This window comes from Schistocerca serialis, chromosome 2, assembly GCF_023864345.2.
Source record: "Schistocerca serialis cubense isolate TAMUIC-IGC-003099 chromosome 2, iqSchSeri2.2, whole genome shotgun sequence".
NCBI lineage: Eukaryota > Metazoa > Arthropoda > Insecta > Orthoptera > Acrididae > Schistocerca > Schistocerca serialis.
In genome coordinates, this window is record NC_064639.1 from 928,041,956 (window position 1) to 928,186,134 (window position 144,179).

A 144,179-nucleotide genomic window follows, 5' to 3' on the forward strand; every position below is an offset into this window, starting at 1 on the left:
GAGTTACAGCGCCAGAGATTGCGTCAAAGAGTTTTATTCCGCCGCCTCCACTGGCAGTGCTTGTTCAGAAGTTGTGGTTCAAATGGTTCAAATGGCTCTGAGCACTATGGGACTTAACATCTGAGGTCATCAGTCCCCTAGAACTTAGAACTACTTAAACCTAACTAACCTAAGGACATCACACACATCCATGCCCGAGGCAGGATTCGAACCTGCGACCGTAGCGGTGGCGCGGTTCCAGACTGCAGCGCCTAGAACCGCTCGGCCACACTGGCCGGCAGAAGTTGTGGTGGTTAGTGCTTTGCTGAGAGGATGTTGATAGCTGTATTTTTTGAGGCCATGTCGTGTGCAGTTGTTTTGATGGGCTAGACAGCAGATGTTGTTCGAATGGAGATGTTGTAATGATCAGAGTGTATTTTTAGTCAATATACAGGGTGATTCAAAAAGAATACCACAACTTTAGGAATTTAAAACTCTGCAACGACAAAAGGCAGAGCTAAGCACTATCTGTCGGCGAATTAAGGGAGCTATAAAGTTTCATTTAGTTGTACATTTGTTCGCTTGAGGCGCTGTTGACTAGGCGTCAGCGTCAGTTGATGCTAAGATGGCGACCGCTCAACAGAAAGCTTTTTGTGTTATTGAGTACGGCAGAAGTGAATCGACGACAGTTGTTCAGCGTGCATTTCGAACGAAGTATGGTGTTAAACCTCCTGATAGGTGGTGTATTAAACGTTGGTATGAACAGTTTACAGAGAATGGGTGATTGCGCAAAGGGAAAAGTTCTGGACGGCCGAGAACGAGTGATGAAAATGTAGCACGCATCCAGCAAGCATTTTTTCGCAGCCCAGGAAAATAGACTCGCAGAGCTAGCAGAGAGCTGCAAATTCCACAATCAACTGTATGGAGAGTCCTACGAAAAAGGTTGGCAGTTATCTATCCGTAACTACCTGAACGTCAACTACCCGAGGCGATGGATCGGCCGCCAGGCAGCCCGTGACAGAGCATTTCATCACTGGCCTCCAAGAAGCCCTGATCTTACCCCCTGCGATTTTTTCTTATGGGGGAATGTTAAGGATATGGTGTTTCGGCCACCTCTCTCAGCCACCATTGATGATTTGAAACGAGAAATAACAGCAGCTATCCAAACTGTTACGCCTGATATGCTACAGAGAGTGTGGAACGAGTTGGAGTATCGGGTTGATATTGCTCGAGTGTCTGGAGGGGACCATATTGAACATCTCTGAACTTGTTTTTGAGTGAAAAAAACCTTTTTAAATACTCTTTGTAATGATGTATAACAGAAGGTTGTATTATGTTTCTTTCATTAAATACACATTTTTAAAGTTGTGGTATTCTTTTTGAATCACCCTGTATATGAAGGTAAAAAACATTTTTTTATTTTTTATTTTTTTAAATTTCCTAACTGACAATGCCTCTTGGTCACAGGTTCAGTCGACAAAGCATCTGGCTTGTGTTCATGTATTAGAGTGTAATTCTGATTTCTATGCGCAATCATAGTGTTTCCGGTTTTTTTTTGTTACTCCATTGTAAATGGCGTTTAATGCGTCTTGTCGTATTGAGGAAGAACCGTGCCAGATGTGTACGTTGAATCACACTTCCACACACAGAACAGTTACACTTGTGCTTTGTTGTTTCGTAGTTTTTGTTTTGTAGCTTTTATAGTTGCTGGGGACTTAATTAATTAATTGTGTTAACAGAAATTTCCTTTCAGTCTTAGTTGTTATTCTATGCAGTCAGATTGCGTACTAATACTAGTCAGGGCCAACCGGTTACGAGACTGCGTAACCGGACAGACAGCGACTAAAATTAAAATTATTTGCATTCTCTTTAATTAAGCCCCCATGCACGTGGCGACCATGCCAGGATCGTCCCTTGGAATTCTTCTGATAGTAAAAATAGCAGACAGAAGTATTGTTGTAGTAATTTGTAGTTTAGTAATTGTAGTCTATATTGCATGTGTTGATTTGGTAATTGAACATTTGTAGTTGTCTTGTCTTTCTTCTAATGGTATTTTTGCAGAGTTTAATTTTTGATGTCTTGTATACGCGTTTGACAATTTTGTGCAATTGTGAAGGTTTTAATTGTTCGTTAGGCGTGTTTGTCGGGAAGCATTTCGTGTGAATGGTATTGTTGGTGATAAAGTGTTATATTGTGTGTAATTTTCGTATAGTGACGAGTTTTGTACATTTTGTAAATGATTACGCGATCGATGAAACAGGCAAAAATGATGAATAGTGAGAATGACGAAATTGGTAACATGGCGAACTCGCCAATACAGGAGAACAGTATGATGATTAATGAAGTACAAAACAATTTAATAAGTCGGGAAAATGGTCCGGAACCAGTTCAAAATTGTTCACAATCAAAAAATTTTGCGAATACGATATTAACGACAGAAGATTCTGGAATAGTGTCGAACACAGATAGCTTTGCAGCTTTGACGGAAGAAGTTGATTTTGCGGGAAATGTTAGGGGCGAAAAGAATTTCGAACAAGTTAATATGGAGCAGTTGATGAGTGCAATATTAAATTTGGGATCACGGTTAGACTCACAGATAGGAACAATTAAAACAGATATGGGAACATTGGCAACACGGTTAGAAACTGATATGGGAACAATGGAAACACGGTTAGACTCACTGGGATCACAGTTAGGATCTGAATTAAAAACAGTGGCAACACGGTTAGAAACTGATATGGGAACAATGGAAACACGGTTAGACTCACGAATAGGGACATTCTTTAAAAACATGAAAGATGAATTAAAGAGAGAAATTAGAGAAGAAGTACAACCGATTCTGAATTCTCACAATAATAGATTAATTTCAATAGAAATTAGACAAGAGGAACAGGATACAGAACAGGAAGAAAGAGATCGCGTGATAGTACAAAAATTCTCAGAGTTAAATTTACAACGTGCACACGATAAGGAAGAAATATTTGAAAGAATCGAGGAATCCGTACCAAATGACAGAATAAATAACCTAACACAACAATATGAACAGTTAACTACTAACTGTGTCAATACTGAAACCCGAGTCGCGACACTTACGGAAGACGTAAATAAACAGAAAGAAAAAATAGGTGACTTATCGGAAAGAGTTGAGGAGATTTCAGATAAATTGACAAATCTTAGTTTACATGGGGACAGAGATTCAGATGATACAGCTCCATTGCCATTTGTAGAAACCGAAGAGTACCAGAACAAAAATAAACATGTTGAAAATCACGGAAATTTAACGAACGCGTTAAAAGGGAATTTGAGGCGTTACGAAAGCAAGTCAAACAAATTGAAAGCGAAATCGTAGGAAAAGACAGCAGAAGAAATTTAGAATCACAGATAGCAGAGAGCTTTGAAGAAAATAATTTATTTCATTTACGACATGCAAGAAGAGCGCCCCAGGCGCGCGAACTTGACAATAATCGACATTCGGACTGGGACAGACGCGGTAGGTCATTGTCGCCACGAGGCGAAAACTTTGACTATAAACACTTTTTAACTGTTCGGAAATTTAAGATCTTTCGCAATTATAAGAATGACATACATCCATGTTCATGGTTAGATCAATTTATGTGCGCACTTCCACCAAATTGGCCACTAAGTCACAAGCTGGAATTTATGTGTGGATATTTAGAAAGCGAACCGGCGACCCGCATGCGCGCACTTATTAGAGATTGTAATAATTTAAATGATTTTTATCATGCATTTCTATCGGCATATTGGTCCGAAAACACGCAAGACAGAGTCAAACACAGTCTTATTATGCAGCGTAATTTTAAACAGTCGGAGTTAAGCACGCCGGCAGAATACTTTGAAGACATGATTCGAAAGAATCAATTCCTTTCCAACCCTTATAGCCCGACTGAATTAATTCGCATTTGTTTAATTAAGCTGCCACAATCGATAAGACACATTGTTTTAGCCGGAAGATGTAAATGTCCTCAGGGGATTCACTAGACTAAGTGAATATGTGCCGTAGAGTGCACAGGGCCCTGAGCTGTAGTAGTGCTATTTTCCTTTTAGTTTTCTGCACTGCTGCCTACTCTTTTACTATTTTTTGTATCTATCAAAACAACTCTTCAACTATCAATCTATCTAGAGAGTCGGTAAAGAATAACCGGATATGACTATTTTACCCAAAAGTGATTTCGGAATTTACCATTTGGACTTACTGTATCTTCAGCAGCATTCATTCGTAGTTTAAATGAAATTTTTCCTGTTTATCTTCGTGATAATATTACTTCATATGTTGACGATATTCTTATTGCTAAACGTTCTTGGAGTGAGCACAACAAAATTTTGGATTCATTATTACGTATTTTTGCAAGAGTTGGCATTACAGTGAACTTGGAAAAATCTGAATTTGGTCGTTCTCAGGTGAAATTTCTTGGTCACATTATTTCTACAGAAGGTATTCTTCCGCATCCAGAGAAACTAGACGCTATTTGTAATTATGCTGTTCCTACCACAAAACGTGATGTTTGTAGTTTCCTTGGTGTCTGTAATTTTCTTAGACGCTTTGTTAGATTGGACAATTTGGCCACACCTCGTTTATGTGAACTATCTGGAAAGAATTCTAATTGGTGTTGGGATGAGGAAGCTCAATCAGAATTTGAACAACTTCGTGATGCTTCAGTTGCTGCTCCACTTCTTTCACATCCGGATTTATCTAAAGATTTTTGTTTGGCGACGGACTCATCATACAAAGGCCTAGGTGCACATTTATTTCAAGAGATAGAAGAAAACGGCGTTGTAGTACAGAAAACTATTGCCGATCTGTTCTTGCCAAATGCCAATTATGTCAAAAGGCTAAGCTGCCAACTACTTCTCACAGAGAACCGTTGTTTCCTATCATTCCAGCGAAATTAAAGGAGATGGCTGCAGTCGATTTGTTCGGTCCAGTGGTTCATTCTACTAATGGTTTTGCGTACATTTTGGTAGCAGTGGAATTGACATCAAAATATGTGTGTTTTACACCTTTACGCAAAGCAACAGCTCGTTCAGTATCTAATGCTTTCATAAAACATTTTCTTAAAGAAGTGGGTCATGTTGATGAGGTTATATCAGATAATGGATCACAGTTTCGCTCTAAAATTTGGCTTCGTACTCTACGGCGTCGTAAGATTAAACCAATTTTCATTTCACTTTTTCACCCTCAATCTAACGCTTCAGAGAGATGGATGAAGGAAATCAATAAATTGTGTCGTATTTATTGTCATCAGAATCACAGTATCTTCATATTTTTCAAAACATTCTGAATGAACTCCCTAATGATTCAACTTCTTCACCGCCTATATTGATATTAAAAAATAATTCACCGACAAATCGCATTTCTGAAATCGTTCCTTTTCCGCCTTCACGGAAACTGCGGTATTCTGAAGGTGTCAACCTGGCTCTACAAAATATTGCATCTGCGGCTGCTAGAAGAGAGAAATCAGCTAAGCGTCCTGGTTGTTTAAAAACCTTGTGAGTTGGTCAAAAGGTGTTAATTAAGTCTCACCGTTTGTCTCACAAAGGAAAAGGCTTGTGTCGCAAATTTTTTCTGCTTTATAACGGTCCATATAGGGTTCGCAAAATCATTCATGATAACACTGTCGAAGTAGAAAGTCTTAAATCTCGGCGCTCTAAGGTAATACATCATATATCGAACGTTAAAATTTTTGTGGAATGACATACTTTTGAGAAACTAACAGTTATACGTAAACACACGGAGAGTACAAGGATACCGTGCCGTGTTCTGGCGGCGGCACATACTCAAAGCAACAGTCAAGTCTGCGCGCCGCACAAGGCAGTCGTTGACCGCAAACAATTACTTCCTACGTCACGCGTACCTACAGCTGATCGAGCGCTCAGTGCGAATGCACTGACAGCCGTAAACAAATACACAGTCTAATTTCTCCGATTAAATTCAGTATAAAGCTATAGTGACTTGATAAATTATGTTATTAACGTTCAGTATTTTTCAGGATACGGTTGTATAAAATATTTAAGAACTTCTCGTAAATTCTGTGTGTCCGACGTTAAGAGGACTTGCTATCGAGAAAATTTCAGGAAGAATGTAATTTCGAAGAAGAACTAATAGACTAAAAAGGTAGCTATTAATTGAGTTTATTTTTCAGGTAACATATTTCCACTTGGTACGTACTTTAGAGGTAATTTGCTGCTCGCGATTACGTGATTCATACTTCGTGTTAACTGATATTGACAATGATTGATTAATGAACAGGGTTGTTACTTGTGTATATTATGCATCGCTTGGCTGCACTGCTTTTTCACTGATGTCATATTTTTCTATTATGTGTCTGCTGTGCTTATTTATTTAAATTATAATTGTCACCTGATTAATTGTGCTGATGTGGTTATGTATGTAGGTTACACATTGTGATTTATCTGCTTGCGCCTTCATGTTTACTTATTAAGATTACATATGAACATTTATTTGCTTATGCTGATATGGTGCTAATGACCTGTTTATTATGTAAGATACATATTTGCTGCTTTGCGTATGGATTGCATATTTATACATTTCTGTTTGTTGTCATAACTACTCTTTAATTTGGTATATAGAAATGCTGATATGCGGTGTATGAACATGGAGTTTAGGTCACACTATGGTATTAATTATAGATTGTTCGCTTGGCAGAGCCTCGTTGTAGGTATTGTGCTGCATCCACTTGTTGACTTTCTGTTCTCCACTGATATTTTTACTCGCTATTGCATGTTTTGCTTACGCGCAGTGCCTTATATTTTTAAGATAAGAAAATGAACTGCTATAATTCGACGAACGACATTAGTACAAGAAACTTCATAGAAGTCACATGAGCTGGAGGTTTTATGGAAGCTGTATAAATTTATGCTAATAGGAAGGAAGCTAACGACATGACATACCAACACTAGGTTTAGACCATTGACAGCTATTACACTGCATTCTTCGTGAGCAATTGAAATAGCAAGTGACACTTGACACAAGAAATACTCCACATGTTTGCTTCTGTTTTGCCGTGATTCTTGAAGTAGTGTACACACTGTGAGTTATTACTATCATTCACACTCCGTACTCGTACTTACTTACTGAAAGTTATTCAAACTAAAGGCTGTTAGAAGTCATGTATGCATTTCATTTATTTAATGATGGACAAGGTAACCAAAATGTATTTTATAATTCGTAATGAGTAGAAGATTTGGGTCAGATGGATTACACAGAGGTTGTGTGTCGACATTGGGTCTTCAGTTGTATGGGATGATGAATTGAAGTTTGCACTAGGATTTTATCTGTACTTGTTCGAGGAGACTGACTAGAGGAAAGAGTTGTTATGGAAGTGAAATGATATTGGCGATAAGGATTATATGTGTCGACGTATTGAAGAGGTATTATTGAGGTATTGAGATTGTGTGAAGTTGATGATTATTGGAGTTTTGGTGGACAAGAGGTAAGGTAAATGATATTGATGATAAGGTTTATATGTATCGACGTAAGAGGTATTATTGAAGTATTAAGTTTATGTGATGCTGATGATTATTGGAGTTTTGGTGGATAAGAGGTAAAGGAAGAGAGGAGCATATTTTTTTGTTGGTTTATATGGAACAAGGAGGATGAAGATGGCAGACTAGAACACTCAAGTGGAAGGAAGATTGTCTACACACACACTTTGTTAAATCAATAAGCAGTATATATTTTTTTTGGAGAGAGGAAGTAATTGCATATCTTGGCACACTGACAGTTGTTCAGCAACCGTACATTTTGATTTGGCTTGGCAAACATTGGTCTTGACATGATTACTATGATGTTGACTAACTATTATTGACTGTTACACACTGTTGCCACTACTACTTGATACACATGTTGAACATCAAATTTTGACAGAATTGCATTTACACAGTTAACACTATTCAATTACACAGTAATACTTAATGTGTGGATGAAAGATGAGTGAGTGTGTTTTGTGTGTTTTCCTTTCCTAATCCCAAATAATTGGTACTGATCTATCCCCTAAATATTATCTTACTTGTTTGTTGTGGCTTGCACTGACACCCACAAATATTATAGGTTTACTGTTATTCGTGTATTTGTAATATTTAATATGACAATTATCTGATATCATTTGTGTGTTTATTATAATTTGTATGTTTAGTGTAAGAGCATTGACAATAATTTTGTAAAAGCAATTGTGTGTGCATTCAAACTGTTGTTCGTGCTTGCACCTGTTCAACATTGATGGGTGCCACTTACAAATGTTTAATTTATGCTAATGAATTCTGATGAACTGTCTAATTAGTGATAGTGAATATTATGGACTGTTACCTGCACTTGTTCAACATGATGGGTGCCACTTGGAAATGTTTAATGTCTGCTGATAAACTCCGATGAACTGTATGATTAGTGATAGTGAATATTATGGACTGTTACCTACGCTTGTTCAACATGATGGGTGCCACTAGAAGATGTTTAATTTCTGCTGAGGAACTCTGATGAACTGTCTATTTAGTGATAGTGAATATTATGGACTGTCACCCGCACCTGCTCAACATAGCTGGGTGCCACTGTTGGAACTGTTTCTACTGACATAATGTCACTTGTTGCTGTCTGCACCTGCTCAACATTGCTGGGTGCCACTGATGGAACTGCTTCTACTGAAATGGTGTCACTTGTTGGTGTCTGCACCTGCTCAACATTGCTGGGTGCCACTGATGGAACTGCTACTACTGATGAGGTCACTTGTTGCTGTCTGCACCTGTTCAACATTGCTGGGTGCCACTGATGGAACTGCTGCTACTGACATAATGTCACTTGTTGGTGTCTGCGCCTGCTCGCCATTACTGGGTGCCACTGTTGGAGCTGTTTAAATATTGCTGATGAAATGTTATGAGACTGCTATTTGCACCTGTTGACAATTGCTGGGTACTACTGTTGGAACTATGAACTACTCTGAGGAGTGCTACTTGTTTATTGAACTATTGAAAGGATTTTATGTGAATATTTGTATAAACTGATTTTTTGTGTATTTACTGTTTATGAAATGTTATAAGACTCTTACCAACACCTATTCGTCATTGCTGGTGCCATTGATCGAATGATACTTGTGTAAACTATTAGGTAAATCACATTTGTATTCCCTACTGTATTTTATATTAGGTTATTGAAGGGTCAGTGCAAAGCCAAAATTTATCTAGTTATGTGATATTTACTTATTAATATTATCTTTTATTTTTGTCTGTATTTTTTTGACGAATTTGGTGGTATTTTCACCACCAATGCTGGCAAAAATACCATCAAATTCTAGCCCGTGGAGGAGGGGCATATGAAAGGTGGCTACACTGAGTCACAGTGCCAGAGATTGCGCCAAAGAGTTTTATTCCGCCGCCTCCACTGGCAGTGCTTGTTCAGAAGTTGTGGTGGTTAGTGCTTTGCTGAAAGGATGTTGATAGCTGTATTTTTGAGGCCATGTCGTGTGCAGTTGTTTTGATGGGCTAGACAGCAGATGTTGTTCGAATGGAGATGTTGTAATGATCAGAGTGTATGTTTGGTCAATATATATGAAGGTAAAAAACATTTTTTTATTTTTTTAGATTTCCTAACTAACAATGCCTCTTGGTCACAGGTTCAGTCGACAAAGCATCTGGCTTGTGTTCATGTATTAGAGTGTAATTCTGGTTTCAGATGCTTTAAACGCCATTTACAATGGAGTAACAAAAAAACACAAATAATTTCGTGATTAGTCACGAAATTATTTCTGTTTTTATTTATTTTTTTTTTTTTTACAATGGAGTAACAAAAAACAACAGAAATAATTTCGTGACTATTATTTTTTTTAATAATTTCGTGACTATTATTTTTTTAAATAATAGTCACGAAATTATTTCTGGTTTTTTTTGTTACTCCATTGTAAATGGCGTTTAAAGCATCTTGTCGTATTGAGGAAGAACTGTGCCAGATGTGTACGCTGAATCACACTTCCACACACAGAACAGTTACACTTGTGCTTTGATGTTTCTTAGTTTTTGTTTCGTAGCTTTTATAGTTGCTGGGGACTTAATTAATTAATTGTGTTAACAGAAATTTCCTTTCAGTCTTCGTTGTTATTCTATGCAGTCAGATTGCGTACTAATACTAGTCAGGGCCAACCGGTTACGAGACTGTGTAACCGGACAGACAGCGACTAAAATTAAAATTATTTGCATTCTATTTAATTAAGCCCCAATGGACAGTTTTTCCATTCGTCTGCAAAGAATTCACGTTAGTATTTTGCAGCTGTGTCTTATTAAACGGATAGTTCGGTAATTTTCACATCTGTCAACACCTGCTTTCTTTAGGATTGGAATTATTATATTCTTCTTGAAGTCTGAGGGTACTTCGCCTGTCTCATACATCTTACTTACAGCACGATAATTGTGCGTTTCACGAGACCGGAATCGTGCTACAGTGGTTTGAGGAGCACGAAAGTGAACTCACGTTGATATCTCTTCCACCATCTTCGCGTGATGTGAACCCGGCTGAAGACGTATAGGTCTCTGTCGGGCGTCAGCTCGGCGCCTAGATACTACTGTACGCAATTTCGTGATCTATGCATAGAGATGAAGTACCACATATGTCCGAGGACTTGAGGACTAAAAGGGACGTGGAGAAGCTGTGGTATTACGTTCCGAGGATGGAGCAGCATGCTGTTATGCAGCTGTTCATAATACTTTTTTTCACCTGTGCACTAGTACTACTATGATGGATCTTCAGTTTGTGTTTGTCTTCACTGCGATAATGTGTTGACTATGCTCTTCACAGCAGTTCAACTGCATTCCTACCTTCTTATTCATAATTAGGCGTATTCCTGCATTACCCGTAACTTGTAGTGCTAGAACTAACAAACGCTGAGAAGTAAATGATGGCAAAAAATATTTTCTTAGTGATTGCCTGCGGACATGTATACTTAAGTAGGTAAGAAACAGATGATGTAACGGTGTGCGTAAGTGAGTCCCATCTCTGTAGCTGGAGAATCGACCAGTTTTCTAATCTCATGTAGAAATGTTCAAATGTGTGTGAACTCCTATGGGACCCAATTCCTGAGGTAATCGGTCTCTAGACTTACACACTACCTAAGCTAACTTATGCTACGAACAACATACACACCCATGCCCGAGGAAGGACTCGAACCTTCGGCGGGAGGGGCCTCGCAGTCCGTGACATGGCGCCTCAAACCACACGGCCAGTCCGCGCAGCTATTTCATGTAGAAATCAGTTTCTTAAATTCGTATAATTTTTAGATCATTCAACATAAGTACACACAACACGACACACTTTCTACGAATAAATCAAATGCTTTCCATTAATTTTAAATATCTGTATAAAGTATTGCAAATTGCTTACTTTGAAAAATCTCACAGTGAATTCATTATCGCCTAGATAGATTGTACTTGAATTATGTAATTAATCTGTGAGAGACAGAGTAGACAGCAGGGGAACCAGGTACCTGAGCGGAGAGAGTGTCACAGATGTGATGCGCGAATGTGGGTGGCAGAAAAAAAAAAAAAAAGCCTTTTTCCTTGCATCAGGATCCTCTCGTGAAATTTATATCAGCAACTTCCTCCTCAGAGCGTGAAATATTTCGTCGGCGCGCACCTACGTGGTGAGAAATGATCACCATAATAAAATAAGAGAAATCAGAGTTCTGACGGAAAGATTTAAGTGTTCGTTTTTTCCGCCCGCCGTTCGAGAGTGGCACGGTAGAGAAATAGTCTGAAGGTGGTTCGATGAACCCTCTCCCAGTAACTTAATTGTGAATTGTGGAGTAGTTACATAGATGTAAATGGGATATCAAAGCGTAGCATGTAGGTAGGGTGCGGACCAGAAGTCGGACGGCAGCACTTGAATGGAGCATGTGTGTTTGGCGCTTCCAAGCGTGTCAAAATTTTCGTGACGAAACTGGTGGAGTGGCTCAGCATTTAAGCTCCTCTGATGCGCAGCGGATGGAAGGATGTTGCCACTATAAAGTCTCATTGACATCGTCAGTTGTATCCGTGTGTGGAGCGAGGAGCAAACGTCACAAATACACCTTAGCTTCGGAGAAACCTTTGCGATTGCCTGCGCACATCATCGCAGCCAGTGGCACTGTGACTTCATTAGGTTCGTGAAAAGACAGGACTAGAGAATCTTATACTCTGTTAATATGCTAATTAAGTGAAGTTTTGCTAATAATTTTGCAAGAACCCCCCACTCTAAATAAATCTCTAGAAATATCTCAGTTTAGCCGGTGAGTCCGTGCTTACAGTATAACTGTCTACGCTTTCCCTCCAGAGTTTTGAGATAGTTAAGTCAGTCCGTCCTTGAACTGACTTAGTGAGCCGCCACATGGGAATTCTTCCTACCTGTCATGTGGAGATGTTCTCGTAGTTTCATGTCCCCTTGCAGAGCCGTAGCAGTGGCGTCGGATTCTGAAAATGCAATTCTACTGTCTACGGTTTACGTAATGGAGCGCGAAGGAATTTTCTTTTCTGTGCAAATAATTTTTACAAGGGATGCCATTATGATGCGTTTATTTAAGAAATCGCCGTAAAGCGAAATTCACACTGATTACGAGCTAACTACTAACGGTACGAGAGCATGGTCTACCGCACGACTGGATCGAAAGGCATCCTATAGACGACTCCCGACTAGGGCGCACAGTCTGTAACTTGGTCGTACAATCGGTATAGTTCGTATAAGATCGTACATCTTCGGTTATGCCAAAGTTATTTCATTTATTTATTAATATAAACGCTTCCTGGCTTTGTAAAATTATTGAAAGCTAGTATTTATGACCCATAGACTCCTCCTAATGTCAGAGGGGCAAAAGGCGATTTTTGTTAGCGAATATTTATTAATAACAATACTCGATTCGAGCCAGAAAAAATTTGTTTTCACTACGAATCTGTTTGCTGACGTCACAAGTGTTTTCTGCATCATATTGCAGATATTTCAGCGGGGTACATACACTTCACATATATGAAATAGCAAAACTGGGAATAAACTAAAATGTGTCCTTATCTACAAATAATGGGTACGTTACAAGTTCTCTAGTGGAATCCTATTACGTATATGAGGTTCCTTAATTGATCCATAAATGTGCTGAGAATCTAGCATATTAGTGGTTACTACGAAAGATACCTGTTTTAAACAATTTAATAACTGCAGTAATTGCTACTATGCAGTTCAACCTTCTAAGTGTATCTCTAACAAACATGTTTTTCTGGTGTGATGTGAAAAGGAATTGTATCGATATTGTTCATTGCTGATGTCACCAGAACTGAATGAAAATAGCTATTGCTGAATGTGGTTCGCACAAATGGTAGTGGTGGTAGTGGTAAGTTCCTATGGGACCAAACCGCTGAGGTCATCGGTCCCTAGGCTTACACACTACTTAATCTAACTTAAACTAACTTACGCTAAGGACAACACACACACACACACACACACACACACACACACACACACACACACCCGCATGCCCGAGGGAGGACTCGAACCTCCGACGGGGGAGCCGCGCGAACCGTGGCAAGGCCCTCATAGAACGCGCGGCTACCCCACGCTCCGGTTCCTACAAAAAGGGGTCTAGCTGTCTGCAAACAGTATAGGTTACTATAAGTGTCACCTAATTCATTAGAGCGTTCCCTTATAGAATTACGCACTTATTCGAAACTGATGAAAGAAGTAAACAAAACATCCTGAGGAAACTGTGGCCGAAATGTCGGAAAATTTCAGGTAGTGACAGTGTGGTCACACGCCTTGAAGAATTTTATGGACAGAAGGAATATTTTGTTTATCTGGAAATTTTCTTCCTTTTCGTGTCAGTAACGCGGTATTGCTGTTGGTTAACGTGTATTTACGCACACCGAAGTTGGTCTTATAACATTCCTGCTTACAGAAGCACAACAATATTACCATAATTTCAGAATAGCTGTCCAACTTCATTGTCCATTACTTTGGACTGGCGACCAGCCATTTTTGCATCGAGATTGAATAAATATATGTCCGAGAGCTTATGTATTGCTCGTGCTTGACTACTCGTCTCGATCGTTATACTTGTCTATGGCAGTGGTTTACCCTAATCTTAGGTGGGTGATGAATAATAAAATGGCATGTCATATTTTACGGACAATATTACACTACTGGCCATTAAAATTGCTACACCACGAAGATACCGTGTTGCAGACGCGAAATTTAACGGACAGGAAGAAGATGCTGTGACATGCAAATGATTAGCTTTTCAGAGCATTCACACAAGGTTGGCGCCGCTGGCGACACCTACAACGTGCTGACATGAGGAAATTTTCCAATTGATTTCTCATACACAAACAGCAGTTGACCAGCGTTGCCTGGTGAAACGTTGTTGAGATGCCTCGTGTAAGGAGGAGAAATGCGTACCATCACGTTTCCGACTTTGATAAAGGTCGGATTGTAGCTTATCGCGATTGCGGTTTATCGTATCGCGACATTGCTGCTCGCGTTGGTCGAAATCCAATGACTGTTAGCAGAATATGGAATCAGTGGGTTCAGGAGGGTAATACGGAACGCCGTACTGGATCCCAACGGCCTCGTATCACTAGCAGTCGAGATGACAGGCATCTTACCCGCATGGCTGTAACGGATCGTGCAGCCACGTCTCGATCCCCGAGTCAAGAGATGAGGACGTTTGCAAGACAACAACCATCTGCACGAACAGTTCGACGACGTTTGCAGCAGCATGGACTATCAGCTCGGAGAACATGGCTTCGGTTACCCTTGACACTGCATCACAGACAGGAGCGGCTGCGATGGTGTACTCAGCGACGAACCTGGGTGCACGAATGGCAAAACGTCGTTTTTTTCGGATGAATGCAGGTTCTGTTTACAGCATCACGATGGTCGCATCCGTGTTTGGCGACATCGCGGTAAACGCACATTGCAAGCGTGTATTCGTCATCGCCTTACTGGCGTATCACCCGGCGTGATGATTGGGTTACATGTCTCGGTCACCTCTTGTTCGCATTGACAGCACTTTGAACAGTGGACGTTACATTTCAGATGTGTTACGACCCGTGGCTCTACCCTTCATTCGATCCCTGCGAAACCCTACATTTCAGCAGGATAATGCTCGACCGCATGTTGCAGGTCCTGTACAGGCCTGTCTGGATACAGAAAATGTCCGACTGCTGCGCTGGCCAGCACATTCTCCAGATCTCTCACCAATTGAAAATTGGTCAATGGTGGCCGAGCAACTGGCTCGTCAGAATACGCCAGTTACTACTCTTGAACTGTGGTATCGTGTTGAAGCTGCATGGGCAGCTGTACCTGTACACGCCATCCAAGCTCTGTTTGACTCAATGCCCAGGCGTATCAAGGCCGTTATTACGGCCAGAGGTGGTTGTTCTGGGTACTAATTTCTCAGGATCTATGCACCCAAATTGTGTGAATATGTAATCACATTTCAGTTCTAGTATAATATACACTCCTGGAAATGGAAAAAAGAACACATTGACACCGGTGTGTCATACCCACCATACTTGCTCCGGACACTGCGAGAGGGCTGTACAAGCAATGATCACACGCACAGCACAGCGGACACACCAGGAACCGCGGTGTTGGCCGTCGAATGGCGCTAGCTGCGCAGCATTTGTGCACCGCCGCCGTCAGTGTCAGCCAGTTTGCCGTGGCATACGGAGCTCCATCGCCGTCTTTAACACTGGCAGCATGCCGCGACAGCGTGGACGTGAACCGTATGTGCAGTTGACGGACTTTGAGCGAGGGCGTATAGTGGGCATGCGGGAGGCCGGGTGGACGTACCGCCGAATTGCTCAACACGTGGGGCGTGAGGTCTCCACAGTACATCGATGTTGTCGCCAGTGGTCGGCGGAAGGTGCACGTGCCCGTCGACCTGGGACCGGACCGCAGCGACGCACGGATGCACGCCAAGACCGTAGGATCCTACGCAGTGCCGTAGGGGACCGCACCGCCACTTCCCAGCAAATTAGGGACACTGTTGCTCCTGGGTTATCGGCGAGGACCATTCGCAACCGTCTCCATGAAGCTGGGCTACGGTCCCGCACACCGTTAGGCCGTCTTCCGCTCACGCCCCAACATCGTGCAACCCGCCTCCAGTGGTGTCGCGACAGGTGTGAATGGAGGGAAGAATGGAGACGTGTCGTCTTCAGCGATGAGAGTCGCTTCTGCCTTGGTGCCAATGATGGTCGTATGCGTGTTTGGCGCCGTGCAGGTGAGCGCCACAATCAGGACTGCATACGACCGAGGCACACAGGGCCAACATCCGGCATCATGGTGTGGGGAGCGATCTCCTACACTGGCCGTACACCACTGGTGATCGTCGAGGGGACACTGAATAGTGCACGGTACATCCAAACCGTCATCGAACCCATCGTTCTACCATTCCTAGACCGGCAAGGGAACTTGCTGTTCCAACAGGACAATGCACGTCCGCATGTATCTCGTGCCACCCAACGTGCTCTAGAAGGTGTAAGTCAACTACCCTGGCCAGCAAGATCTCCGGATCTGTCCCCCATTGAGCATGTTTGGGACTGGATGAAGCGTCGTCTCACGCGGTCTGCACGTCCAGCACGAACGCTGGTCCAACTGAGGCGCCAGGTGGAAATGGCATGGCAAGCCGTTCCACAGGACTACATCCAGCATCTCTACGATCGTCTCCATGGGAGAATAGCAGCCTGCATTGCTGCGAAAGGTGGATATACACTGTACTAGTGCCGACATTGTGCATGCTCTGTTGCCTGTGTCTATGTGCCTGTGGTTCTGTCAGTGTGATCATGTGATGTATCTGACCCCAGGAATGTGTCAATAAAGTTTCCCCTTCCTGGGACAATGAATTCACGGTGTTCTTATTTCAATTTCCAGGAGTGTATTTGTCGAATGAATACCTGTTTATCATCTGCATTTTTTCTTGGTGTAGCAATTTTAATGGCCAGTAGTGTAGTATTAATAAGGTTTTTCTTTCAGAAGTATGAACTCTGTCTTACGACTTTTGAAATTTCTGTAGAACGCCACTCTCCTTTCCCAGAATATCAGACGACGTTCAAGTTTCCCTTTACGATTATTGCCGCAGGTTTCTCGCGTTGCTTACATGACGCCGTGCGAAGCAAGGGAAGAAGAGCAGAGATCGTTAGATACAGCGGCAATGGCTACGACGAGTAATACCTGTGTAAAGGACTTGCTGAAATGAGAACATCTTTTTTAAAAATGATTCTTTTTTATTAAGCAGTACACGATTTTCTCAAAACAGAAAATATTTGTATTCATTCTTAATTATGTAGAGCCATTTGCTTAGCAAATACAGAGGTCTCTTATGAATAATTATTTACAAAATCCATAAGGCATTTCGCCACTTTAATGTCATTAGATATGCACCTTAAGAAATTAGAACACAGTGGCAGCGTACAATTTTCAAAAATAGTGAGAAGAAAAAAAACTCGGTTAAAGAACAACGTTGGACGATTGTCAGTAACTTTACGACTGGTGCAACATCTGTAACTCTAGTCACTGAAATGGGTTAGAAATAATATGCTACACATATCGAAAACTGGCGCGTAATAGATCTTCCTGATGAGGTGGCCTAATTATTACAGCCATGGACTCGTTTTTTATTTTAGCGGCGTTTGTCAGTAAATCGCCCTGATAGGGTCCTGTGTGGTATTTATGAAAATTAGAGGAATGCGGGCAGATTATTCATGTGAGCTTCCTCTTCTGTGTCTGTCAAGTGAAATTTTCCTCTATAGTGATCATTTTGTCCAGGAGATATTACATTCTCCCTCTGAGCGAATACTGAGAATCAGATAACTCGCTGTGCACTAGAACGTCATATACCATCCAGATGGACGACACAAATGGTCAGTACTTGCTCATTACGTAATCTTCCCTTATCTTTACTGTATCACACAGAGTAGTTATATTTTCAGTGAAGTTCATGATATACCGGTAAAATCCTCCAAACCCTAAAACGATGAGGGAGCTGGTGGTGTGGTTCAAGTGGCATTCTCACAGAATGCACAGTTTTCGCAGCAGCGCATTGTTTAGCTGTGGCATATACAGTGGATAGTCAAAATAATGTGAACAGTGGTAGTTATGGGATGGTTGTGTTTAACAGTCAGCAGTGCAGGTAAGGCACGTGTCGCGCTGGGGTGTGCGTGTTCAGTACGGACTAGGCGTCAGTGCAGGTTCTTTACGAATAGTGCACACTTCGTATTTGCATTCAGAGGCCAAAGTCGACGGGCAAAGAAAGACGTAACAGAGTTCCAAAGAGGGCAGATTGTGGCGGCCCGATTAGCTGGAGCAACCGTAACCAAGACAGCCAACTTCTTGAGCGTTTCAAGAGCAACTACTTCAACACTCTTGACAGCCTACACAAAACATGGAAAGACATCATCGTGTAAATGTAATAGTCGGTGCAAATCGAAATTAAATGGCACAGATCGTCATACGCTAACACGAATTGTGTCAAAACAATACAAAACTATGGCGGCTAAAGTGACTGCAGAGCTCAATAGCCATCTTCGAGACCCTGTATCTATCAACATATAGCGAACATTCATGGACAAGTTGCTGTACCGAAGCCATTAGTGTCGACAACCAACCCAAAGAAGCGTAAAACATTGTGTCAGGAGCATAAATCCTGGACGGCTGATCAGTGGAAACACGTCGTTTGGTCCGACGAGTCAACGTTTTCGTTATTTCCAACATCGGGCCGGGTTTAGTCTGGAGAACGCCAGAAGAAACCTACAATCCTGATTGCTTGATTCCAACGGTTAAGCATGGAGGTGGGAGAGTGATGGTGTGGGAAGCCATATCATGGTATTCTACTGGTCCCATCATTACTCTCAAAGGCCGTGTTACAACCAACGATTATGTGAACATTTTAGGTGATCAGGTGCACCCTATGATTCAAATGTTGTTCCCCAACAACGATGCCATATCCCAGGACGATAATGCATCCATTCACACAGCCAGGACAGTACAATAGTGGTGTGAGGGACATGCAACTGAACTGCAGCGGCTTCCCCGACCAGTACAGCCCCCGGATTCGAACAGTATCGATCCCTTGTGGGCGGTATTGGAGCGCAGACTCTGGGGCAGATTTCCTCCTCCCTCGTCACTACAGGAGTTAAAAGAGGTTCTGATCGAAGAGTGACACAACATACCACTGGAGACTATTCAATCATTATATGCCCTTATTCCAAGAAGAATCGCAACTGTATTACGTGCAAATAGGGGTCCACCCCCAATTAATAAACCATTCCCAAGTAAGTGCAGGTGTTTACATTATTTTGCCTATCATCCGTAAGTTTACAAGCATAACGTGCTCTATGAATATCACTAAAAATGATTCATATTAACACATACAAAATGATTCTGAAAATTTATGAGTAGTTTTTGTGTGACTTACAGAAACTGGTGACCTCAGTTTTCACCCTCTCAGAAGTCTAAATATTCTGCAAGAATATGGCACCGTACGTTTCATGTGGATTCCGTGGTTATGTATATCGATACATACGTCCGTACGTACAATCTACGAACCACAAGGCTATTTGATATGCGTTTTAGCAAAGGCTGGGTCAAATGTCTTCCGAAAGACGTTGCCTTTTACGTAAAAAAAAAAAAAAAAGCGCACACACCTTTTAATCTACGCAGCCCAATTTATAAGAACAATTTTCGTCCCTCGCTTTTACATTCAGTAGATTTCGTCCCAAAAGTGCGGTTGTGGAACGTGCTCGAAATACACATATTCGACGGCCATATCCTCTTCATCGGACGCAATATGTTCTCCAGCTACAAAGTACTTCAGTTATGGGAGCAGGTTTTGAAAGCAATAAGTCTCCTGCATTGCGCATTTCTTTCAAAAGTTTATCGTGGTTGTGAACCCTGTTGCAACTAAATTATCTGGGTGTAGTCACGAGGGCAAAAAAACGCTCGTTAGTCCTGTATGTTTCAAACTGAGAAAGTACCTTCCGCAACCGATAAATTCTCCTTGATGGTAGATGATTCTTTTGTTTTCTTTTGTAACTCATTTATCTTTTCAAGTATTTCATCACTCAGTTGCCCCAGCGGACTTACACACTTCTCACCAGTTATGGATTTACCTTTGAAAAGCAATAAATGACAAGAATCCCTTCTACACCCCAGAAAAATATAACAATAACCTTCCTGACAGATGCAATCGACTTCTTTTTTTCTCTGTAGATCCACCGGCTTCCGCCCACTGTCTTGATTTTCGTCTCGTGTTCAGCGTGACTTGATGGACCAACGTCTCACGGTATTAAATCAGCGTACGAAGTTAGAAACCTTTTAATTGTTGGCGCACATATCGCTCACCGATCCGTTTTCACATTTGCCGTTCTTTACCCGAATTTTGACAACTTCGGCAGCCAACTCGCACAAAACTTTCACATAGTAAATTCACGCAGACTGAAGCGTGCTCTTCTTTTATGTGTGTCGGTAGTGTCAGCTATTTCATACGTCTTTAAAAGCAGATTCACCAAAACAACTTTGTACACTTTCACGGTGTTTTCGTCTGTGGTTGTAGTTCTTCCAAATTAATGAGCGTCAAGTACGGCCACACTGAAATTCCCTCACTGAAAATGAAGGAATATACTTCTTATAAAACTTCACCGACTTTGACTGGATTACCACTGGGAATAAAACGCCGGAGGAAAACTAATTTTTGCCTGCGCTGTATTTCTGTATATTCATTTGATCGAAACACGCAAATCTGACTACTACAATCAGTCGTATAAACAATACTATATCGGAGTTCAAGGGGGACACTCGATTTATAATATTGTACAACGCGTCCCAAGAGCATAAAAACGATGTTTCATGCACGCCAACCCCATCTCCGTGCCAGACCAGAAAACTGCACGTTGTTCTGCATGTCATCTGTCGTTATTTTTCTGGACTTTAAGCTCTAATTTTCCTTTTCTTCCCACAAACTTTTCAGTTGACTGTTGTTGCGAGCGACGAACTTGTCCTGAAACGCTAATTTACTTGTAAACTATTTCTCTTTGTCTGTGTTGTGTCTGTGCCATGCATATGTTAGGAAAAATAATAAATTGTTTGAATAATCTTTAAATACGATTTAATAAAATGAAGAGCTTGCAGTGCCCGACGACTTCATTATTAGGTTACCCATTTGAAGGAGTGGAGTATTTCGGTAATGGTGACCTATAAGTCACACTGAGCCAGCACAGACTGCGCATTTCTTGATCATTCGTAACAGAGCTGCGTACCAGCCTTGTGCTTCTATCACGCCTATCGGGCGCTATGTTCTTCTCACTGAACCTTTAGAGCTAGTCACGAACACTTCGACTTTTCATTGACACTCTTCCGACACTGCAGCACTTCTTGGAATATGTTTGGTCAAATGTTTTAACAGAACGAAATCAAGACTCCTACTAAATTATACAACGGATTTTTGTCCTTATTTTCATAGCCAATCAAAGAGCGGAAAGCGGAGAAACGGGGTGTTAAGTAGACCAGGGTGAGCCCGAGTTTTTCTTTTTTAAGGGTTTATTTGCTTGAATAAGAAGCCATTTAAGAGGGGTAGGACGTCAAACGGGCCGACTTGGAGCAGGAGAGGCATCACAGGACATTTTAATTTAATTTCCACTGTCTATACTTTTACAAATAAATTCATAAAACTTTGTCAGCATGACCAGGAATGATTCAGAATTTACACTCACAGCAGTGAAAGTTCGAAAACATAACAAAATAAATTTTTTTACGTGTGAAATTTCATCATTTTTTTCACTTACTAATGGCAGCATTTGTTGCTATAGGTACACTTTTCTTCATAAGTAAGAGAGATTCTTCGATGAATTTTGCACAGCATACAAACCATACTCAAAGGTGTATGAAACTCTAGAATTTTACAAATCTATTAAAAGCTGTGGTAAAAATTGAGGTAATTAACTAGAAAATTTGTGTTTTTTCTAAACATGAAGTTTAAAATATAACAGCTCATTCGTTATTTCACAAATTAAATAAATTCTAGAGTTTCATACACCTGTAAGTATGGTTTGTATGCTGTGCAAAATTCATCGAAGAATCTCTAACTTATGAAGAAAAGTGTACCTATAGCAACAAATGCTGCCATTAGTAAGTGAAAAAATTGATGAAATTTCACACGTAAAAAAATTTTATTTGTTATGTTTTCGATCTTCCACTGCAATGAGTGTGAATCCTGAATCCTTCCTGGTGATGCTGACAAAGTTTTATGAATTTATTTGTAAAAGTATAGACAGTGGAAATTAAAATGTCCTGTGATGCCTCTCCTACTCCAAGTCGTCCCGTTTGACGTCCTACCCCACTTAAGAAAGAATTAATGAGTGATTGAAGGAAAATTTTTGTCCGAATTTTCGTAGCCAAACGAAGAGTGGAAAACAGAAAAATAAAGAATCAAATTGAGCAGCGTGTGGTCTAGTTTCGCAAAAAAATATTTAGTTGCTTTAAAGTACTCAGGGTAATTAAGCAAAAGTGAGGGAAAAGTGAAATATTTGATGAACGCTGCCAGCTAGCTACGTGAATAAAACATCAAGAAATTCATTTCTTCAAGGCCTTAGCGATTGTGTGCATAAAAAGTTACATTGATGTGATATTAAGCTGTCAAAAAGGCTTCCTTCGAACCAAATTCTAAATTTAGGACATTTCAAGAACAATAGGCACTAAGAAGGCAAATTATGGGTCAAAAATTTCATCTGTTCAAGGTGTAGCTATGTTGCGTAAAAAAGTTGCTTTGGAGTGATATTTGATTTTTAAAATGACTTCCTTCGAATCAAGTACTAAATACAAGACATTTTGAGAACGACAGACTCTAGGAAGACAAATGAGATGTCAAAACGTTTTCATTTTTAAGACCTAGCCATTTTGCACATACAAAGTTGCATTGCTGTGATATTTAACCATCAAAGTGATTTCCTTAGAAACAAGCACTAAATTAAGCACATTTCGAGAACAGAAGACGCTAGGAAGGTAAATGATGTGTCAGTAGTATCATGCGTTTTGAACAAAAAGTTGGAAATTAAAAAAATGAAAAGGCCATCTGTTAAATTTTTCACTAAATAATTTGTCTAAGAGTAAGAAATAAAATAGATTAGAGAAATATTTTTCGCGCTTTTGAATGCCGCTCGAAATCATTACATTCGTCAAATGTTTCCTTGATCTGTTTTAGTTCTTACTTTTATACAAATCACTTCACGAAACATTTGACCGACCTATTTTTTATTTTTTTGCTATTGAGGGGTGGCAAGGGTTCCAGCCAGTCTAGCAATAGTCAAAAGTGGTGTAAACGAGTTGCACACTACGTCTTTCGCCAATATACTACTCCCACTCAGAATCATCCCAATGAATGGTATGCCTTTGCCAGCCTCAGAGACACATGATTATATCACGTGTTTCCGAGCGTAGTAATTCCAAAATACGCGAAAGATGTTGAAGAGTGACTGGATGGTTTTATCTGTCTGCATCCACATTAGCTTACACTTAGCACTAATTTTCTGCAAATTTTCCTCGATATCACAAGCGCTGTTAAAGTCTACAAGATTGCTGATACGTCCGCAAAGCAGTACAGTACTGGTTTGTCCATTACGTATGTGCAACTGCGCGAAATGATGTGAGAGACTGTCGAGCATCGGCAGTTATGAGTAAATCAGTTGCTGTGTGGCATCCGATAGTGTGGGATGTCTGGCTGTGGTGTACTAAGCTTAAAATAGAGAAGATGGGGACTAATCATACACTGCCTCCCCAGGTGCTTTTCAGGCAACGCATCACATATATGCAACAGATTTGCGGCCCTCTTCTTTACATACAGAGGAACGGCAATGACGTGTCTTCTGCTGGCTACCAGGGCATATAAAAATTCGGGGCAATGAAGCAGCTAAGCATGCCTATATGGAACATACAAGTTCCCATTGTTCTTTTCCCATACATGAAACAGGATCATGCGTTTGTGGGATGAGTTGTAGTTGAGGAACAACAAACTGCGACAAGCGAAACAAACAACGTGACGTTTCTCTTTCCGGCCGCTGATGCGTGAGGGAATACTTTTAACATGTCCTCTCATAGGGCTCACCGGTGTGCAGAGCTTTCGGTGTACGGATCCCTGTACACGGCATTCAAACGGAATGTGTTTCATATGAAGATATAAGAGAGCTGTAACCGGCCTACCAGCTGGTCTGCCCTCTACTTCAGGTGACGATGAAACGAATGTGATTTGCTATCTAAGATTCTGCGTAGGCTCTGACCTACTTATGTTATTAGATATAAGATTTTAATGCTTTTTCAGAAAGACTGCTTCATCTGTTTTCCCAGTGATCAGCAAGTCACAACTCCTCATTGTATTATTTTAGCTATTTTTTAGTTTTAGTCTGGGTATTTCAATAATGGATTTTACCAACTGCCAGTAGATTGAGAGTGTAAGAGGAGAGCAGAGTTATCAAATTTCTGTTTCGTATTTCATCTTTTCAAACACAATTTTAACATTTTAATAACATTCCTCTCGAATTAGCTTGGTAATTACGCTCTTGATCTGACTGAGAGACCAACCAAGAAACCAATCATATGCGAATACATGTTGTCACTTGCTTCCTCAATGACGAAACACATGCGGCCATTTGACATTCATTGCCACCTTGTAGAAATGAATGGAGGTCATTGGATAGTGTGGTGTTTATGAACCAGGCCCACTTATAGGTCTGAGATACTCTCACAGTGCATCCATCGCTGCCATTACTACCTAGAAAGATAATGCAATAATTAAAACACTGGACTCTCATTTTTGAGGACTGAAATTCAAATGATTGTCCAATTATCCAGATTTAGGTTTTCTTAAGCAGCTGTGGGAAAATGCTGGAATGGTTCCTATAGGTGGCGAACCCAGTATGTGCTAGTGTTGGTGGTGAGCTTGTAAAGTTCGGCACTCTGCGTCCTCCGAGCTGTAAAAGGCTGCATGTGTTCAGGATTTGAAAACATCCTGCAAGATGGCATGTTTCACTTTTCTCCTAATGGTGCGTTGGAATGTGAGGTCAGCAGTCCCACTGGAGTAGGGAAGGATGGGGGAGGAAGTCGGCTGTGCCCTTTCCAAGGAACCACCCCGGCATTTGCCTGAAGCGATTTAGTGAAATCACGGAAACATCAGTGCCTGGTCTGCCAACAAGTGCGGCTTGTTGTCAAGCCTTCGAAGGAAGCACTGTAATAATGAATTCACAGTATCCAGATACTGATGGTTGAGTATGCTAATATCGATATATCTGCATGTCTATACATGAATTGCATTTGAAGCCTGAAGATGTCGTACTGAAATACTGAAGCTGGGTGTCAAAATAAAATAAACTAACTTCTCAAAATATATGGTAAAGTGAGGCTTGGTGTCAGCTAGTTCTGAAGGTGAATGGAACCCATCAGACCTTCATACCATAACTTGAAGTTGCAATAGGTGAATTTGGATGCCAGATAGCTTGTGGAAGAGGTTGAGAGTTACTGTAAGAGCAACATTCTGAGTCCTCTGAGAGCCACACCTCACTGGCTCTGAGCAGGGCTGGAACAATGATGTTTTCTGATTCTGGAGTGGAGGGTGAGGTGAGCGATACTCTGGAGCCTCTGATACCCTTACGACACTGGCTGTGCTTAGGGATGGGGCAGGTCTTGGGAAAAGTGCATACTGCAACGTTCTCCCACCACCACACAACAGCAACCTGGGCTGCCAGCAAGTGATTGAGGATGGACGTGATGTTATGCTCGAGTTGGGCGATACCCTGAGGCCTGGACCTTAACTGGTTGCCATAAGGACTGAGACGTTACATGCTGCAACGTTCTCCTGTTGGTACATCGGAACTCAGTCTGCCAGCAAGCGAAACTGGTTTCATCTAATGTGGAATTTAGGAATGAGATGAGCTACACTCTTATCTTTGTCTCACTGTTTGTGTTCAGGGATGTATTAGGTTTTGAGGAAACAAATGGTGCAGCGTTCCCCTGTAAGTGCATCAGTGCCTGGCCTACCAGCAAGTGATACTGGACATCAGCAGATTCTGAAGTTGAGTATGCGGTGAATGATGCTCTGTCGAATCTGAGACTTTTCGTTCAGGTTTGGATCAGGTCGAGGGGAAATACATGCTGTAGTGTTCTCCTAACGGCGCGACGGAGTCTGGGCTGCCAGCGAGAGAGGCTGGGTGTCAGGGGTTGCTGGAGCTGCGCTGGTGGTGATCGACACTCCGGAGCCTCCTGTTGGGGACAGGCGGCGCGGAAGTGCGCGAGCGCGGCGCGGTGCGGGGGCAGCAGCAGTCTGGAGGCGGGCCTGGAGGCGGCGTGGTGCGCCACGGCCAGCGCGGCGGCGGTGCGCACCAGGCTCTTGGCGGCCGCCGCCCCCGCAGACCAGAAGGCGCCGCCTCCCACCAGGTAGACGTTGCGCGCCGACAGCGACGCGTGGCGCACCAGCACTTCCCTCTGTCCGGACACCAGTTGGGCCAGCAGTCCGCGCCACGACCAGCTGCGTGTCGGCAACCATACCTGCTGGCATCAACATTCGCCACCTCATGTAAGAGTGCAGGATCTCGTGAGCATTGTCATTGAAGGTAACATCCCCCTCTGGTGTGGGATCTTCTTTAGGAGTCACCTGGAGTCCCGAGTTAAGCCAGCAGGGGACCCCTGAAGATTTTAGAAGAAGATCCTATCAGGGCAGTGGATATGTGGAATGTTGAAGAAGTAGTTTGACAAGAAGAGTGGCTCAGCCAAATCACCCAGTAGTGTTTATCTTCAATTCGTCATTTAAGGTTCTTCCTGGATGATTCAGTCACTGACAAAGAGAATGAAGAACATTGGTATCTTTTATTAGGATAACCAGTTTCGACTTTAGATAAAGGTCATCGTCGTTTATGTATATCGCTTTACTGTGAGACACATCTTGTGAGCAGGTTGGAGGTTGTGAAAACCACACAACTTCCATAATTTTAACTGAATCTTCATCCTACTGATAAGCTTGGTATCACAGTAATTACAGGGTGTTTCAAAAATGACCGGTATATTTGAAACGGCAATAAAAACTAAACGAGCAGCGATAGAAATACACCGTTTGTTGCAATATGCTTGGGACAACGGTACATTTTCAGGCAGACAAACTTTCGAAATTACAGTAGTTACAATTTTCAACAACAGATGGCGCTGCAAGTGATGTGAAAGATATAGAAGACAACGCAGTCCGTGGGTGCGCCATTCTGTACGTCGTCTTTCTGCTGTAAGCGTGTGCTGTTCACAACGTGCAAGTGTGCTGTAGACAACATGGTTTATTCCTTAGAACAGAGGATTTTTCTGGTGTTGGAACAAGACGAAGTTTTCAACGGAGGTTTAATGTAACCAAAGGACCGAAAAGCGATACAATAAAGGATCTGTTTGAAAAATTTCAACAGACTGGGAATGTGACGGATGAACGTGCTGGAAAGGTAGGGCGACCGCATACGGCAACCACAGAGGGCAACGTGCAGCTAGTGCAGCAGGTGATCCAACAGCGGCCTCGGGTTTCCGTTCGCCGTGTTGCAGCTGCGGTCCAAATGACGCCAACGTCCACGTATCGTCTCATGCGCCAGAGTTTACACCTCTATCCATACAAAATTCAAACGCGGCAACTCCTCAGCGCCACTACCATTGCCGCACGAGAGACATTCGCTAACGATATAGTGCACAGGATTGATGACGGCGATATGCATGTGGGCAGCATTTGGTTTACTGACGAAGCTTATTTTTACCTGGACGGCTTCGTCAATAAACAGAACTGGCGCATATGGGGAACCGAAAAGCCCCATGTTGCAGTCCCATCGTCCCTGCATCCTCAAAAGTACTGGTCTGGGCCGCCATTTCTTCCAAAGGAATCATTGGCCCATTTTTCAGATCAGAAACGATTACTGCATCACGCTATCTGGACATTCTTCGTGAATTTGTGGCGGTACAAACTGCCTTAGACGACACTGCGAACACCTCGTGGTTTATGCAAGATGGTGCCCGGCCACATCGCACGGCCGACGTCTTTAATTTCCTGAATGAATATTTCTATGATCGTGTGATTGCTTTGGGCTATCCGAAACATACAGGAGGCGGCGTGGATTGGCCTCCCTATTCGCCAGACATGAACCCCTGTGACTTCTTTCTGTGGGGACACTTGAAAGACCAGGTGTACCGCCAGAATCCAGAAACAATTGAACAGCTGAAGCAGTACATCTCATCTGCATGTGAAGCCATTCCGCCAGACACGTTGTCCAAGGTTTCGGATAATTTCATTCAGAGACTATGCCATATTATTGCTACGCATGGTGGATATGTGGAAAATATCGTACTATAGAGTTTCCCAGACCGCAGCGCCATCTGTTGTTGAAAATTGTAACTACTGTAATTTCGAAAGTTTGTCTGCCTGAAAATGTACTGTTGTCCCAAGCATATTGCAACAAACGGTGTATTTCTATCGCTGCTCGTTTAGTTTTTATTGCCGTTTCAAATATACCGATCATTTTTGAAACACCCTGTAGGTGTACATTTATCTATGAATGCTTGGTGTCTGTTCTTTCGGACAGCCGACAGCAATGATCCCTTTCCTATCCTTTCTCCCCCTCTTATCATCAGTTTACATAGATGTACGTATTTGAGGATAACCTGTACCGAAAGTCCAATTCGCTTTCCCAATAAAACGTAATAAGCAACCCAGACGGTGTCATCCTACATTATAAGTGGTTACAGTTTTCTGAGACGTCTTGTCTTGACTTGGAGGATAATAGTCTATTTCCTCTAATGAACCCATAATGGTTTCATGTGGCAACAGCGGTCAGTGCAAAATACGAAATTCACGAAGAAAAGTTCTTCGACTTATACTGAGTGCAAATTTTGGCCAAGTATTTCTGATTTTCATACGACCATCCAGTGATGATGTTTTGCTGTCGATGACAATATTGCCGGTGAAGAATCTTATACTGGTGCCGATTCTATATGATAAATCGTATGTGTATTAGGGTCATTCAAATAAAAACGAACCGCAAGCTGTAGAATGAAAACCGCTAAACGGATCGTAATGCCGTTATTTACGGAAGAAATGTAGTTCGTTTAAGAGAGAAGTGGCTCCAGAATCACCGCTCGTGGGACGCGGACCCACATGCCCGTGACGATAGAGCGAGCTCGCGCACGCGCCGTCTGCCCACTGCACTTAGTCGTGCTGGAAACAGGGAACTGAAGGCTTCAAAAGAACGGCAAAAGAATGTAGTGCGTTTCCTTACAGCAGAGGGAGTGCGGGGAAGGGAAATTCTCCGAAGAATAGCAGAAATGTAGGGAGAGTACTTAATGTCTGTTACAAAGGTGAAGGCGTGACACAGGCGATTCAACAAAGGACGGATGTCGTTGACCGATGTTGGACGATGTGAAACATCACACCGCGTTACCGATACCACGGTCCAGCAGGTGGATGCACTCATTACCGAAGACCGGCGAGCTGCGGAGACAGCCATTGCCTCAAAGGTCGGACTGAGCATCGGAATTACAACCAACATTCAGTGCTTTCGGTATAGTTGTGTCATTCTTAGACGAATTTCCGTTCCCCGCGCTCGTTCCGCTGTAATATAAAGCACAACATCCCTTTTCTCTTCTTTTCAAGCCTCCATTTCTCTGTGAGACCCGAGTTTCTCCTGGCGTATACAATTTTCAAACAACTTAGGGGAATCCAGCCAGGTACTATATTTACAGCGACCGCCGATATTTCGGCAGGAGTACGCCCCGCCATTTTCAAGGGACAAACTGCAACGGACAGGCGATGTACAAGCAAATTTAAAACCTCGGTTCTTGCAGTAATTCAGGAAAGATAACACACTCACACTGAACACTAGTGCCACCAAAGATGCCCGAAGTCAGAGGTATCGATAGTGAAAGACTACGAACTAGCCAAGTGAGGTAACATTGACTCCGTCCCTCTGTTTTTTGACAAAGGAGAGAGCAGGATTCCATCCCTGTTTACAAGATTGCTCTCCTAATTTAATTTCGACAGACTCCTTAATAACATTGTCAAAAGCTGGACGTGCATGCCAATATCAGCAGGAGTTGCGATGGGTAGCCCGTTGTCTCCTGTGTTTGCAAATTTGTTTATGGAAGATTTCGAGGAGCGTGCATTGGAGTAGGCGCCTTTGGAACCCGCCTGTTTCTTCAGATATGTTGATGATACTTTTGTTGTTTGACCTCATGGTAGGGAGAATCTGAATGCCTTTTTAGAACATCTGAACTCAAACCACCCGAACATTCGTTTCACGATGGAGGTGGAAGAGGATGGTTGCCCTCCCTTTCTTGAGGTTTTGGTGGGAGGAAGGTTGATGGATCATTGGGACGTGCAGTACTCACGTACTCACACTGACTTTTATTTGCAGGCTGATAGTTGTCACCATCCGGCTCAGCGTGAAGGGTTACTTCGTATCTTGGTGCACAGGGCACATGTCATTTCCGACACAAAGACTTTGCCAGCTCAGCCGACCCAAAGCTACATTTCGTCAAAATGGTTATCGTGAAAAACAGATTGAACGTTTTTTGCGGTATCGACCAACTGTGCATCGGGTGACTGATGATGATACTGAGGCAACACCTAAGTCTACTGCCTTTTTAACTTTATGTAGGAAGCACTTCCAACAAGATCGATCGTGTATTACGGAATTACGATGTGAAATGTGTTTTCCGACCTCCATCTAATATTAGAGTGCTTTTGGGTTCTGTTAAGGATGATCTTGGTTTGCGTAAGGCGAGTGTATATCGCATTCCTTGTAGCTGTGGCATGGCATACATTGGACACACCTTCAGGACCGTGGAGGACCGATGCACTGAGCATGAACGGCACACACGATTACATCAGCCAAGTAGATCTGCCATTGCCGAACATTGTTTGGATACTGGTTCAAAAATGGCTCTGAGCACTATGGGACTTAACATCTGTGGTCATCAGTCCCCTAGAACTTAGAACTACTTAAGCCTAACTAACCTAAGGACATCACACACATCGATGCCCGAGGCAGGATTCGAACCTGCGACCGTAGCAGTCGCGTGGTTCCGGACTGAGCGCCTAGAACCGCTAGACCACCGCGGCCGGCTTGGATACTGGTCACCCTACGTTATGTAACAATACCAAGATATTGGTATGAATGTCCAGCTATTGGGACAGAGTTATTAAGGAGGCTGTTGAGATTAAATTACCGAGCAATCTTGTAAACAGGGATGGAGGTTTTTGTTTAAACTCTGCTTGGAATCCTGCTCTCTCCCTTGTCAAAAAACAGAGGGACAAAGGCGATGTTACCTCATTTTCTAGTTCGTAGTCTTTCACTATCGATACCTCTGACTTTGGGCATCTTTGGTGGCACTAGTGTTCAGTGTGAGAGTGTTATCTTTCCTTGAAAATGGCGGGTTGTACTCCCGCCGAAATATCGGTGGGAGTAAATATTATCTGGCTGAATCCCGTAAGCTGCTCCAGTTCTGTGTTTTCAGCACAACTCAGTGCGGCGGACTGTCGACGACTGAACGTGTAAGTAGGCTGTTTAGGTTTTTTCATTGGTAACGCCACCTCTGTATGAAAATCACTGGCTGTGCTGTGGGCAGTCTGTGTCTGCTTTGCATTGTTGTAATACTCGCCATTGTAGTGTTGGGCAGCGGCAGCTGGATGTGAACAGCGCGTAGCGTTGCGCAGTTGGAGGTGAGCCGCCAGCAGTGGTGGATGTGGGGAGAGAGATGGCGGAGTTTTGAAATTTGTCATGAACCACTATATTTATATATGATGATATCAAGGTAAATACATTGTTTGTTCTCTATTAATATCTTTCATTTGCTAACTACCCCTATCAGTAGGTAGTGCCTTCAGTAGTTTGAATCTTTTATTTAGCTGGCAGTAGTGGCGCTCGCTGTATTGCAGTAGCTTGAGTGGCGAAGATTTTTGTGAGGTAAGTGATTTGTGAAAGGTATAGTTTAATGTTAGTCAGGGCCATTCTTTTGTAGGGAATTTTGAAAGTCAGATTGCGTTGCGCTAAAAATATTGTGTGTCAGGTTAAGCACAGTCATGTATAATTGTTCAAAGGGGACGTTTCATATGGCGACCCTGCCAGGATACCTCACTGGAATCTTCTGATTTTTTTCTTGTAGTTTGTGTAATTAGTGTAGATTTTGTTTATTGCTAGTGCATAATTATAGAGAGAATTTCCTTTGTAGTTGCAGTCTTTCATTGTGGTGCAGTAAAACAGTTGTAGCATGCATGCAGTTTTACACCAAGTATTTCTCAGCAGCGCGTGCAATTAACTAGATATTATTTTCAGTGTTATGTTAATGTGTTCTCTTATTTTTGCTCTTCAAATTGTGCTTTTCTGTGTTGTCGTGTGAAATATTGTGACAATTATGGCGTGTGAAAAACGTAATACTAGGCTCCAAAGTAAACTGAGAAATGACAGTGAAGACGAAAGCAGTGTGTTAGCGCCGTAGAGTAATGAATTAACAGACATTCAAAGTAGTAATTTGGTAACTGTTCATAGGGAAATGGAGCAGGTGGCAAACAATGGCGTGGACAGTGAAACAATTAGTGAAGAGGGACGCATTATCGAACGATCGGTCGGCAACAGCTCGCCTCAGGAATCCGAAATGACAGGAAACAATCTCGCAAATACTGTAGATTCAGGTTTTGGTTCCTCACCGTTTTCTCAAATAAGTCAAGACACATTTTCTGCTTGTCAAAATGTGAATGTTGCCGGTGCAAATTCACTGCCGAAAAGCACTGAGGAACATGTTCCAGACACCAGTGCATTGTTATTACAATTAATACAGCAAATGGGACAAACACAGCAAAAGCTTCAAAAGTTAGACACAATGGAACAAAGTCTTCGAAAGTTAGACACAGTGGAACAAAATCTTAAAAAGTTAGACACAGTGGAACAAAATCTCAAAAAGTTAGACACAGTGGAACAAAATCTTAAAAAGTTAGACTCATTGGAACAAACTCTTGAACAAACACGTGAAGACTTAACTACTGAGTTACATAACATTGAATCGAAATGTCAAAAAGTCTGTAATGACGTAAAAACACAAATTTGTGAGCATTTTCAACCTATTTTTTTCGCGGCATGAAAATGCATTACAGAATCACGAAGCAGCCATAAAAGAACTGCAAATTATTGTTCATGAAAATCATGAGACCTTGCAAGCTAAATTTGACTCAGTTGCATCTACCGATTCGGTTACGCAACTTGCAAAAACTCAGGATAACTTAAAGGACACAGTAGATTCGATTTCAACACAAATGGACACTCTGAAACTTGGTTCAGAAAAACACACTGAGGAAATGTGTTCATTATCAGAGAAAGTAGTTGAACTTTCGGATCAGCTAAATAATTTATCTACGAAGGTAGATGATAATCTGAATGACGCAAAACCGGTAGTCTTTAATGACACAGAACAGAGCGAACAAATTAGGAAACTGAAACAAAATCTGAATCAAATTGATACGCAACACCAAAGAGAAATCCGGGAAGTACAAGATCAGCTGACACAGGTAATACAAGAATTACGTATTTCAGAAGACACTCGCGCTCCAACACGGGAAGAGGAACTTAGAAATACGCAAAAGCCACAAAATAATAACACAGGGCATTTCGGTAATTATGAAAGAAATTGGCAAGGTACACCGAATTTTGAGATGGAACCGCCGACACGACGTAACTATGACCGAGATGCTACTCGCCGACACGATGATTTTGACTATAAGCTGTTCATTACTACACATAAATTCAAAACGTTTAAGAATTCTGCCAACGACATTCATCCACAAGCGTGGCTCCATCAATTCTCTCATTGTTTTCCTCCCAACTGGTCGTCAGAACACAGATTAGAATTTATGTGTGGCTACTTAGAGAATGAACCAGCTGTAAGAATGCGATTGGTCATTCACGATTGTCACAGTGAAGGAGATTTTTATCATGCCTTCCTCTCAGCGTATTGGTCTCAAGCTACACAAGACCGTGTAAAACATAGCATCATGATGATGAAACACTTTGAACAATCTGAATTTTCCAGTCTTGTCAAATATTTTGAAGACATGTTGCATAAGAATCAATATCTTTCAAACCCATACAGCCCCTCAGAACTCATCCGCATTTGCTTACTCAAATTGCCTGAACATTTACGACATATTATTTTAGCAGGACGTTGCAAAGATGACATTGAAGCATTTCAGGGTCTGTTACAAGAACTGGAAATTGGCACTGACAATCGGGGAACGCGGAAACAGGAGCACAACAATTACAGGTCACATCTGTCACAATTCCACGATGAAAGAAATAATAACTGGACACGACAAGGCTATTCTCACAACACATATCGTGACCAAAACAGACACCACCCGTATGACAACCGTTGGCAGAGTAGTAATAATTACAGGGAAAGATCACCTCTCCGCAGTAATGACTATCACAGAGACAATCAGAGAAACAGACAATATGGGAACCAAAATAATTATTATCAAGGGAGACAGAATAACTTCAGACGCAACGGTCCAGCGCGCAGTTACGATTCAGGGAGAAATTCTCCACCACGTGACCGACAAGAAAGATACTATCAAATCTACCGACATGACGACAGACGATATGATCGTAACGACAGACCTGAATTGCATCAGAACTGGCGAGATTTAAACAGAGCAGAGCACTCTCGTCACGATGAATTTGTAGAAGTTAGGTCTCCAAATCCCAATAACGACGCGCGCCAACAAAGAGACAATAGGCAATGACTCACTCAGCTGGCAGCCACAATACGTACTTATGAAACTGACGACGCAGCTGCCGTAGCTAGTAATTACGTAAAAATGGAAGACATTAGGGACATCTTACTCCAAGAACACGACGTAAAACATAACAACATTGCATATCCTGTGATTCACATTACAGTAAATGACGTAAAATTTACGGCAGTACTTGACTCTGGCAGTCCCATTTCAGTAATCAGTGAAACAGCCTTTAGCAAGTGCAACAAATCGAACGATTGCCCCACACTTCCGTTACGTAAGATTAAATTGCAAGGTGCAATCTTTGGAAAAAGTGTAGATGTACGCCAACAAACCAACCTAGAATTCTTTTGTCAAAGCCACAGCTTCTCTATGAACTTTCTTATTGTTCCATTATTGTCGACGGAAATTATACTGGGAGTAGACTTTTTAAATGAATACAAAGCAATCTTAAGCTTTCACGATGCTGAAATAAGTTTAGAAAAAGAAGGTAAGTCAGTAGCTTTGAAATTTGAAGATTGGCTCTCAAACCATGACGAGGAAATTAATCGGCTTTACCTTCTGTTACACAACAGTTCGGAATTTTCGACGGAACTTGACACTAACAATCACTCTGCAAGTACTGACAGGGATGACATCGACGGCATATTTGAAATTAATGAGTTAATTCAGAATAAAATTCAAGCAATTGAGAATTGTAATGACACTGATAGGCAGGACCTTTTTGAAATTTTACAAGCACATTCCACAGTTTTTACTCACAAAACAGGAACAATCAAGGGATTTCAATACCAATTTCGTGTTCGTGAGCATACTAAATTTTGTGTTAGACCATACGTAATTCCAGCACATTATAGGGACCGTGTTAGAACAGAAATACAATCTATGCTTGACGAGGGCATTATTGAGCCTGCAGTAAGCTCATACAACAATCCGTTACATGTTGTTGAGAAGAAATATGGATCGATCAGTCTTGTCTTAGATTCGAGACAAATCAATACTATCATTATTCCTGAAACAGACAGGCCGCAGACGATGGAAGAACTTCTTCAAAATTTTAATGGTGTAAAAGTGTTGTCTTCCATTGATCTCAGATCCAGCTTTTATCAGATCGAACTTCATCCAGAATGCAGAAAATACACAGCTTTCCTTTGTTTCGGCGTTTGTTATCAGTTTCGGAAACTTCCCTTTGGTTTGAACATTTCTTCGGCAGCATTCATTCGTGGGTTAAATTCCATATTACCTGAGTTCTTAAAACGTCACATCACCTTATATGTGGACGATATTCTGATAGCAGAAGCTTCATGGGAACAACATAATCGCATTCTCAACAGTTTGTTACATATTTTTGCAGAATCTGGAATTACAGTTAACTTGGAAAAGTCTGAATTCGGTAGGAAAAAAGTGAAGTTTTTGCGACATATTATTTCTTCTGAAGGCATTCAGCCGGATCCTGAAAAGTTAGAAGCAATCAGAGCCATTCCAGTTCCATCTACAAAAAGACAAGTCCGCAGTTTTCTAGGTCTCGTAAATTTTTACCGTCGTTTTCTGAATATGCAAATTCTTGTTACACCAAAACTTTGTTCTCTCACTGGAAAAAATACTATTTGGAACTGGGACGAACAAGCACAATTGGAATTCAATTCTTTGAAAGAAGCGTTACTTCACGCGCCAATCTTAGCTCATCCAGATCTGTCACAAGATTTCTGCCTTAGCACGGATTCTTCTAAAGTCGGTCTTGGTGCCCATTTATTTCAAGAAGCCATAGAAAATGACACTACCGTTCAGAAAACCATTGCTTTTGCTAGCCGACTGCTAACAAAATCTGAAAAAAATTATTCCGTTACTGAATTAGAAGCTTTAGCTATCGTTTGGGCATTTAACAAATTCCGTTTCTTTCTTTCTGGTAAGCACGTAAAAGTATACAGTGATCATCGTGCATTACAATTTCTTATGTCCTCAAAATTAAATCATGACAGGTTAAAACGTTGGGCATTGTTTCTGCAAGAATTCCGCTTCACAATAGTCTACATTCCCGGCAAGGAGAACATTGTTGCGGACGCACTGTCACGCGCACCGGCTGGGCTTGAGAAAAGTAACACAGAAGGCAACCTCGAGAAAAATTTCAGTATTCTTTACCTTCAGAAAGTCGCCTTTGAAAACTTCATCACCACATCTTTAAAGGACATTGCTCATGAACAAGATAAAGATCCGATTTGGAAAGACATCAAGAGCAAATGGCATGAAAAGACACACACACAGATTCGGCATTATTATCTGGTTAGAAACAACATACTGTTCAAACGCTGCACTGTTGATGACAAGCTATGGGTACTTTGCATTCCTGACGATTTTGTTAATAAGCTCATTTGGTACATTCATTTCAGCTACGCACATTTTGGTCCACGAAAATGTTATCATATTCTTCGAACGACTTGTTATTTTAACAATATGGAAAAAAGAATTCGAAGAGTCTTGTCTATTTGTAAACTTTGTCAAAAGGCGAAACCATCTACTATCTCCCATAGTGCTCCACTGTTTCCTATCATTCCTTCTAAATTAAAAGAATTTGCTGCTGTTGATCTCTTGGGACCGCTTGTCAGAACATCTAATGGATTTTCGTACGTTCTAGTCGCTGTTGAACTTACTTCAAAATTTGTTTCTTTCACACCGTTACGTAAAGCCACTGGACGGTCTGTATCCAACGCCTTTGTTAAAAATTTCTTACGTGAATTTGGACACGTTAGTAAAGTCATTTCAGATAACGGACCGCAATTCAGATCTGCTGTTTGGTCACGCATGCTTCGCAACCATAAAATCAAACCTGTTTTTATTTCATTGTACTCACCACATTGTAACCCGTCTGAACGGATTATGAAAGAAATCAATAAGCTTTGCAGACTTTATTGTCACAGAAAGCATCAGCATTGGGACAGATATTTACACTTATTTCACAATGTGCTGAATGAAATGCCTCATGATTCCACTGCTTTACCACCTACTCTTGTACTAAAGAATGAAGAACCACCGAACAGAATCAGAGAGCTTGTACCTTTCCCAAATACACGTAAACTTCGACACAAAGACATAATTGATTTGGCTCTTAAAAATATAAAATCTGCAGCAGACAAAAGGAGAAAACTACACGGTAAAGCAAATGCAAAGAAATTGTATATTGGTCAGAAAGTTCTCATTAAAGCTCATTCATTGTCACATAAGAAGAAACACTTGAGTTACAAATTCTTTCTAGTTTACAATGGACCTTACAGAATCCGACGTATACCACATGATAATTGTGTTGAAGTTGAAACTCTGCGTACTAGGAAGAGTAAAGGTTTACACCACATTTCACATGTAAAACCATTTATTGACAGATAATCTGTCTTTTAACTTTGTCTTTGCCATAAAACGTTTCACTTCACGTTACTAGTATGCTTTAGAAACTGTTACCATGCAACAATGTTTGAAGTTAAATATCCAGCCAAGAACCAAGAGAAATTATTTAAACAGAAATTACGAATGCATTGTTATTGTGGACAGACGACACAGTGTTATTGTGTGTGTGCATTCTTGCTTGTTTGTTGCACGATTACGTAACGACTATAAGGCTCACATACTTAGAACATTTACCAGTACTGCTAATGGGATTTTAATGCAACATTTTGGTTTACTTGAAAATACATTCCGGATTTAAAGTACTTTCTGTGAGATACCAGATGAGACAATAGTTAGTTTATGTGACAGCTACACGATTTTATCACGACGCTACTAATGAGTGACAATTTACAATGTTGATTTTGCGGTGTTTCTGTTTTATATCTGCACAGTTTTTCTGTATCATTCTGGAAAGTAAAACATGTTTTAGTAGTAACTTTTATGGTATAGCTACAAGGAGACAGCCTTTTCTGTAGCACAACAATACGTTACAGCACAGTACTTTCTTCATCACGGCAATAAGCGTAATAAGTATGATATCTATACGCAAAGCATTTCACTTTGTTTATCATGAGGTCAGTACATTGACTTCTGCAGAACTTAGCTTTGGGGGACGATAACTACGACACTTCCACAGAGATTATCTTACAGCAAGACGCATGTTTAGCGCTACAGGACACGTATTTGAGTGATCAATTTTGTACTAAAAACATTTATTTTCAAAGATATTTGAAACACAATGATACAAAGTTTTTCCGTGATACATTTCATTCCATTGCAATAATCTGTAGCACCTGAGGGTATAATTACATTAATCCTCAGGGGGGTACACGCCTACTTTGTGTACCATGTGTTTGGCAAGCACAAGGAACCCTAGCTAATACGGTATTTGCTTATACAACTTTACACATCGGTACCATATTTCTCTAACACACAATTTACACAGCTATCTGATCATTTAACTGAGAGAGACAAACATTTATTTTTACTATATCAGTGACAGATGTTTACATAATTACACAGTTGGATAACTTCACACTTATGAAACTGTATTTTGTCTGTACTTTGTAAACTGTTCATATATTTTCGGAACCATTGTGATACTATGAGAGCTTTGAATGATGTATTTGGTAAAGGGATTATGATTTTTAAAGTACGTTTGAGGCAGATGACACTTTTGACATGAGCAGAGAATTTTTTTAATTATTGGAGGAAGCTACGACGATTTTGAGATTTGACTGAGGTGTTATGATGTTATTTTTACGACGACGATGTGTATTATGCTGCTGAGGTATGTTTACGATTAATAGGCTGAGGCTATATGAGTTATTTGATTATGCTTCATATTTATAATGACGAAATATTGACGAGTGTCGATGGATACGTATATGTGTAATAAGGTAAGGAGTAATGAATAGTGGGTAGGGACTCTTGACTTGTGAAAAAGGATGTTGGAAACCAAGAATCGTACTTTAAGAGTTATGACCTGTGTGAATCATGTGTGAATGTATCACAATGCCACTGAACATTTTTTGGACACTGTTATATTCATAGGATTTTGTTTCTACAGATTTGCAACGCTAATTCTTGACCTGTGAAATATTTTTATGTGAGACTGTCACTGTAGCGGTAAATATTTCCGTAAGAAAGTTAAGTGACCACCTGCACGTAATGCGTCGCGGGCACCCAGCTGTGTCAGACGCCTGGAGAAAAAGCCATTATTGCGAGCCCTTTTCAGCGGCACAGGTAGTGCGTTGTGGGCACACAGCTGTGTCAAACACCTGGAGAACAAGCCATTAGGGTGTGCCTTTCATCGCTAATGCGACACCCTCGTTACTTGAAAACATATGATTACTCGCACTTTGTGCTAATTACTGAAATGCTTATGAATTGATGGGAAATATTCGTACATCTGCACACCTGATTACGACAAGCGTCTTTCTACGAGAGTTGAGAGAATTTCTACTAACTTATGAAATGTCACATGACTATTGAATGATATTTTTATGCTTTGGTTTGCGTAATTGCTTATTTCATTTGATACCTGTTTTTCAGCTGTGTTGCAGCATTGCTTTTATAACATGAAATGCATTTGCTAATGTGAACACTTTCTGTCAACAGATTTATTAAATAATTATTTTATGATCCACATTCTTTAAAAAAAGGAGCACTTGGAAAGGAAAGAACAATAAGAAGGAACTAATAACAGTAACACATAATTTTCTTTTCAAGTACTTGGCAATTTCTTTTGTAGAATAAATTGTGATGCATCACTCTAATGTTAAGATGTGACATAGGTATTAGACATGGCCATTTTAGTGTAATATTTTTTCTGCTTGAGCTATGTCATGTTTTGGTGTAAGTTATTACAATTGCTGCTGCTAGCTTTGCCAATCTGTATTTTTTGTCATTGCAGTTTGTGTTAATTATTTTGTGCTGCTGCATTGCCTCGTCCCTTAGTTTAGCATCTGAGCTCAGTAGATTTAAGTTAGCTTAAGAGGGGGTAGCCTCTAAGAGAATGAGTTGCGATGAATTGGAAGAAATGCATTGAGAAAACAGGTTTAGGTAGGATTTTCTTGGAAATAAATGTTGAGGTAAGAAATGTGTGAACATATAAATACAGAAAGCATGCTTAGATAGAATTTTTTTGATGGAAACAAAGGATGAAATAAGAGGAAAGATATATGAAGTTTTGGGTTGGACTGCAGTACCAAATGTTACACTGAAAACGAACCCTGTCCTTTCCTATTGGTGTTATCCCACTATGTGTTTGTGTACCCTTGTGTATTTGTTTTCTTCCTGTCTCTGTGTAGTTTCATAGAATTTTTTCTTCTTTTAATATTAAGCTACATTCACTATGATGAGGAATACTGTTATCCTCGAATATAATTGGCATTAATAATATGTTATTTACTTTGTAAAGATGTTAGATATTGTTAATTCTGTTCTGTTTAATGCTCATGTGTGAAGTTGATGTTTCAAAAGTTATTGTGATCTTTTATGTATGTACTCATGTCATAATTCCACTGATGTATATGTCTATTTCTATTCTTTTGTAACACCTGTTTTACTAGAAATGTTATCTGTATTATTATGTTCTTTAATGATGTATTTTGTATCTTTGTAATTGTATTCTCATGTTATAAAATTGTAATTGACACCAGTTCATCATATTATTAACTTGTAAGTTACATTTCACTGCACACATTTCTGTTGGTCATAGTATATGGACAATATGTGAGACGTAGGGACTGTTAGTGTTTGCACGTGTGTTACTAATTCAGCGAGGGTCTGGATAACAGCATTGCTGGTTCTAAGGACAATTCCAAATACTTTGTGAGTGCACAAGTGGTGTTTTATGGACTTGCTATATTCTCCGCAAGACTCTTCGATGGTGAATGTGCACCTGCACAATCGCAACAGATGGCTGCTGGCCTTCTCTACAAGGACTACAGTGGGTCTGCATCTATGATGACCCACCAACGCCATTATTTCTACCAGGACTCCAGTGGGTCTGCTCTGTGATGACTTACCTACCAATATTCATCAAAACTTCGACTGACTCTGCAGTGGGTTTGCTCTGTTGTGGCCCATTACCTGTCAGCATGTCGAGAGTCAGCACTGTCTTTCCGTTGGAAGGACAACACTACTTCTTCAAGACTGCATGGAAATCCACTACTTCCGTGTGCATTTTCTTTTACTGCTCAGACTTTGAGAAAAACACTGCTATTCTACTGTTATGTATGATTAGGACTGTCTTTATGGACGGTGAGAAAATTTGAGCTTTTGACCAACGTTGTATCAATAAGTGTGTGCATTTGATATCTTTGTTATTGTAATTATGAAAAATTTTTTTCAATTCTGTATTGGCCACTGCCCAATCCTATTTGTAAAAATTTTTGTGGGGAGCATGGGGGCTATGTAAGTAGGCTGTTTAGGTTTTTTCATTGGTAACGCCACCTCTGTATGAAAATCACTGGCTGTGCTGTGGGCAGTCTGTGTCTGCTTTGCATTGTTGTAATACTCGCCATTGTAGTGTTGGGCAGCGGCAGCTGGATGTGAACAGCGCGTAGCGTTGCGCAGTTGGAGGTGAGCCGCCAGCAGTGGTGGATGTGGGGAGAGAGATGGCGGAGTTTTGAAATTTGTCATGAACCACTATATTTATATATGATGATATCAAGGTAAATACATTGTTTGTTCTCTATTAATATCTTTCATTTGCTAACTACCCCTATCAGTAGGTAGTGCCTTCAGTAGTTTGAATCTTTTATTTAGCTGGCAGTAGTGGCGCTCGCTGTATTGCAGTAGCTTGAGTGGCGAAGATTTTTGTGAGGTAAGTGATTTGTGAAAGGTATAGTTTAATGTTAGTCAGGGCCATTCTTTTGTAGGGAATTTTGAAAGTCAGATTGCGTTGCGCTAAAAATATTGTGTGTCAGGTTAAGCACAGTCATGTATAATTGTTCAAAGGGGACGTTTCAAACGTTGCACCTGCTCACCCCCTGATCGCGTCCGAGTGCCCTTTAGCGCCTAGTTTGGGACTTCAGCGCTCTCGTAGGGACTACACCTTCTTCCTCAGAAAAATGGCATTACCATCTCTTCAACAGTTTTCATTTTACAGCCTCGGGCTCGTTTCTTGCCAAATGACCCTAATATACAGAAGAACGGAAAAGAAAATTGAGGATATGTTACATGACGATCAGTTTGTCTTTAGGAAAGGTAAAGGCACCAGACCAGAGAGGCAATTCTACATCTACATCTATATGGTTACTCTGGCAGACGGTTCAGCGAACCATTTTCATTCTACTTCTCTACAATTACACTCTCGAATGGCGTGTGGGAGGAAGGAACACCTAAATCTTTCCGTTCCAGCTCTGATTTCTCTTATTTTATTATGATGATCATTTCTCCCTACGTAAATGGGTGTCAACAAAATATTTTCGCATTCGGAAGATAAAGTTGGTGACTGAAATTCTGTAAATAGATCTCGCCGCAAAGAAAACCGCCTTTGTTTCAGTGACTGCCACCCCAACTCGCGTATCATATCAGTGGCTCTCTCACCCCTATTGCGCGATAACACGAAACGAGCTGCCCTTCTTCACACTTTTTCGATGTCCTACCTCAGTCCTACCTGGTTTGCGGCTGATTATGGAAGCAAGACTAAAGAAAATTCAAGACACGTTCATAGGATTTGTCAACCTGGAAAAACCGTTAGACGATGTAAAATGACGCAAGATGCTCTAAATTCTAAAAAATTAGGGTAAGAAATAGGAAGAGATGGAAAATATACAATATACATATATGAGACAAGAGGGAATAATAAGGGTGAACGACGGAGAATGAAGCGCTCGGATTAAAAAGGGTGTAAGACAGGGATGTAGTCTTTCGCCCGTATTGTTCAATCTGTACATCGAAGAAGTAATGATGGAAATACAAGAAAGGTTCAGGAATGGAATTAAAATTTAAGGTGAAAGGCTGTCAATGTTACGATTCGCTGGTGACATTGCTATTCTGAATGAAAGTGAGTAAGAATTACCTGAGCTTCTGAGTGGTATAAACAGTCTAGTGAGTACAGAATATGCATTGAGAGCAAATCGAAGAAACACGAAAGTAATGAGATGTAGCAGAAATGAGAATAGCGAGAAACGTAACATCAGGATTGCTGGTCGCGAAGTAAATGGAGTTAAAGAATTTAGCTACCTAGGCAGTAAAATAACCAATGACGGACGGAGCAAGGTGGACATCAAAAGCAGGCTAGCAATAGCAAAAAGAGCAATCTTGGCCAAGAGAAGTCTACTAGTGTCAAACATAGGCCTTAATTTGAGGAAGAAATTTCTGACAATGCACATTTGGAGTTCAGCATTCATAGACTGTCGGAAAACAGCAGCGGAAGAGAGTTGACGCATTTGAGACATGGTGGTACAGACGACTGTTGAAAATTAGGTGGACTGATAAGGTAAGGAATGAAACAGTTCTACGCAGATTCGGGGAGGAAAGGAATATGTGGAAAACACAGATAAGGAGAAGGGACAGTATGAGAGGACATCTGTTACGACATCAGGGAACGACTTCCATGGTACTAGAAAGAGAGCTGTAGAGGACGAAAACTGTAGAGGATGACACAGATTGGAATAAAGCCAGCAAATAATTGAGGACGTAGGCTGTAAGCGCTACTTTGAGATGGAGAGGTTTGGCACAGGAGAGTAATTCGTGTCGGGCCGCATCAAACCAGCCAGAAGACTGTTGACAAAAAGAAAGAAAAATATATACCAAAAACATTGAGGGTCCTATTACACATTCTTAGAATAAACGTGACGTTCCTTTCGGTTCTGTCGAATACTCCCTGTACACTGTGGTTTAGTGGGTTCTGTTAGCCATTCAACGAGCCAATGGCAAGATATTCTGTATATCAGTATCTGGTATCAGTTTTAGATATCAGTAATGTGAATGTTAAAACTGAAGCAACTGCAAAAAGGTGGAAATTTAAGGAGATGGGACGTGGATAAACTGAAAGAACCAGAGGTTGTACATAGTTTCAGGGAGAGCATAAGGGATCAATTGACAGGAATGGGGGAAAGAAATACAGTAGAAGAAGAATGGATAACTCTCAGGGATGAAGTAATGAAAGCAGCAGAGGATCAAGTAGGTAATAAGACGAGGGCTAGTCGAAATCCTTGGGTAACAGAACAGATAATGAATTTAATTTACGAAAGGAGAAAATACAAAAATGAAGTAAATGAAGCACGCAAAAAGGAATACAAGCGTCTCAAAAATGAGATCGACAGGAAGTGCAAAATGGCTAAGCAGGGATGGCTAGAGAACAAATGTAAGGATGTAGAGGCTTAACTCACTAGGGGTAAGATAGATACTGCCTACAGGAAAATTAAAGAGACCTTTGGAGAAAAGAGAACCACTTGTACGAATATCAAGAGCTCAGATGGAAACCCAGTTCTAAGCAAAGAAGGGAAAGCAGGAAGGTGGAATGAGTATATAGAGGGTATATACAAGGGCGATGTACTTGTGGACAATATTATGCAAATGGAAGAGGGTGTAGATGAAGATGAAATGAGAGATATGATGCTGCGTGAAGAGTTTGACAGAGCACTGAAAGACCTGAGTCGAAACAAGGCCCCGGGAGTAGACAACATTCCATTAGAACTACTGACAGCCTTCTAGTGAGCAAGATGTATGAGACAGGCGAAATTCCCTGAGACTTCAAGAAGCATATAATAATTCCAATCCCAAAGAAAGCAGGTGTTGACAGATGTGAAAATTACCGAACTATCAGTTTAATAAGTCACAGTTACAAAATACTAACACGAATTATTTACAGACGAATGGAAAAACTTGTAGAAGCCGACCTCGGGGAAGATCAGAAAATGTTGGAACACGTGAGGCAATACTGACCCCTCGATTTTTCTAAGAAGAAAGATTAAGGAAAGGCGAACCTACGTTTCTAGCATTTGTAGACTTACAGAAAGCTTTTGACAATGCTGACTGGAATACTCTCAAATTCTGAAGGTGGCAGGGCTAAAATACAGGAAGCGAAAGGCTATTTACAATTTGTACAGAAAGCAGATGGCAGTTATAAGAGTCGAGGGGCATGAAAGGGAAGCAGTGGTTGGGAAGGGAGTGAGACAGAGTTGTAACCTCTCCTCGATTCTATTCAATCTGTATATTGAGCAAGCAGTAAAGGAAACAAAAGAAAAGTTTGGAGTAGGTATTAAAATGCATGGAGAAGAAATAAAAACTTTGAGGTTCGCCGATGACATTTTAATTCTGTCAGAGACAGCAAAGGACTCGGAAGGGCAGTTGAACGGAATGGTCAGTGTCTTGTAAGGACGGTATAAGATGAACATCAACAAAAGCATAACTAGGATAATGGAATGTAGTCGAATTAAGTCGGGTGATGCTGAGAGAATTAGATTGGGAAATGAGACACTTATAATAGTAAAGGATTTTTCCTATTTGGGGAGCAAAATAACTGATGATGGTCGAAGTAGAGAGGATATAAAATGTAGACTGGCAATGGCAAGGAAAGCGTTTGTGAAGAGGAAAAATTTGTTCACATCGAGTATAGATTTAAATGTCAGGAAGTCGTTTCTGAAAGTATTTGTATGCATTGTAGCCATGTATGGAAGTGAAACATGGATGATAAATAGTTTGGACAAGAAGAGAAGTTTTCGAAATGTGGTGCTACAGAAGAATGCTGAAGATTAGATGGGTAGGTCACATAACTAATGAGGAGGTATTTAAGAAAATTGGGGGGAAGAGGAGTTTATGGCACAACTTGACTAGAAGAAGGGATCGGTTGGTAGGACACGTTCTGAGGCATCAATGGATCACCAATTTAGTATTGGAGGACAGCCTGGAGGGTAAAAATCGTAGAGGGAGATCAAGATATGAATACACTAAGCAGATTCAGAAGGATGGAGGGTACAGTAGTTACTCGGAGATGAAGAAGCTTGCATAGGATAGAGTAGCATGGAGAGCTGGATCAAACCAGTCTCAGGACTGAAGACCACAACAACAATGTGAATGTTAATAAGATACTGTGCTGTTACTTGGCGTGACGTACTTCATCGATGTCGAGCGGCAGGATGAACCGGAAGCGCTCGAGGTTGGAGTAGAGGCAGTGGTTGTAAGCGAGGACCTCCATGCGACGCTTGCGCAGTAGCGTCGCCGTGGGGGAGGTGGCGCCCCTGGCGTCGCCGGGCAGAACGAGGCGCTGCGCTGTCAGTAGACCGCGAGCCTGGTAGTGGCGCAGCACTCGCTGCGCGGCCACGCCCACTGCCGACACGTGTGCGAACACGTGCTGCGCGCCCAGCAGACGCAGCACCTCCACCCACCACACCAGCCGGCCCGACACCTCCCTGTCTGCGCAGCGAGGGCAGAAGTACATCAAGGCGGAAAGGCATAGCCAGCTGAACGAGAGTATATGACGTATTGCTATATCTGGGTCAGAATGGCAAAGTAATTGACAGCTATCTGTTTTGTTTGCCAATGTCATATCGCTCGGCAGGCGAAAATTCCGGCCGCTAACATAGCTGTTGTGGTTCGTTTTCGCTATATACTTTAAGTAAATTAAAATATTATGGCATCACTGGTAGTGCTGGAAAATGGTTTCAGTCATCTTACTAATAGAAAACAAAGGGTGTCATTACGTAACACTTCAGCAGCAGGCAATCAGACATCATCTGACTGGGAAGAAATTACATGTGGTGTTCCTCAAGGTTCCATACTAGGACCACTACTTTTTCTTGTGTATATTAATGACCTGTCATCTGTTACTATACCAGATGTCCAGTTTGTCTTATTTGTAGATGATACAGACATTGCAATAAATAGTAAATCAAATATAAATTTAGAAAGGGCAGCTATTGAAATGTTTACTGACATTAATAACTGGTTCATAGCTAATTCACTGTCATTAAACTTCGAAAAGACCCACTATATGCAGTTCAGAACGTCTAAGACATTTCCTTCTAGTGTGTGTATAAAATATGATGACATGGAAATAGGAGAAGTTGAGAGTGTAAAATTCTTGGGATTACTGATAAAAAATTCAGTTGGGAGCGACATACTAACGAACTCCTAAAGCGCCTAAAGAAGTCTGTGTTTGCAATGCGAATGATGTCAGACATAGGAGGTATAAATATAAAAAACTGGCATATTTTGCTTATTTTCACTCCATTATATGGTATCATATTTTGGGGTAACTCCACAAACCGAGAAAAATTTTTTAGAGTACAGAAGCGTATAATAAGAGTAATGTGTAATGTAAATCCAAGAAGAATTGGACATACTAACCACAGCTTCTCAGTATATTTATTCCTTAACGAATTTTGTTGTAAATAATACATCTCTTTTTCCAACTAACTGCTTAGTACACACTATAAATATTAGGAATAAGAACAATATACATAAAGATTTAAAATCACTTACTCTTGCCCAGAAAGGAGTCCACTAGTCAGCAACGCATATTTTCAATATGTTACCAGCAACCATTAAGAGTCTAGTTTCAGACAAGGCACAGTTCAATCATAATTTAAAAGAAATTTTGGTGGCCAACTCCTATTCCATCCATGAATTCCTCAACAAGTGCAGTAGACCATTTTAATGAAAATTTATTATACTTTAATTTTTGGCAATACTTGGTTGTAACAGCCAGGTGACTACCTACTGTGTGAATGATGAAGGTATGGAAAGCAGATAAAAGTCTTAAGTCTGTAAATAGTGGAAGTTTAATTTTAAATCTTGTACATGATTTGACTGTTCTTAAGTAAGGATCATTGAAATGAATAATTCAGTTTAATTTTTGACAATACTTGGTTGTAATAGCCAAGTAACTAGTTACTGTGTGAAAAAATGGATTTAATGAAAGCTGATGTAAGTATTAAACCTGTAAATATTAGAAGTTTAATTTTAATTCATGAACATAATTTTACTGTTTATTGGCTGAGGATCATTAAAATCAATGAAACTCAAATTTTTCTAGTTAAATTTTTGTAATGTGTTGTCTGACATGTTCCACACCCAGGAGGATCCCTTCCTTTGTGGGTCTATCGAATGAATAATTAATCAAATGATAAACAAAAGAATGTCTCCAGCTGACAGTGATCTGAGTTCTGTAATTTGCTGGGAATTGTACTGTTATGGCAGCACTCTCATTACAGACTTCCCAACTTACTAAGAAACTGTCAGGCGAGCTGCCTATGGAATTCTTCTACCAGTTATCAGAGTACCGCTGGCACAACGCGGTGCAAGACCCCATCCATCGCAGTGCAGAGCTAAATTTTCACATGTTGTGCTCCAATATTGCGCTGCGCATTGTGCTAGCAGCAGTGGCCTGACATTCATTGTCCGGGAAGGAAAATGAAGCACATGTTGCACCTATCGTGGCATCAGCGATCGTTATTCCAATGTCTGAATGCAGCAGGATTAGCAATACGTATGCCACTCGTCACGCTACCACTGACACCACACCGCCAAATATAGCTATTCTGGTGTCGTGAAAGAGTAGACTGGAATGGAGAGTGGAATGGCGCTCTGATGTCTTCAGTGACGAGAGTAGGTTCGGTCATGCGTGTTGCATAGACCTGGTGAGCTGCCTCTTCCAGAGTGCTTTCGCCAATTACGCACAGGTCCCCCTGCAACCTTCATTGTGTGGGAGGGGGTGGGGTGGCATCAGTAACAACTCGTGGTCATTTTTAGTGTTACTGCAGGGTAAAGCAACCAGTGCATACTACACTACTGGCCATTAAAATTGCTACACCAAGAAGAAATGCAGATGATAAACGTGTATTCATTGGACAAATATATTATACTAGAACTGACATGTGATTACATTTTCACGCAATTTGGGTGCATAGATCCTGCACCTCTGGCCGTAATAACGGCCTTGATACCCCTAGGCATTGAGTCAAATAGAGCTTGGATGCCGTATACAGGTACAGGTGCCCATGCAGCTTCAACACGACACCACAGTTCATCAAGAGCAGTGACTGGCGTATTGTGACGAGCCAGTTGCTTGGCCACCATTGACCAGACGTCTTCAGTTGGTGAGAGATCTGGAGAATTTGCTGGCCAGGGCAGCAGTCGAACATTTTCTGTATCCAGAAAGGCCCGTACAGGACGTGCAACATGCGGTCGTGCATTATCCTGGTGAAATGTAGGGTTTCGCAGGGATCGAATGAAGGGTAGAGCCACGGGTCGTACCACATCTGAAATGTAACGTCCACTGTTCAAAGTGCCGTCAATGCGAACAAGAGGTGACCGAGACGTGTTACCAATGGCATCCCATACCATCACGCCGGGTGATATGCCAGTATGGCGATGACGAATACACGCTTCCAATGTGCGTTCACCGCAATGTCGCCAAACACGGATGCGACCATCATGATGCTGTAAACAGAACCTGGATTCATCCGAAAAAATGACGTTTTGCCATTCGTGCACCCAGGTTCGTCGTTGAGTACACCATCGCAGGCGCTCCTGTCTGTGATGCAGCGTCAAGGGTAACTGCAGCTATGGTCTCCGAGCTGATAGTCCATGCTGCTGCAAACGTCATCGAATTGTTCGTGCAGATGGTTGTTGTCTTACAAACGTCCCCATATGCTGACTCAGGGATCGAGACGTGGCTGCACGATCCGTTACAGCCATGCGGGTAAGATGCCTGTCATCTCGACTGCTAGTCATACGAGGCCGTTGGGATCCAGTACGGCGTTCCGTATTACCCTCCTGAACCCACCGATTCCATATTCTGCTAACAGTCATTGGATCTCGACCAACGCGAGCAGCAATGTCGCGATACGATAAACCGCAATCACGATAGGCTACAATCCGACCTTTATCAAAGTCGGAAACGTGATGGTACGCATTTCTCCTCCTTACACGAGGCATCACAACATTTCACCAGGCAGCGCCGGTCAACTGCTGTTTGTGTGTATGAGAAATCGGTTGGAAACTTTCCTCATGTCAGCACGTTGTAGGTGTCGCCAGCGGCGCCAACCTTGTGTGAGTGTTCTGAAAAGCTAATCATTCGCATATCACAGCATTTTCTTCCTGTCGGTTAAGTTTCGCGTCTGTAGCACGTCATCTTCGTGGTGTAGCAATTTTAATGGCCAGTAGTGTATATAGTACATGTTATGTGAGCTGCAGTGTTTGGATGTCTCCATTCGTTTTTCGCATAGGGGCCTTAAGATGACGCCAATGATGCATCGAAACTGGCTGCTTAAATAATAAATATTTTAGGAAGAATTACGGCTGTTGGTATCCTTTTTCTTCGAGTCACTGATCAGCCACAGTAAGGCATCCACATCTGTATGATGGATTTGTTTTGTTTTGTTTTTTTTTTTTGTTTTTTTTTCCGAGTTGTTAATCTTCTGACTGGTTTGATGCCGCCCGCCACGAATTCCTCTCCTGTGCCAACCTCTTCATCTCAGAATAGCACTTGCAATCTGCGTCCTCAATTATTTGCTGGATTTATTTTAATTTCTGTCTTCCTCTACAGTATTGCCCTCTGCAGCTCCCTCTAGTACCATGGAAGCCGTTCCCTGGTGTCCTAACAGTTGTCCTATCATCCCGTCCTTTCTCCTTATCTGTGTTTCCCACATATTCCTTTCCTCTCCGATTCTGTGCAGAACTCCCCCATTCCTTCCCTTATCAGTCCACCTAATTTTCAACATTCGTCTGTAGCACCACATCTTAAATGCTTCGATTCTCTTCTGTTCTGGTTTTCCCACAGCCCATGTTCCACTACCATACAATGTTGTGCTCCAAATGTACACTCTGAGAAATTTCTTTCTTAAATTAAGGCCTATATTTGATCCTAATAGACTTCCCTTGGCCAGGAATGCCGCTTTTGCCAGTGCTAGTCTGATTTTGATGTCCTCCCTGCTCTCTTCGTCACTGGTTATTTTAGTGCCTAAGTAACAGAGTTCCTTAACTTCATCTACTTCGTCGCTATCAATCCTGATCTTAAGTTTCTCGCTGGTCTCATTTCTGCTACTTCTCATTACTTTCGTCTTTCTTTGATTTACTTTCAATACATATTCTCTACTCATTAGACCATTCAATTCAGGAGATCATGTAATCTTCTTCACTTTCACTCAGGATAGCAATGTCATCAGCGAATCTTGTCATTGATATTCTTTAATCTTGAATTTTAATTCCACTCCTGAATCATTTTTTTACTTCCATCATTAATTCTTCGATGTACGGACTGAACAGTAGGGGTGAAAGACTACATCCCTGTCTTACTTCTGAGCACTTCATTCTTGGTTGTCCACTCTTATTATTCCCTACTGGCTCTAATACATATTGTATATTACCCATCTCTCCCTATAGCTTACTCCTATTTTTCTCAGAATTTCGAACATCTTGCACCATTTTATATTTTCGAACGCTTTTTACATGTCGATAAAGCCCATGAACTTGCTTGATTTTTCTTCCATTATCAACCGCAGAATTTGTTTAAAGCTTCTGTTATTGCTACTGAGATATTCCTTATTGCTGTATCTATAGCCTAAAAGAACTTCAAGCGCATCTCGTCATTACTTAATACTTCCGTATCACAATTCATTGCTTATTGATCCTTCTTGACTAAGCTCTTAAACTTCAGCGTGCTCTTCATCATTGCTACATCTGAGACTATATCCGCTCCTGGGTACGCCTTTTAATCCAGTATCTCATTTCGGAATCTCTGTCTGACCATAACGTAATCTAACTGAAATCGTCCCGTATCACCCGGCCTTTTCCATGTATACCTTCTCCTATTGTGATACTTGAACAGAGTATTCTCTATTACCAGCTGAAATTTATTACAGAACTCAATTAGTCTTTCTCGTCTCTCATTCCTCGTCCCAAGCCCATATTCTCCAGTAAGCTTTTCTTTTACTATATCCCCTACAACTACAAGGTGTACAGCCGGCCGCGGTGGTCTAGCGGTTCTAGGCGCTCAGTCCGGAACCGCGCAACTGCTACGGTCGCAGGTTCGAATCCTGCCTCGGGCATGGATGTGTGTTATGTCCTTAGGTTAGTTAGGTTTAATTAGTTCTAAGTTCTAGGGGACTGATGACCATAGATGTTAAGTCCCTTAGTGCTCAGAGCCATTACAAGGTGTACAACTTTGCTTCCGCCGTTTGCCGATAGTTGGCGACAGCGGTAAGTAGCGGTCGAAAGAAACAGATCGCAGACGTCAGGCAGTTAGCTTGGACCTCGGTCAACATAACCTCATTCAAACATCAGTCGGTTTGTCTCTGCATCATAAAGTTGTTCTTGATTGAAAATGTCAGTTTACGAGCCAAATTCTCGTCATTTGCGGGAGGTGTTACTGTTTTGTTCCAGTATGAAGAAAACAGCGGCTGAGTCTCATCGAATGCTATCAAGTACGTAAGGTAAGGACGCTGTTAGTGAAAGAACGTGTCGTGAGTGGTTTCAACGCTTCAAGAATGGTGATTTTAAAGTCGTAGACCGGCATAGTGATGGAAGAGAGATTTTTTCGAAAATGCAGAATTGGTGACATTTTCTGAGTGAAAACTCGCGTCAGAGTCAAGAAGAATTGGTAAGATTAGCGGGAGCCTTTTCAAAACGTCTCAAGGCTATAGGCGTAATTCAGAAAGGAGGAACTTGGGTCCCTTGTGAGCTGAAACCAAGAGACGTTGAACGACGTTTGTGTGTTTGTGAACAGTTGCTTCAGAGGCAAAAACGGAAGGGATTTCTGCATCGCATTGTGACCGGGGACAAAAATGGGTTCATTACGGTAACCCTAAACGCAAAAAATCATGGGGATATCCAGGCCATGCTTCCACGTCGACTGCCAAACCGAATATTCACGGCTCCAAGATCATGCTCTGCATTTGGTGGGACCAACTCGGCGTCGTGTACTATGAGGTGTTAAAACCAAGTGAAACAATAACAGGTGCTCGTTATCGAAAGCAATTAATGAGTTTGAGCAGATCATTAAAAGACAAACGGTCGCAGCACAGCGAGAGGCACGATAAAGTGATTTTGCACAACGACAACGCTCGACCCCACTCTGCAAAAGAGGTCAAAACGAATTTGGAAACGTTAAAACGGGAAGTCCTACCCAACCCGCCGTGTTGTCCAAACATTACTCCTTCTGACTATCACCTGTTTAGATCAATGCCGCATGGCCTGGCTGAACAACACTTCCGATCTCATGAAGAAGTCACAAACTGGATTGATTAGTGGATCGCTTCAAAATATGAACTATTTTTTCGACGTGGGGTTCGTTCACTGCCCGAAAGATGGGAGAAAGTAGTGGCCAGCTATGGAAAATACTTTGAATGATACATGTGTAACTAATTTGTTTCATTGAAGCCTCAAATGTTGGGGAAAAAAGGGGAGAAGCAAATTTGTATACCTTGTACATTCCAGTCCTCCATGACTATTAGATTTTCATCTCCCTTTGCATACTGTATTACGCTTTCAATATCCTCATAAACTTTCTCCATCTCTTCATCTTCAGCTTGCGACGTCAGCATGTATAACTACTGTTGTTGGTGTTGGTTTGCTGTTGATTGTGATAAGAACAACCCTGTCACTGAACTGTTCACAGTAACACACTCTTTTCCTTACCTTCCCATTCATAACAAATCCTATTCCCGTTCTAACATTTTCTGCTGCTGTTGATATTACCCTATTCTCGTCTGACCAGAAATCCTTGTCTTCTTTCCATTTCAATTCACTGACCCCTACTATATCTAGCCTTTGCAATCCCCTTTTCAGATTTCTTAGCTTCCCTAGCACGTAAGAGCTTCTAGCATTCCACGCCTCGATTCTAGGACGTTATCGTTTCGTTGGTGATTCAATCTATTTCTCATGGTCACCTCTCCCTTGGCAGTCCTCTCCTGAAGATCCGAATGGGGGACAATTTCGGAATCTTTGGTCACTGGAGAGATCATCATGACACTTTTCTTTCAATTACAGGTCTCATGTCCTGTGTATGCACGCTATGTGTCTTTAATGCAGTCGTTTTCATTGCCTTCTGCATCCTCATACCGTCTTCCCACTTTAGGGGCAGTTTCCCACCCTAAGGACAAGAGATTGTTCTGAAACTCTGTCCGATCCTCTGCCCTCTTTGACAAGGCCGTTCGCTGGGTGAGAGTGACTTCTTATGCTGGAAGTCTTCGGCTGCCAATGCCGATCATTAATAAAAATTTAAACAGCGGGAGGTTTCGAACATGGGACCGAGGGAATTTTGATTAGTAATCAAAGACGCTACCTTTTTTTTAAAAAAAATCTCATTTTGTTCGCATTTGTTCGTTGTATCTGCTCGGGGCGGACGTTGTAAGACATCTGTTTAAGTTCGTCATTGATCGATTAACTCAGTTTTTTTTTTTTAAATACAGAGGGCACCGAACACGCTGAGCTACCATGCCGGCTCATTGCTGATTCTTCCGACTTTACGGGAGGGTGTCTTCATATGCCCGTCTGGGCGACTCCTGAGGTCCTTGGTTCGACGCCTGGACGTCCGTGCATCTGTCCACCTACTGAGAGCGTCCAACCATTCAACGTAGGCCGTCGCCTGCCGGGCACCTGCAAACTGCTTTGCATCTGCAAGGTTACACCAGCTGCTGCTAGTACTTCACACAGCCAGCTCACAGCCACACAGCCACCGCTGTGAAATCGCACTGCCAGATCCAAGGGCACTGCTGTATGCTGTGTTGACGTAACAATCGCTGCCTAGGAGACTACACAGGCTGACAAGCCGCTGCCGTTGCAACCGTTGCCTCACTTAAATGGCGTCACCGAAGATGCGGGTGGAGAGTTCCAAATTCCTGAGGCACCACACGACAGAAGTCACTTTAAGACATGCCACAAAAGTTGAAAACGCTTTAACTTTGAGATGCAACTTTCCCTCTCCCACCACAAATTATCATCAGAAGGAAGCGTTATCTTTGAGGCTAACATGGCGTATTTGATAGTTTTCATATTTAAACTTGTATATTACGGAAATATGTTCTTTCCGTGATACACTACATTACATTAATACTTGTTCCGTAGATCATGAATACGACATTTCATAATGATGTGGATCATGTCATTTTAACATAAGGGTTTTTTATTTTTATTTTTTTACAGTTACCACTTCATATCTAAAAATAGATGGAGTTATTATTCAGAAATTCTGTTAATTTGTTTTTAGATGTTGGTTGGCTATCTGTCAGACTTTTAATGCTGTCGACATATGACAAAACATTTTTGCTGCAACATATTTCATCCCTTTCTGTGCCAAAGTCAGATTTAACTCAGAAAGGTGGAGATCATCCTTTTTTCCAGTGTTGTAGCTACGCACTTTCATTTTAAATTGGGATTGGTTATTAATAACAAATTTCACAAGTGAATATATGTACTGCGAAGGTACTATGAACATCCCGAGTTCCTTAAATAAATATCTGAAAGGTGACCTTGGATAGGCTCCAACTATTATTCTCATTACTCGCTTTTGTGCAACGAATACTTTCTCTCTTAATGATGAATTACCCCAAAATATGATGCCATATGAAAGCAGTGGATGAAAATAGGCATAGTAGGCTAATTTATTAGTATGTTTATCACCAAAATTTGCAGTAACTGTAACAGCATAAGTAGCTGACCCAAACTTTTTCAGCAGATTATCAATGTGTTTCTTCCAGTTCAATTTCTCATCAATGCACACACCCACAAATTTTGAATATTCTGCCTTAGCAACAGACTTCTGTTCAGAGACCATATTTATCAATCGTGTCATGCCATTTACTGTGCAGAATTGTATATACTGTGTTTTCTCAAACTTTAGTGAGAGTTCATTTGCCGAGAACCTCTTTATAATTTGTCTGAAAGACATTATTTAGAATTTCATCAGCTTATTCTTGTTTGATGGGTGTGACTGCTATACTTATATCATTAGCAAAAATAGTCAGCTTTACCACTTCATGAATATAGAGTGGCAAGTCGTTAATATATATGAAAGCAATAAGGGACTCAAGACTGAATCCTATTGGACATCATTCCCAAATAGAGGACTCCGCTGATTTTTGCAGACTATCTGCACTGTTAATTTCAACCTTCTACATTCTTCCAGTTAAATATGAATCAAAACATTTGTTCACTGTCCCACTCATAGCACAATACTTAAGCTGCATTGAAGTTCTCTCCAAATTGAATCGTTCTGAATATGTTTTATTAAGGCCGCAATGGTAGGATGTGCAACTTTTGTATATAAATGTTTATGCCATTATAGTTATGAGCACGTAATGGCTGAGTTACGTGGTGAAAGTATATGAAGTTTATATTGTATGATACATGGATAAAATTAGTGGGTGAGTAATCAAGTATTGTTTAATTACTGGAAGGTGATTTGTGCTTTCACAGTAGCTCACTTTATTTTAAAAATGTTGAAAATTAATTCAGTGCTGGCAGTATATTCAGACAATCAGATTCTAGTACTGGAAACAGTAACGATGTTTAAACTCTTGAGCAGCGTATTTGAGAAAGGAAGTAACAAGATTTCTGATGGAAGTATTATTTCAGATTGAGTGTAACTTTTAATAAAGGAAATCAATTATATTACATTGTCTTTTAGTGCATTTACATGAAGTGTGGCTCCAAAATTGGGTGTAAAGTTAATAATTCGTCATACTTAACTGATATGTGGTGCAAGAGTTAATATATTAGCTTTTAAGTGAGTCTTAAGGGCACCATAAATAGCATTCAGAATATCACACAAAATTTTTCAAATTTTAGTTTTGAGAACGTGTTATAGGAATAAATATTTGAAAGATGTAATCGCCAGATGTCAAATATCGGTCACTTCTACTTTCGCTTGTGTCAGGACTTCATCTTTAACCCATTCAGACACGAAATATTAACAATTACATTTTTTGAATTTTCTTGTTGTTACTGGGTTCTTAGACATACACTGAGACAGAACAATGTGAAAAACAAGTGTTTCATACATAAACTGAACACATACAGCTTGATTTAAAATCGAGCCACTGTGCATGAAAACCCGTTACTTTTGGTGGTAAGCAAAAAAGCAGTTGCTTTCTGGAGTTAGTCCTAGGACTGCTTGATAGGGTGTTCTTCCATTTGCTTCTGTTCCTTCTTTACAACACAGGCTACACACTGCCTTGACGTGCCACATACTGGTAGATGTTTTGCTTGTGTTGTATGTTTTTCAATTGAAAAAACAATTTTTTATTTTATTTTATTTTTATTTTATTTATTTTTTTGCTTATGGTTCCTTGCTCTCACTCTCTGAAATAATGCAAGACAACAATGATTGTTTCGTTCGAAAACCGAGGTCACCGTCTTCAGGTAACACCTCATCTCCATTTTCAATGCTAGTGTCATATGTATCGACAACAAAAGAGAGCCCTTCCGAAAGGCACGCCAGAATTTCCTCTTCCGTTATTCCGCTGGAGTACATCGTGTGAAACTGAAAGTACAATAACCTGTCACAGCTACACCTGCTGTCCTTAGAGCCACAGCGGTTTCGAAAGGAACCACCAAAATAATCACGAAAATAACTACATGAATTTAATTATTATTGCAATACACAGTGCATAAATTTGAACAGGACAGTTTTCTGTACCTAATCCATGCGAAAAACATGCCTTATACTCATAAATTCAATCACGATTTAAAAACTAAGACGATCATGCACAGCATACAAAAATGGCTCCTACATTTGCTCCTATATTTGCTAAGCTTCGAAACATATGAAGTCATTCAATCTGGAGCCACTATGGGTAGCATCTATTTGAGAGGTGAACGGTACATATACCAGGAAATGAGCAAATCCTAGGTGGCTTCAAATGAAACCACTTCGTCTAGAAAGGTTAGTGTTATTATCAAATTTTTTAATAGAGATCGAATCACAGATTTACGAGTACTCGAAGTTAGCTTTCGTTACAAAAAAGTGTTTCATATACGGGTCTTCGTTTATGAGTGCTACGTCCATTACTTTCATGCCACTGTGTTATCTGTGCGTAAATTCCATTTCCAAATCCAACATTGGTGGTCCTTTCTCTTCTTATTGGATTCTTGCTCAGTTCTGATATCATAACCCGAATGACAACACCAATGCCTGTGTGAATCATCCTAGCTGTCGACATACTGAAAACAGTGTCACGACAATTTGACAGCAGTGTGTGGAAACAGCGGCACATGGCGCCACCACCGTATTAGTCGTCATGCCACAGACCCTCCACCGGCTTGAACAGTCCCCTGCTGACATGCAGGGTCCATCGATTCAAGAGGTTGTCCCGGAACCAAGCTTAAAACTGTCATTGCGCAGGACAAGTTAGCTAACGTTATCGTGGCGATATACGAGTTTTGTAACGTCATTTCCTGCTACTTCACGTGGAGGAGCCATTTCGTCAAGTGAAACACAAAATAAGTTCTTCGATATTTCGGCACAACAATAAGGAGCAAGAACGCTCTTTACGTCACATGCGGAACTTGCAAGACGCCATACTGTATTTGTCGTGTTAAGCTGAAACCAATATTTGTTGAATTTCATAACTTACACTCCATGAAATTACTATGATTCTAAGCACCAGCTCATTGAATTCCTGGTGAAAGCCTTGTTATTGGTACCGTTGGTTGTAATAAAATGACGGGAAACGTCATATTGATGTTTAATGAGTTTTTGTTTTAATTACTTTCTTTTATAACTCGCGTGTTATGAAAGTATGCTGTTTTAAGGCAACAGCACATTGAATATTAATCAAAAACGTGCTCCTTTTAGGATTTGTTACAATTAAATGTTAGTTAATAAAGTATCGGCAATTAGACACTTCAGAATACCTTAAGGTAAAATACAAGGTCACTCAAAGCAGGACTTCAGTGTAGAAGTTCCACGTTGCTAAACAATGGGTAACGGGATCGTGTTGCGCTCTATCTAATTTTTTTTATCTAAGCGTTTTCTAGGTTGTTGAGCTTTCTTATTATACCAACAGAAATAATTTCTGAAATATTTGATGTTATGTAAATATATGCGTGCTCTGTGTCAGGTGTGAGTGTTCGATTTTGTGAACTTTTATAAGCTGATGTATTTACTCACTCGAAGTGTATCTTTCCTTTCTGTCTTACTACACGTTCATGCATACTGAAGTTTTTGTTTATGTGTACTACAGATAGAACAACATGACTAGCATATGGAGAAGGAGGAAATGTGCGTTTTGTGGTGTCACCGCCAGACACCACACTTGCTAGGTGGTAGCCTTTAAATCGGCCGCGGTCCATTAGTATACGTCGGACCCGCGTGTCGCCACTGTCAGTGATAGCAGACCGAGCGCCACCACACGGCAGGTCTAGAGAGACGTACTGGCAATCGCCCAGTTGTACAGCCGACGTTGCTAGGAAAGGTTCACTGAGAAATACGCTCTCATTTGCCGAGACGATAGTTAGCATAGCCTTCAGCTACATTTGCTACGACCTAGCAAGGCGCCGTATTCAATTGATAATTAAATTATGAAGCATGTACCGTAACGAGAGATGTTCTACAATTGTGGATTAAAGTTAAGTATTACATCATCTACGTACTTTATTTGCAATTCTCAAGAGATTGTCCTGTTCCAGACCTCACGCCAGTCAGCGTGTAATTAAACGCGTGCATTTCGGCCTCCTCTAGAAAAACAGTGTTGGCTCTTCTACCAACACTACACGTTTTAATATAGCTAATGTAGGAACTTTCATGTGCGTCCATTTTCGTGAACAAACTGTGTGGTTAACGTGCCAAAAAAAGCCGACAACTGCCGCTGGAGAGCGCCGAGAGCGCAGTATCACGTTAACCAGCTCGTCCAGTGTACCGACAGCACTGTATATCGTAACGTGGGATGTCCCATCCACGCCAACGTTAGCTGCCTCGTGCCGTGTGATGACATCTTAACCTTTATACGAGCGTCTTATGGAACAAAGAATGTTATTCCCAGTTCTCCTGGCTCTGAGCACTATGGGACTCAACTGCTGTGGTCATCAGTCCCCTAGAACTTAGAACTACTTAAACCTAACTAACCTAAGGACATCACACACAGCCATGCCCAAGGCAGGATTCGAACCTGCGACCGTAGCAGTCGCACGGTTCCGGACTGCGCGCCTAGAACCACGAGACCACCGCGGCCGGCAGTTCTCCTGATTCCATGCCCAATGTTACTCTGATAGTACACAACCCATCATCCTGCACGCCATCTTGGGAAAGAGACGACCATCCTAACATGAATGGTGACCACAACCCTGACATGATTACAGTATGAAGGAATTCAGTACTGAATTGTATAGCTGCTGCTGCTGAGGCAATATTGGGCATCTGGGTAACAGTGAACTGGTAACATTCCCCCTTTACAAGTATAACTACCAATCACTTTGTTATTCTGATACAGTTATACACTGAAGAGCCGAAGAAACTGGAACACCTACCTAATATAGTGTATCGCCTTCGCGAGCACGCAGAAGTGGCACAACACGACGTGGCATGGACTAGACTAATGTCTGAAGTAGTGCTGACACCATGGATCCTACAGGGCTATCTATAAATCAGTAAGAGTACGATGGGTTGGAGATCTCTTCTGAACAGCACGTTGCAAGACATCTCAGATATGTCCAATAATGTTCATGTCTGGGGAGTTTGATGGCCAGCGGAAGTGTCTAAACTTAGAGGAGTGTTCCCGGAGCCTCTCTGTAGCAATGGTAGAAGTGTGAGTTGTCGCATTGTCCTGCTGGAATTGCCCAAGTCCGTCGAAATGCACAATGGACATGAATGGATGCAGGTGATCAGACAGGATGCTTATGTACGTGTTATCTGTCAGAGTCGTATCTAGACGTATCAGGGGTGCCACATCACTCCAACTGCACACGCCCCACACCACTACAGACCGTCCACCGGCTTGAACAGTCCCCTGCTGACATGCAGGGTCCATCGATTCAAGAGGTTGGCTCCATATCCGTCCGTACACGTCCATCCGCTCGATACAATTTCAAACGAGACTCGTTCGACCAGGCAACATGTTTCCTGTCATCAGCAGTCCAATGTCGGTGTTGATGTGTCCAAGTGAGGCGTATATCTTTGTGTTGTGCAGTCATCAAGGGTGCTCTAGTGGGCCTTCGGCTCCGAAACCCCATATCGATGATGTTTCGTTGAATGGTTCGCAGGCTGACACTTGTTGATGGCCCAGCACTGAAATCTGCGGTAACTTGCGGACTTCTGTCATGATGAACGATTCTCTTCACTCGTCATTGGTCCATTTCCTGCAATATCTTTTCCCAGCTGCAGCAATGTCGGAGATTCCATGTTTTGCAAGATTCCTGATATTCACGGCGCACTTGTGAAATGGTCGTACGGGAAAATCCCACTTCATCGCTAACTCGGAGATGCTGTGTGAAATGCTGTGTCCCCTCGCTGCCATTGTAGCAGCAGACTCTTGTTGTCTTACATTGGCGTTTCCGGCCGCAGCGACGTATTCTGCCTGTTACATACCTCTGTATTTGAATAAGAATGCCTGTACCAGTTTCTTTGGTGCTTCAGTGTACTTCTTATCTTCCAGAGACTATATTTATAGACTAAAATAAGCAAATTAATATGTTTTGAAAGGATTTTGCCTCGAGTAAACACAAAATTTCCTTTTTTCACCCATACATATTCTGGTATGTTTCACAATATTAGTGGGTTCCTTTTATTTTTCTATCAAACAACAAATACCATGTTACATGAGAAGACTCACAGTTTTGGGATTATGGTCCTCTTATTCAAATTGTTTTAACAAAATATATACCTTAGTAGCACGTCCTTTCATAAAACACTTACTTGTTGAGGCAACTTGGACACAGAAAGTTAGCTTTTATCTCAGTGTGAAATAAACAATATTTCATGGCAGAACAATCCACAACTTTTTTTTTGAAAACACATGCAGCTGTTAGTTATCTGTTAATGTATTACTCTGTGGAGCAGGAGAAATTCTCGAGTAAATTTTTCAAGTTCTTCCATCTTCTTCTCCCTTTATTGGTTAATGTGTCTACATTAGATGTACCGGTTTCAGTATATAATGTAACCAGAAATACATATCCTAAGAACAATTAAGTATTATTGGAGCTATGAATAAATCAAGTAAAACGGTATCAGTTGCCAATTACTGGTGGGTATGAATGTAGTTTCAGAGATTCAATGTTTTAAACGTAGTACAAAAATTAAATCAACTTTCCTTCTTTCACTTTGCTAGAAACCACTAACAACATTTTAGCATTGCTGTAGAAAGAAATGAAACAGAAACAACAATAGCAGACTTTCCTTCATGAGCCCATGTTCAGCTTCTCGAAAACCAGTTACTGCTGGTTACTCCCGACAGATAATGACATAATGATCATTCTAAGAATGAAGTAATCAGACTGTAGCAAATAAGATACAGTCGGTGTTCATACAAAATATAGTGGACTTAATGGACGAACGTAACGTGAAATGATGTACTATATGTGACCCAAGGGATCCCTTGGAGTTATTTGGTTCATTACTTTTACTGTTACCCATATTTACAATCTGTTACGACTTGTCAATATATCTGATGCATCTTTCCCGTGCATCTACGACTACATACTGGCCATTCAAACAGATGGATTTAGACCTCATTATGCTATTATTATGTTCAACTAAATCAAAATTTAGGATTTGCGAGTATATTGTAAGAAAACACATGGTCGCGCGGGATTAGCCGTGCGTTCTGGGGCGCTGCAGTCATGGGCTGTGCCGCTGATCCCGGCGGAGGTTCGAGGCCTTCCTGGGGCATTTGTGTGTTTTTGATTAGGATAATTTAGGTTAAGTAGTGTTTAAGCTTAGGGACTGATGACCTTAGCAGTTAAGTCCCATAAGATTTCACACACACATTTGAACTTTTTTTTTGAAAACACAAGCAGCTATTAGTTATCTGTTAATGTATTACTCTGTGGAGCAGGAGAAATTCTCGAGTAAATTTTTCATGTTCTTCCATCTTCTTCTCCCTTTATTGGTTAATGTGCCTACATTAGATGTACCGGTTTCAGTATATATCTTTCTAGGTTTTTTCGGATTTTGTGTTTACTTTAGGCCAGTAATGAAATGCTGCACATGGTAGCCAGTCCTTAATTGTAGCAGCGCACTTTGTGGCCACTTCTTTCGATACTTATTTATCAGGTTATTTACTGGACCATTTAATTCTCTTCAGATTGAATCAGATTACATATACTTTTTAAACATAGATCTACAGCGGGGAGATTCTCAGGCATGTAGAACGTGTCATGAAACAAGAATAAATAAAACACATTAAAAAAAAAGAGGGATGCTAATGTCGCAACCTCAGATGCTAAGCGAAACGGCTCTGATGGATGTGGAACAAGTGAAAATAAATCTTAAACATATTTAATGTAACAAAAAACGTGTCACAAACTCTGTAAAATGAATAATGCACAGAGGTGCTTATAATGACTTTTGCGATGTTGTCGTTATCATTAAACAGAAAATAAATCCATAACACTTATTTACGTTGATAACATTTCTGCACTGATAATAAATTTTTAATAGCATTCAAGTTATTTCATATTATTTATAATATGCATGTCAACTGATTCGGCGTAGAAATTCAACAATGGACTAGAATGAATCGGTTACCCATAAATCTTTTAGGCTCCTCTTAAGCTGAACTTTACTAATAAACTTTTTACAGCTTTGGGAAAGTTATTGAAGAAGCACGTTACTCAGTAACGGGAATCTTCCTGGATCAAAGTAATTTTAAATTTTTGGTGGGTTATACTTATTTCCAGTATATTGGTTCTATGAACTGAGCTGTTGGTTTCAAAAAGAAATACACTATTTATGACAAATTTTAATTTAGGAATACACAGGCTGGGAATCAATAGTTAATACCTCTATCCCGCTGAACAAGCTCCAGCGGACGTTCCTTGCTTAGCACCACAAATATTTCGTATTACTCGCTACTGACTAGAAAACCTTAGTTTTGATTGATGACTTCGTCCAAAAAATGATCCCATACACCATTATGGACTGGAACTAAGCAAAGTAAACCATTTTTTAAATTTTTAGTTCCTTATGTCTGACAATATGTATGTGACAAAGATGTTTACGAGCCTCAGTAGTTCTACCGTATGTTCCTCCAAATTGATTTTATTATAAAATCGTAATCGAAAGAATTTAACGTTATCAGCTCCTCTATCCGTTTATCGTTATGTTTTAAGCTTGTAGTGGGAGGAAACCTGTTCGCCTGTCTGCACCTAATGTGGCTTTACGAAGTTCAATGACAAATAATTGGCAAGGAATTATTTAACAATGTCCCCAACAATTTCAATCTTCCGAGCACCCATCTTTCGCTACTGTACAATAAAACTGGTAAAGCCGTAACCTCATAGAAAATCAGCAGTCTACGTCTACATCTACGTGATTACTCTGCTATTCACAATAAAGTGCCTGGCAGAGGGTTCAATGAACCAACTTCAAGCTGTCTCTCTACCTTTCCACTCTCGAACGGTGCGCGGGAAAAACGAGCACATACATTTTTCTGTGCGAGCCCTGATTTCTCTTATTTTATCGTGATGATTATTTCTCCCTATGTAGGTGGGTGCCAACAGAATGTTTTCTCAATTGTAGGAGAAAACTGGTGATTGAAATTTCATGAGAAGATCCCGTCACAACGAAAAACACCTTTGTTTTAATGATTGCCACTCCAATTCATATATCATGTCTTTGGCACTATCTCCCCTATCTTGCAATAATACAAAACGAACTGCCCTTCTTTGAACTTTTTCGATGTCATCCAGCAGTCCTATCTGACGCGGATCCCACACCATACAGCAATACTCCAGAATTGGGCAGACAAGTGTGGTGTAACCAGTCTCTTTAGTAGACCTGTTGTACATTCTAAGTGTTCTGCCAATGAATCGCAGTCTTTGGTTTGCTCTACCCTCAACATTAGCTACGTGATCATTCCAATTTAGGTGCTTTGTAATTGTAATCCCTGAGTATTTAGTTGAATTTACAGCCTTCAGATTTGTGTGACTTATCGCGTAATCGAAAGTTAGCAGACTTTTTTTATTACTCATGTGAATAACTTCACACTTTTCTTTATTCAGGGTCAATTGCCACTTTTCCCACCATTTTGCAATTTGTTTTCGTCAAAAATCAAATGGCTCAAAGCACTATGGGACTTAACAAATGGCTCTGAACACTAGGGGACTTAACTTCTAAGGTCATCAGTCCCCTAGAACTTAGAACTACTTAAACCTAACTAACCTAAGGACATCACACACATCCATGCCCGAGGCAGGATTCGAACCTGCGACCGTAGTAGCAGCACGCTTCCGGACTGAAGCGCCTAGAACCGCTCGGCCACTTCGAACGGCTCGTTTTGGTCATCTGATGACTTTACAAGATGGTAAATGATAGCATCATCTGCATACAATCTAAGAGGGGACTGAGATTGTCTCCTATGTTGTTAATATAGACCTGGAACAATAGAGAGCCATAACACTTCCTTGAGGAACGCCGGATATTACTTCTGTTTTACTCGATGACTTTCCGTCTATCACTATGAACTGTGACCTTTCTGACAGGAAATCACAAACCCAGTCGCACAACTGATATGACATTTCATAGGCATGCAGTTTGGTTGGAAGACGCTTGTGAGGAACGGTGTCGAAAGCCTTCTGGAAATCTAAAAATATGGAATCAATTTGACATCCCCTGTCGATGGCACTCATTACTTCATGAGTATAAACAGCTAGTTGTGTTTCACAAGAACAATATTTTCTGAATCATTTTCATCGAGGTAATTCATAATGTACGAACACAGTATTTGTTCCAAAACCCTAAAGCAAATCTATGTTAGTGATATGGGCCTGTAATTCAGCTGATTACTCCTAATTCCCTTTTTGAGTATTGGTGTGACTTGAGCAATTTTCCAGTCTTTAGGTAAGGGTATTTTTGTTAGCGAGCGGTTGCATATAATGGATAAAGATGGAGCTATTGTATCAGCAGAAAGGATCCTGACTGGTATACGATCTGGACTGGAGGCCTTGCCTTTATTAAGTGATTTAAGCTGCTCTGCTACACCAAGGATATCTACTTCTATGTTTCTCATCTTGACAGTTGTTCTTCATTGGAATTCAGGGATATTTGCTTCATCTTCTTTGGTGAAGGAGTTTCGGAATATAATATAATATAATGATGGTGCTTTTGAAGAATATATCATAATGGTATGTTGAAGTAGGGTCTTTCTGAGATGTTATGTACTTCCTAGTTATTGTTATTACATACCCATTTTTTCCTTGAAATATCTGGAATGTTTCTCTATCCCCCTGTAATGTAACACGTATGGGGGCGAGCTATTCGGCAGCCTAGAATTTGTAGGAGGTGAGGAAAATTCGTTTTGTACGGCTGAATGCTAATCGTCAGTCCAAGAGCGCTCCACGGTCGCTCCAGCAAAGCCAGCGTTACGGTCCCGTCCGCCCAGATACAAAGGCGAGCAGCATCCAACAGGCAACGGGTAAAATCCAGCGCAGGGAAACTAAACAACGGTAGTTTGTGTAGTTATTTGAGGAACAGCTTACCATTTTGCCAATAACTTTATTTAAATGTAATCTAAAAGTGGTCTGTCACACGTGTCAGCTGACACCAGAACCGAAAAGAGTGCCAAAGTTGCTCCTATCAGGCACACATAAATAATTGTTTAAACAATATTTAACAAAAATATGTTGTGGTAACATGTGTTATTCAGTCGTGTGAGCGATAGAGTCTGTGCGGTGAACGGCTGCTAAAATACTTTATTTTTTTGATGGGACTAACTATAACGAGGTCTGAATGAACTCCAGTGCAAAACTTTTAACTTTTCCGTTTGCGTGTTGGAACTAAGTATAGACAGAGTATAAGTTTCTGCTCATCAACTTTCATGTATTACGTGTAATTCATTATACCGAGCCCCGAATTATTTTAACTTGGTGAATATTTCGTAAATTGTTGTGACGAAAAGGACTTGGTTTATCGCGTGACTGTGATGACTATTTAGTTGGGGATTTTGCTACCATTTTCACACAAAGCAACTTTACTGTATTTAATAAGATTATCGTTCTGTCTGTAATATAAATCGGTTGTCGGAGGACTACTTTCCTTTTAGCTGAAATTTTACTTTTTGAATAAACTTTATTCAAAAGAATTCTCTGATGTCGTGTACATCAGCTAAGAAGTCAGAGTAGAACACTTTTTATTAATTACTCATATATCTTGTATTTAATATTTCTGTATATTTTATTAATTCGTAAGGCTATCCAGTGGTTAGACTATCTGAGTGCAGGATCACAGTTACAGGTTATTATTTGCAGCGAGTTAGCTGTTGGGTATGAAAGCAGACGTGTGTGGCTCGACCCGACGACATCATCGACCTGTTCTTTTTAAAGCAGGGCCGTGCACATCCCAGTTACCAACGATGCGAGGAACATTAGGTAAAGTCGCAGTTAGTTTTGTCGTATGGGATGCTGGTTAGAGAGTAGCTACTCAGCATTCATTAAGGTACGTCACATCCTGTTGTATCATTCTGTATCCCAAATAATTGAAATGTGTGACTTGGTCTTACGTTTTATTTTGCCCGATGGTCTTCGTCCTATGTTTTTTCCCTGTAGGCTAGGAATCATTTGATAATTTCCATAAAAAATAATTCTTCCAATAACCAAAGTTTCACTACAGTGCAGTGAAACTTGAAAAGCCATAACCTCATAGAAAATCAGTAATGTATGCTTTGTAACTTTTCTTATTACCCTCTCTCATTTTTCCTGAATTTTTTGAATGTATTTTTCTGTCCCATGTAGTATCTCATCATACCCCAAATATATAAAATGTGTGACTTGGTTTTAAATTTGGTTTTTGAGTATCATATTTGCCCAATGTTTTTTTGTCTCTAAAAGGCATGACTCCAGTAACTTGGGCTGAAGGTTCCTCATCATAATTCAAAAATAACATCTGCAGTCTACAAACAGATCTTTGATCAATATCTGTTTATGAGGTATTACACCTTCATCATCAGTATGTACCAGAATGTTGAAGTAATTGCACTTGAGAACTTCATTTTTTGTAACTAGTCCGCCAGAGATAATATATTTTGAATTTATTACGGCGACCTGTATCTTGCCGTATGCCCGTCCACAGCGGAGCACTGCAAGTATCGTTAGGTCATGTGAACCATTATTGAGATATATACCAACAAACGACAGTATACATGTGTTGCATTATGTGCTTCAAGTTGCCAAAAACAAACGGTCGCAAACAACAGGAACGTCTACAGAATAACTGTGGCCAGATAGATGTTTCGGCCAGCAGGCTTAAAACGAAACATCAGACTTTTACAGTGCTGATTTTGGCAGTCGTAAGCAGTGGTTATCATGTTTAACAATTAAAATTAACTTTCTTATAATACAGATACAAACAGCTCAAAATCCAGGAGAGCGATGCATATCTATAAGAGGCGAATTTACATATGACACGTACGTTTGAGGCCTGTCTGCCTTGCGCATATGTAGTAACAGTGAGTGTTCTTTACACAACGGCAAGATGTAATTCTGTGAGTAGGAAAATGAGAATTTTAGGAAAGTAAAATGTCGTGTGACTAGGGCCTCCCGTCGGGAGACCGTTCGCCTGGTGCAAGTCTTTCGATTTGACGTCACTTCGGCGAGTTGCCTGTCGATGGGGATGCAATGATGATGATTAGAATAACACAACACCCAGTCCCTGAGCGGAGGAAATCTCCGACCCAGCCGGGAATCGAACCCGGGCCCTTGATATTCTGTCGCGCTGACCACTCAGCTACCGGGAGCGGACAGAATTTTAGGTAAGACCATAGGAAAGGTAATGGACGCGAGACGGCACCAACTCTCGTTCCCAGACAGAAGGCAGCAAGGAGTCTAATCTTTGCTGTTGTTCCTTATTACATTGTTGAGATACGATCCGTCTCACGGAAAACGGAGGATGAGGGTAGACGAGGATTTCTTCCTATGTCTGACCTTAAAGAATGTACGCATGTCGAAGACGATACCACACCTCTTAGCATCACGTGGAGGGTTACTTCACTGGCGGTTTATTGAGGGTCTGTTAGGGACGTTCAGTTTGTCTTGAGCACGAGCGAGGCAATTCTGGCGTTGAGCTTGTTGTATTACTGAACCCTTACAGTACCACATTGTTGTCCGTCAGTCCATCTGTCTGTCTGTCCGTCTGTTAAGACCTCGTTTTCTCAGGAACGGGTATAGGTATCAAGTTGAAATTTATGTCAAATACTAAGGTAGGTCTATGGTCCCTTGGTAGCGTAAAAACTTTCAATTTCTAAGTCAGAAAAATAAAGAATACGGCCATTTATGTAACATATTTTGATACTCGCAAACTTACTCATCAAAACCTGCAGATATGCTATCTATATTTATAGTTAAGTTTCTACAGAATCCTCAGAGCAAAAGTCCTGCTGACACGTGTGTGGGTTTTTGGTATTATTTATGCTCCAATTTTTGGTGGCATTTATATACACTTATTAACACCCATATTTAATCCGCTTGCTTAATCCGAACATAATCCTTGAAATATTTATATTACAGTTAATCAGGGTGTTTAGTTGCCCTTGCAGTGTGCTGTGAAAATAAATGAAGAAACCTTCATACACTATATGATCAAAAGTATGCGGACACCCTCCACAACATATGTTTTTCACATTAGGTGCATTGTGCTGCCGGCCTACTGCTAGATACTCCATATCAGCGACCTCAGTAGTCGTTAGACATCGCGAGAGACCAGAATGGAGCGCTCTGTGGAACTCACGGACTTCGAGCATGGTCAGGTGATTGCGTGTCACATGTGTCATACGTCTGTACGCGAGATTTCCACGCTCCTAAACATCCCTAGGTCCACTGTTTCCGATGTGATAGTGAAGTGGAAACGTACAGCACAAAAGCGTACAGGCCGACCTCATCTGTTGACTGAGACCGCCGACAGTTGAAGAGGATCGTAATGTGTAATAGGCAGACATCTATCCAGACCATCACACAGGAATTCCAAACTGCATCAGGATCCACTGCAAGTATTATGACAGTTAGACTGTAGGTGAGACAACTTGGATTTCATGGTCGAGCGGCTGCTCAAAAACCACACATCACGCCGGTAAATGCTAAACGACGCCTCGCTTGGTGTAAGGAGCGTAAACATTGGACGATTGAACGGTGGAAAAACGTTGTTTGCAGTGATGAATCACGGTACACAATGTGACGATCCGATGGCAGGGTGTGAGTATGTCGAATGCCCGGTGATGATGATGAGCGTTTGGCGTCATTGGCCGGGAGGCCCCTCGCGGGGCAGGTCCGGCCGCCATATCGCAGGTCTTATTACATTCGGCGCCACATTGGGCGACCTGCACGCCGGATGGGGATGAAATGATGATGAACACAACACAACACCCAGTCCCTGAGCGGAGAAAATCTCCGACCCAGCCGGGAATCGAACCCGGGCCCAGAGGACGGCAATCCGTCACGCTGACCACTCAGCTACTGGGGCGGACGAATGCCCGGTGAACGTCATCTTCCAACGTGTGTAGTGCCAACAGCAAAATTCGGAGGCGGTGGTGTTATGGTGTGGTCGTGTTTCTCATGGAGGGGTCTTTCACCCCTTGTCGTTTTGCGTGGCTCTATCATAGCACAGGCCTACATTGATGTTTTAAGCACTTTCTTGCTTCCCACTGTTGAAGAGCAATTCGGGGATGGCGATTGCATTTTTCAACACGATCGAGCACCTGTTCATAATGCACGGCCTGTGGCGGAGTGGTTACACGATAATAACATCCCTGCAATGGATTGGCCTACGCAGAGTCCTGACCTGAATCCTATAGCACACCTTTGGGATTTTTGGAACACCGACTTTGCGCCAGGCCTCATCGACCGACATCGATACCTTTCCTTAGTGCAGCACTGCGTGAAGAATCGGCTACCATTCCCCAAGAAACTTTCCCACACCTGATTGAACGTATGCCTGCGAGAGTGGAAGTTCTCATAAAGGGTGTGGGCCAATGCCACACTGAATTCTAGCATTACCGATGGAGGGCGCCACGAACTTGTAAGTCATTTTCAGCCAGGTGTCCGGATACTTTTGATCACAAAGTGTATAAAGTAAAAATTTACTTCAAGCGGAAATTTACCTGCACCATTTTAAGCAATCCAGGTATTTATGTATTCGATACCTGACATCCTGAATGACATGAACTGCAGCGAACAAACGTAAGAGATAAATATTAACTTTTACATAAGGAACTCAGACTCACATAAAGTGTACCGGAATAAGTACTTGGAATTTTTTTCAAATATGACGATACTGGAAACAGTCACAGTGGTTGGAATTTATATGCTATTGCTCGCCAGTCGAGAAAATGAATGTTTCAAATTGTGCATCCTTATCTGGAAGTGGGCATCTGATACCGCATAGCCGTACGGAATCACACAGCAAGCGCGCGCGCCCCACGCACACACACACACACACACACACACACACACACACACACACACAAGCACAGTGGAAAGAGAGTGAGGGAGAGAAGAAAGCACGACACACAAATCATGCACAATCAGTTCACCTGCAGTGATTAACGGATATCATCACGCAAGTCGCTTATTAAGCTTCTGCTACATGTAAAATCATACACTTGATTAAGGAGCTATACTATGCGATACCAGGCTTCGTAGAACAATAAACATTTAAGAAGATCTTTGTGTCCGCTTTCTTCTACTAATAATGTACATCACCGACTGTAATGCTATCTGAGCGCTGAGATACATTATTAGCAACAATTTTGTTGGAAGAATAAATTATCCGCATCTGCAGCCCATGGTTATTTTCCTAATTTTTCCGGTGTGAATATTACACGCCGCATTTGCCGTCAGGTGAAAATTGCTGCACGAGTTATTATATACGGTAGGTAAAAGACACGCCATAGGAAGCCGTTGATTGTACCCCGACTGTACTCGACTGCTTCTACAAACGAGCAGGTGATGCTGTGGCCACGTGTTACACGGTGTTTCATCGCTTCTCGCAGGTATCACTTATCTAAATTGGAGGTTGGCAGCCAATAGTTACATTCAACTGGAATTTACTGCAGGTAAAAGTAGAGTGTTTATACGTGATGGTTACCCGAGTGAGCGTCTAAGGTACAAGGTCCTTGTAGCATTCCTGACTAATCGTACATATTTTTTGTGCGATAATTTACACGATTATCGTCTACAGCAGCTTTTAGTGAACGACAAACAATGAAGATTCATCGTGTTTCAGATATTTTGTCGAAATGTGGGTTGCCTTTTATATGCGTAGCTGATTCAGTTGACATTCTGGAGGAACGAATTTGCACTTGTGATTTGTACCGACAACATTGACGAAATACTTTCTGTCAGTCTGTTTCACGCCGTTTTGAACATGGCCAGTGGCTGAAACCGCAACCGGAAATTAACAAAATATTTGTGGTCAAGGAAAACATACAACTAAATTGTGTAGTTACAACTGTGTCCTTTGGATCTTAGTTTGCGTTTCTGCAATATATTTCCATTTCTGGAGAAAGTTAAAAAGCACATAATTTTCAAGAGGCCCACGACTAACGAAGAAATAAGATGTTGAACCCCTCCTCGCGTTGATGAAGGCGTTAATTTCTTAATAAGACGAGTGTGGCCCACTCATAGGATCCCGATCTCCTCATCGCTATGCAGCTGTATCTGATTTGAGTCTGGACAGTATGTTACGAACTACAATTTGCCGTGGAGTAGAAGAGCTTATCACACAATTCGTGACCTCTACATGCTTAATCTAAAATCTTTACAATCCGTCTTACTGTAAACTAGCCAATTAACACTGAAGCTAGTTTACTCCCCTTCCAATATTACTTTACTTTTCATCATTCCGCCGGCAGGAGTGGCCGAGCAGTTCTAGGCGCTACAGTCTGGAACCACGAGACCGCTCCGGTCGCAGGTTCTAATCCTGCCTCGGGCATGGATGTGTGTGATGTCCTTATGTTAGTTAGGTTTAAGTAGTTCTAAGTTCTAGGGGACTGATGACCTCAGAAGTTAAGTCTCATAGTGCTGAGAGCCATTTTTTGTTCATCATTCCCTCTGCACTCGACATGAAATTGAATTATCAAGCCCAATTTTTGAATTCGACTCCAGTTCTCTATTGTTTACCAGTCGCCAAACAGAATTTCACACCACAAACAGCAACTGTCACACCAGCTTAGAACAATATTCATTTCCGACAGTTCTTGCTGTGTGCAAATCTCAACTTCTCTCTCTCTCTCTCTCTCTCTCTCTCGGAACATCTAGACCACTAACTACGAAAATGTTTAAGCGCTGAAGGCGTGGAAAATCGAAGATACTCTCTAAACCCATCGACTAGCTACAGAAATTTTACAAAACCACACAAAAGACACAGTAATATTGCACGAAAAATTCCTATTGGGAGCGGCCACTCGCGGTGTTTCCCTGTAGGATGAGGGCATGAACCACTGTTGCTGACTGAGAACCTATCATCTTCTTTGTATCATGGTTGAAAAACAGTTAAACTGCTGTGATGCACTAAATTTTCAGTATATTGTAAAAGTTATACTTGTCTCTAGCTCTCCTAGATGGCAGTTCATGTTGTCCAGGATGTCCGGAACGAATTCAAGTAGACTGGTAGCAGGAAGCTGTTGTTTGATATCAAACTGCACTTTAAATATCAGTGAGTTATGATGATAGGGGTTAACGTTTCATTATGTTGTCAAATAAAGACCTTCATTATGGTGCGGTCAGTTGTTGCCAACGTACCTGCGAACACTTAGGTTATGATTGTTACACAGTCTGTCACAGGTTGCTCTTCTTCAACATTTGATTGCAAAAAACGGTGATATAAAAATAAATTATAATTACACTGTCTGACAAGAAGACTGAAGCACCTATCGGTTGTTCCTTAGAAATCTGTACTTGATATTGTTTTTATATCAATGTGACATCTTTTTACTTCCATTCTGCACAGGGTAAAAACTGTAGGAAAAGACAGAGATTGGAATCCATCGAGTAAATAATTGAGGACGAAGGATGCATGTGCTATTCCGAGATGATGTGGTTGTCACAGAGAGGAATTTGTAGCGGGCCACATAGAATCAGTCAGAAGACTAGTGACTCAAAAAAAAACTAATGACTGAAAAAAAAAAACTGGCAAGTGTGAATAGGACTCGTGCTCCAAGGATTCCGTACAAACGGATATATTTGCAGGGTGAACATTAGTAAAACCGACAACAGCTGGGACGGATTCCTGGCTGCAAATGGAGGAAAAAAGGTCCTTTGAACATGAGTGTGAAAATGGACAGTGTTCATTCAACGACAACAAATGGTCCTGCAACACAACACAGAGCTGCATCGCATCCACATCACAACAAATATTCGAAGTGGCCTCCATGGGATTATAGGTGATAGGGACAGTAGCGGTTATCATGCAGCACTCACATAATCCTACACCATGTTGGCGGCCCTCTTGCCTGCAACTGGTACTACAGTTGGTCTCAATATCCTGAAGAACCCGGATCTCCAAATCTGATGTACTCACAGTCCACCGCCTCCATGCTCGTTCGTCTGTCTTAAAGGAATCAGGACCACACAAATGCCCAAAGATGGCAGAGAAAATCTCCAGCTCGGCCAGGAATCGAACTTGGGACCCCCTGATCCAGTGGCAGCAACGCTAGTGTATTCTTTTGATGGGGTAGTATACTCGTGCTTATTGTGCTGTGTGGAGTCAGTATTGAGGGGAGTTAGTCGCAATACACGAACGTTGTTTGTTGATTCGTGTATCGGCCAAGGACTGTTCGTTTCCTCGATTTCGTAGTTGTTTATCGGTTTCGTTGCCACGATTCTGATAGGCGTTCGGTTTTCAAACGATATTCAAGGTCCTCAGTAGGGGCAAGCTCGTGAAATTAGTTTCTTGGTAGTTGTTCTCTTTCCGGGTAGTTCGTTTGATTCATTCGTGTACTGTTGCAATTAGAAGTATCATAATCAACGCTGTTGGTCCGTGTTCTCAGTTGTTATTTAATGAATTTTTCATTCTGTGACCAGTTTCAGTTCACTGGCGGTGTATTTTCATGTATCGATATCGATACGGACAAGATGTCAGACCCGGGAATTAAAAGACTTACGAATCTTTTAAGTTCAATTTTTTCTGTAATATCGCATTCGGTCTTGTAATTTTGCATTTATTTTTATTAAATTTGGTGCTATTTTGACATGCTATGCCGACTGGCAATTGCAGACGCGTTGACCTTGTCTGCTCTTCTCCTTGTTTCCCTGTAGTTATTACTGGTAAGATTTGTCGGAAGTCTCCGGAGAAGAAAACGGCTATCCTTATTACACAGATGGCAAAACGGATATTTCGTGGGATATCAGAACCTCATCCGAAACAAATGAAGTGCAATCCTGCACCAATTACCAGTATTACTTTACTCTGAATCGTTACAGGTGCAGTCCGTGTAGTAGGCTTAGACTGTCAGGGAGTGTCCGTATGCAGAACGAGTAGTTCGTAAAGGACCTGGCGACGGCGCGGGTCTGCCTTAACGCCCCTTACCGTTAGATGGCAAAGGCATCGTTTCCACAGCGGCAGGGGATTCCACTTTACCATTGCTGAGCCAACTAGCACGAAATATTTGTTAACTGTATACACAAACCCGCATCGCAAATCACTCTACCTTTTACTGAAAATCGGAACAAAATTCCTATCGTACTTTCCGACATTTTTGACGGATTACGCATGTAATGTACGCCTGTAATGGCAGAATATTTTTTATGATATAATTACAAATTAACGCATTTAAGATTTTTTCTTTACTTGTACTGTGAAATCTTACTTCTTGCCAAATTTCATGATACTAGGTCAACTGGAAGTACCTTATAGGCTTTGATGAATGAGTTTGCGAGTATCAAAAAATGGCTGTACTTTTTGATTACATTGACTTACAAGCTTGAATTTTGTACGCCGCCAAGATGTCAATATGTGACATACGAGGGTAATCCCAAAAGTAAGGTCTCCTATTTTTTTATAAGTACATAGCCCTGTTTATTTCTACAATGGTTTACATCAGTTTACAGCTTGAACATTTAGCTATTTTTCGACATAATCACAATTTCTGTCGATGCATTTTTGTAGACGCTGTGGCAGTTTCTGTATGCCCATGTCATACCAGCTCGCCGCCATGCTGTTCAGAAAATTATGAACTGGCTGATTGTTGCTTGGTCTCAGGTGTATGCCCAGGTTTCGCCACCCGTGACAATTGAGTGCAGAAAGTTGTCCTGTTCGGCTGCAAGGTGGTGAAGAAATGCGCGGGAATCATCAACTCGTTGTCGCATGTGGTCCTCAGTCAGCATGCGTGACACCCATCTTGCGCACACCTTCCGGTAGTTCAATGTTTCCGTCAAAATTTTGTGAGCGGTGCTTCGGGAAACCTCAGGAACTAACGTGCATAGATCATCCAGGGTGAGCCGGCCGGGGTGGCCGAGCGGTTCTAGGGGCTACAGTCTGGAACCGCGCGACCGCTACGGTCGCAGGTTCGAATCCTGCCTCGGGCATGGATGTGTGTGATGTTCTTAGGTTAGTTAGGTTTAATTAATTCTAAGTTCTAGGGGACTGATGACCTCAGAAGTTACAGGGTGTTTCAAAAATGACCGGTATATTTGAAACGGCAGTAAAAACTAAACGAGCAGCGATAGAAATACACCGTTTGTTGCAATATGCTTGGAACAACAGTACATTTTCAGGCGGACAAACTTTCGAAATTACAGTAGTTACAATTTTCAACAACAGATGGCGCTGCAAGTGATGTGAAAGATATAGAAGACAACGCAGTCTGTGGGTGCGCCATTCTGTACGTCGTCTTTCTGCTGTAAGCGTGTGCTGTTCACAACGTGCAAGTGTGCTGTAGACAACATGGTTTATTCATTAGAACAGAGGATTTTTCTGGTGTTGGAATTCCACCGCCTAGAACACAGTGGAGGTTTAATGTAACCAAAGGACCGAAAAGCGATACAATAAAGGATCTGTTTGAAAAATTTCAACGGATTGGGAATGTGACGGATGAACGTGCTGGAAAGGTAGGGCGACCGCGTACGGCAACCACAGAGGGCAACGCGCAGCTAGTGCAGCAGGTGATCCAACAGCGGCCTCGGGTTTCCGTTCGCCGTGTTGCAGCTGCGGTCCAAATGACGCCAACGTCCACGTATCGTCTCATGCGCCAGAGTTTATACCTCTATCCATACAAAATTCAAACGCGGCAACCCCTCAGCGCCGCTACCATTGCTGCACGAGAGACATTCGCTAACGATATAGTGCACAGGATTGATGACGGCGATATGCATGTGGGCAGCATTTGGTTTACTGACGAAGCTTATTTTTACCTGGATGGCTTCGTCAATAAACAGAACTGGCGCATATGGGGAACCGAAAAGCTCCATGTTGCAGTCCCATCGTCCCTGCATCCTCAAAAAGTACTCGTCTGGGCCGCCATTTCTTCCAAAGGAATCATTGGCCTATTTTTCAGATCCGAAACGATTACTGCATCACGCTATCTGGACATTCTTCGTGAATTTGTGGCGGTACAAACAGCCTTAGACGACACTGCGAACACCTCGTGGTTTATGCAAGATGGTGCCCGGCCACATCGCACGGCCGACGTCTTTAATTTCCTGAATGAATATTTCTATGATCGTGTGATTGCTTTGGGCTATCCGAAACATACAGGAGGCGGCGTGGATTGGCCTCCCTATTCGCCAGACATGAACCCCTGTGACTTCTTTCTGTGGGGACACTTGAAAGACCAGGTGTACCGCCAGAATCCAGAAACAATTGAACAGCTGAAGCAGTACATTTCATCTGCATGTGAAGCCATTCCGCCAGACACGTTGTCAAAGGTTTCGGGTAATTTCATTCAGAGACTACGCCATATTATTGCTACGCATGGTGGATATGTGGAAAATATCGTACTATAGAGTTTCCCAGACCGCAGCGCCATCTGTTGTTGAAAATTGTAACTACTGTAATTTCGAAAGTTTGTCTGCCTGAAAATGTACTGTTGTCCCAAGCATATTGCAACAAACGGTGTATTTCTATCGCTGCTCGTTTAGTTTTTATTGCCATTTCAAATATACCGGTCATTTTTGAAACACCCTGTAAGTCCCATAGTGATCAGAGCCATTTCAACCATTTCGTCCAGGGTGATCCGCCGATTTCAACACTGTCTCCTCAGAAATTGACGGTCTCCCGCTCCTTTGTTCGTGGTGAATTTCGGTCCGACCAGCCGCAAACTCTCTACACCACTTACGAACATTTTTGACATCCATGCACGACTCACCATACACTCCCGCCAATTGGCGATGGAGTTCAATCGGCGCAGTGCCCTTTGCGTTCAAAAACCGAATAACTTTGCGCAATTCGCACGCGGTAATATCCAACGAGAGCTCCATTCTCAACGGCTGCCAAGCCAAGATTGAGTGCCTCAGCGCGGCGTGCGCTTGTTTACACACAGCGCGTGAAGCACGCTTCATAACAGTGTGACCAACTGCCACACAAACAGAGATCTGTACTTATAAAAAAAATAGGAGACCTTACTTTTGGGATTACCCTCGTGAATTTTAACTCGACCCTCTATCCATTCCTGAGAAAAAATGGTCTTAAGGCACAAAGTAATTATAGAGATTAGCTGTCTATGTGCATTGATCTATATTAATAGGGCAAGTTGGAAACTTGTGGAGGACCAGGATTCGAAACCGGGTCTCCTGTTTACCAGGCAGACGCGCGGACCACTGCGGCATCTGCACACAGTGGTCACCACAACTGCACGGACTACCACAGAACGCCTCCCGTCAGACCGATACCACACACTACTGATTTAGTGCTCCTGCTCATTAACACTTAGAATGCAACATTCATCTGAGAGGCGGATACGTTTGTTCCGCTGGAGACATTGAAAATCGTCCTAAGGTTCTAGTCAGTTGCGGGAGCCGTATTTGGTATTTTGTTGTAGTGTGGTGTCGATTTACCCACGAAAACTTGCTTTCATTCCAGGTCTATACCGCCTCACAGACGGATGTTCCAGGTAAGTGGATAACCTCATTATTCGCGGAATCTCCCCGATTCTCGTGAGAGTTCAAGCTTGATGTGCATCTGCAATGAAGGGATCGTTGGACGACATCATACATGGTGTCTGTTCTTTTGGACATGTCCGAAAGAACAGACATCAGTCACACTCCAAAGATTCCATTTTTATCGACTGCGGTCGGAACCCTAAAAATGAGCAGAGAAGGAAGTGTGGCCCCTAACGGAAACATCACATAGTGTTCATCTCACCTGGGAAGTGCAGAGCCTTGAGGCAGACGGCGAAGTCCCTCCTGTTGGCTCCTGGGAGGTCTTCTGGGACGAGTGGTGGCTCCAGAGGAAGCTCTTGGCTGGGGGGTGCGCAGGGGTGGTCAGCAGTCACCGAAACTGACGCTACCTGCACCAGAATACCAAAACCAACTCACTCAGATAGAAAAGACCGCCAAATACATGGCTTACATTATGAAACCATCTCTACATATGTTTGGATATTTGTGCCTTCGTCATTAAATATATGAAAGAATGAGCAGCACACTCCTCGAAGGCCGGAAAGAAATCCCGTATAGGAACATTGCAAGCTAGATGAGTACGTAGCGTTTATTCCAATACCAGATGTAACACTTCTCCCACTCTTGCTCTAAATGATGAGCCAGAACATTATAACCGCCCATGTAATAGCATATTGGTCTTCCTTTCGGGCGTAATATAGCAGAGATTCAGTGCGGCATGGATTGGTAGATTTCTGGAGGTACGTGGACCCACACTACCTACGCAAAGATCACGTAATTCCCGTAAATTTGAGCTGGCTGTATGTGGGTGCGAGATGGCATCTGGTAGAGTGCAAGACGTTTTCCATCGGTTCATATCAGACGAATTTGATAGGCAAGACATCACAATTAGTTCACTACCATTCTCTCCGAAACACTGTAGCACGATTTGGCTTTGTGACGTAGACAGTTAGCCTACTGGAAAATGTCATCGCAGTTACAGAAGACATCAAGCGTACAAGGATACAGGTGCTGCGCAGTGATGTTCACTTTAGTGTACTGCGGTCATGGTGCCGTCGATTACTACCTCAGGTCCCACGGAAACAGAAGTGAATGGCCCCATATCATAATACTGCTTTCACCATTCTACGTTCGTGGCATAGTGCATCTTCCGAGAAGCTGTCCGACTGGTTGATGGCTTCCCCCGAGACAACCGTCAGCTTGGTAGGACAAGAAACGTAATTCATCGGACAGGATGATACGGTTTCATCGATTCACGGACCAATGTTATTGATCTCGTGCGCCTTGGAATAATGATTTACTGTGTCATTGTGCGAACGTGGAAAGACATGGAAGTCGTCTGCTTTGAAGCCCCCCGCTGAATGATGTACTCTTAAACACTTAGAGCCTGCACCAATATTCTATTTTGTCGTCAGATCTGCCAGAGATCGCCGCCTATCGTGCTTGGCGTCGAATCTCGCTGTGGACGGCACTCATAATGTTTTGGCTCATTAGTGTATTTAATTACGTTTATTTAGTGGTCGAAGGTAAATCAAGGTCATCAGATATTATTGTTGTGGATGACGAAGTTACGTACAAGTGAACAAAGGAAGATTAAAAGCTGTTACTTTGTGTCTGTTGCCAATCCTATATCTAGCTTTCGACCTTGGTGTTCCAAAAAGAATATACGTATTTCGAATGCATATATTTATTAAACTTTAAGGCATACGAATTTGAAACTTTACACACATATTTACGAACTTCTCAAGCTCAGATTACAAACGTTCAATATGTCCTCCATCAGCGACACGAACTGTATCACATCGATACTCAAATTCCTCCCATACACGGGCAAGCATGTCCGTCGTCACTGATGTTATGGCAGTACGGATCCGGTTCTTCAACTTTTCCAGGTTCTGTGGGAGTGGTGGTACATAAACGAAACCCCACTGGAAGAAGTCAGAGGGTGTCAAATCCGGTGACCGTGCAGCCCAGCTGAGAAATCCTATGTCGCCAGCTCCTTGACGACAAATCCAGCGGTTCGGTAGAGTTTTTCATTCAGATATTCACGCACTTAGCAACTCCAGTGAGGGATGCCCCGTCTTGTTGAAAAACGAAGTTGTCTTCGTGCAGCCACGGAAACAACCAGTTTTGTAACATAGCGAGATACTGCTGACCATTAACCGTGTTTCCATTAAAAAAAGGGGCCGGCCGAAGTGGCCGAGCGGTTCTAGGCGCTACAGTCTGGAACCGCACGACCGCTACGGTCGCAGGTTCGAATCCTGCCTCGGGCATGGATGTGTGTGATGTCCTTAGGTTAGTTAGGTTTAAGTAGTTCTAAGTTCTAGGGGACTTATGACCACAGCAGTTGAGTCCCATAGTGCTCAGAGCCATTTGAACCATTAAAAAGGAATAATCCGTAAACAGATGATCGGGATATCACACAAAACACATTGACTATGGGCGAATCTCGTACACGTTCAATGGCTGCATGTGGGTTCTGTGGGCCCCAAATTCGAACATTGTTTTTGTTTACCATGTGGAAAGTCGCTTCATCACAGAACTCGATGCGTTGTGCGAACGTGCTATCGTTGTCAATAGCATCAAGAATCTCGTTACAAAATGCCACACGTTAGCGTTTGTCAGGAGGACGCAGAGCTTTTAACAGCTGTAACTTGTACGGCCTCATAACCAATCGCCGTCTGAAAACGCACCAAATTATTGTTGTAGGCAGTGGTAACTCCCGACTGGCACGACGAGTTGATTTTGAAGGACTACGTTGGAAAGCAGTTTGAATTCGTGCAACAATTTCTTCAGGAACACGAGGGCGGCCAGGAATCTTTCCTTACATACACATCCTGTATCTAGAAACTCTCGATACCATTTACGAATGTTCCACCTATTCGGAAGATCAATTTGGTACCTCAATCTGAAATGCCTTTGCACTGTAATCACCTAATTGCACTTCGCAATCTCGAGAACACAAAATGATTTCTACTGCGGAGTAGCCATTTTAAACAAGTGACGGTTGCCAAGCGAAACGAAGAGAGCTGACATCTATCGGCTATTAATATAAACTAGACTATGTATTGGTTTCTCCAATAGCCGAGCGAGCCGCAGCGATCGATAGTTTGGACGAAATAATACTTTATAATACGTATATTCTTTTTGAAACACCCTGAATTTTGCAGCGTTTAACTTTGAAATTCCTACACTGCTGCAAAAAAATTAGTACATCTGCAAAGGCAGCTTGGATTTTGATCCGATGACGGCATTTGCCGTATGGGTCGCAGATGTACTGATAATGGTTTTAACGCCGTCCGCCAAGGGACAGCATAGTGGCACAGTTACCAGAGCGCGATCTGTATCTACCCTTTAACAGGGAAAGCTCACAGCCAGAAGGCCGTGGAGATGCACTCGCGATTCCTACAGCCAACATAGCGAGTTTGAAACGGGTCAAATTGTGGCCTTTCGAGTGGCGGGTTGGTCCTTCCGGAGAATTGCCAGAAGAGTTGGATCCACTGCATCAGTTGTGCAACGCTAGTATCTGTGGTCACGTGAGCGATCTTGCATGTTGTAACGTGAGAACTGGCCGCCTAGAACTGGTAGAAGGTAAGGTGAATTTGTCTGCGTATCGCGGCCGGCGGGTCGCCGTGGCTGCTCCAGGAGAGCTATGTGCCCCAGCAAAGGGCTGGATGTGGGCAGAGCCCAGTAGGGGGAATTTTGGCGACAGACGGTCACTTTGGACAGACAATGTTCGAAGGAAAGGCGGAGTGTCAGATAGTCTTAAAGACGGCTAAATTACAACTCTGTGAACTTCGACAGGAAATAAGTTGCACATTAAAGTCAATCTGAATACATCTGCAGTCTCGGAAAAATGAGTACGTCCGATGGCACAACAGTATTTTAATATCTTTGAAGCTACAGAATTTAACATTTCACAGCGAATAAACATTTTCACAGTGAACCTCTGAATTAACAACTTTTAAACGCTGCAAGCGATTTCAACATACGATATCTCAGATGATAGCCTTGCGCTATAGTTATCATCCCTGAAAGCTATTTATCTGTATCTATTTTATTTGTTGATTACGACGTCTTTTATATCATTTTCGCTATGCAAATGTTTGTCAGAACATCATATCCTCCACAATTACGCAGCAAATGAACACTGAATGAATACTCCATACTTTGTCATGCTTGTGTATTTATTCAACGTAAAGTTTACTATTTTGCCAGTAACCTCATTCAAATGTTGATGGCAAGTGCTGTTAAAAAACTACGATGAGTTAAATTGGTCAGTCGCATGTTTTAACGGCCACCACTTCTGAAAAGAGAACCAAAAGACGTTTCTGTTAAGAAGGCATAATAATTGAAATAAATGGTTTAGCTCCATCATAAGTTGCATTGATAAGTATCTTTTTGTATTTCTTGATGGTGACTAGTTTTGGACACCTGTGTCCATTTTCAAAGCATCCATCTGACGAATACATCCAATAGCCTATTTGGAAAAACTGCCCCTACAGTGATGATCAAAGTGACACTATGGCCAACTCAACAACAGTAAATACACCACATAGGATAGACACCAGAGAACTGATTTTGCTGCATAGGATATCGCCTGTATTTGTCACACATACGATACGGATATTTTGAAAATGGGTGCAGGTGTCCGAAACTAGTCACCACCAAGAAATGATGGTTCAAATGGTTCAAATGGCTCTGAGCACTATGGGACTTAACATCTATGGTCATCAGTTCCCTAGAACTTAGAACTACTTAAACCTAACTAACCTAAGGACATCACACAACACCCAGTCATCACGAAGCAGAGAAAATCCCTGATCCCGCCGGGAATCGAACCCGGGAACCCGGACGTGGGAAGCGAGAACGCTACCGCACGACCACGAGCTGCGGACCAAGAAATGAAGACAGGTCCTTATCAATGCAACTTATGTCACAGCTACAGACATTTATACCAATCATTAAAAAAGTTGCAGACCTATTTCTCACCTGCAGCACGCTGCTAGTTTTTGCATAAATAATTGTTTAAATAACATTTAGCTATAATCTGTATTCATTTAATGTGAGTGCACTTGTGCAAGAATACTGGCTTATTTATCTGTGAACCAACTATACTTGCATTTATTGTAAATGGTCTGAATGTAATCGAAAGTGTACAACATTTCATTATATAAATATGGTTGCAATATATTAGTTTAATCTGGAAAGTAATCGAGAGGAGTCAAATCATGTCTGTAGCATGTAAGATCGATATATTTTTGGTGGGGATAACCCTCAGCGATTGGAAAAGCAGACAGTAGTGGAACACCCTAGGGAGTCTGTTGGAGACTGGGACTTTTAGAGTGAAGTGCTCATGGAAGCGATTCCGGAACTTTTACGTTTGTGCTGGAAGAAGACAGACCTGCCTGTGGTAATGCACGTGGTTCAGACGTGTAGGTGATAGACTGTGTGTGGTGAACAGCCGTTGTGAGATTTTAACTTTTGACGACACTTTCAGTTAGATCCTCAATGTTCGTTCTGGAAGAAGGCAGACCTGCCTGTGGTATCGTGTGGTTTTTGATGGAGTGGGTGATACATTCTGGGTGGTGGACGTCAGCTAACATACTTTAATTTACATTTCAAGAGGTCTGAATGTGCTCATTAGTACGATTCTAACTTTTGCTGTTTGATTTACGGAACTGGGTATAGACAGAGTTACTATTATTTGTATTGCAAGTGATAATTTGCAAATCATCATGTTGAAGCCTCAACTGTTTTGAGCTGGTGAACATTTAGTGTATCGAAATTACGAAATGCACGTAATTTTCGTGTATCTACGACTACAATTTACTTTGAGGATTTTGCTACCATTCTCATACTACCAACGTAACTTTACTGCATTTGGTAAGGGGATTTTCTGTCTGTGTTTTAACATATCGTAGGACCACTTCTCTATTATTTGAGATGTCCTTCCTTGAATAACCATTATTCAACATAATTCTCAGCCGTCTGCATCAATTACAGACGTTGTAATTTCATCAATTATAGGCATTAGAACAGAGCCCTTCTTGTTAAATTACTCATTTAACATTTGTTTTGTATTTATGTGTATTTTAGCAACTCGCAAGTCGAGCCTATGCATAGACTGACTGCAGGATCACAGCTATAGGTTATTATTTACAGCGAATTAGCTGCAGGGTATGTAAGCTCGACCCTATGACTACATCGAGGAATTCGTTTTTAAACAGAGCCGTGCATAGCCCATGTACCGAAAGTATGAGCAATATCAAGCAAAGGAGGAACTCATTTGCTCGTATGGGATGCTGTTCGGAAGAGCAACTACTCGGCAGTAACTTTTAGTTACAATCGCAACCTGTAGACGAGGTTCTGGACGTCCACGCAGCACAGACGCCAGCCAGGATCGTCGTATTGTAAGGGCAGCAGTGGCAGATCGTACAGCTGCCACAGCACAGATAAGAGGGCTTGTGAGCCCAGGTGTGTCAACAGGAACTGTTGTGAACCGGTTATTAGCAGTGGGACTGCGGGCACGCACACTTTTAGCCCGACTTCCCACAGCAATGACGTGCACTGCTTGACTGGTGCTGTCAGAGGATCATTTGGAAGATGGAATGGCACGCCATGGTCTGTTTTGATTCTGACTGTAGGTAAATGACGGTCGTTTGCACATACAACATAGCTCTGGTGAGTACTGTCCCGTAGAGCTCATTCGTCCAAATATACTGGCCCCACACCAGGCCTTATGATCTCATTTACCTTCGGTGTTTCTGGAGGGGACGTTACCCAGCATTCGGTTGATGCAGAATTTTGTTATAAGCGTTCTTTTGCCGCCTACGCACTACTTGTGAAACAACATGCTCTGTAGGACGTGCCACAACTTCCCTGGCCAGTACGATATCTGGACTTGTCTCTAGTCGAGCACGTGTATCGAAATTACGAAATGCACATAATTTTCGTGTATCTACGACTACAATTTACTTTGAGGATTTTGCTACCATTCTCATGATACTACCAACGTAACTTTACTGCATTTGGTAAGGGTATTTTCTGTCTGTATTTTAACATATCGTAGGACCCCGTTCATTACCTTTTTTTTTAATCGCACTTCCACTTCTTACCTTCCAATGGCTTTTATATCACGTTCAATAATCACTATATTCAGTATAAGTCGTTTCATTTGAGATTCTGTGTACCGCCTTCGCGCCACATTACCATATTCGACCTTCGGCTCCTAATTTCTGACTCATAATGACTACTTTAACAAGCGCAGTTGCTCAGCTCCAAAAAAACTCGCATTTCTGAGATGACAATGGCGCTAGAAATGACTCGTATCAACCATCAAATCTTACAGAACTACATGAACGGGTGGAGCAGACGTGGCATAGCGTAACGCAGGACAGTATCTGCCATCGATCTACTGGATGCCAGAGGCAGCACCTCACTGCCACCCGTGGAGGCTACACCACGTACTGGTAGAGTGTTTCAGCATAGGCCGATACCTGGTATCTCAGAACCCTTTTGCTATTCATCTGTAAATGTAATCATTTCATGTATCCCATATGCACTATTGCAACAGCAAATCTTGAGTGAATTGGAAAGCTCTAATAGGGTGCACAAATTTTTTGCGGCAGTGTATAATGTGCTTAGTTATAGCTAACAGTTGATAAGTACGAGTAATATTTGCAATTAAAGCCACTATCATACAATTTCAGCTTAACAATATTTGAATTCACACTCATATTCGTCATCGTCTTTGTAACACTAGTTTCATTCTGCTTATCGTCGCTCTAGAACATTTACTTAATCTTAAATCAAAGGCTATTTCACACAAGTACCATTTCTCATAACGTGCTTGCGATTGTTAATGTTAAACAAAGGAGGCACTAACCTTCCCATACGGAACGGCTGTTGGTGGCCGAGCGGTTCTAGGCGCTTCAGTCTGGAACCGCACGACCGCTACGGTCGCAGGTTCGAATCCTGCCTCGGGCATGGATGTGTGTGATGTCCTTAGGTTAGTTAGGTTTAAGTAGTTCTGAGTCCTAGGGGACTGATGACCTGAGATGTTAAGTCCCATGGTGCTCAGAGGTATTTGAACCAACCTTCCCACACATTTCATTCATAACGCATTACGTTACTGTTACTTACCCCCGTTCATTACCTTTTTTCTAATCGCACTTCCACTTCTTAGCTTCCAATGGCTTTTATATCACGTTCAATAATCACTATATTCAGTATAAGTCGTTTCATTTGAGATTCTGTGTACCGCCTGTCGCGCCAGATTACCATACTCGACCTTCGGCTGCTAATTTCTGACTCATAAGGACTACTTTAACATGCACAGTTGCTCAGCTCCAAAAAAACTCGCATTTCTGAGATGACAATGCCTGCTTTACCTACGTTTCCTCGAAGAACATTGCACCCTCATACAGAGTACCGAAGAAACGAGAATCCTGGAGCGTTGTGACAGTGAATAAGTGTTGGAATCTGGATCAGATCGTTCACCTGTGTGGTGTCACCGCCAGACACCACACTTGCCAGGTGGTAGCCTTTAAATCGGCCGCGGTCCATTAGTATACGCCGGACCCGCGTGTCGCCACTGTCAGTGATTGCAGACCGAGCGCCACCACACGGCAGGTCTAGAGAGACTGACTAGCACTCGCCCCAGTTGTACAGCCGACTTAGCCAGAGATGGATCACTGACAACTACGCTCTCATTTGCCGAGACGATAGTTAGCATAGCCTTCAGCTACGTCATTTGCTACGACCTAGCAAGGCGCCATAGCATTTGATAATTAATATTGTGAAGCATGTACCGTAACGAGAGATGTTCCACAATTGTAGATTAAAGTTAAGTACTATACCAACTACGTACTTTATTTGCTACTATTAATCCCCTTAACTGTTCCAGACTTCACGTCAGTCAGCGTGTAATTAAACGCGTGCATTTCGGCCTCCTCTAGCAACACAGTGTTGGCTCTTCTGCCAACACTACAACCTGTATGCTGGATTGTGATTATCCAAACCTTTCGGACCACATTTTGTTCCAGTCCGCGCCGACCACGCCTCTCCGCTGACTTTGTTATTATTTGCATACTTGATGTGTTCTTTTAGTGTCAGACAGTAGCTCGGATCCCCTGCCCCGCCTGAATATTGATTTGGAGTATAAGTCGTACTCAGGCTTCGTAGGACGCCTGTATCTCGCTGCCACGGAGGTAATCGAACTCAGTTGCATAAGATGATGATGAGGTCCCATACTCCCTGGAGCGTAGGGGACGATGCGGGAGACCCGCACCGCCGTGGTAGGTAAGGTCCTAGCGGAGATGGTTTGCCATTGCCTTCCTCCGACCGTGATGGGGATGAATGATGATGATGAATATGACACAACAACACGCAGTCATCTCGAGCCAGGAAAAATTCCTGACCCCGCACGCGGAAAGCGAGAACGCTACCACAAGACCACGAGTTGCGGACCAGTTACATAAAATGGCACGAGAACAACAATGGCAGCAAGTACACATAACAGAAAAGCACATACAGCAAAAAGACGGTTGGTTCGATCGTCGAAATACTGTCCTTAAAATGGAAGCAACAACTCAGCAGAACACCTGACGGCAGTCCATTGATGAACCTATTGGAACATACAAACGAAGGGAAGGCGTGCGAGAACTGAACTATCCCTCCGAGCCGCCAGTTTCCCTGCTCCCTAATATACACTGCTCAAAAGAATTGAACATCAGTCTGAGCATCTGCCATACACCATTGCCCAATAACTGACGACTGGGTACGTTACCAAATTATATCTCTATCTTTCGCAAGTTAAGTACGCAAATAAACATCATTATAAAAACGTCTTAGCCATCTTTGCATCTTCGAGGTACTTAACAAGAACTGAAATATCCGACAGGCGTGTAAAACAAAGGGGAAACAGTCATTTATCCTATCAACCTGGGTGCTTTTCATTGGACTTTGAGAGCGTCAGTATCGTGTAGGCTCTCCGTGAGCGTCTATCATCGCCCGGCACCTACGTAGCACGCTCCGTAAAAGCTTACGGAGGTCACGCTGTGATGTACGTTCCCATTCTTCAACGGGAGACAATGAGAATTCTTGGTGAGTCCGTGGTGGAACAGCACGACCACAACCACGTCTGTCAGGCATGTACCACATACATACGGTGGGGTTTAAGTAGGGACTCACCGCCAGCCCTTCCATTACTTCAATGTCCAGGCTTGGGAAGACGTCCGTGGTGACGCCCGCAACATGGGCTCTGGCACTGTCATGCATGAGAAGGAATTCAGGGCCTGCCGGCCGGAGGGGTCGTGCGGTTCTAGGCACTACAGTCTGGAACCGCGTGACCGCTACGGTCGCAGGTTCGAATCATGCCTCGGGCATGGATGTGTGTGATGTTCTTAGGTTAGTTAGGTTCAAGCAGTTCTAAGTTCTAGGGGACTGATGACCTCAGAAGTTAAGTCCCATAGTGCTCATAGCCATTTGAACCAATTCAGGGCCACTACAACATGCAGCAGACACCGGGTGGTTTAACAAGTTCTATGTACTGCCTGATGGTAAGGCGACCATGACAAAGGCAAGATCCGTACGACTGTCAAATCTGTTACCTCCCCGAGGAGCGTTACCGAATCTACTTGAATAACGAAAACAAAAGCAGCGCCTGTATTTGAAGCTAACGTCGTTTATTCTTTTCATCACATGATTATCTTCAGGCCCAGAACGTAACCTGTCATCCACAAACGTTTTCATGTGCAATGAACAGCGGGCATACGAAAACCGTGATCTGGTCGGATGAGCCCCGATTTCAGTTGGTAAAAGGTAATCGTAGGGTTCTAGTGGGACGGAGACCCACGAAGACATGAATAAAAGTTGTCGACAAGGCACTGTGCAAGCTGGTAGTGACTCCACAATGGTGTGCGCTATGTTTACATGGAATGGACTGCGTCCTCTGTCCAACTGTATCGATTATTAACAGGAAATGTTTACGTTCGGCTACTTGGAGATCACTTACAGCCATTCATGGACTCCATGTTCCCAAACGACGACGGAATTTTTGTGGATGATTCGAATGGTTCAAATGGCTCTGAGCACTACGGGACTTAACATCGGAGGTCATCAGTCCCCTAGAACTTAGAACTACTTAAACCTAACTAACCAAAGGACATTACATACATCCATGCCCGAGGCAGGATTCGAACCTGCGACCCGTAGCAGTCGCGCGGTTCCGGACTGAAGTACCTAGAACCGCTCGGCCACCGCGGCCGGCTTTTATGGATGACAATGTGTCATGTCACTGGGCTTCGTTTGAAGATGTTCTGAACAACTCTAGCGGATGATTTGGCCAACCAGATCGTCTGACACGAATCCCGTGGAACATTTACAGGACATAATCAAGAGATCAGTTCGTGCACAACATCGTGCACCGGCAACGCTTTCGCAGTTGTGGACGGCTGTAGAGGCAGCATGGCTGAGTATTTCTGCAGGGGACATGTAATGACTTGTTGTGTCCATGCCACGTCTAGTTGCTGCATAACGCCAGGCAAAAGGAGGTCCGAAACGATATTAAGCAGGTATCCCATGACTTTCTTCACCTCGGTGTGCGTGTCCTCTAATTATTTTGAGCAGTGTAGCTACGTTAAGCGGCTAACTACGGTTATTGGGTGGTGCGTCTTTACTTTAAATGCTGAAAGTCCGATATTTCAGTGTAAACCTGGGCTCACAAAGCAGCAAGTCAAAACAACAAAAAACGGACTCCCCCAAGGATCTGTATTCGCTCCACTACTTTTTAATGATTACATCAGTGACATGATTGACACTGAGAAAAGTAAGTTTTGCTACGCTGATGACATGGCTATAGTTACTCAAAGTAAATGGCTAGAAGATGGTGAAAAAACACTAACTGCTGACCTAGAAGTACTAAACCAGTACTACAAACAATGGAGACTGTGCCCAAACCCAAATAAAACAGAGACTTGCGCCTTCCATTTTAATAACAGACTAGCGGACAGAGAACTAAATATTACTTTCTGCGGAAAACGAATTAAACATAACAAATTTCCCAAATATTTAGTCATAACTCTTGACAGGTCACGTATCTTCAAGAAACACCTGGAGCTAACTAGCCAGAAACTGAAAACCCAAAATATCATCCAGAGATTAGCAGGTACCACATGGGGAGCGGATGCAAATACACTACGTGTTGCAGCAATATCACACGTCTATTCCGCGGCAGAGTACTGTGCCTCTGTGTGGAGTAGGAGTGCCCGTGTAAAGAAGATTGACGCCCAGATCAATGAAGCCATGAGGACAATAACACGGACACGAAAGTCAACACCTCTAGAATGGCTTCATGTCCTCTCGAACATCACTCCGCCTGAAATCCGTAGACAGCAAGCAACAATTCAGGAATGGCAAAAAATAAATCATGCAGATAAGGCAAGAGTACTACCGATACACCAAGTACTAGATGACCGCTGTCGATATCGCCTTAAATCAAGAGCGGCTATATGGGAAGACAGAACACTTGCCCAAGGAAATACCTATGACTGCCACAAATTCTGGAAAACCAAGTGGAACAATAGTGGCATTAACCGACACAATATAGAGGACCCCAGCCAACAACTCCCAGGAGTGCAGCTTCCTCGTAAAATTTGGTGCCAGCTTAACCGTGTGAGAACTGGACACGCGAGAACTAAATCCATGGTGTACAAATGGGGCCCCAATGATAACCCAATGTGTGACTGTGAAACTGATGAACAAACATTACAACATCTAGTGCAAGATTGCCCACTGCGAAGATTCTGTGGTGACTGGAGAGAGACTTCGTGGAGACCAGCCCTGCTGCCATTAAATAGCTGTCACATTTGGACATAACTTTTTGACGAATTGTAGCTGTGATAATATTTCAACTTTGCTCAGATTTAATAATGACTAGTGTTTGTTCTGTTTATATTATTATGTAGGTGTGTATATGTAGACTCCTGGAAATTGAAATAAGAACACCGTGAATTCATTGTCCCAGGAAGGGGAAACTTTATTGACACATTCCTTGGGTCAGATACATCACATGATCACACTGACAGAACCACAGGCACATAGACACAGGCAACAGAGCATGCACAATGTCGGCACTAGTACAGTGTATATCCACCTTTCGCAGCAATGCAGGCTGCTATTCTCCCATGGAGACGATCGTAGAGATGCTGGATGTAGTCCTGTGGAACGGCTTGCCATGCCATTTCCACCTGGCGCCTCAGTTGGACCAGCGTTCGTGCTGGACGTGCAGACCGCGTGAGACGACGCTTCATCCAGTCCCAAACATGCTCAATGGGGGACAGATCCGGAGATCTTGCTGGCCAGGGTAGTTGACTTACACCTTCTAGAGCACGTTGGGTGGCACGGGATACATGCGGACGTGCATTGTCCTGTTGGAACAGCAAGTTCCCTTGCCGGTCTAGGAATGGTAGAACGATGGGTTCGATGACGGTTTGGATGTACCGTGCACTATTCAGTGTCCCCTCGACGATCACCAGTGGTGTACGGCCAGTGTAGGAGATCGCTCCCCACACCATGATGCCGGGTGTTGGCCCTGTGTGCCTCGGTCGTATGCAGTCCTGATTGTGGCGTTCACCTGCACGGCGCCAAACACGCATACGACCATCATTGGCACCAAGGCAGAAGCGACTCTCATCGCTGAAGACGACACGTCTCCATTCGTCCCTCCATTCACGCCTGTCGCGACACCACTGGAGGCGGGCTGCACGATGTTGGGGCGTGAGCGGAAGACGGCCTAACGGTGTGCGGGACCGTAGCCCAGCTTCATGGAGACGATTGCGAATGGTCCTCGCCGATACCCCAGGAGCAACAGTGTCCCTAATTTGCTGGGAAGTGGCGGTGCGACCCCTACGGCACTGCGTAGGATCCTACGGTCTTGGCGTGCATCCGTGCGTCGCTGCGGTCCGGTCCCAGGTCGACGGGCACGTGCACCTTCCGCCGACCACTGGCGACAACATCGATGTACTGTGGAGACCTCACGCCCCACGTGTTGAGCAATTCGGCGGTACGTCCACCCGGCCTCCCGCATGCCCACTATACGCCCTCGCTCAAAATCCGTCAACTGCACATACGGTTCACGTCCACGCTGTCGCGGCATGCTACCAGTGTTAAAGACTGCGATGGAGCTCCGTATGCCACGGGAAACTGGCTGACACTGACGGCGGCGGTGCACATATGCTGCGCAGCTAGCGCCATTCGACGGCCAACACCGCGGTTCCTGGTGTGTCCGCTGTGCCGTGCGTGTGATCATTGCTTGTACAGCCCTCTCGCAGTGTCTGGAGCAAGTATGGTGGGTCTGACACACCGGTGTCAATGTGTTCTTTCTTCCATTTCCAGGAGTGTATATTTGTATTTATACGAGGGCTATCCACAAAGTACATTACGTTTTGGAATTAAAAATAAAAAAAGTATTGGAAATTTTTTTATATACAGATGAAAGCCACACTTAAATACTACTTTTCTACATAGTTGCTATTTAAATTAAGGCACTTATCGTAGCGATGGACGAGCTTGGAAATTCCTTCGTCGTAAAATTCCGCCGCCTGCGCCTTCAACCACGTGGTTACCTCTTCTTGAAGCTGTGCGTCGTCATCTAAACGCTGCATAGCCAACCACTTCTTCATTGCTGGGAATAAGTGGAAGTCGCTCGGTGCCAGGTCGGGACTGTACGGCGGATGAGGAAACAACTCCCACTTAAAAGATTCGAGAACTTCACGAGTGGCATTTGCCGTGTGGGCCCGGGCGTTGTCGTGAATCAGCAAGATCTTTGAGCCCAACTTTCCCCTGCGGTTGTTTTGTATTGCACTTCTGAGGTTGTGCAGAGTTTGGCAATACCTTTGAGAGTTTATTGTAGTGCCTCTTTCGAGGAAATCCACAAAAATCACATCTTTTCTGTCCCAAAAGACAGTCGCCATCACCTTCCATGCCGACATTGTCTGCATGCATTTCTTGGGTTTTTGGGGGGAATTTGTGTGCCCCCACTGCATTGACTGCAATTTTGTCTCGCAGTTCACATGCTTAAACCATGTTTCGTCACCAGTAACGATGCGATCGAGTAATGAGTCGCCAACTTTCTCGTAAGCGTCCGAAAACGTTAACGCTGCAGCAATTCGCTGACTTTTTTGTGAATCTCTGTCAAAATTTTTGGTATCCATCTTGCAGAAAACTTGTGGTAACCAAGGTTTTCGGTAATGATTTCATGCAACAAGCTTCGTGAAATTTGTGGAAAACTCATAGAGAGTTCCGTTATTGTGAAATTACGGTTTTCACGGACCGCGGCATCGACTTTTTCGACAAGTTCGGCAATCACTATGCTGGGTCTTCCACTTCGCTCTTCGTCGTGAACGTTAGTTCGGCCATTTTTAAATTTTATGACCCATTGACGCACTCCACCTTCAGTGATTATGTTGTCCCCATACACTTCACAAAGCTGCCCATAGATTTCTATCGGTGTACAGTTTTTTGCAGTCAGAAACCTTATTACAGCACGTACTTCACACTTCGCGGCATTTTCAATTAACGCTGACATTTCAAACTGTCACAGTAACTCAACGGAGTACAGCACGAACCTCTCACTAGCACGGCAGGATGCCGACTGAGCGGCGGAATGCCATGACACCAAGATGGCCGCGCTAGCCCCGCCCCTAACGGACACAAACGAAAACGTAATGTACTTTGTGGATAGCCCTCGTATGTTATGTTATGTAAATTTACGATGTCAATACCGCACTTGCACTGGTAAAGCCATACGATAAATAATAATAGAACTTTAAATGTAAAGTTAACTCGCAGACGCACCTGGTCGACGGTGAGGTTTGCAGGCAGCGAGCAGGAGAGCAAATAGGGCTGGGAGTCGGGGTCGCCGTCGCCCCACTGTGCGGGCCAGAGCGCCGTGGGCTGCGCCTCCAGCAGCACGGTGGCCGAGTCCCCGGTCAGCCACAGCCGGCAGAAGAGGCGCTGCTGCGGGCGGCCGCCCACCGCCAGCAGCCGCAGGTACTGGAAGTCGCGCAGCCGGCGGTCGCCGTGTGCAGACAGCAGCCACGCCCCGCTGCCCGGCACCCTGGCCCACTGGCGAGCCACCGGCCACACAGCTGTCCCCACGTCAGGCGGCAGCCAACCTGGAGCACCACATCTTTCGTCTACAGTCATTCCTTCTAATTGTATATTAATTGCTGTCATAATGAAATTTACTGCCCCAACAATACATGAAACTTCTGCTAAGTGTAATGAGAAAATAACTAAATCTAGTGATTAGGGTCCAGTGACGCATAGACGATGCTGTCATTAGGGGAACAGAGCGCGCTAGGATTGCTGAAGGGCGGGCCTTGCCTTTTCAAAGAACCTCCCGGGCATTGTAGCAATATACACTGTGTGATCAAAAGTATCCGGACACCTGGCTGAAGATGACTTACAAGTTCGAGGCGTCCTCCATCGGTAATGCTGGAATTCAGTAGGATGTTAGCCCACACTTGGCCTTGATGACAGCTTCCACTCTCGTAGGCAAACGTTCAATCAGGTGCTGGAAAATTTCTGGGGGAATGGCAGCCCATTCTTCACGGAGTGCTGCACTGAGGAGAGGTATCGATGTCGGCAAGTGAGGCCTGGCACGAAGTCGGTGTTCCCAAACATCCCAAAGGTGTTCTATGGGATTCAGGTCAGGACTCTGTGCAAGCCAGTCCGTTACAGGGATGTTATTCAAAAATGGTTCGAATGGCTCTGAGCGCTGTGGGACTTTACATCTGAGGTCATCAGTCCCCTAGAACTTAGAACTACGTAAACCTAACTAACCTAAGGACATCACACACATCCATGCCCGAGGCAGGATTCGAAACTGCGACCGTAGCGGCCGCGCGGCTCCAGACTGAAGCGCCTAGAACCGCTCGGCCACAACGGCCGGCGGGGATGTTTTGTCGTGTAACCACTCCGCCACAGGGCGTCCATTATGAACAGGTGGCCAATGGTGTTGAAACATGCAATCGCCATCCCCGAATTCTCTTCAACAGTGAGAAGCAAGAAGGTACTTAAAACATCATTGTAGGCCGGTGCTGTGATGGTGCCACGCAAAACAAGAAGGGGTGCAAGACCCCTCCATGAAAAACACGAGCACACCATAACACCACCACCTCCGAATTTTTCTGTTGGCACTACACACGCTCGCAGATGACGGTCATTGGGCATTCGCTTATGAGCAGCCGCTCGACCATGAAATCCAAGTCGTCTCACCTCCCGCCTAATTGTCATAGTACTTGCAGTGGATACTGATGCAGTTTGGAATACCTGTGTGATGGTCTGGATAGACGTCTGCCTGTTACACATTACGACCCTCTTTAACTGTCGGCGATCTCTTTCAGTCAACAGACGAAGTCGGCCTGTACGCTTTTGTGCTGTACATGTCCTTTCAAGTTTCCACTTCACTATCACATCGGAAACAGTGGACCTAGGGATGTTTAGGAGTGTGGAAATCTCGCGTACAGACGTGTGACACAAGTGGCACCCAATCACCTGACCACGTTCGGAGTCCGTGAGTTCCGCGGAGCGCCCCATTCTGCTCTGTCAGGATGTCTAATGACTACTGATGTCGCTGATATGGAGTACCTAGCAGTAGGTGGAAGCACAATGCCCCTAATAAGAAAACGTATGTTTTTGGGTGTGTCCGGATGCATTCGATCACATAGTGCATTACGTTGGTGCACAAGTTCGTAGCGTTTTTGTTTTTTATGTTCGTATTCTGTTTGCAATGGGTTTATTTGTCACCTGTCAATTTTTATCTGTAGTTCACTTTCGCTATTTGAAATTACATAGTATGTAATGGATAATTGCTACTCACCATACAGCGGAGATGCTGAGTCGCAGATAGGCACATCAAAACGACCAAGTGAGCTTTCGGTCAGCAAGGCCTTTGCCGAAAATGGACAACATAAACACCACACACATACACATACACACACAAACGCAACGCTCCAGCTGCCACAGTCTGTAGTCATGGGTGTGTGAGTTGGTCTGTGTGTGTGTGTGTTTTGTCTATTTTCGACAAAGACCTTGTTGGCCGGAAGCTCAGTTTCCGACAGTCATTTTCTGCGCCTATCTGCGACTCAGCACCTCCGCTGTATGGTGAATAGCAACTACCTTTTTCGTGATATTAATACATTCCATCATGGATTTTCCAATGTTTGAGTTCTCATATTGCCATTTTCTTATTTGGAGATAGTGAGTGGAGCTGTGGACGATAGAAAATGGAGTGCCAAGTGGAGAATTCGGAACATTCGACATAGTCTTCTGAGTTCAATAGAGGCGTAACAGCAGCAGAGGCGGCTAGAAACGTTTGCGCCGTGTATGGGCATAGTGCCATTGGAAAGAGAACGGCAAAAAAATGGTTTCCTTATTTTAAGCAGGATCGTTTTGACGTTAGTGACTCCATGTTCTGGGAGAACTTCGGGGTTTGAAAAAGATCGTTTAAACGCATTAATCCACAATGAACCAAGCCAGCTTACTCGAGAGCTGGCAAATGTGATGAACTGTGATCATTCCCTCATCGAGTGACAATTCCGTGTAAAGGGGGACATTCAAAAATCAGATATAATGGTACTGTATGCTCTAAGCCAAATTCACACAAATCAGCGGGTGGCCATACGTGCATCTCTGCTTATTCGTCATCAATTGGCTCGTGAACAACACCGACCATTCCTATCCTGTATCCTCACTGCTGACGAGAAACAATGTCTCTATGCTAACGTAAGGAAAAGAAAGGAATGGTTGAGCCCAAGCAAAGCAGCAGCTCCCCGTAAGATCTGCGCACATTGACAATAGGTAATATTATCCATCTGGTGGAACAGCGACGTTTTTTTGTACTAGAATTGCTTCACGGATGTGTAACCATCACTGCTGAGATTTGTTGTCTACAAACGAGGCGTCTTACAGACGCAGTCCCAAAAGAACGACCAGGAAGACTGCGTGAAGTGATGCTACTCCATGATAAAGCCCGCTCGCATAGTACTAGTCTGACAAAAACCACTGTACAGGAGTTGGGTTGGAAAGTCATTCCGCATCCATTTTATTTACCTATTCTAGCGCCCAGAGACCTTTTTCAGTCTCTATCGAGCAACCTTCTAGGAAACTTGTAAGGTTACAGGTATGCTTAGTCCTTGAGTATCTATATCTGTACCTTACACTTAGTGCCTAGGGCAACGGCACTGCCACCATGGGAACCCCCACTGATCGAGAAGCTCGGTTTGGCACCAACAGTTACGGGTGGCGCGGAAAGCAAATAGTAGTGGGGAGTCGTAACGTGGTTGGACGATACATGGCCGGGTTGCGTGACAGGTGCGATAAACCCATTAAACGTTGTGGTGTTCGGGGATGGGATTGAGAACTCATCAGTATTAGAAGCGAGTCGTTAGTAAAGATCGGTAGAAGCTGTGGGTACCTCACGAAAGAAATAAAAAGCCGAAGTAAGAGGGAACGTCAGTACGTGTGCGTAGAAGCGTTAAGAACGTGTACCATGCATTGTACTAGAGACAGTAAGCCTTTCAGTTCTATGCAGTCAGTGTCTCCTCTCGAATACTTTTCATACCTGTTAGGAATAACTGTCTGGAAAGATTTTTAACGGCAAGTGTGTTGCTTTTGATAGGGCATGTACCGATAGGCACATGGTCCCATTTTTAGTCTTCAGCTGCATGTTCCTTGGGAGTAAGACGCCCAAGCTAAGCTGTGCCGCATAAACATTGGTCTGAATCGCCGTGGTTAATCAAAACAGCTGGTTTTAGAGATAAACTTGGCCATGGTAGATACGAAAAAGCGAGTAGGCATCTTAAAAGTTACTTTCAGGACCAGAATGCTCGCCGAACATGGCTCGACGAGTTCATCGCCTCAAAACACGCGATTTCTACAGTCACCGAATCGAAAAGTTACACCAGCGTTGGTAGACTGTTGAAAATAGTGAAGGAGAGTATAATATTGATGACGAATGTCTCTGTTTTGTGTATCTGTTGTGTTTATGAAACTTATGAGAAAACCCTGCGAACTTATACAGTAACCCGATACCTTTTTTACAAGGTCCGATCGGTCACTTAATTAAAACCAAAGTGAAAAATCCGATGCAGCTTTGTGTAGATGTGTTGCGCAGTATGCCCGTCAATTGCGTCACGCCAAACTTCTCAGTTCTGAGCGCACAGTGACTGCGTAGAGATGCCTAAATCAATACTGTCTCTCGACAAGTGCGAAGTGCGTGATAAAGGAATTATCCCGATTTCATGCAGCCCACATAACAGTGTTGCATGCCCATCTTCATGATAATTCTCAGAATCACACTGCAGATGCAACAAAGACGCTCCTGCAGCGTTTTCGACGGGAAGTGTTTGATCACCCACCATTCAGCCCGGACATGGATGACCCCAATTTTCATCTCTCCGCTCATATGAACCACTAGCTATGTGGACAGCATTTTGGCACAGACAACGAGCTGTAGGCCAGGGTAGGAAATTGTCAGAAAGCAGCCTTCTGTGACAAGGATACTGGGAAGTTGGTACCGCACTACGGAAAATGTATGTTGGAGCAGAGACTACCTAGAGAAATAGCTAGAAGGTATAGATGAATGTTGCGAAAAAAGTCAATTTCACTATGGTTTACATTCCGCGACAGATCTAATTTTGGAGGGAAAAAAAAATCCTCGTAAAGGGAATTTCGACGCTGCTATATTCCAAGGGGCACAGTGGCCCGATGCGATACAGCAGTCTTATCTGTGTTGCCTGCGTAGCAGGCGTTAAGCGGCGAGCCAGCGTACAGTATGGCTAAAGCCGTAGTTCTGGCCTGACTCAGAATGCACGAGACATTTGCCTCCTTACTTTGCGTCTCCTGTCACGTGGCAGAAATTAAGTCTTGGTCGGGAACATTACTCCTATCGGGTATTTTATGTGGGCTGGATAACCAGATTCAACTATAGAGCCAAGCTGCAGGTCTACTTTCAGAGCTTGCAACCAGTCTTCGACGGCAGCCGCTCTTCCGCCCGTTCATCTCTTCGCTATTGGACGTATGACATATTTTTGGAAGTGACAGCCAACTGAAGGAGGTCTGCAGTTCTTGGTGATACTTGGCAATTGTTGTACCTGGCGTCCGACCTCTTGCAAAGGAGAGTTAGCCCTCTTTTGACCGTGATATATCATGGATCCTCAAATAACCGCGCCTAGTGATTCTAAGAGAGCATAAGTACACTCCTCTAGTAGACGTGATCCACACAACTACCTTGACATCCATTTGTTGCGGAAACTTAGAACATATTTTGTGATGTATATCGAAAACATTGACCTTCTCTATGCCGACGACCTTCGATTCCGAAAACATCGATCATCTCAAACCCAACACGCGATTGTTTCATATGACTTCCTGAAAGTCGTGGATCAACACAGTCAGGCAGTAGCAGATTTCTTGACTTGTGAAAAGAATTTTGCTCAGTGGCACACTTATTATCGAAATCATGGTCGTAACATCAAGCGAGATTTGTGGCAGGAGTAACGATTTCTTGGTAGGGGGAACGGAGATTGTTGTCTTGGATGGAGAGCCATCGATAGATATAAACGTACCCGAAAAACAATACCAATCGCCGTTATTTGGGTTTTATTTTTAGGCTACCAGTTTCGACGATACACTACGTCATCTTCAGGCCTGCTTCAAAGGAGTAACCTTCGTGTTACAAAATACTGCAGCACTTTTAACTGGTCTCGTAAGGGTTATGGGCATGCGTGCTCCTTGCACAACTTGAGTCGCTGACAGTTGTCCAAGGAGCACGCATGCTCGCAATAATCGTATATTGTAACACGAAGGTTACTCCTTTGAAGCAGGCGTGAAGATGACGTAGTGTATCGTCGAAACTGGTAGCCTAAAAATAAAATCTAAATAACGGCGATTGGTATTGTTTTATCGGTTATTGATCAGCCGTAGTCCAATACTTCAGACAGAAGATGGAGTTACATTCATTGGATATAAACGTAGGTTCAGGAATGCCACAGAGAAGGGTGTTGGGTGCCAAGGTGTTCATGCTATACATTAAATAATTTGTGGGATGTGTCAGTGATAATTCATTTCTCAGACCATGCCCATTACCGACTGTAATATTACGCAATAATGTAAGCACATTTAAAGAGTGAGTTATGTTGATAATACGCATTGGAAATTTTCCAATTCATTGATAAAATCCATATAGAAATCGCAACTATAGTTTGATATCAATTAGTTTTGAAGCAATATTCAAAGTCGAACAAATTTGCCATTTTTGCTATTACTCCAGAGGGCGTAAGGAAAAATAGCCATATAAACAACGGCAAGCTGGTGTATGTGGTAGCTGTATCACGTGGAGGTTCCAGCGTGACTTCTCGAACCTTCTAGATGGTTCACACGCACAGTTTACCCCACCCCCATCCCTCTCCCCCCAAAAAATACCGACAAGCTTTAGTGGTAGGTGCCTTAACCAAAACAAGGAAAGAAAATCTAATAAATTTGGGCTCTAAAATGCGTTCTTTAAACGCTGTGAGCTTCGATACTATGAAACAGACCTCTTCTACGGCAAGAACGTTGCTTTCCGTATTTTGGGAGAAGGCAGTATGGGGCAAAAAAAGAAAAAAATGTCCAGTAAACATGGGATTTAAAATGCATATCTTAGGAGCTATGAGTTGTTCACCTTCTCTAGTGTCTTCTTCTGAACAAGTACTCACAGCTCTTATGGTATGCTTTTAGAGCCCATGTTTACTAAGAGTCTTTTTCTTGTTTTGGTTCATACTGCGTCCTCTCAAAATATGGAAAGGGAAGTCCTTTTCGTAGAAGAGATCTGTTTCATTGTATCGAATATGAACAAGGGCTCACAGTTCTTAAGGTACGCATTTTAGAGCCCTTTTTTATTAGAGTTTTTTCGTATTTTGGTGTAAGTAGCCTGTCTCTAAAGACTGACTATCTTTTTTGGGACGCCCTGTAGACACAGTTCTGGTGAAAAGAAAAGAGGCAATTTGAGTGAAGGGATACCCGTCTGGTCTGCAGGAATGGACTAGTGTATATCCCTGAAGAAAGGGAGACGCAAAATAGTTTGTCAATAGTTGTACTGTTTCCAAGATAAATGTACGTAGTAAAATTCTCGTGACTGCTGAACAGAGTGGGAATAAGCATTTGCTACATTCTCCACTGATAAAAGTATTTTGATATCGTTAATTAATAAAACTGACGAATGTGACGTCACAGACCGGAAAGCGAGGCCCACGAGGAAGACAGACCGCGGCGTGTTCGTCACGAAGGTAAGTCTGAAGTCAATCGCTCGCTTAAGAAGCTTGTTAACTCACAACTGGGAGTGTACGTACTAACGAGAATTGCATCTTCTACTGGAATCTAGTATTATGAAGTCTTACCTAAGATCAATTCTCGACATAAATGGTATATAGGCTTGTTTATAGCGTTTAGTCTCTTCTGCGTAACAGTACTCATTTCATACAAGATGTGGTGCCTTATGCAACTGATAATGATTTTGACATGATTTTCATTTTATTGTACCCTAGTACAGCAATAACAAATTGTTAGCAGGCCAATGCACGTTCTATCATTGCAGGACTAAGAACAGTAAGATTCCATTATAATGGATTCCAAAGATGCAATTCTCGGTTGTACATACGCACCCAGTTACGAGTTAACAGGTGTAGAAACGCAGTTTTTCTGCTGAGTTGAGCTAGAGAACGAGCGAGCTCGGTCTACCTTCGTGACGTACGCGCCGCGGCCTGTCTTTCTCGTAGGCCTCGCCAGGCAGAGTTTACGTACAGGGGTCGATGTCCATTGTTTAAAGACGATCGTGGCCGAGCACAAGCCATGTCGCCGATGGAGGTCGAATCTAAGAGGCGTAACAAGGTTAAATAGTACTTTAATTGGTATTGTCAACTGAAATAGGTAAAATCACCTAGGATGTGAATTTTGAATGGTGAAAAAATGTTTGATTTTACGATAAAAATACTTACAGGCTTAGTCGTAATTAGACAATGATGAACAAAGCTTTCACTGCTCCACTTTGTCACTGCTCTCCACTGTACACTGCTGCGCGATATTCTCAGTGCTGTTCAGATAACCACTGATGGCCGGCCCGATTGAGTGTGTAAATGTGACATAAGTGGAGAATCGTTATTTGTACGGTTCTAAACAGTATCTAAATACCCTGTCATCTAATGAGTAAGGCACAGGGTGGCAGAATATTTTAACAGGCTTCGTTAAATGTTTGTGATTAGCGGTCGCCTCCCATGGGCTTCGCGAGATCGTAGAGAGTACGTTGGACAGGTGATGACTCCCGTGAAGGCTCCTTGAACTCTAAAGTTATGGACATAACACTTTGACCGAAACGGTAGCCGTGCTCACCATTGCAGTGCGGAATAGTGATGCAATGGAGTGGCGAAATCTTTATTCGTCGTCGTATAACCACGTCCGAGCCTCGAAGTACTGTCATTATAAAAATCAAACATCTGTTCACCATTCAAAATTCACAACCTCTGATATTTTATCTATTGACAATACAAATTAAGGTACTGTTCAACCTTATGTAAAAGAATCTAATTAGAGGTTACAAGGTCTCAACAAGATATCTCTTTTTACCAGACGAGTTTGGTACTTACTTACTGACCAACCAAACTCCTCCCTGGTTTGTTATTTAAGTCGAAGCATGCGGATCTGACCCAAGCGGAAGCGCAATGTCGGAGGAGAACGTGCAGGGAAAGATACACTTGTCAGTTTTGCAGGTCACAGGTCGCTAAGCTCCAACAAAGCAGACGGTTATTGTGCCTAATTGTAGCTGTGGGGAGCACAACTGCGGGGAGCCCTCCCAAATAGAGTCTTTGCACGACAGTCACACCAAATGAAATTCACAACATTTTTTTTTCAAAAATTCGAATTTTTGTTCTATATCAATGCCACTCACGGATATCACAGAAACAACCTGTTACCACAAGTCCAGGGCACAACACTTCGTCAACATGGCTGCTACACTTGATGTTCACCTGAAGCAACGTGCTGTTGTGGAGTTCTGTCTTATGAGAACGAGGCAGTGACAAATGTATAGAAGAGATTGAAGGAGGTATATGGGGTTTTGTAAGACACGTGATCTAGAGCACTGTTTATAAAGGCACGGCTCAGCGTGTTGGGTCAGAGGCTGACTGCAACCTGTAATTACAAAATTGAGTGAAATATTCATCGATGACTTTGAAGAGATGTCACATGACGTCCTTCCAGACCAAATGACGAGAAAAAACACTGACAAAAGAAAGTAAATGTGTAGAGTCTTTGACTGATAATCAAAACGTCCTCGGTCCCGGGTTCGAATCCAGCCACTGCTTACATTTTGAATAAAAATCATCAGCGATGACGACCGGAAACTTCCGGCATAAGAAGTCCCATCATTCTGTCAATGGCCGTGTCAAAGAGGGCTGCTAGAACATGTGCCTTTACACGTACGACACAACATGTGGTTCATGCACGATGGAGCTACTGCACATTGCAGTCGAAGTGTTCGTACGCTTCTCAACAACAGATTCGGTGACCGATGGATTGGTAGAGGCGGACCAATTCCATGGCCTCCACGCTCTCCTGACCTCAACCCTCTTGACTTTCATTTATGGGGGCATTTGAAAGCTCTTGTCTACGCAACCCCGGTACCAAATGTAGAGACTCTTCGTGCTCGTATTGTGGACGGCTGTGATACAATACGCCATTCTCCAGGACTGCATCAGCGCACCAGGGATTCCATGCGACGGAGGGTGGATGCATATATCCTCGCTAACGGAGGACATTTTGAACATTTCCTGTAACAGTTTGAAGTCACGCTGGTACGTTCTGTTGCTGTGTGTTTCCATTCCATGATTAATGTGATTTGAAGAGAAGTAATAAAATGAGCTCTAACATGGAAAGTAAGCGTTTCCGGACCCATGTCCACATAACATATTTTCTTTCTTTGTGTGTGAGAAATGTTTCCTGAAAGTTTGGCCGTACCTTTTTTGTAACACACTGTATAAGTCAACAAGCGTCTGGCGCAGTTAAGTTACTGCTACTATGACAGGTTATCAAGATTTAAGTGAGTTTCAACGAGGTGTTATAGTCGGCGCACGAGCGATGGGACATAGCATCTCTACATATACATCCATACTCCGCAAGCCACCTGACGGTGTGTGGCGGAGGGTACCTTGAGTACTTCTATCGGTTCTCCCTTCTATCACAGTCTCGTATTGTTCTTGGCGTGGGCTATAATCTCTCTGATTTTTTCCTCATGGTCTCTTTGCGAGATATACGTAGGAGGGAGCAATATATTGCTTGACTCCTCGGTGAAGCTTCTCGAAATTTCAACAAAGGCCCTAATACCTACTCTCAGATAATTTATGGAATTAACTGCTTCCAGTTGCTGACCTACTATATTGTAGGTAAATGAGAAAGAATCTTTCTTTCTATGTATTCGCAGCACATTACACTTGTCTACATTGAGATTCATTTGCCATTCCCTGCACCATGCGTCAATTCGTTGCAGATCCTCCTGCATTTCAGTGCAATGTTCCATTGTTACAACCTCTCGATATACTACAGCATCATCCGCAAAATGCCTCAGTGAACTTCCGATGTTATCCACAAGGTCATTTATATATATTGTGAATGGCAACGGTGCTACGACACTCCCCTGCGGCACACCTGAAATCACACTTACTTCGGAAGACTTCTCTCCATTGAGAATGACATGCAGCGTTCTGTTATCTAGGAACTCTACAATCCAATCAGATAATTGGTCTGATAGTCCATATGCTCTTACTTTGTTCATTAAACGACTGTGGGGAACTGTATCAAACGCCTTGCGGAAGTCAAGAAACACGGCATCTACCTGGGAACCCGTGTCTATGACCCTCTGAGTCTCATGGACGAATAGCGCGAGCTGGGTTTCACACGATCGTCTTTTTCGAAACCCATGCTGATTCCTACAGAGTAGATTTCTAGTCTCCAGAAAAGTCATTCTACTCGAAGATAATACGTGTTCCAAAATTCTACAACTGATCGACGTTAGAGATATAGGTCTATAGTTCTGCACATATGTTCGATGTCCCTTCTTGAAAAGGAGGATGACGTGTGCCCATTTCCAATCTTTTGGAACACTACGCTCTTCTAGAGACCTACGGTACACCGCTCCAAGAAGTGGGCCAAGTTCCATCGCGTATTCTGTGTAAAATCGAAATGGTATCCCATCAGGTCCAGCGGCGTTTCCTCTTTTGAGCAATTTTAATTGTTTTTCTATCCCTCTGTCATCTATTTCGATACCTACCATTTTGTCATCTGTGCGACAATCTAGAGAAGGAACTACAGTGCAGTCTTCCTCTGTGAAACAGCTTTGGAAAAAGACATTTAGTATTTCGGTCTTTGGTCTGTCATCCTCTGTTTCAGTACCATATTGGTCACAGAGTGTCTGGACATAAAACATCATATCTCCGACATCGCTGCGGCCGGAAAATATCCTGCAAGAAAGGGAACAACGACGACTGAAGAGAATCGTTCAGCGTGACAAAAGAGAAATGCTGCAGATTTCAATGCTGGGCCATCAACAAGTGTCAGCGTGCAAACCATTCAACGAAACGTCATCGATATGGGCTTTCGGAGCCGACTGCAAGAGACAAAGCTTTCCGCCTCGCCTGGTCCGTCAACATCGACATTGGGCTGTTGATGACTGGAAATATGTTGCCTGGTCGGACGAGTCAAATTGTATCGAGCGGATGGATGTGTACGGTTCTGGAGACAACCTCATGAATGAATGGATCCTGCATGTGAGCAGGGGACTGTTACAGCTGGTGGAGATTCTGTAATGGTGTGGGGCGTGTGCAGTAGGAGTGATATGGAACCCCTGATACGTCTAGATGCGACAATGACAGGTGACATATACTTCAGCATCCTGTCTGATCACCTGCATCCATTCATGTCCATTGCACATTCCGACGGAGTTGGACATTTCCAGCAGGACAATGCGACACCCACACTTCCAGAATTGCTACGAAGCAGTTCCAGGAACACGTTTCTGAGTTTAAACACTTCCGCTGGCCACCAAACTCCCCAGCCATGAACACTATTGGGCATATCTGGGACGCCTTGCAACACGCTGTTCAGAAGAGATCTCCACCCACTCGTAGTATTACGGGTATATGGATAGCCCAGCAGGATTAATGGGGTAATTTCGTTCCAGCACTACTTCAGACGTTAGTCGAGTCCATGCCATCTCGTGTTGTGGCACTTGTGCGTGTTCGTGGGGGCTCTAAACGTTATTAGGCAGGTGTATCAGTTTCTTTGGCTCTTCAGTGTAGTAGGCGGGCCTTGGGGGAGGGGGGCGGGGGATGGAATGCGGTTGTAGAGCAGGCAGTAGCAGAAAGGATTACGGAAGAATATGGGCTTGACACCGAAGGGATGAGGCAAGGGAAAAACTAATTAAGTTCTGTAATAAAAAGGAGGAGGTAGACCTGTAAAGGACCCGGAGACACGGGAAATTTTCCGTTGGATTACATCACGGACAGATATTTTGAAACCAGATAATGCATTGTAAGGCATACGTAGGAGCAAATATAGGCGCAGATCACTATTTAGTAATGATGAGAGTAGATTGAAGAAATACTTCAGTTCATCGACGAAAAAAGGAAGCACAGAAATGCTGAGGGAAAAGCAGGAATACAGCAACATACTATCCTTAGGAATGAAGTAAATGCAGGGAAGCGAAAGCTAAATGACCTCATGAAAAATGAGAAGAAATCGAAAATGAAATGACCGTCGCAAGGACCGAGTCATCAAACAGAAAAGTCAGAATAACCTTCGGTAAAATTTACGTCAAGGGTGCTAACATTAAGAGTGGAATATAAACTCCACTTTAAATGATGAGGAGAGAGCGTATAGGTGAAAAGGCTACAGTGAAGGCCTCTATGTGGAGGACTTGTCTAATGACGTGACGGAAGAAGAAATTGGAGTCGATATGGAAGAGTTAGGGCGTCCATTATTAGAATCAGTATTCAAAAGAGCTCTGGAAGACTTGAGATGAAATAAAGCGGAAGGCATAGATAACATTCCATTGGAATTCCTGAAATCATTGGGGGACGTGTCAACCAAACAACTATTCAAGTCGTGTAGAATATATGAGGCAAGGGACGTACCATCAGACTTTCAAAAAATCATCATCCACACAATTCAGAAGATGGCAAGAGCCGACAACTGAGAAAAATATCGCACCATGAGCTTAACACATCAGGCATCCAAGCATCTGATGAGAATAGCATACAAAAAATAAAAGAAAATTGAGGCTCTGCTAGGTTTCTTTGGGCATAGGAAAGGTAAAGCCACCAGAGGGGTGGTTCTGACGTTGCAATTGATGACAGAAGCAAGCCTGAAGAAAAAGCGTTCGACGACATATAATGGTGCAAGATGTTCGAAATTCTGAGAAAAATGAGAGTAAGCTATAGGGAACACGCGTACAAGAGTTAAAAGAAAAAACAAAGCTGATGGCCAGGAATGAATTCCTCAGATTAAAAAGGATGGAAGACAGGGATGCTGTCAATCTATACATCGAAGAAACAATAACGAAAATAAGGTGGGATGAAAACTCAGGATGAAAGGCTATCGATATCGTTGCTACCCTCTGTGAAGGTGAAGCAGAGCTACAGGGTCTGTTGAATAGAACGAACAGTCTAAGGAGTACTGAATATGGATTGAGAGTGAACCAGAAGCAGCAGACATGAGAGTATCGGGAAACTTAACGTCAAAATTGGTGATGCCCAAGTACACGAAGTTAAGGAATTTGACTACCTTATAAGATAAATAACCTTTGACGGACGAAGCAAGAAAGATATAAAAAGCAGAACAGCATTGGCAAAGAGGTCACTCTAAAAGAAGTATAGCCGGCCGGAGTAGCCGTGTAAATCTGTCTTAGCTGTAATTCTTGGCGACGCCTTCGGAGAGAGCCACTGTCTTTTGTGCCTTGAATTATCATAAAGGACCCATTTGTCATCTCCACTGACCAAGCAATCAACAAGTGCTTTGCTTTTTTCGGAAAGATTATGAGGCACCCAAACACCTGCTCTGCTTGCTTTACCAATCTGCTGCAAATGTTCTTGGATGGTCGACAGAGATTCATAGAGAGTGTTTGACAGTTCATCGATTGTCTGACAGGGATTTGCTTCCACTTCCGCCCTTAGCAAGTCTTTCCCTAAAGTTGTTGACCTTCCTGATCGGAAAGACCAAAATTAACGGATTGTAGCTTATAAAACTATTATTTCTTTGGCATTTACGAATTTCTAATGTTCTTGGATGAACATCGCAAATGTTTTTATTAGCAACTGTTGCCTTACTACGCTTGCGAAACTGAAAAAGCATAAAATGTAGAACCGGCCGGGATGGCCGAGCGGTTCTAGGCGCTGCAGTCTGGAACCGCGCGACCGCTACGGTCGCAGGTTCGAATCCTGCCTCGGGCATGGATGTGTGTGATGTCCTTAGGTTAGTTAGGTTTAAGTAGTTCTAAGTTCTAGGGGACTGATGACCTCAGAAGTTAATTCCCATAGTGCTCAGAGCCATTTGAACCATTTGAACCATAAAATGTCGAATCTTTACCCCTTTTGGTACTTGGCTGGCTATTTCCCCACAATTTGCAAGAAAGGATTTAAGATTTAATTATTTGTCAGTAAACAAGTCATTTTAACCTTAAAAAGTCTTAGGAATGACTTTGAAGTACACAGTGAGCTGTCCGCCTCCGGTAGCTGAGTGGTCAGCGCGACAGAATGTCAATCCTAAGGGCGCGCTTTCGATTCCCGGCTGGATCGGAGCTTTTCTCCGCTCAGGGACTGGGTGATGTGTTGTCCTAATCATCATCATTTCATCCCCATCAACGCGCAAGTCGCCGTAGTGGCGTAAAATCGAAAGACTGGCAACTGGCGAACGGTCTACCCGGCGGGAGGCCCTAGTCACATGACATTTTTTACAGTGAGCTGATAAATGAAACGATGTTAATTTCCTGTCCCCCTACTACCTCCTGTTGTTCAGAAGAAGAATGCTCAAAAATTACAAGACATACATAAAAAGTGGCCAGATGCGAGTATGACTCGCGCACTGAGCATTCCATACAAACTTAATTATCTATGTACAAACTTAATTTTGTATATGGACAGTTCATCCATTCCTTGAATCGAGGATCTGCTTGTTGTCGATACTAATACTGGGAAGATATCGGTGCCAGGGATTCCAAGGCTTTGAGACTGTTTTAATTTCAAGTTTGAAGTCGGATAACAAAACACAAAAGTAATATTTTGTGTGATATAATTAAGAATTAACAATTTCTTATTTTTTTCTTCCTTTTACTTCTGCTGTGAAATCTTTCCTCTTGTCAAATTTTTTGACTCTACGTTCATGGGTGTACTCTACATGTTTTAATCAGTGACTTTACAAGTATCAAAATATATAACATTAGTGGACGTAACTTTTGATTGCACTGAGTTAGAAGCTTGATATTTTTACACAGCCAAAGGACTCCAGACCTCAGTACGTGACACAAACATCAGTTTGATTGTCTTCCCGTTCCTGAGAAAAAGGGGATTTAACAGACGGACCAACTGAGTCAGTCTGATGACAAATCATAAAAGAAATACTTTTCTTTCGAGTGATGTAATTACAAACCGACAATTTGCGGAATTTTTTTTTTTTCACTTGGTTGTACTGCGAAACCTTCTTCTTGAAAAATTTCGTGGTTCTATACCGATGGGACATACACTGTAGGTTTTGATGAGTGAAAAAAAATTGTTTTCAGGCAAGTGCCAACAACATCGATATCCTTGGAGAAATGCATGATGCACATTGTGCTGTCTCACAATACATTTGAGATGACAATTTCAGACGCTTTACTTGTCTCATACAGATATGATTTTATGATATAGACTGAAGTGGCGAGTGAAAATTTGTACCAAGGCCGGGAGTTGAACCTGGTTCTCCTGCTTACTAGGCAGGGGCATTAGTCACTAAGCAAACCTAGTAAACAATCGACCCGGTTTCGATTTCCGGCCTTAGTACAAATTTTCACTCGCAGCTTCATTCTATATCATAAACTTCATATCTATATGACACCAGTAAAGTGTCTGAAATTTTGTCAGTTTCATTTGTATAAATACCTGCACCTGGATTTCAGGTTGGATCCCCCATTTACGTTCGATGCTGAGGTGCTATTCCAGAACGTGGAGAGTCTCTGCAATTTTGTTCGTGTGTAAGAGGGATTTAAAGTAGACTGGTGCGACACTAGACTGGATCGAGGAGGGAGGCGTGCCAGAGTAATCCGTGCCGTTATGTGAACGGCTGCGCGACGGTGGCGTAGTGGCTAACGCACATGCCTAGTGAGCAAGAGACTGAGGTTCGATTCCCGGCCTTGGTACAAATTTTCACTCGCCGCTCCAGTCCAGAAACATAAATTACAATAAATTTATTGGTTGCCGTTTCGATTATGAACGATGATCACAGAACCAGCACAAAAACGGAAATAAACTGAAATCTGTGAATCTCAAAACATTAGATTTTCATGAGAGTTATTCGTCGGAGAAAATTAACTATTCTTACGAAAAATGTCTAGTGTAACAACTTCACACGGCATGCATGCTATTTAACTAGGAAAGAAGACGTAATTGCTAACCTGAAAACGGAAGAAAATTTATACGTGACGCCATAATACAGTCTTAACGAAGCAGAAAATAAGGCTCACAACATGAATACCTGTAAGAGCGGTAAGCACCGTTGCTCAGGCACAGTAAGACTGAGTGGGCTATCACACAATAGTTGATCAAAGAAGCTATAAGCCAAAGTCAGCGATCATAGGTCAAACGACAACGAAGGATACATCCAATTGGACAAGGTAAGTATAAATTTTTTAACGAAATGATTCCTGCTCCTAGAAGAAACTTCATCTAATTTCCTTGCAAATAGTCGTATCCAGCACTGAGTACAACGAAAAATACAAAACTGAATTTTTTTACAAACTTTATTATAGTTTATACAGCATACTTTTTTTTTTGATACAACTATACGTCAGCTATTTCAAGCGTTTGTACCATATTGAGCATTTTCGAGAAGTTTTCACCTGCGGTTGCAGTTTTGGGTCGTCTTTCAAGTGGATCGTCTTTAATGGAAGTAAGGCCACGTTTGAATTCAAGCACTATCGTTCTAACTGTTGGATGTAAAGAAATGGACTTTATATAAACTTGAGGGATTACGTCGCGCAGGAGGCCTGCGTCTATTATGTGATAAATAAGCACTCCTTTGTTTAAGCGCTTTATTTCGTCGCTGATGACAACAGGTCACTTGTCATTGAAGATATCTGTTTTTTCCGCTTTTCCGCATAGCTCACATCAGAAGTTAAGGACATAGTACATGGTATTGTGTCACATGCGTACAAACTAACACTCAATGCTAAGTTTGTATTATTGTGTAATCCTATTAAATTATGTTCTGATGATGGAGTATGCCCGAAACGTGTAAACAAACATTTTAACAATACGTGGACTGTTGTTATTAGCGAACAAATAAAGTGATGAGAAAAGGTTTGCACACTGCAAAAGCTGGAGTTCAAAAGCCAATTGTTATAAGGCCAAAAACAGTTTTTTTCCAGAAGAGTGAGAAAAAGTATGTGGCTCTACGAATTAAAACAGTTTTTTATTTATTCTTTTTTAAAATGTTGAACACGACGAATATTTACGTATATAGAAACACATTTGAGAAAAACAGTTTAGAGAGAATTTTTTTTCCAATTTTTGAACTCCGTAAATATCTACGAGGGCTATTCGGAAAGTAAGGTGCGATAGGTTGTGAAATAGAGACAACAGTGAAAATACGATGAAGCTTTGCACAGACGTTTTGGGCAGTGTCTCCAGGGTGCCTGCCGATCGCGTCACGTCGCTCTTTTCAGTTCTGAGCACGCAAAGATGGTAAGAAAAAGCTATAGTGTGGGTCCCTGCTGTGAGATTTCGGCTGATTCCATGCAACCCCACATGACGTACCTGTCATGCATTTCTTTCTTCGTGACAGTTAGGCCGCTCAATGCATGGGCAATGAAGACGCCCCTCCAACGTTTTCGGTGGGAAGTGGTTCCCTCTGACGCTAATCTCTGCACAAATGAACCACTGGATATGCATACGACATTTTGGCACAGACAACGAACTGCAGACCAGCGTAGAGACGTCGCGAAAAGTACAGTTGACTGCCTTCTATGACGAGGGTATTGGAAAGTTGGTACTACGCTACCACAAATGTGTAAGTCGGAGCGGCGACTATATAGAGAATTAGCAGCAAAGTGTAACAAACTGTTGGAAATAAAACATTTTTGATTTTCGCTGTGGTTTCCACTTCGTGACCCATCGGACCTTACTTTCCGAATAGCGTTCGTATGTTGTATGTCGAGCTGTGCAGTGTGGTCAGTTATTACAGAAAATGTTAGGCAGTCAGAATGCTGTCATAAAATTGTTTATTTCCCCCTGTCGAAAATTCAGTCGTAGCACTTTTCTTTCACTCACAGGTCATCCAAAAGGCGAGCATGAAAATTCTTCTGCTGGACAGTGGTTTCCCGTTTCAGAATAAACCTGTTCTGCCAAGGAAAGAGGTCACCGTAGGTTTTAATAAAAGACTCCTCCATCTCGTTTCGTGACTCACAGCCACGAAGTATAGCTAATAAGTCTCGTAGGTCTATCTATTTTCAGTCTCAAAATCGAAGAAGATTTTTCCTGCCATTTTTTAAGTGAAACGTAATCAAAAGCAGTAATTGTATTGTATTATATTGTATGTTAACCAGGGGCCTAGAAACGACGGAGAGGCTCCATCCCCGCTGCAGCCGCAGTGGTCCACAACCCATGACGACTACCACAGTCCACTTCACCCCCTCCGCCGCCCCACACCGAACCGAACCACTCTTTCAAGGTTACTGTGCGGTTCGCCCCCCCCCCCCCCTCCAGGGAATGTTTCACACCAGACGAGTATAACCCTTATGTTTGCGTGGTAGTGTAATGGTGGTGTATGCGTACATGGAGAACTTGTTTGAGCAGCAATCGCTGACATAGTGTAGCTGAGATGGAACAAGGGGAACCATCCCGCATTCGCCGAGGCAAATGGAAAACCGCCTAAAACCCATCCACAGACTGGCCGGGTCACCGGACCTCGACACAAGTCGGCCGGGCGGATTCGTGCCGGGGACCGGGCGCTCCTTCCCAATCCGGAAAGCCGTGCGTTAGACCCCACAGCAAACGGGGCGGGCTAAAAGCAATAATATAAATGTACACCGAGGTGACAAAAGTCATGGGATAGCGATATGCACATATACAGACGGTGTTAGTATCGCCCACACAATATACACTCCTGGAAATTGAAATAAGAACACCGTGAATTCATTGTCCCAGGAAGGGGAAACTTTATTGACACATTCCTGGGGTCAGATACACCACATGATCACACTGACAGAACCACAGGCACATAGACACAGGCAACAGAGCATGCACAATGTCGGCACTAGTACAGTGTATATCCACCTTTCGCAGCAATGCAGGCTGCTATTCTCCCATGGAGACGATCGTAGAGATGCTGGATGTAGTCCTGTGGAACGGCTTGCCATACCATTTCCACCTGGCGCCTCAGTTGGACCAGCGTTCGTGCTGGACGTGCAGACCGCGTGAGACGACGCTTCATCCAGCCCCAAACATGCTCAATGGGGGACAGATCCGAAGATCTTGCTGGCCAGGGTAGTTGACTTACACCTTCTAGAGCACGTTGGGTGGCACGGGATACATGCGGACGTGCATTGTCCTGTTGGAACAGCAAGTTCCCTTGCCGGTCTAGGAATGGTAGAACGATGGGTTCGATGACGGTTTGGATGTACCGTGCACTATTCAGTGTCCCCTCGACGATCACCAGTGGTGTACGGCCAGTGTAGTAGATCGCTCCCCACACCATGATGCCGGGTGTTGGCCCTGTGTGCCTCGGTCGTATGCAGTCCTGATTGTGGCGCTCACCTGCACGGCGGCAAACACGCATACGACCATCATTGGCACCAAGGCAGAAGCGACTCTCATCGCTGAAGACGACACGTCTCCATTCGTCCCTCCATTCACGCCTGTCGTGACACCACTGGAGGCGGGCTGCACGATGTTGGGGCGTGAGCGGAAGACGCCCTAACGGTGTGCGGGACCGTAGCCCAGCTTCATGGAGACGGTTGCGAATGGTCCTCGCCGATACCCCAGGAGCAACAGTGTCCCTAATTTGCTGGGAAGTGGCGGTGCGGTCCCCTACGGCACTGCGTAGGATCCTACGGTCTTGGCGTGCATCCGTGCGTCGCTGCGGTCCGGTCCCAGGTCGACGGGCACGTGCACCTTCCGCCGACCACTGGCGACATCATCGATGTACTGTGGAGACCTCACGCCCCACGTGTCGAGCAATTCGGCGGTACGTCCACCCGGCCTCCCGCATGCCCACTATACGCCCTCGCTCAAAGTCCCTCAACTGCACATACGGTTCACGTCCACGCTGTCGCGGCATGCTACCAGTGTTAAAGACTGCGATGGAGCTCCGTATGCCACGGCAAACTGGCTGACACTGACGGCGGCGGTGCACAAATGCTGCGCAGCTAGCGCCATTCGACGGCCAACACCGCGGTTCCTGGTGTGTCCGCTGTGCCGTGCGTGTGATCATTGCTTGTACAGCCCTCTCGCAGTGTCCGGAGCAAGTATGGTGGGTCTGACACACCGGTGTCAATGTGTTCTTTTTTCCATTTCCAGGAGTGTACAACGGTGGTGCATTGGCGGAGCTGTCAATAATACCGAGGTGCTTCATGTGGAAAGCTGTCCGACATGATTAAGGCCGCTCGACGGGAATAAACAGACTTTGAACAAGGAATAGTAGTCAAAGACAGACGGATGGGACATTCCAATTGGGAAATCGTTGGGGAAGTAAGTATTCCGCGACACACAGTATGAAGAAGGTGCTGAGAACACCACATTTCAGGCCTTACCTTTCACCACGGACGAGGCAGTGACCGGCGACCTTCACTTAACGACCAAGAGCAGCAGCGTTTGGGTAGAATTTTCAGTTCTAACAGACAAGCAGTACAACCTGAAATAACCACAGAAATGAATGTAGGACGTACGACGAAAATAGGATGTACAGCGCGGCGAAAATCGGCGTTAATGGGCTATGGCAGCAGATATCGACGCGAGTGGCTTTGCTAAGAGCACGACACCGCCTCAAGCGCCTCTTCTGGACTCGTGAACATATCGGATGGACTCTAGACGACTGCAAAACCATTGTCAGCTCAGAGGAGTCCGGGTATCTGCTCGAAAGAGCTGATGGCAGGTTTTCAGTGTGGCGCAGACCTCAAAACGCCATGGTCCCAGGTTGTCAAGAAGTCACTGTGGAAGGTGGTGGTGGCTCCATAACGATGTGGGATGTGTTTACGTGGAATGCACTGGCTCCTACGGTCCATCTAAACTGACTGAAAATGGTTATGTTCGGCGATTGGTTTGAAGAACATTCTGGACAGTTCGGGCGAATGATTTGGCCAACCAGATGGCTGGACATGAATCCCATCAAACATTTATGAAATATAATCGAGAGGTCATTTCATGCACAACATCCTGGACCGGCAACACTTTCACAATTGTGGACGGCTAGAGAGGCAACATGGCTCAGTATTTCGGCAGGAGACTTTCAATGACTTGTTCAGTCCATGTTACGTCGAGTTGGTGCAGTACGCCGGGGAAGAGGAGACTTGTCCCCTCAGTGTATGTAACTTCGTTTGCCGACGCTTATTCTACTTCTTTCGTATTGTTGGCTATTTATTTCGTGCGAAAGTTCCCACAGACATTTAACTTCCGATCCAGTTTCTTACTCTGCTTCTCCTTCCCATTTCATGATAAGCTGACAGCTTGGACAGCAGTTACAGAAAACAAAGAAAATCTAAGTGAAACAGTAAACTGAAAGAGCAGCAGACTGTACTGCACTGAGTCACATATTTCACACAAAGGCTAGCAGTACTGATGCGACACCATCTATTTGGTGTAGAGTTTCTTCCGGACATAGCGGCACAAATCTATTGTCGCGACAGGGATTGCAAAGAACATGAGTTTCCACTTCAATCATATACATCTACATCTACAACCACATCTACATTTATACTCCGCAAGCCACCCAACGGTGTGTGGCGGAGGGCACTTTACGTGCCACTGTCATTACCTCCCTTTCCTGTTCCATTCTCGTATGGTTCGGGGGAAGAACGACTGCCGGAAAGCCTCCGTGCGCGTTCGAATCTCTCTAATTTTACATTCGTGATCTCCTCGGGAGGTAGAAGTAGGGGGAAGCAATATATTCGATACCTCATCCAGAAACGTACCCTCTCGAAACCTGGACAGCAAGCTACACCGCGATGCAGAGCGCCTCTCTTGAAGAGTCTGCCACTTAAGTTTGCTAAACATCTCCGTAACGCTATCACGCTTACCAAATAACCCTGTGACGAAATGCGCCGCTCTTCTTTGGATCTTTTCTATCTTGTCTGTCAACCTGACCTGGTACGGATCCCACACTGATGAGCAATACTCAAGTATAGGCCGAACGAGTGTTTTGTAAGCCACCTCCTTTGTTGATGGACTACATTTTCTAAGGACTCTCCCAATGAATCTCAACCTGGCACCCGCCTTACCAACAATTAATTTTATATGATCATTCCACTTCAAATCATTCCGTACACATACTCCCAGATATTTTACAGAAGTAACTGCTACCAGTGTTTGTTCCGCTATCATGTAATCATACAATAAAGGATCCGTCCTGCTATGTATTCGCAGTATATTACATTTGTCTATGTTAAGGGTCAATTGCCACTCCATGCACCAAGTGCCTATCCACTGCAGATCTTCCTGCAATTTTCTAATGCTGCAACTTCTCTGTATACTACAGCTTCATCCATGAAAAACCGCATGGAACTTCCGACACTATCTACTAGGTCATTTATATATATTGTGAAAAGCAATGGTCCCATAATACTTCACTGCGGCACGCCAGAGGTTACTTTAACGTCTGTAGACGCCTCTCCATTGAGAACTACATGCTGTGTTCTGTTTGCTAAAAACTCTTCAATCCAGCCACACAGCTGGTCTTATATTCCGTAGGCTCTTACTTTGTGTATCAGGCGACAGGGCGGAACTGTATCGAACGCCTTCCGGAAGTCAAGGAAAATGGCATCTACTTGTGAGCCTGTATCTAATATTTTCTGGGTCTCATGAACAAATAAAGCGAGTTGGGTCTCACACGATCGCTGTTTCCGGAATCCATGTTGATTCCTACAGAGTAGATTCTGGGTTTCCAGGAATGACATGATACTCGAGCAAAAAACATGTTCTAAAATTCTACAACAGATCTATGTCAGAGATACAGGTCTACAGTTTTGCGCGGCTGCTCGACGACCCTTCTTGAAGACTGGAACTACCTGTGCTCTTTTCCAATCATTTGGAACCTTCCGTTCCTCTAGAGACTTGCGGTACACGGCTGTTAGAAGGGGGGCAAGTTCTTTCGCGTACTCTGTATAGAATCGAATTGGTATCCCGTCAGGTCCAGTGGACTTTCCTCTGTTGAGTGATTTCAGTTGATTTTCTATTCCTTGGACACTTATTTCGATGTCAGCCATTTTTTCGTTCGTTCGAGAATTTAGAGAGGGAACTGCAGTGCGGTTTTCCTCTGTGAAACAGCTTTGGAAAAAGGTGTTTAGTATTTCAGCTTTACGCGTGTCATCCTCTGTTTCAATGCAATCATCATCCCAGAGTGTCTGGATATGCTGTTTCGATCCACTTACTGATTTAACGTAAGACCAGAACTTCCTAGGATTTTCTGCCATGTCGGTAGATAGAATTTTACTTTCGAATTCACTGAACGCTTCACGCATAGCCCTCCTTACGCTAACTTTGACATCGCTTAGCTTCTGTTTGTCTGAGAGGTTTTGGCTGCGTTTAAACTTGCAGTGAAGCTCTCATTGCTTTCGCAGTAGTTTCCTAGCTTTGTTGTTGAACCACGGTGGGTTTTTCCCGTCCCTCACAGTTTTACTCGGCACGTACCTGTCTAAAACGCATTTTACGGTTGCCTTGAACTTTTTCCATAAACACTCAACATTGTCAGTGTCGGAACAGAATTTTCATTTTGATCTGTTGGGTAGTCTGAAATCTGCCTCCTATTACTCTTGCTAAACCGATAAACCTGCCTCCCTTTTTTTAATATTCCTATTAACTTCCACATTCAGGGATGCTGCAACGGCCTTATGATCACTGATTCCCTGTTCTGCGCTTACAGAGTCGAAAAATTCGTATCTGTTTGTTATCAGTAGGTCCAAGATGTTATCTCCACGAGTCAGTTCTCTGTTTAGTTGTTCGAGGTAATTTTCGGATAGTGCACTCAGTATAATGTCACTCGATGCTCTGTCCCTGTCACCCGTCCTAAACATCTGGGTGTCGCAGTCTATATCCGGTAAATTGAAATCTCCACCTAAGACTATAACATGCTGAGAAAATTTATGGGAAATATATTCCAGATTTTCTCTCAGTTGTTCTGCCACTAATGCTGCTCAGTCGGGAGGTCGGTAAAAGGAGCCAATTATTAACCTAGCTCGGTTGTTGAGTATAACCTCCACCCATAATAGTTCACAGGAACTATCCACTTCTATTTCACTACAGGATAAACTACTACTAACAGCGACAATCACGCCACCACCGGTTGCATGCAATCTATCCTTTCGAAACACCGTCTGTGCCTTTGGAAAACTTCGGCAGAATATATCTCTGGCTTCAGCCAGCTTTCTGTACTTATAACGATGTCAGCTTCGGTGCTTTCTATCAGCGCTTGAAGTTTCGGCACTTCACTAACGCAGCTTCGACAGTTTACAATTACAATACCGATTGCTGCTTGGTCCCCGCATGTCGTGACTTTGCCCCGCACCCTTTGAGGCTGTTGCCCTTTCTGTACTTGCCCGAGGCCATTCAACCAGAAAAAACCGCCCAGTCCACGCCACATAACCCCTGCTACCCATGTAGCCGCCTGCTGTGTGTAGTGGACTCCTGACCTATCCAGCGGAACCCGAAACCCCACCATCCTATGGCGCAAGTCGAGGAATCTGCAGCCCACACGGTCGCAGAACCGTCTCAGCCTCTGATTCAGACCCTCCACTAGGCTCTGTACCAAAGGTCCGCAATCAGTCCTGTCGACGATGCTGCAGATGGTGAGCTCTGCTTTCATCCCGCTAGCGAGACTGGCAGTCTTCACGAAATCAGATAGACGCCGGAAGCCAGAGAGGATTTCCTCCGATCCATAGCGACACACATCTTTGGTGCCGACATGAGCGACCACCTGCAGATGGGTGCACCCTGTACCCTTCATGGCATCCAGAAGGACCCTTTCCACATCTGGAATGACTCCCCCCGGAATGTACACGGTGTGCACATTGGTTTTCTTCCCCTGCCTTGCAGCCATATCCCTAAGGGGCCCCATTATGCGTCTGACGTTGGAGCTCCCAACTACCAGTAAGCCCACCCTCTGCGACCGCCTGGATCTTGCAGACTGAGGGACAACCTCTGGAACAGGACAAGCAGCCATGTCCGGCCTAAGATCAGTATCAGCCGGAGACAGAACCTGAAACCGGTTCGTCAGACAAATTGGAGAGGCCTTCCGTTCAGCCCTCTGGAATGTCTTTCGCCCCTGCCACACCTCGAGACGACCTCCCACTCTACCACAGGTGAGGGATCAGCCTCAATGTGGGCAGTATCCCAGGCAGCCACAGTCGTAGTCCGATCGTGGGATGCGTGGGACGAGCTGGTTGTCCCCGACAAACCCGCGTCCGGACCCCCACAGTGATGCCCATTGCCAACAGCCTCAAACTGTGTGACCAAAGCCAACACTGCCTGAAGCTGGGAGCGAAGGAATGCCAACTCAGCCCTCATCCGAACACAGCAGTCGCAGTCCATATCCATGCTAAATACTGTTGTGCAAAGAACGTCTGAACTAATCTACAGAGAGCACAAACAATTCTACACAAAATTTAAACGGTTATTAAAATATAAGACTGCCTAGTAAATGCAGTAATGCTGCTACTTGCGCACTGCTGACACACTGCTCGGCGGCAGAAGGAGACTATGCGATTTTACACTATTCAGGTACTAAAACGCGATGCTACAACTCTCAAATACTATAATACGCCCGAAATTTATGAATTAAACAGCGCAAGTACCCAAAAACACGCGAAGAAATTAAGAATTAAACTATGTAACAAATAAGTCAGCTAAGAGGATACGACTTGCTGCTGGCAGCTGCTTATCCAACGGCGGCAGGGAGCAGCTCTGCATTGGCTCAGTGCGCATGTCACTATATAGAAGAAATTCCAATTGCCCAATTTTAGCACGTAAATCGCTTCCATGATTTATACATATATCGTCTTTGGATGAATTTCCGTCGGTGATCAACAAATGGAAACACAGAATTTTAGGACTGCCTAGTTTTCGACTTAATTCATAAAAACAGACACTTTAAAAATCGGCAGTTCTTTTCCCCACAGAATAAACTTTCAATTGGCTCACGTCGTTGTGCCTCAGGTACCACTATAACAAAAATCATATATCACTACAACCAACGCCAGCTCTATGTCAGATAAAAGTATTGAGCTTTCGCTCGTACAATAAAAAATGTAAATGTCGTGTGACTAGGGCCTCCCGTCAGGCAGACCGTTCTCTGGGTGCAAGTCTTTCGAGCTGACGCCACTTCGGCGTCTTGTGCGTCGATGGCGATGAAATGATGGTGATTAGGACAACAGAGTCCAAAGGCGGAGAAAATCTCCGCCCCAGCCGGGAAGCGAACCCGGCCGTTAGGTATGACATTACGTCGCTCTGACCACTCAGCTACCAGGGGCGGACGCTCGTACAATCTCTGCCGGGCATCTGTTAGGCGCAGTATGTGCGTCCACGTTACGCAGGTGGCTGCTGGATTGCATAGTGACACGGAGTTCCGAACAATCTGAGGAAGTTTTATCAAGATCATTCTCAAACGCTGACAGAGAGCCAAACCTTTGCGTTTCCTGCTATCCTGCATGACTTATTAAGCGTTCTTGATGTTTACATACTTTCTGTATAATCCGCTTCGTTTCTTCGGACACTCTTCGAGAACAGCACTGAAGATCCTGAATCTATCCAAGAATTAACAAGCAAATGTGGTTCAACGAAATCTGTATTAGGATAGCGCGTTATTGTTTACAATTTATATGCACTGTCCATTCACATTAATGTGATCACCTGTCGAAAGCCTGAATAAGCGGCTTTTACCGGGAGGACCGCTGCGAAACGTGCAGGAAGACAGTCAGTGATGTTCTGGGAGGTAGCCACAGGGATGCGGAGCCACGCCCATCCAGCGCTGTGGCCGGCTGCTCCACGTTTCTCGAACGAGGATGTGCTGCGAGTACAGAGCGATCGAGGTGGTTCCACAGCTTCTCGATTGAGTACAAATCCGGTGAGTTTGGTGGCCGGAGGACTAAGTAAACTCCTTCTGGTGCTCTTGTGATGTATATAATACAGAGTGCCACCTACACTATTGGCCATTAAAATTGCCACACCAAGAAGAAATGTAGGTGATAAACGGGTATTCATTGGACAAATATATTATACTGGAACTGACATGTGATTACATTTTCATTCAATTTGGGTGCATAGATCCTGAGAAATCAGTACCTAGTACAACCACCTCTGGCCGTAATAACAGCCTTGATAGGCCTGGGCATTGAGTCAAACAGAGCTTGGATAGCGTGTACAGGTACAGCTGCCCATGCAGCTTCAACATGATACCACAGTTCATCAAGAGAAGTGACTGGCGTATTGTGACGAGCCAGTTGCTCGGCCACCATTGACGAGAAGTTTTCAATTGGTGATAGATCTGGAGAATGTGCTGGCCAGGGCAGCAGTCGAACATTTTCTCTATCCAGAAAGGCCAGTACAGGACCTGCAACATGCGGTCGTGCATTATCCTGTTGAAATGTAGGGTTTCGCAGGGATCGAATGAAGGGTAGAGCCACGGGTCGTAACACATCTGAAAAGTAACGTCCACTATTTAAAGTGCCGTCAATGCGCACAATGGGTCACCGAGACGTGTAACCAATGGCACCCCATACCATCACGCCGGGTGATACGCCAGTATGGCGATGACGAATACACGCTTCCAATGTGATATCACCGCGAAGTCGCCAAACACGGATGCGACCATCATGATGCTGTAAACAGAACCTGGATTCATCCGAAAAAAATGACGTTTTGCCATTCGTGCACTCAGGTTCGTCGTTGAGTACACCATCGCAGGCGCTTCTGTCTGTGATGCAGCGTCAAGGGTAACCACAGCCATGGTCTCCGAGCTGATAGTCCATGCTGCTGCAAACGTCGTCGAACTGTTCGTGCAGATGGTTGTTGTTTTGCGAACGACCGCATCTGTTGACACAGGGATCGAGACGTGGCTGCACGATTCGTTACAGCCATGCGGATAAGATTCCTGTCATCTCGACTGCTAGTGATACGAGGTCGTTGGGATCCAGCACGGCGTTCCGTATTACCCTCCTGAACCCACCGATTCCATATTCTGCTAACAGTCATTGGATCTCGACCAACGCGAACAGCAGTGTCGCGATACGATTAACCACAATCACGATGGGCTACAATCCGACCTTTATCAAAGTCGGAAACGTGATGGTACGCATTTCTCCTCCTTACGCGAGGCATCACAACAACGTTTCACCAGGCAACGCCGGTCAACTGCTGTTTGTGTATGAGAAATCGGTTGGAAACTTTCCTCATGTGAGCACGTTGTAGGTGTCGCCACTGGCGCCAACCTTGTGTGAATGCTCTGAAAAACTAATCATTTGCATATCACAGGATATTCTTCCCGTCAGTTAAATTTCGCGTGTGTAGCACGTCATCTTCGTGCTGTAGCAATTTTAATGGCCACTAGCGTAATTTTTTCGCCAGTACTGTATAATCGATATTATATGAAATTGTACAAATTTTTATTTATTTGTAATTTAAATACGTCAAATGTTGTGTTACCTAGTGTAGAATTAATAACGTGAAACCTTGTAATGATACTGGGTACTCGCCAACGATAAAAGAGTAACACCTAGATAGAGTATACTCTCTGGTCAGTGGAACGTGACGTAAGAGAGTGAGCGAGGTAGGAGATCTTCACTGTGTGATTGAAGTGGTTGGACCAGCAAGCAGCGCGCACTGTGTGGGCGTGTTTGTGTCGCACTACTTAATATACACATATTGGGAGGCACTGTTCCATCGTAAGTATGGGCAGATGAAGGAAACACCTATTACATCTAGATCCGGCCCCTGAATCTGCTGTGAATAAAGTAAGTGCGCTAGCCACAGTTGGAGTTGTTGGAGCACTATTGCTTACGCCAACATTGCAGAATCTAGATGACTACAAAAAACTGCAAGATAGTATAAAATCACACACTTTGTGCAGAAACTGTGCGGCATTACCCAGTGGCTTGAATTTGATCTTTTTTTTTTCAAATAATACGTGAGACAATAACATCTTCCTACAATGTTCTTTAACCTCAGTCATTTTAACCTAGACAGGGCCCTAACCTTTCCTGTGTGTGCTAATGCGAGTGCCATGTGTGAAAGCAAAGAACTGAACAAGTACAATAACAGTGTGATAGAATGTTTTGCTATTTATAAATTAATTAAATGCACTATTAGAAACGCTTCATACAGTTTGTCTTGCGTAGCAATCAGAGCTAGTATTCATATTGAGTTTGAGAATAAAGGTAAATGTAAATTATTGGCCAATATATTTAATTAGCAGTTATACATAACATTGCTGAATTACATTATGCTTGAAGATATTGGCTTGATTCAATGTTCATTGTCGGCAATGTGTTGCAGCTCTCATAATGAAGCACATGACTAATTTCCAGTCAAATTAACTTTCAGAATTGCTTCACCACACATCAATTAATCTGTGACTGTTTAGTTGTCATGTGCGTCGCCTTACTTGGATTTGCACAAAGTAGTTAACAGATGCTACAAGCCTTTGAGTGAATTATTTTCTCGTGTTGCCTTCTTGCGTCGTCATTTAAGACGATAAATATTGACAAGAATTAATAAGTTTCTCGCTTGCAGTGCAATTCTCAGCTGTTAAAATTGCGAAACAAACTGTTCCTTCCCGAGGCTTAAGTTAATTATTAATGCCGTGATCTCACATTTTGGGTGCATGTGGCGTCGATCTTTAAATTCTTTCTTTGCCTTTATCATTTGCGAGTGTTACGTTAATTCTGTCATTGTGGTGTCCCGTAATGTTTAGAGTCGAAGCCTTATCGTTATAAATATCTTCGACATATTTAATCAGGTCGGAACTAATTGTTTTATTCCCGTCTGGAGCTTAAGAAAAGTCGCTGACCATTGAGATTTCATTACGTGTTGTCGATTAAACCTAATTGGATCTCGGGGCGGGTGCACCGGCGGCGGTGGTCGAGCGGTTCTAGGCGCTTCAGTCCGGAACCGCGCGACTGCCACGGTCGCAGGTTCGAATCCTGCCTCGGGCAGGGATGTGTGTGATGTCCTTAGGTTAGTCAGGTTTAAGTAGTTCTAAGTTCTAGGGGACTGGTGACCTCAGATGTTAAGTCCCATAGTGCTCAGAACCATTTTTTCGGGGCGGATGCCGCTGTGGCTGTAAATGTTGATGTATGTGATCCGTTGGTGTTTATGTTTTAGAGAGGCGGAGCCTGTGTTCTGGCGGCGACCGTTTTGTGAGGCGACCCGAAAGTTTGGGCAAGATTTGGTCATCTTATTAGCCACTGAGTGACTTACTTGCAGGCAGAGTTTGCTTATGTACGTATTTTTCTGTTCTTGCTATGTCCTTCACTAAGTTTGATAACTTGTTTTGACCAGTAACTTTTTCAGTGATTTTCTTCAAGCAAATGTCAAGAACACTAGTTGCTCAAGCACGTGTTAACCTTTTGAATAACGTTCTTTGTTAATTGTTTTAAATCAAAGCATTGGTTTTGTGATTTGATGTGAAACACTCTTTCATTACTCTATATTTGAGATCCATATTGTGTCAGTCCTTCTAATCAATGTAGAGGAAGCCTAGTGTTTTAACTGATTTGATTGATGTATGTTTAATAAATGTATTTTAAAACTTGTTGGTCCCACGGGAAATGTTCAATTCCTCTTTGGTCCAATCCATCCAAGGCAACAGGGCACGGAAAACCGTATATCATTCATGTCCCTTTGGACGTCATAAATCGCTCCGCTTCCGCATTACGACAACGGCTGCACTGTTCTCCACCACCTTCCGACACACTTTATATACCGTCCACTGTTTTTGCTGCCAGCTGCCGTCTGTGAGTAGTTACTGCATGTTGACGTCGAACATAGGCGGTGATCACGTTAATGTGACTGGACCGGGTAAGTGACCTAGCGGATAAAGTGAGGGACACCATGAGGCTGCTCACAAATGATGCGGTTGCTATAAGAAGGCAGCCACGCTATAAAAATGCAGTGAATTGAAGGAAGACCTGCAGAGAGTCAATGATTGTTGCAGGGAGTGGAAGTTGACCTTGAACATGAATAAGTATAACCTATGGCGCATAAATAGCCGAAGAAATCCACTACATTACGACTACATTATTGGTGTGTGTGTGTGTGTGTGTGTGTGTGTGTGCGTGTGTGAAATCTTATGGGACTTAACTGCTAAGGTCATCAGTCCCTAAGCTTACACACTACTTAACCTAAATTATCCTAAGGACAAACACACACACCCATGCCCGAGGGAGGACTCGAACCTCCGCCGGGACCAGCCGCACAGTCCATGACTGCAGCGCCTAAGACCGCTCGGTTAATCCCGTGCGGCTACATTATTGGTGACAAATCACTGAATAGGGTAACTGCAGTGAAATACCTACGTGTAGCTAACCATCTGGCGTCACCCAAAGTGGAATGAGCACAGGGGAAAAATGTAGGAAAAGCAGATCCCAATACATTGTATGAAACGTCCCCTTTGAACAATTATACACGACTGTCGTTAAACTGACACACAATATTTTGTTAGCGCAACGCAGTCTGACTTTCAAAATTCCCTACAAAAGAATGGCTCTGACTAACATTAAACTATACCTTTCACAAATCACTTACCTCACAAAAATCTTCGCTGCTCAAGCTACTGCAATACAGCGAGCGCCACTACTGCCAGCTAAATAAAAGATTCAAACTATGGAAGGCACTAACTACTGATAGGGATAGTTAGCAAATGAAAGAAATTAATAGAGAACAAACAATGTATTTACCTTGATATCATCATATATAAATATAGCAGTTCATGACAAATTTCAAAACTCCGCCATCTCTCTCCCCACATCCACCACTGCTGGCGGCTCACCTCCAACTGCGCAACGCTACGCGCTGTTCACATCCAGCTGCCTAACACTACAATGGCGAGTATTACAACAATGCAAAGCAGCCACAGACTGCACACAGCACAGCCAGTGATTTTCATATTGAGCGCTACGTAACGTTGCCAATAAGAAAACATAAACAGCCTACTTACATAGAGAAAACATAAACAGCCTACTTACAATTGGAAAAATCTCGCGAAAACGTAATTCATTAACCAAAGAAGTGGCTTACGATCCACTTGCTCGAACAAGTCTCGAATAGTTCTCATGTGTGCAACGATTATCAGACTGGGTTAATAGAAGAGATGGACAAGATGCAACGAAGAGCGGCGTGTCTTTCTCACGGAGAGCATTACGGAGATGGTCAACCAACTCCATGGGCAGACGCTGCAAGGGAAGGATTGACCATCAGGGATGGGTTTACTGTTGAAATTGCGAGAGAATACATCGAGGGAAGAGTCGGGGAGCGTATTACTTTAGAAATCAGTTAATGTGTTCAATATATGATGTTAAGAGTGAAGCCGGCCGCTGTGACCGAGCGGTTCTAGGCGCTTCGGTCTGGAACCACGCTGCTGCTACGGTCGTAGGTTCGAATCCTGCCTCAGGCACGGATGTGTGTGATGTCCTTAGGTTAGTTAGGTTTAAGTAGTTCTAAGTCTAGGGGACTGAAGACCTCAGATGTTAAGTCACATAGCGCTCAAAGCCATTTGAACCATTTTAAGAGTGAAAAACTAATATGATTGGAGATGCAAAACCCAAACTGTGTTGATTTCATTACTGTAGGATTATTCACCTACAGCTTAACGAAAAAGTCAAAACCAAAACTGGTTACCCAAGCTCGTAATAAGCGCTTTACAAGTTCATCTAACACCTCCTTGGCATATAGTGCACTGTGTAGCACCGTTTATTTTAGCTTTCATCCTTTGATGAGTATAATCTGAGTAATTTTTGCTCCGTTTTAAGAAAAGCTAGTTTTCCAAGCATATCATTGTTTGTGACGTCATACCGTCTGAACTATGTGTTGTATCATATAATTTTGCACTTACATTCGTTGGAATACGTGGATACTGTCGGCGGAATGTATTGCAAATAGTGCTAATAGCAAAGAAGTAATGCATTACAACGTCATTCCTGATGTTGAAGGACAAGAGCAGTGAAAGTGCAATAAGAAATAAACTTCTTCGATTCTTTGCTTTGTGGAGGGGATGTTGGCGAGAAAAAGTCTCGAAAACGATCGACATTATGTGTGTAGCTTGTTGGAAGTCGCTAGTGCATTCATTCTCAAATACTGGATGAAATGCACGATGAACAATAATAAAACTGACAAACTGCAGGTACGGATTCCTGACTGGAAATGGAGCAAAAATAGCCTATGAACTTGTGTCCGGCAATAGATATGATGTGCGTGCAACAACAACAAATCATCCCAGGAAACAGTACAGAGCTGCATCGCATCCACGTCACAACAGACGGGAACCAATGTCATGTAAGACACGCGTAATCCTACGTTGGTTTACACTATGTTGGCGGGAGACTTGCCTCGTGCTTGTACTACGGTTCGTCTCAGTATCCTGCAGGAGCCGGTCCTCCAAGTCTGATCCTGTTTTGATGACGACGAACGAAATCGTGGCCAATGTGAATGACTGGTGGCCAATGCTAAATAGAAGCATACAAATCTGTTCTCTGTATATACAGCAGGTTTGTCAGTGAAGTCAACAAGGAGCTGGATGAATGGTCTGCGTCTACAACGAGTAAAATAATTAGAAGTCGTTGTTAAAAAATAATATATTGTACTTACCAGGTGGTACAGGAGTCTTCATAGTCAGGAGGAATACAATTACAAACAGAGAGCTATAGAGGCATCACATAGGCCATACCTTAACTAAGCGCCTTGTTAGAGGTTGCTTCCTATCAGCTGATAGCTGCAGAATGGTACTTTCCCACTTGACGCCCCAAGCAAGAGTGCCCGAGCGCGCGCTAGAGACTTGTTGCAAGCGGCGCTAGTCTCGTCTCGCGGGTCCAGCGATACTAGTACGGACCGCGGCCGATAAATGCAACCCCTAACAAGTGTGGTATCGAACGTTGATACCACAGTCCGCCGCCTCCCTGCACGTTCGTCTATGTGAAAGGATTCACTATCACACAAACGCCCAAAAAGAACTTAAAATGTTACGTGATGTGGTTGGTGTCTATAGTTATTTGTTTTGGTCAGCCGTGCTGCCTCTGGGCCGTTTTGATCTGCTTAGCCGTACATAGACACCATCTCGGCTTGTTCCCGACATAAATACGGGACCATTCTGCAGCTTGTCGTACACTGCGTGAATCACACAGCCTGCGACACAAAAGGAACACACGGCACCTGGCCAGAGGAACTTTCATTCGTCAGCGCCATCCACCGTGGCAACGATGCATTTCCGGAAACATGTTCGTAGGACCTTTTTCTCTCCATTTAAAGTGAAGAATCCGTACCTGCAATTCGTCGTTAATGTTCACCCTATACAGTCAGGGTAATCTGTTAACGCTGCCTCAAGACATGTACACAGCTTATAGCTTTGATACTTGGCTTGCTGTGTTAAGCCTTCAACTTAAGGTTATAGTTCTTCAAAAATGGTTCAAATGGCTCTGAGCACTATGGGACTTAACATCTGAGGTCATCAGTCCCCTAGACTTAGAACTACTTAAACCTAACTAACCTAAGGACACCACACACATCCATGCCCGAGGCTGGATTCGAACCTGAGTCCGTAGCAGCAGCGCGGTTCCAGACTGAAGCGCCTAGAACCGCTCGGTCACAGGGGCCAGCTTATAGTTCTTACTAAGCAGATTATGACAACATTTAAAATTACTGAGTGAGATCAATAATTATACGAAAAGATGCGCAATAATCTTTTTTTGGTCCTGGTAGCCCTTAATTGGCAACCTATGTATAGCTGAGGCTTTGTGACAGTTTGCAAAAAAAAAAAAAAAAAAAAAAAAAAAAAAAAAAAAAAGGATTTTTTGGAGAACGCAGAAATTAAAGCCACGTTCGCAAGTCGTACCCGATGTGATATTAGAACGGCACCTACTTTGAATAGCAATTATAGCGCACGTCCTCATTGATATTGTATGGGTCTCATACGAGGTCGGACTAAGACTAACAGCGGTTCTATCACGTACACAGATATCTTTGGGTGCACCAGAAACCCTGAAGAAACTTTAACTGGCAGACACTCGAAGAAATACGCCATGCATCGCGCGTCAGCTTCCTTAAAAAACTTCAGTTACTGAATTTCAACGCAGAAATAAGGAATATTCTTCAACCTCACGCATATCGCGGCCCAGCTGGTGCTATTCGCGAATGTTGCCTATGTGCCGGCACCGGATTTCACCACCTCCTTTCTGTCACTATCAGCACAGACAAAACATCACACTATACACGGGTACAATACACTCACCTACATTTCACAAATTCGCGTAAAGCACCTCCCTCGCATATCTGCAAGAAAAGGAGTCATTGATCTTTCCTTCGTGGGGGACTACATTCATATAGAACTTTTTCAAAAAAATTTCCTCCATTTGACTGCTAATTGTCCATTTATTTTACACAATCCTGATCTCGGGCTTAAAACAGTTATTCTCAAGCGCATATAGAAATTTTAAATAATGTCTGACCTGTCTGTGACATGTAATCGACAAAAAAAATATATTTCTGGTCTTATAGACCAGTTGCCATATGACAGGATACGAGACATAATTTCGCTGCATTGTCAACAGCGGAAAACCATTAACGCACAGTATGGCGTATCTAATAGCTAATATATTCCTGTGACCAGCATTCGTCACTTCTGTTCATCAAATGACATATGTCAAAGTCAGTCGTTGAACAGAAGTGACGAATACTAGTCACAGGAATATATTAGCTATTAGATACGTCATACTGTGCGTTAATGGCTTTTCACTGTGCACAATGTCAGCCATATTATTATGTATCTCATGTGTACTGCTATCCTGTAATGTGCCAACTGGTCTATGAGACCGGGAATATATTTTTTCGACGACGACATATCCCAGATAGATCAGACATATTTTAACATTTCGACATGTACTTGAGAATGGGTATTAAGCCGAAATCATGATTGTGTAAAATAAATTAACAGTTAGCAATCAAGAGGAGGAAATTTGTCATATAAAAAAAAGCCATTGTGCGTGACAGGAAGAATACCTTTCCGATTCGGCAGTCGAAACTTTGGGAACTTCCGGCCAACAGTGCCATATGACTTTATTTCTTTTAATATCACTGTATGTAATTTATCGACAATCTCGATCGCAACGATGGTTATCATAATTACTAATTTCGGCTAATCACTTGAGATTGAAATCCACATTTGTTGCAGATGTAAGATAAACTAAGACATTCCTAACACTCTCTATTGGAAGGCGAGCTTTTAGATTATCCAGCTGGCATTGAACAAAATGTCCGCCCCCGGTAGCTGAGTGGTCAGCGCTACAGAATGTCAATCCTAAGGGGGCGCTTTCGATTCCCGGCTGGATGGGAGCTTCTCTCCGCTCAGGAACTGGGTGTTGTCCTAATCATCATCGTTTCATCCCCATTGACGCGCAAGTCGCCGAAGTGGTGTCAAATCGAAAGACTTGCACCCAGCGAACGGTCTACCTGACGGGTTGCCCTAGTCACACGACATTTATTATTTATTGAACAAAATGTTGTTTTTTATGGTACTTACCACCATAGTCGGCGAGACCACCCTTGTCGTCAAGGCTGTCTCTTCTGGGCAGCTGCTGACGTCCCTCGAAGTCGGCATCCGCTGTGGACTGATTACCGCTATCTTTGGTTGGAAAACCACTGTAATTGTACACAGAGCCCTGCAGCACTTCTCCCAGCTCCACTATTCGTTCCACCCGTTCGATGACATTTTCAGCGACTGCGGATGTAGCTGTGTCATAGACGCGCCCTTCGGTGACGGTGTAGCGTCCGCCAGCGCCGGAGAGTGGCTGAGCAGCCGCAGAGAGGCCGAACGCCTCTGGCGGCCACCCGGCGTCGCTGAACCCGGGCGCCAGGAGCTCTTCCCACCCGTCCGCGCTGTACGCGTCGCCGACTCGATCGACTGGGGGCGGCGCCCCTATGTCGGAGTCGCAGGTGAGGGGCGGCCGGCGAGCCAGCTCGTGGAGACGGCGCTGCGAGTACGCCACGATGGTGCGCACCGGCGGCGGCGGTGGCGTCGGCTTCGGGGGCGGCAGCGGAGACGGCGTCGCGACGCGCAAAGCCAGCAGCCAGGAGGCGGCAGCGGCGGACAGCAGCGCCAGCGCCAGGCAGAGCAGCGCCGCAGGCGGCGCGCGTCCGCCGCGCATGCGCATCGCCGACTGGCGCCTCCGCGCAGCCACGGCGCATGCGCGACGCTGCAGGCGGGCTAGGTACAAACCCGGCGCATGCGCGACACAGACTGACGACGAGAGACGCCGGTCGGCTTGGTGCAGCTCCCGCTAGGCGGCCCCAGCAGTGCGCGCGCATCGCGTCCCGCGGAAATGGGGACACGCCTTTCGTCTGGGATGGACGTCCCCCATTAGCTGACCACCGCTTCCCTCCGTAATATCCTGTAGTGCCCTCGAGAGGTCTCTTCCTAGTCGGGGACACCGAGAAGAGACGCTGGAAAAACCAAACTTTTCACATCTTTGTATATCTAATATATCAGACATTCTCCCTTACTGTCTTGCTAAGGGCAGACACCCTCATGCGCGCATTTACACTAGCAAGGGAAATGCGCGACTTAGAACGCACGAAAATGAGCTTAGAATATCAACCTCTCGGGTAACGTGAAGAAACAAAATATCCATATGGTAGGCCGAAAAAACCGAAGACAACAAAATATTGCTAGCCTCTTTATGTATACTTCTTTATGCATTGTATAAACTGTACATGAGAAAGGTCTAAGATCGCCGGCCTCTGTGGACGAGCGGTTCTAGGCTCTTCAGTCTGGAACCGCGCGACCGCTACGGTCGCATGCTCGAATCCTGCCTCGGGCATGGATGTGTGTGATGTCGTTAGGTTAGTTGGGTTTAAGTAGTTCTAAGTTATAGGGGACTGATGACCTCATATGTTAAGTCCCATAGTGCTCAGAACCATTTGAACCATTTGAGAAAGGTCTAAGATTTTCTAAGACTTTATCTTCTTCTTATTGGTTAATGGATGCTGGCGATCATACCATGCATCTCTATTTTGTGAACCTCAGTACGTAGTAGATGGTTTGTACTTTGGAATCATGCCCACAGATTTACGTTATCTAATCACGATATTCTTCTTCCCCCCTTTTTCTTCTTTTACCCTCAATCTTCTCTTGTATTATCCGCTGTTCAGTTACATGCTCATATTTGGGGTTCCGTAAGACATGTCCTAGGTATGAAGTTTTTCTTCTTTCAAACGTTGTTAGCAGCTCTCACTGTTCGTGTATTCTTCACAAAAGTACAGTGTTACTTATTCTTGCTGTCTAAGTATTCTGCGATAACTCTAAATTTCTAGGGCTTGATTTTGCTTCCTGTTGCCATATTTAGTGCCCATTTTCCAGAAGCATGCTGAAGTACAGAACAGATGTAGCCCTTTACCAGTCTAACTCTAACGTTTAGGTTTGTACTTGTGAGATTTTTCTTGAATTTCTCCAAAAAAATGGTTCAAATGGCTCTGAGCACTATGAGACTTAACTGCTGAGGTCATGAGTCCCCTAGAACTTAGAACTAGTTAAACCTAACTAACCTAAGGACATCACACACATCCATGCCCGAGGCAAGATTGGAACCTGCGATCGTAGCGGTCGCGTGGTTCCAGACCATAGCGCCTAGAACCGCTGAATTTCTCCATGCAACACTTTACGAGGTGTGTGAGAAACGTAATAAATCTGATTTTTATCTACGATTTTTTTTTCATACAACAGTATTGCCGTCTTGAAAATAGTCCTCATCGGCAGCTATACACAGGTGGAGCCGTTGTTCCCAGTCTTAAGTTGAAACATTGAAATGTCGTCCTTTTTAACACGTTTTTCGATTTCGGGAAAAGAAAAACGTCACAAGGACTCAGGTCAGATGAATATGGGGCACTGTGGAACAACAGGAATGCCTTTTAAGATAAAAAATTCCGTGATTGCAGGTGGCCGAGTGACATGGGGCGTTGTCAAGATGCAACATCCATTCCTCTGCAGTGCCCGGTCTCACTCCATTTACCTTCTTCATGAGCCTATAGAGGACATCTTTGTAAAACATTTGGTTGACGATGTTATGGTGATGTCTGGTTTGTGGGGAGCTCAACCGCGCGGTCATCAGCGCCCATAAAAAGTCCCGGGAGGAAAAAACTCACAAGAACACGCACACGTTAGACCTTTTCGTCGGTTTCTGAAACTGAAGATCTCTCTGAGCGAGGTTCATCTTCAGCGTGTCCTCGGCCCTGCACAACTGATTTTTGCCAGCGAAAAACTTGCACTCTTGATAAGGAAAGGTCCCCATGGCTTGTTTCAACTCTTCAAAGGTCACACTCGCGGATTCCCCAAGTTTAACACGAAACTTAATGGCATACCGTTACCCTAAATTCCGCTGTTCCATATTTAACACACACAAAAAAACACAGCTTCATTAGTGGAGCTCTCAAAAATCACGCGGCCGCTGTGCGGAGGTGAAATCCGGAATCAGCATCGGGATGGACAAACGCACAGCGTTGGTAGATCGCTCGCAGCTTTGCCAATCTCGTAAATTTACTCATCCACCACGTAAATGTCTGATCTCCAACGTTCACGTACGAACGTTCAAGGTACTGAAACGTGTCTATTCCTTGTTTTGTGTGTGAATAACTACAAGCAAAGTTACACGATGGTCTTTTTACCACCAGACTTCCCTCTGTGCTATACAATCAACTTCCCGCTCAAAAACGCGAGCCCATGCTACAATATACCTGACAAAAGGCAGGTTATGACACTGACTTACCTATGTCATCGACTGAAAATACAGGGTGATTCAAAAAGAATACCACAACTTTAGGAATTTAAAACTCTGCAACGACAAAAGGCAGAGCTAAGCACTATCTGTCGGTGAATTAAGGGAGCTATAAAGTTTCATTTAGTTGTACATTTGTTCGCTTGAGGCGCTGCTGACTAGGCGTCAGCGTCAATTGATGCTAAGATGGCGACCGCTCAACAGAAAGCTTTTTGTGTTATTGAGTACGGCAGAAGTGAATCGACGACAGTTGTTCAGCGTGCATTTCGAACGAAGTGTGGTGTTAAACCTCCTGATAGGTGGTGTATTAAACGTTGGTATAAACAGTTTACAGAGAATGGGTGTTTGTGCAAAGGGAAAAGTTCTGGACGGCCGAGAACGAGTGATGAAAATGTAGCACGCATCTAGCAAGCATTTGTTCGCAGCCCAGGAAAATCGACTCGCAGAGCTAGCAGAGAGCTGCAAATTCCACAATCAACTGTATGGAGAGTCCTACGAAAAAGGTTAATTATGAAACCTTATCGTCTGAAATTGGTTCAAGCACTGTCTGCAGCTGCCGCCAGGCAGCCCGTGACAGAGCACTTCATTACTGGCCTCCAAGAAGCCCTGATCTTACCCTCTGCGATTTTTTCTTATGGGGGTATGTCAAGGATATGGTGTTTCGGCCACCTCTCCCAGCCACCATTGATGATTTGAAACGAGAAATAACAGCAGCTATCCAAACTGTTACGCCTGATATGCTACAGAGAGTGTGGAACGAGTTGGAGTATCGGGTTGATATTGCTCGTGTGTCTGGAGGGGGCCATATTGAACTTCTCTGAACTTGTTTTTGAGTGAAAAAAAACCTTTTTAAATACTCTTTGTAATGATGTATAACAGAAGGTTATATTATGTTTCTTTCATTAAATACACATTTTTAAAGTTGTGGTATTCTTTCTGAATCACCCTGTATAATTAGTGTGGCATTTGATATTGGAATGCTTGAATCCAGAAGTGATGCTGAATGTGAGGAAGTGTCTTTTTGTTCTGTTCCATTATGCTCTGACCACTTCATTGAAATCTCACTCTGGCACTTTGAAGACTCAATAGGCGTGCAGATAAGTAAAAAAGAAGCTTGTTGTTTAGGGAGTGTAATTATTTTAAGCGGCGACAGGTATAGCAAAAAGTCACGACAGTGAAATACATGTGGTTTTGACCCCACTGTATCGATATTTTCTTTTCGAGTAACCAAATTTCCACTCCTAGACGTTGAATAGGTAACCATGCACATGTCTCTCATGGTGAGAAGCATAATTTTGCATGCGAATGGCCCTTAACACAGTTTTTGGGATGAGCGATTTATACACTATCTAATGAAGAGTATCTTGACACCTATTTGTGGTCATTAATATAGGGCGTGACCACCCATCACTTTTATGACGGCTTTAAATGTGCTGGAGTTATTTTCAACGGGGATTGTAAATGTGTGTGGAGCAATGCCTGCCCATTCCTCCTCAAGAGCCGAAATCAGGTAAGGTAGTGATGTTGAACGTTGGGTCTGAGGTGATGTCGATATTATAAATTATTCCAAACGTCGATATTATAAATTATTCCAAACTTGGTGACCGAGCTCAAGTAGGGACTCTGGCCACGGCGTTCTATTTCAGGCATGCTGTTATCGATAAACGATCCTGCTTTACTGGCCGTTGTGGCCGAGCGGCTGTAGGCGCTTCAGTCTGGAACCGCGCGACCGCTACGGTCGCAGGTTCGAATCCTGCCTCGGGCATGGATGTGTGTGATGTCCCTAGGTTACTTAGGTTTAAGTAGTTCTAAGTTCTATGGGACTGATGACCTGAGATGTTAAGTCCCATAGTGCTCAGAGCCATTTGATCCTGCTTTAGGTGGTTTAAGGATATGGTGCATTGTCATGTTGATACAATCACCGTTTCTGAAATGTTTCCCTACTGCACGCAGTACACAGTGCAATACAAAGCGCATTTAGCGATTTCTTGAGCGTAATAAGGGGACCTCTTACTAAGCATCAAAAACGTCCCGATACAGTAACATACCCCTACTTCACTGTTGGCTGTATGCGTGATGGCATGTAATGTTTTCCAGACATTCGCCAAACCCAAGCCCTTCCGTCTGCATTGCTCTCCACGCCACCTCAAGCACTGACTTGAGGAGTGTGCGGTGCTGGGGGAGCTGCTCGCGAATTGACCGAGCGAGGTGGCGCAGTGGTTAGCACACTGGACTCGCATTCGGGAGGATGGCGGTTCAATCCCGTCTCCGGCCATCCTGATTTAGGTTTTCCGTGATTTCCCTAAATCGCTTCAGGCAAATGCCGGGATGGTTCCTTTGAAAGGGCACGGCCGATTTCCTTCCCCATCCTTCCCTCACCCGAGCTTGCGCTCCGTCTCTAATGACCTCGTTGTCGACGGGACGTTAAACACTAATCTCCTCCTCCTCCTGCTCGCGAATTGTGGCGCAGTCTTTTTCAACTCCCTACGCACGGCCACTGTGCGAGCTGGACTGCTGGCAGCGTTTTGGAACTCACGAGTCTTTCCTTCCGCTGATTTCTTGCGATTCTTCACACTGTCAGGGGTCCACTTGTGCGTGGAGCCCGATTTTGTACTACATTTCATGAAAAATGACATGAAATGGTTATCACATGTAGAAGAGATTGCATCTTTGACACCACTGAACCAAAGAAGTTGGCTGAGTGGCAGGATAGACCGTAAGTAGGGGCGCGCGAAGCGCAGAGGCAGTTACTCTGTTAAAAGGTAGGATGTAACTAAGACTTCAAGCTAGTGGCTAGCTGTGAGAATTTAGCTGTTGGCCTACGGACGCAGCATAATACAGTTTTGTAATGTAAGGAAACTTTGTATAATTAGTTTTAAGGATGCGGCAACGCAATGTGGATCTTGCAAATTTTGCAGTACTCACCCTTGAATGTAGGAACAAGTATTTTCCATCAGATTTAACGTATAGGTTGATTAGGTATGCCCGATTTGTAATATTTTGTGTGTTTTATGATCCTGATACAGACAAGTTAAATTTTGGAATCTGTTTTGTTAAACGATGCTAGACTTTTTGTCATGTAACAGTCCAAGTGTGTTTAATTACGTCAGTAAGTGAGAATTGTAGAACAATTGAGAAGTTTACTGATTTTGAAGTCAATGTAAAATGTTTCATATTAGATTTTGTGAAGGTGAGACTTTATTTTGAATAGGATTTTCGAACTGAAGCATTCGGTCTTATTATATCCGGTTATAAGTACTTCATCCTCTTCCATGTCGTGTTTGTTTAAATCCAATGAGTATTTTTTTAAAAGAGTGATTTTTCAATCACAATCAGAAAAATATTAATGTGCCAGAATCAGAAAAGTATTAATGTCTGTAACAGTTTCAATGTGGGCAGTATTGCGGAGCATTGAGCCAATATCCAGTATTTTCATTGAACATTTGCGAAGTTATTCATTTCTCAGTCAATCTACTGACATTATTTGTATGAAACTACTTTACGGCCGGCACTGCACATCGCTGTGCCAAGATTGAATATTTTCTATGTCTAGAGTGGAGAGATCAGAATATCAGGATTACATTCGTTACGACTCTAGAGCTAAGGAAAATTTTTTGACTGTTTATTTGCTTAGGGAATTTTATGAGTTTATTGCACAGGGCCATAGAACTCGGTGCTCACGAGATTGAGAAAATTTCAGAAGGATTGATTTCATTGTAGGCATTACATACTGGTTATCCAGATTAAGTTGTTTAATTTTTCTTCGGTTTACAGTAAAACTGATTAAGCACACCATTTACTCAACAACACAGTACACAGCAAATTTCCGTAAGACGAACATCACGCATTGCGTATCCATTAAGAAACACAAATATATTTATAAAAAGAAAGAACGTTACAACACCCACAATCCGGAACGCTCGGCGGTCACTGTCCGTCTGTACATCAGGTCTGCCTAGTCTTGGTTTAGTTGTGGTTGCTCCTCCGCGTTTCCAGCTCACAATCATTTCACCAACAGTCAACTCGGGCGCCTTTAGAACCATGCAGTGTCCCTGATGGATTTGTTAAACATCCAATGGCTAGTCTACATTCGAAGTCATCGAACCGTTCTGATCGACCCATACTACTGTTACTGCTTTTCTGCTGACGTCATAACAGCCGCTGCCTCCATTCATGCTGGTGAATCCGTCTCTCGTGACGTCTAGCGGTCTGTTCCGTATTACACAAGAGTGCCCGGACACTTTTTATCAGTGCATTCTAAACGCGTTATGTGCGGTTCTGAGCGTTCGAGGTCAACCAGTTCCCTTGCAGGAACCAACGAGAGTTGGACAGACCATAACTGAGCGACACATATATTGTTTGTCGTTAGAAAGAAGTAGTCATAGGGAAAAACCCCTACTGCCTACTCTACAGGCTACGTATACTATACAGTTACAATGATGTCGTGTGTAGTCTGAAGGTGCTTGTACCTGACAGTCGTGCAGAATCAACAATTTTTCAAGCGTTCAGAATCCCTTTCATCTTCACAAAGTCCAGTTAGGAACTATAGCACCAGTTTGCACTCCAAATGGCGAGATCATTGCAAGGGCGTTGATAATCAAACTGCGGAGCACATTACAATCATTATCATAACCATATTCACCACCACCACCACCACCACCACCACCACCACCACTACTACTACTACTACTACCACCACCATTGTCATGTCAAGCTCCCCTTTGCCCTCTAGTGCAACAAAAGTTCTGCAAATGTCTGTTGGAAACAATATTTGTTAAGGCAATGACCATTCCGTTCAATGACATGTAGGTCCTTGATTTTAGTGACCTAAAACACAGCGAAATAAGCACGCATTTATGACCTAAAACTTACATAAATACACTGAAGCGTCAAAGAAACTGGTAGAGGCATGCCTATTGAAATACGTAGATATGTAAACAGGCAGAATATGCCGCTGCGGTCGGTAACGCTTATATAAGAAAAAAAAAGTCTGACACAGTTGTTACATGGATTACTGCTGCCACAATGGCAGGTTATCAAGATTTAAGTGAGTTAAAACGTGTTGTTATAATCGGACCACGAGCGATGGGACACAGCATCTCCGAGGTAGCGATGACGTGAAGATTTTCCAGTAAGACAATTTCACAAGTGTACCGTGAACATTAGGAATTCGGTAAAACTTCAAATCTCGAACATCACTGCGGCAGGGAAGAGATCCTGCAAGAACGGGACCAACGACGACTGAAGAGAATCGTTCAACGTGACAGAATTGCAGTCCTTCCGCAAATTTGCTGCAGATTTCAATGCTGGACCATCAACAAGTGTCAGCGTCAGCACCATTCAGTGAAACATCATAGATACCGGCTTTCTTAGCCAAAGACCCACTGATGTACCCTTGATGCCTGCATAAGACAAAGCTTTACCCCTCGCCTGGACCCGTCAACACCGAAATTGGACTGTTGAAGACTGGAAACATTTTCCTTGGTAGGACGAGTCTCGTTTCAAGTTGTTTCAGTTGGATGGACATGTACGGGTATGGGGACAACTTCGTGAATCCACGTGTAAGGGATCCGTGATCCCACGAACATAGATGCTAGTATCCGACGCCCGGGTCGATAGTAGACAGGGGTCGATTGTCGAGCGCTGCAGGAGGCAGGGAGGCTAGTGTTGAGTGAGGAGTAGTACTGGAGTGTGTCGAGTGACAAGTAGTGCGGGAGAGACGGGCAAGAATGGTGGTCGAGTGAGTTGTAAACGATAATATTCACCGGAGTATGACGAGTGAGCACGTCCCCCTGATCGTCGTGGGGTTGACCCTCACTAATACCGATTCGCGAGTGATATGAAACAGAAAGTGACAAGTGCCGAATTACGTGTTCCGCGTCGGCCAGCAACAACCATGGATTGCAGTGAGGATTGTTGTGAATGTTAACCATCATCATTGCGTGTGACGAAGTACCTAAAATCAGCAACCAATAAAAGATATAAATGTGATTAGATGTCTAAGGCGAAGGTAGCAACTGCCTCAGAATTTGTGTGTTATTATAGAAAATAGATATTAGTTTGTACATCGCATCCTTTGTGGTACTTAATAATAGACAACTTTCAATCAATAACTATTCAGTCTCAGAACAGCCGCACTCGGTTGAGAAGCCCCCGAAACCACGGCAGAAAAACCGATAGCCTTTCTTCCATTGAGCACACGGTCATATAATAATAATGATTAACTGTTTGGCGGCTTCGGTAAATTACATAAAACCCAATAAAAGAATTTAAACGGGGGTGTTTCACACGGACCATGCATGTCAACAAGGGATTGTTCAAGCTGGAGAAGGCTCTGTAATGGTGTGGGGCGTGTGCACTTGGAGTGATATGGGACCCCTGATACGTCTAGATACGACTATGATAGATTATACGTACGTGAGCATCCTGTCTGATCACCAGACTTCCTAGACCGTTATTGACAATACCTGGGATGCCCTGCAACATGCTGTTCAGATGTGTGTGTGTGTGTGTGTGTGTGTGTGTGTGTGTGTGAATTCCTAAGGGACCAAACTGCTGAGGTCATCGGTCCCTAGACTTACACACTACTTACACTAACTTATGCTACGAACAACAAATACACACTCATGCCCAAGGGAGGACTCGAACCTCCGGCGGGAGGGGACATGTAATCCGTGACAGGGCGCTTCTAACCACACGGCCACTCCGCGCGGCTCAAAAGAGATCTCTACCCCCCGTACTCTTGCGGATTTATGGACAGCTCTGCAGGATTCATGGTGTCAGGTCCCTGTAGAACTACTTCAGATATTAGTCGAATCCATGCCTCGTTTTGTTCCAGCACTTCTGCGTGCTCGCGGCATATTAGGTAGGTGTACCAGTTTCTTTGGTTCTTCAGTGTATGATGTTAAACAGTGAAATATGACTTTACGTAAGTTTATTTAAAAACATTCTTGTTTTTTTTTGCGTATCCAATGTTTTAAATGTCTACATGTGTCTGAAAAAATTACGAAGTACAGTGAACACAATTACATCTTTCCAAACAATTAAACCATGTTTTTACTATTCTAGGGGACTGATGACCTCAGATGTTAAGTCCCATAGTGCTCAGAGCCATTTGAACCTTTTTTTTTTTTGCATTTTCATGTTTCCATTGTCACTGAAGATAGTTTTTGTACGTGGGAAAGTTCCTCTTCACATCGCAAGAAGACACAGGATCGTTTTTGAAAGCGGCGAGACCACTGCTAGTCAGGTATGGTTCATTGTCTTCAAATGCTGTGGCACTCCCAGAGGGAAATTCGCTAATTTTGCACAATCTAGAATATCCAGCATTGCGCTGGAGAACATTTTACAATTTCTTGTCCACTCTTTCAGCCACATGGCCACAAGCTCGCCTTAACTCAGTCTGGACATCTTGCACAACATCTAGCGCGTCACTCGTTTGAGTACAACCAGCTTCCAATCATGTGATGGCTTTTGCTCCCACTGAAAAGTTGGCATTGATGTATGCCAAGATTTCAAACAATATATGTGTGAAGATCTCTTTCACAGTTTTGATACCACTTGATTCTTCGCTATCAAGCGCACAAAACACCATCTTTAAATTGTTGTGGGCGGCATAGTAAAACTCAGCAACATTAGGCCTAGAACCCCATCGTGTATGGACAAACCCAGAACGGAGAGGGGCAGGTGCATGTTTCTTGAATTGCAGCACCTGTAGCGGATCTTTCACATACATTTTCTTGCTACAGGATGTTCATTTGTCACGCATGTGCAAGGCAAGTGACATACAC

The 144,179-nt window shown here is 43.1% G+C and overlaps 1 protein-coding gene across 1 annotated transcript; it reads right to left on the bottom strand.

Moving 5' to 3' along the window:
• Positions 1–26,116: 26,116 nt before the first annotated feature.
• Positions 26,117–95,915, bottom strand: LOC126456523 (uncharacterized; the record flags this gene model as incomplete). Its single annotated transcript, XM_050092272.1, has 4 exons — positions 26,117–26,542; positions 46,804–47,102; positions 80,125–80,265; positions 95,735–95,915. Coding segments are annotated over 4 exons (1,047 nt in total), but the record flags the coding sequence as incomplete, so codon positions are not given.
• Between the last annotated feature and the right edge of the window lie 48,264 nt (positions 95,916–144,179).